General features: G+C 39.1%; 6 protein-coding genes across 9 annotated transcripts; 2 read left to right on the top strand and 4 right to left on the bottom strand.

The window, feature by feature from the left end:
* Nucleotides 1–19,339: 19,339 nt before the first annotated feature.
* Nucleotides 19,340–20,281, bottom strand: foxb1 (forkhead box B1). The gene has a single exon (NM_001160449.1). It carries the CDS (start codon nucleotides 20,279–20,281, stop codon nucleotides 19,340–19,342), a length of 942 nt encoding a protein of 313 aa, NP_001153921.1.
* Nucleotides 20,282–48,836: 28,555 nt separating this feature from the next.
* bnip2 (BCL2 interacting protein 2) lies at nucleotides 48,837–58,558 on the top strand. 4 transcript variants are annotated; one of them, XM_011476112.2, is made up of 11 exons: nucleotides 48,837–49,720; nucleotides 52,344–52,439; nucleotides 52,556–52,623; nucleotides 52,827–53,003; nucleotides 54,328–54,510; nucleotides 54,699–54,801; nucleotides 54,873–55,004; nucleotides 55,092–55,178; nucleotides 55,259–55,357; nucleotides 56,650–56,685; nucleotides 57,716–58,558. In XM_011476112.2, the coding sequence occupies exons 1-11, from the start codon at nucleotides 49,365–49,367 to the stop codon at nucleotides 57,771–57,773; spliced, it is 1,395 nt and encodes a 464-aa protein (XP_011474414.1). In that variant the 5' UTR covers nucleotides 48,837–49,364; the 3' UTR covers nucleotides 57,774–58,558. The 4 variants fall into 4 exon arrangements, 3 of the variants coding, with proteins under 3 accessions (XP_011474414.1, XP_023811565.1, XP_004069684.1); XR_002290410.2 differs by lacking the exon at nucleotides 56,650–56,685 and adding an exon at nucleotides 57,169–57,312 and having other exon boundaries at nucleotides 48,839–49,720; XM_004069636.3 differs by lacking the exon at nucleotides 56,650–56,685 and having other exon boundaries at nucleotides 48,842–49,720.
* A 2-nt stretch (nucleotides 58,559–58,560) lies between these two features.
* gcnt3 (glucosaminyl (N-acetyl) transferase 3, mucin type) lies at nucleotides 58,561–60,416 on the bottom strand. The gene has a single exon (XM_004070005.3). It carries the CDS (start codon nucleotides 60,271–60,273, stop codon nucleotides 58,990–58,992), a length of 1,284 nt encoding a protein of 427 aa, XP_004070053.1. The 5' UTR covers nucleotides 60,274–60,416; the 3' UTR covers nucleotides 58,561–58,989.
* Nucleotides 60,417–60,549: 133 nt separating this feature from the next.
* Nucleotides 60,550–78,017, bottom strand: LOC101155027 (proprotein convertase subtilisin/kexin type 5). The gene is made up of 16 exons (XM_023955796.1): nucleotides 77,560–78,017; nucleotides 75,361–75,564; nucleotides 75,215–75,283; nucleotides 75,015–75,057; nucleotides 72,889–73,034; nucleotides 71,625–71,816; nucleotides 67,664–67,750; nucleotides 67,388–67,586; nucleotides 67,075–67,298; nucleotides 66,743–66,985; nucleotides 64,052–64,297; nucleotides 62,485–62,680; nucleotides 61,956–62,161; nucleotides 61,762–61,862; nucleotides 61,281–61,452; nucleotides 60,550–61,203 (listed from the first exon to the last, which is right to left on the bottom strand). Exons 1-16 carry the CDS (start codon nucleotides 77,741–77,743, stop codon nucleotides 60,827–60,829), a joined length of 2,889 nt encoding a protein of 962 aa, XP_023811564.1. The 5' UTR covers nucleotides 77,744–78,017; the 3' UTR covers nucleotides 60,550–60,826.
* A 5,505-nt stretch (nucleotides 78,018–83,522) lies between these two features.
* otud7a (OTU deubiquitinase 7A) lies at nucleotides 83,523–124,018 on the top strand. The gene is made up of 13 exons (XM_020704053.2): nucleotides 83,523–83,654; nucleotides 100,329–100,456; nucleotides 105,140–105,293; nucleotides 107,542–107,727; nucleotides 107,812–108,030; nucleotides 109,604–109,705; nucleotides 110,333–110,460; nucleotides 110,948–111,060; nucleotides 113,048–113,175; nucleotides 113,270–113,419; nucleotides 118,204–118,318; nucleotides 118,685–118,769; nucleotides 119,070–124,018. Exons 3-13 carry the CDS (start codon nucleotides 105,209–105,211, stop codon nucleotides 120,615–120,617), a joined length of 2,859 nt encoding a protein of 952 aa, XP_020559712.1. The 5' UTR covers nucleotides 83,523–83,654; nucleotides 100,329–100,456; nucleotides 105,140–105,208; the 3' UTR covers nucleotides 120,618–124,018.
* A 2,739-nt stretch (nucleotides 124,019–126,757) lies between these two features.
* On the bottom strand, nucleotides 126,758–143,901 carry LOC101166958 (Krueppel-like factor 13). Its single transcript, XM_004069635.4, has 2 exons — nucleotides 142,522–143,901; nucleotides 126,758–132,774 (listed from the first exon to the last, which is right to left on the bottom strand). The coding sequence occupies exons 1-2, from the start codon at nucleotides 142,991–142,993 to the stop codon at nucleotides 132,479–132,481; spliced, it is 768 nt and encodes a 255-aa protein (XP_004069683.1). The 5' UTR covers nucleotides 142,994–143,901; the 3' UTR covers nucleotides 126,758–132,478.
* Nucleotides 143,902–144,179: the final 278 nt, after the last annotated feature.

The following is a 144,179-nucleotide window of genomic DNA, read 5'->3' as shown; positions in this document are numbered from 1 at the left end:
CAACTCCCCATATCCAATTTTTCCCCGTCATCCACACTGCCAACTTAGCCTCCAATTCAACAAAACATGGACTCTTCGCTTTTATATTTAGCTTCATAGAAGAACATGTAGGATCTGTCCCATTTGTTCACATTATCAGCAATGAAATAGACAGAAAAAACATACTTTCAAGTCTTGCAATGTCTTTTGACCTTTTGCAACCTGAGTTGATCCCATGTGAATGCAGTAAATATCCTAACACACAGAGCGCAAAGACAAAACTGGATATTTTGGTGAACACAAGTGTTTTTGGTCTACAAATTCTTGACAACGAAAAAAAAATGTGTACATTTAATTTAATTTAATTCAATTCAATTCAATTCAATTCAATTCAATTCAATTCAATTTTATTTTATTTTATTTTATTTTATTTTATTTTATTTTATTTTATTTTATTTTATTTTATTTTATTTTATTTTATTTTATTTTATTTTATTTATTTTATTTATTTTATTTATTTTATTTTATTAAATTATTTGTTAAAATATGTAATGGGAGCTGTAAAATTCATTCCTTTTTGTGTAACACATATGTTAAATCTCCACACCAAAAATTAAAATTATTGTTACCATGAAACATTTTGCAATTCTGGAATTCTTTTTCATGTTTCTGTTCCTAAAATTTTACTTTAAAAAAAACAAACATTAAATATCACTTTCTTGGATGTAAAGTTAAACATAAGAGTTTTAATTTTTTTTCCCTTTTTCCTGTCTCAAAGACAACATATTGAGAAAAAAAAAATCTAAAATCATGGTTTTGTACCTAGGATCTTCTATCTTACACAAATTTATGATTAAAAAAAAAAACAAGAAAAACAATTTGCTCACCTTCGTCGATCATTAACATCCTGATTAAAAACTTGTCTCTTAAAATACATATAATTCACCTGAAGCCATAAAGAAAATTAGACCCAGGTTTTACATGGAGTTAGCATCCTTGCACAACCTGCACACACACACAAAACAGAACCTTATCACTTGGGTTAATGGCTTTGTTAATTTGAAGACATTAACAACTGCTCAGCTGTCCCCAATGAATGTGTCACACAAGACAGGCCTTGTATTGTTAAATGGGTTGCTAAGTAGATTGATTTCTGTAGCTACAAAACACAGCAGCGATGTTGCCAAACAGGTTAATTAAACATTTACACACAAACGCCCAAGAATCTATTGTGCTCGTCTAATTTATGGCATCAATATGCACTTTCATCGGGGCATTTTTAAGGAGGCATATGTTTGCTCGCTCCTTCCTAATTGGCACCACGCCGGCTCCACTGCACTGCTGCTTTCTTGGCTGTTTGGCTCTTTTCAGTCACCCATAATAGGGACGCAGTAGTCCCTCCATGGTGCAGAGAGATGTTCAGATACCAATGCAATCACATGCGCCCACACCTCCACCTCCACTCCCTTTCATCTGCAGAGGAAGCACAGCCACGGATTTCTGCTCAGATCCGTCTCCCGTGCCTCCCCATCCCAGCTCGGCTCCTCTACACGCACACAAATTCAAGTGTACACATTTGCACACAGATATACACACGCGCACAGTTGGGCCGAGAGACTCCGGCTCACGGCTCAGATGAACAAACGTGGAAGTGCGCACCGCACCCTTTTCAAAAAGAAATACCAATCTCCCCACACCTCATTCTGAAAACTCTTGGGGTCACTAGGACAAGAGAAGTCCTTACTTTTTTGTTGTTTTCGCAGGATTTCTACATTTGTCAGTGCAAAGAGGGATTTGGGCTGGCGGCAGTCATGGTTTCCATCTTTCATGTATCCCCCTGCTGACAGAAACTGAACTGTCAGAAAAGCATCATGGGAAGAATAATCACCTTTTTTTCTCTTTTTTTACTTTTCTCCTGGCCCACATGTGTGTTGGTTAACTTGATAACACACTGAGATTCTTATGTTTTAAGCATCAAAAGGAGAAAACACAACATTGTAAGTACACAGCTTTGATAAATTCTGGTGATCACTCCACTCGCCAGGCCTCATTAGCCACGTGTTTCCTCACAGCATTGTCGAAACACCTCAACTGTGAGATGTGTGTCGCTTTTTCCACACACTCACATATACACGCACAGACACTGGCAAAACCTTTAGTACACTTGCCAACCACAGGCCCTGGGTAAGATTCCTTAAGGGCGATGTGTATCCACAACAGGGCCTCTCTCTCAGACATGTGGCATGGGTAAACAACACAACGAAGCCTAAAACAATGTGAGTCCCCGATGACTGCAATTATTTATGAAATCAAACATAATTCAGCTCTTTGCCAAGTGGGACAGCTCTCCAGATCATTCAACGTAGCCCACATTTTGCAGGCCTTATTAATCCTGTGATCAAATGCCTAATTTCTTCAGCACAGAAAATATTGATCAACATTTTGCTCCTATCCAGCATTCACACCCACTGAAACATCAGTTGTTGGTTTTTGTTGTTGTTGTTTTTTTGGGTGAACATGGACTTCAGAGATTAAAGAGATGGTTTGTGGCTTCTGACAGGATAAAGAGGCAGACGTAGAAATGCCAGAATCAGGACAGTGTGCTTGCTGCTGGGGCATTCGCCTGCAGCCAGCAGCTGCTGCAGATGGTTCTTTCACTTTGTCTTCAACATTGCATGTGAAAAGCAATTAACTAACAGTGTGCACATAGACAGACAAGCTTATTTCATTACCGAGAGGAAAATTAGAAAGCTGGACTCAGGAACAAGACCATTTATCACACAGGTGCCTCCTTATCTCGCACTCTCTGGACTTTAAAGCGTCTCAGGACTTTAATCAAACAGTCAGTTCTCCCCACCTTCAACACGGATGCACACAGGTGCTGACAAGCAGCTTTCATCAAAGAAATTCCTTTAAAGTTAAGGTCCTTGACCTCTGTTCTATGAGCATTGCTCAAGCCAAAAAATATGATTGTTCACACCTTATTTTTCCTTGCAAGTATCGCCAACTTGTTTTCACTGAAGGTGTTATGTTGTGATGTTTTGTCAGGATCACTTGCTTTAATAAATCATCAAACGAGGGTGCCTTTGGCGTTAGCCTTTATTGCGTGCTATACATTCAGTTCGTGTCACTTTTTTAAGTTTTTAATAACTGGTTCAGAGTACTTCAAACAAATCTTTGCTTTTTTCTAAACCCAATCAATTAGTTTAAAGGATTTTACCGAATCGGATTCCATGTATAAATTGAAAGTGAACTTAAATGACAGGTCAGTCCTTCATAAATAGCTGTTGTTGAAGTTTGCACAGTTGTTTTCATTCTTTTCATGATTACTCATCCCACAGTTTGTCCCCCTCTTCTTGTATTAACTTAGATAAAAAAAAGTCTGGATAATTTCCAATTTTACCCAACTTAAAAACTGTCTGGATGTCTTAATGCTGCACACAGGTTGAGTTGGATGGAAAAATGTTACCTGTTTTAAAAACCGAAACCTTTAAGTGGCTGCAACCCATTAGCCAGGAGAAAGTCTATGACTTTCGGATTGACACGCCTTCAAAAGCAGAAATAACTACAGTAATGTGCAGTTCACCAAGTAACCACTAGGAGCTTGTCACATCCAGATGACTATTTTCAATCTCTATGATCCATGACAGTCCAACTTTACAGCTACACAGAGTTAAGGACTGATTTTAGAACATTTGTTTTAACTTTGTAGCAATAGAGACAATATATTTTAATTATAATTATCTTAATGAGAGTACGTGGAGGACTTCTTTGACTGACAGTCTTTGCAACAACTGACAGTTGTTTTTATTTTTGGAAGGACTGGGCTCATTGACATCTGTCCAAGATGGCAACCGCCAAGAAGTTAGGAATATTCTCACAAAATTCAATTCATTTTTATTTATATAGCCCAATCTTATAAAAATAGTTGTCTCAATGGGCGACAAAAATCTATACTTAAGCAAACAATGGGTCACACGACCACAATAAATAATTAAAAAAATGTAATTTGGGATGCAAGCAAATAAAGCTAAATATTTTCTTTTGCTGTTGTTAGAGAAAAAAGAGGTTCAGTGAAAAAGAAAATTTACTCTCTATTGGTTGGTAACCATTCAACATCAGAGCTTTAGCTTTAGTGTTGACATTCTATGGACTACCGTAACTCTTCAACTGTTTACACAATTAGCTAAATTTGTTGTGGAGAAAAGCTGTTTTGTGCCATTTTGCCACAATTTAGGTTGGTAATGTGTTATTATAGGTAGCATGAGGTGTTGCAAATTTTGATGCAATTTTCTCACATCAGATTCAGCTGATTGATTGCGTCAACGTTTGACAAGTTACAGTATGTCAAAGAGCGTGCGTTATCTAGGTGCCGCCACCCGCATCTCTAGTGGGTTAACAGATAAACTTGCCATGTTGTGTTATGTGTCAGATTTCTTCTATTGCTTGTTCCCTCAACTAAACAACTATCTGCAAGTATCATCAGTCTTTTAATGAATAGCCACGAGGAGGCCCCGCCAGGGTCCCAAGCCAGGATGAATACACAGGGTTGTGTCAGGAAGGGCATCCGACATAAAATCTTTGCCAAGCCAAATATGCAAATCAGACCTAAGGTGTTTTGCTGTAGCCACCACTGAAGGGAAAAGCTTAAAGGAAAGAAAAAAAGAAGATCATCAGTCTTTAATGCATCATAATAATAGGAATTTTATAGAAAAATTGTGATTTTTATAATTTAGCAACATTAAATGTGTTTTGATTGGAAAAAAAATCTCAGAGTTTAGAAAAGAAAAAAAAAAGAATAATATTTAGGAACATTTAAAGTGATAAAAATGTTACAGCCACATCTTAAATAAAAGACAATAAAATGCCTTGATAGAAACAACAAAATGATCATATGAGTATTACACGTACAACATTTATGAAGTCAAAATTAATCCACATAACTATTCAGATGCAAACTGTAGATGAGCTTTTCATACACAACATATGATAAAAACGTATGTCCCGACACAGTAAAAACACCTTATATCTGCAGGACATAAATTCTAACCCCATAAATCACAAGTGGAAGATAAATACGGGAGGGCAACTAAATTAAATGGTACTTAGCCTTGTGAGATGCACTATAATGGATCTAAGGAGGAGGTTTAAAGTAACAAGGAGATGCTCATCCTCCGCTCTCCAGCCAGCAGTTGTAACCCTCAATGATCTCCCTTAACACAGAGGAAGCCAAAGATCACAAGAAGACCTATATTGCAAGCATGTCTCATTATGTTACACTTCTCCCACCATTTCATAGGGCCCTCCTTGGGAATATACAAAGAGGGCTTTGTCTTCTCTGTCCCCGAGCTCCTGTCAGGGGCTTCTTAATTGTGATTAATTGCACATATTTTCACCTAATTCCTCTAGCAAGGATAAAATAATAAAACAATAATGATAATACAAATAGGGGAATTTTCTCGCCAAATACTCAATTTTTCATCAATTAAAGGTATGTGTCCTGCTAAGGAATTGTGAAAAAAAAACTGTTCCAGAGAGAAACAATGTTTTTCATATTTTCAAAAGGATTTCAGACCCATATCTATTTCTTTGCGAAGTGTCCTAGCTGCAGGCTCTTCTGCATATTGGACATTTTCCCTCGGTGGATGAAATTGTTATGGATGCTGTTTATGGTGCTGCCATGACAAGTGTGAAGGGCAGGCATGGTGAAAGATGTATCACTCGCTCCTGTGTTCAGTGCCTGAATATGTTATAGGGTTGTAAATGACCCTGTATCATGACATAAGTCTTAAAACAAGGACCCCCCCCCTCCTTTTTTATTGTCAGTGACAACTTTTTGACATAAAGTGACAAACAGTGCATTATGCCCCAGAGGCTAAATATCTGTAAATTCATTGAATTTAAATGTGTATGCATGCTGTGCTTGTTGATGCTGGATTGTTACAAAGCGTCTGGTATGAGATCTGACGATCAGGTTTTTGTTATTCCACAATCCTCACTCATGACAGAAGTTTTTTGCAAAGTTTGTAGAAAGTTGCAAAACGAAAACAGCTGGCTGTGCACAACTGAGTGACAAGAGGCAGACTAATGATAAGATTTATAAGTTTTGATAGTTTAAACGGCCTTTTGGTGGAGCTGAGACATACATCACTGAGATGTGCTCTTGAGATGTGCAGAGAACAGTGTGCCTTTGAGACACTCGCTGCACTGAAGCAGTCACGTCCTTCCGCCTCTTCCTGCATATGCTTTACAGCCGACAATAAACCATTTTAGTGCAAAATAAATTGGGATCGTATTGAAATGCTGCCGCTATATATGTCAGCGAAGACATACAGTTATTTTTTAGCGAAGCTGGAGCATAGTTTATCACCGTTTGAGTGCTGCGATGGGTCTGTTCCACATCATTGGCTCCTCTTGCTTAGTTAGATTGTGAAGGTCAGAGTTCTTAAGCCTTTTATGGCTGTTTAACTTGAGAGAATTATCACATGGGCAAGATCATGCTGATATATGCTACACAGTCGTACCTCAACAAAGTGTCAGACACATTTGTTCTCTTTCCACGAGGAGTTTCAATGCCATCATTTGAGCCACGGTAGCATTTCAAGTCCCACTCTGATGATCTTTTTATCTATTGTAAAATTGTCCCCAGTGGTTTTTTAATTACGACTATGCCCTTTTCTGGCAAAATCAAAAATCTCTGTCATTTTCTAGGACACAGTTTCTGCAGATCACCCCTAACATTACTGGTACACCCAAGGTGGCGAGCAAAAAATTGGAGCTATCCTGCCGTGCAGTTTGGAGCCAGCTTGGACTACAAAAATTAGGACGTACATGGAACGCTTTGTCTGCAAGTGGATGCATCAGAATGGAGCAGAGCAGGAAGCATGGCCCATCAATTATACGCCCCATTACAAGCTTTTTCCAAAGGCATTTTTTTCATCGGCTCATGATTCACAACTATTTGAATAAACAAATACTCTATACTATATACTATACTAAATACTATAGAAATATAATTTTAAGCTCCATCATCAAAACAATGCCACAAGAACATGTCAAAAACCCAATTTTCACTGGTGTAGTCCTTTAACGCTTGTGCCATCCTATGGGGTCCAGATGACCCGATCCTTACATTGACATGTTCTCCCTACCATGACAAAGGTGGATAAAGGTGAAGAGGATTTCATGTAATCCATGGACACCAGTGAGGTTCACAAATCATTGAAAAGTTCACTGTCTAGTGGGTCTAGATGACCCAACTCCCAATGTACAGGTGCCTAGGATAGCCCAAGGGTTATGAAAAGCAAGTGTAGTAGAACCAAAAAAGAAATATGCATTTGCTTTTGTTTTAATGAAAATGTTGTACTTCACTAAATGTAAAGAAGAAGAAAAAAACTTTTGAGGTATCAAAGACTTTCTTTAATTTCAAAGGCTAATTGCTAACAAAGCCATTGGCTGAAAGTCACCTTTATTCAGATTCCCATAGAAATGTATAATTAGAATTCTCTAACAAACAAATTCTTGCTGTTGCGTCAGTTGAATACTTTCTCCTACATTTTAAATGTGGCTTAAATAGAGCTGCTGCAGAAAACAAAAACAAATTTTATTCTCCGTTAAAATCTTGTCTGGCTTATATTGTAAGGACTAAAAAAGGTCATCTGAACCCGCCGCCTTCAATCAAAGCGGGGGCTTAGCAAACGATGGTAAAAACAGTTCCTTAGCTGTCGCCCCCAAAACTTCAAGGTGACATTTTGTTTCTAACTTTTTAATTGATCCTCTGCTGACACATCATGTTTAATGGTGAGGAATGAGGGGTGGAGGGAGGAGGGTCTTTTTGTGGGCATTTTTTTTTTGTGTGCAGGCGTTATTGCAGGAGAGTTACAAGACTGTGTTGAGCCTCGTATCTTTTTATTGCATCACAGACCTCGTTTGCTCTGAGAAAAAAAAGACACAAGAGCAAATTTTTAAAAAGAAAGGGAAATTAGTTAAAGAAATCAGCATTAGTGTCAACAGAGAAGAGAAGAGAATGAATAAATTGCAGCATGATGCCCATATTTGTACTTTGTTGCAGAACACTGCATAAACAGGCTCTCTAGAAAAATGGGAAAAACTTCTTTAAAAAAAATCTTTATATACAAAATGAGGTATAAGAAAAAGGTCTTGTCCAGAATTCTTATTTTAAGAAAAAAATTAGAATCACCAAGACATTAGTGACTAGAGATTTTTTTTTATTTAAAAACTTACTTGATAAGACTTCTTGCAGAAAAGAATAAGACATGTTTTCTTGAATTAAAGATCTTCTTACTTCCTTAAGATTCAGTTTTTGCAGTGTGGATGAATTTTCATTAAAAAAAATTACATCACTTTTTAAATAACCCATCCCCAATTCCTGCCTAATTTGACAAAACAAACGAATAACTCACAACTGCTGCTTATTTGTGGAAGTGTACAAATGCCAGGAAACAGCAACCTTTTTAAAGCACTTCCTACAAAATCCTCTTTGTCAGAATAATCAACATGATCTGCATAATTTACATTACTTACTTAGATGCACGAGGAGCCTGGGCTTAAAGTAAAGAAGTTTGTTTTCTCGTGTTTGTGCCTATTAGCCACAAATTAATTAATGTACCATCCAAAACCCAATTAAGCCACAAGCTATATTAATACATCTCCCCTTTTCTCAGCAAGCAGGGGAAGAAAAACAGACGCGCTATTATTTTCACAAACACAATCACATTTTGTTGCAGCTGCTGTGCCTTTCTTTCTTTTATTTTTTTTTTTATTTTTTAAATCCATATTAAGACAGGAACTGAGATGCTTTGGGGGGGGGGACCTGAGCTGGGAGCCGATTTTGAGTTTCAAAATTAAAAAAAAGGTAGATTTGTTTCCATCCACTAGGGGGAGAAGTTCTCTTCACACACAGGTCACTGTGCAGGCAAGTATTGTGCAGCTATCAAGAACTGAGAAGTACATTCTCACACAGCCCGGGTGATTTTATTCCAAAAGCCCCTCACTCTGTTCTATTACCCGTGTATAGCGACACATCCTGAGCACCAATCATACAATTATCAGCGTCTCAAACTGGAGTATTCACTCGCCGTGGGTTCCTTCAGCCTTTTAAGTTCCTCTATCCATCAACGATGTGAAAACCCCAGCTCCTCCATTTAATATTGTTTGTTTTGTTGTTTGTCAACACAACAGAGGAGATGTGCTTTTCTAAAGCTTGGTGTTAAAGAGGCACCCCAAAAGAAGAATACACACAGCGTTGCCATGGAGCCCATTGATGTGCAAATGTTTTCATTTAAATATTTTTAAGAGGATCAGCTCAGATTACGCCAAAGTTTGACAGAGATAATTCGATGGCTTGTGTAGCAGCTTTGTTTGGGGAGACCATCATTCAAGGCACGTCAGACCACCTTCTCAAGCCACATAGCCGCTTTAATGAAGTTTACTTTGAGAGAAAGGCCAAAGCTACTGCCACGCTAGGCTATAATAGAGGAGGCTGGAGTGAAGTGCTTTAAAAAGTTCATATTTCTGCCTTTCAGTTGTTGTCAGAGTAGATACAGTCCTGAACGAAAGAATACACTTAACACACGCTTATTTAATGTGACAATGCTAAGGAAAAAAAAAAAAAGATGCCGTATTAGCACCCAGCGGATATGTCTACTTTTTTCTGTATTGCAGATAAATGCACCATGGAGACCCCCCAGTATTTCGGACACAGAAGAGGAGCTTAAATATTTATGCCTAAGCCTCTGGAGACCAACCATTAGAAGTAAAATGTTTTACTTTCTGGGCCTGTCACTCTGCTCCAGCTCCCATTAACAACAGAACTGACGGGGACCTCTGGGTCAAACACTTTGAGACAACAAAAGGCCCTGATGAAATCACTCAGCGAGCCCCAAATTACTTCTGTGTCATTGCTGAACAATATTTTCTCCCCAAAGCATTCCTCTTTCTGTTAACGCCGCGACCCCGTTCGCTGCATGTGGAAAGGACTGTTTGTCCACAACACTGGGGGAAGGAGACAAGGAGAAGTTCATGGACAATGTTCCTGGCTGTGTTAACCCCCCCCCACACACACACACACACACATACTCACAGGGAGCAGCTCTCCTCCCTCTGTTTTGTTGCGCTTTGTGAAAAAAGTTGATCAAAACAGGTTGTAAATGAAGATGGGCAGTTGGGAATGAACATGTTGGGGTGGAGCAGTGAAGCTGGGAATTCAAATATACAAGACCTAGAATAAAGAGAAGAACGGTGCAGCCTAATGGATCTTAAGAGAAATTTAAGAGATTCAGAGTTGCTACTTTGGCTAAAAATGCAGAAATATTTGATTTTCACAGGTAAAGATTTCAGAAAAAGAAAGTACTCACTAAAAATGTGTGTTCATTTAACAAAAATCCTAAAGCCCTTAAAAAAATATGTGTTTTTTTTTTTTTATATATCCTAAATATTTGTAAAAGTGGCACAGCTGGATGAACTGGAACAGTATCAGAAAAGCAGCTTTAAATCCCCACTCAACCCAAAGTGGGTGGTCCTTTCACTGTGGGTAACCGTGCAGTCGCCAAGCATTCGCACACAAGTTTTTTTTCCTCTCTTTCTTCAGGAGGAGGAGGATTGGCCTGCCAGACGCAACAGTCACCATCCCGAACCCATACATCCACAGAATTAGATTCATGCTACACTGACTTTATTTAAGTTAAAAGTCCTGGCAGGCGCAGCACTAAATGACAGCCAGCTCTCTGGGCCTTTTCTCAGGATTAAAGGATGATTCAGGAGAGGAAGGCAGAATGGCTTAAGAAGGAATTCATTCAAGGAGAAGGAAGTCTATAGTTTTTTTTTTCTGAGGGTGAAAAAAACAGATTTGCATAGGTCGTCAAATTCTCTTGAACACTTCAGACGTCCAAAAGCAGAAGATCAGTTATGCAAGTCTGCCAAAGAAAAAGGAAACATCACCATCTTTTTCTCTTTTTGTTTTTTTTCTTTGCAAAATTCTGAACATATTTGTGACATAAAGGGAAAACAGATTCTTGTTTAAATGAATGCATGGAAACAGTTTTGTGTTTGAATGTGTGTTCTGTTTTTGACCATCGATTGCCCAAAAGCAGCTGTAAACAAATCTGTTCTTGAAATTCATAATTAAAGCTTTTATTTTTTGTTTTGTCTAGCAAAACTCGATAAAGGTTTAGCATCAGTAGTGTTGCAATGATACTGTGTGTTTACAGGCTTTCAGGACCGCTTTCTCTCCAATAGTAAATATTTGAGTGCCACCCAGGAATGGGAGAGAAAAGCTGCCTCAGAGCCAAGCACATAGGAACTGTTTAAGCTGGCCTCACAAGTCATACATGTGAAAGATTTCAAAGAAACCTCCAATTAAAAGCTACAAACATGTCTTTGGAATGCGAACCAACACAATTAAAAGTGCCTCATGAGTGCATTAGAGGAATAAGTTGTGAATTAGGACTTTGAATACACAAGGCTGTTTTCACTCCCAAACCCATTCAGTCATTCAAGAATCGGAGGGGAAAAGGTCTTTTTGAAGTCAGCCGGTACTCTTTCTCTTTTTTCCCCTCTTTCCGGGCAAAAGAAGATTGAGTCAGCCTAATCTGCTCCTTGTACATTTAAATGTCTTCTGCAAAGAGCTCATCCTGGCTGCTTGATAAAGGCCCAGGTGCAGAGACAGTGGCCGTGCCTAACTTTGTCTCTGTGGGAGCTGTAAATCACAGAGGGAAGCCCAGCCTTTGAAGATACAAGCTTGCTTTCCCCACTGATTTGTGGCCACAAGGGCAACCCCTGTTCCAGCCCCCCCACCCCCACCCCAAAGAAGTGAGGATTTCAGAAAGAGGCAAACTCATAACTCTCTGATATGCTTGAGGGCCCTCAATCAAGTTGCACAACTACACACTTGATGCGGCAAGAAGCGGAGCTCCTGGCTGACAAAGGTCAAGTGGAGTGAGACTCGAACAACAGGATTGGGATTTACACACAGCCCGGAAGTCGTATGCAAACAGTGATGTTAACAAGAGATGGCTAGCTTGTTTGGCAGCTAACAGAAGCTTTTATTCACATCAGACACCGGTTTCCATTTCTAAGGCCTTTAGTAAAACATAAAGCAAAGGCTTTCAATCCCACCAGACCATCATGCTTTTTGATTTTTATGCCAGTTTACTGATTTATTTTGTGCTCAAATGTCCAACACTGACCAGTCTTCCTGTGCTGGGATTCCAAAAAAAAACCTTCTGCTTTGCTTTAATTCACCCTAAAACTGAAAACATTTTCATTTTAATCCTCATTTTTGTTGTCATTTCAAAATAAATGTCAATTTTTCTTTTTAAACCAAATTAAATGATCATGCACACACACAAGGCTTTTCATCTGTCTGCATCAGGGACACCTGATGATGCTAGAGACAGGGAATTAGCCGACCATCACAAGCTCCTCTTGACAAAGTCATTAGGCGATCGTGCAGACCTAAGGCCGGGCGGTATGAAGCTGACTGCGACTCTCGGGTCTGCATGCTTCTGTTTGTTATTTAGATCCGTATTTACACTTGTTGTTAAGCTGGAGACGCAGCAGTGGCTTCCTCTATGGGCCAAGCAACAATGACCTGAAGGGAGTGGCTCAACAAGGCATTCATCTGAGCCTGGCCCACTCATCAGAAGAAGTGGAGAGAAGTTTTTGAGAGACCCTGCATGAAGAGAAGCTTCTTATCTGTTTTATGTGTGCGCCAGTAGGAAGAAGGTTCGCTAACAAGCTGAAGCTTGATTTTGAATCAGAGATTGTGATTAATTTTTCAGTGCACCCATGTTTTACTGCTCATCCTAGTAGATAAACCACAGCCAGTCATTCACAAGAAGTTGTGGCTAATTTCTCCAATCTTGCTCCACTTTAACACATTTTAGCAAACAAAGACGAAGGCAGCAAGTCAGCAAGTGATGTTCATTTGTGCTTCTTAAAGTGCTGGCTTGGCTCTTTCATCACATTTCATCATTCTATATTTTTTCTAACGAGTTTAATGAGCACCAAAAAAGGAGCAAATGAGAAGACGAGTGCCACTTTTTCCATGCATCAAAAAAAAAACTGCCTCAAATTGGGGCTTCCTTGTGTGCAATTTTAAAATGCTGAACTTTATTTGAAGATAATTCAAGCTGAAATCAAGATCTGGAAATCATCTCATGTATCTTAGATCATTCAAAAGAAGCCCTTTTTTCATTTGATTTCTGCTCCTCGTAATTACATTAACGAAGTGTGCATGGAATGGTAAAAGGGCAGAGTTTAAAAGTGAGCCATGTGCGCCCATTGTGACCTTGTTGTTTGGCGACTTCCTGAGAAGACACGCTGAGTGCTGGACGATATCAGCAGCTGTGTGCTACATGCCTCTGATCTGGGGGCTATTGACTTCCTGAGATTTGAATTAATTACTTGCTTCACAAGAGAAACTGGATTGTGGTGGAACCCCCTAAGAAGTCCACTCATTCTTGGGAAACCGCCCCATGGACTTGCAGATGGTTTCACTGAGATGTGCTTTCCCGAAGAGAACAATTACACAGGGAATTGTGGGGCTGACATAAACCTGGAGCACACAGTCTCCATTCTGAACATTTCAAAACAGCCATAGGGGAGGTTTGTGACTTAACATAAATTAGACCACCAGGGAATGGGGAAATCTGAAGTGGTAGAAGGGCAATACTGCTGAGAAATGCACTTTGCCGAGTGTGTCTGCACCACAGAAGAAGAGAAATGGGACATGTTGGTGTTAAAGATTAAAATCCAAACGAAAGCCTCTCAGTATTTGATAAATAAAACCAATTTAGTCTCATCAGCGCAGTGCTAATTCCTTCTCTGTGTGTTTTCGCAGCATGAATGAAGACCACAAGAGCAATTAATGATGTGAAGAGACAATTACAGTTTGTAATTTTGAGCCTGCGTGTCAGCTCTAAAAGGGATTAACCGAGGGTTTGTTTCCCGCTCACTTATGACTAGCTCAAAGGCCTTGTGTTTGGTTTTGTCAGCGCCAGCAGCCCCGTCCTCATGTGAAGAGTTCACTTGAGCTGTGATGAAGGATCCAGGAACGCAGAGGTTACCAGTGGCTGCTAATTAACCTCATATTGTGCTCACCAACAAAGAAACAAAGGAACAAAGTGTAATTTGAATGTAAGAGATTAACACAGCCACAATGAGCATGGTGCTGGATCATGCACTTAATAGGGATTTTTCACACTGGTCATGACAACATGGGATAAGATCAAAGACAGATGAAGTTGCATTACCAAAACAATGCAGTCTTGTTATGCAGCAACAAGAAGCCATCTGGGCTCTCTTATGAGGAGCATTGACCGACGCAGCAGCACGATGGACTTCCTCAACAAATTCTGCAAGACTGAGTGTGATTGCATGAACTTTATTGCAGCTTAACTCCGTCTGAGAGGAGGTAGCATCCTTCTTCAAACATGCAAAGACAAAGAAGGACCAGGCTATGTGCTCTTCACTGGTTATTGTTGCCTCTGCTTCTGTTCTGAATGTGCTGAATGGCAATTACTGGCGACTTCCTACCCTGCACGGAGCCCGGGCCAGCTGAAGGGGCCCTGACCCTACAATATCCAGAGGGGAGAGATGGGAGCTGTCAAAACTTACACCTCTCCCTGCTCCCAAAGGGAGTTTCTCCTCCAGCTGCTTCCCCACGGGGCTTTGCCGCACACTCTCGCTAATCAGCTCCATTTCATCACTCCCAGGCCCCTGAGTGGATGCGGGCCCTTTTCTCACCTCTGCTACGCAGTGCACCTTTGAAGTTCTGTGTGAGCGTTAGTTTATGGCTGCAGAGGCTCAGATAAGACTTCAAGATATGCATTAGTTTCTCGTCCCGCGTTTAAAGAGGGGAAATAGGAGGCTGCAAGAATTCACAGAATCGGTTACACTTTTAACACCCAACAGCTAAAGCACTTTAGAAGCAAAAACATTGTCGTGTTAAATCTGTCAAGTACCTTCATTAAGCCTACTTATGTAAGTGAAGTTTTTCTCTGGCTTTTCAATTACTTGGTTTGCAAATTTTAACGTGAAATTTCTTTGTAAAAATATAGATTTTTAATGGAATGTGTTGGTCCATCTGCCTTTGACAGATGCCCTTTCTGCAATAAAGATAAATAAATAAAGTGAAATTACTACAATTTAATGCAGTAAAAACAGATTTTGTGTTTTCAAAATCAAGATTTTTTTTACTTCTTAACCCCATGCATATATCTTCTAGACTAGAGAAACATGTAGATCAGGTATGGCTCCAGGTTCTGGCCTACAGAGTCTAATGGATGGTTTTCCCTTTGAAGTCTATCCCACCTTGTCTCAACCCGCCCAGTACTTAAGCCAATTTAACTGCAGGCACACAGAGCAGTGTCACACGTGGGATGGGTGAATGTGAAAGTATGTCAGTGATGGCCGCTGCCCAGCTAGAAAATACAACATCCCAGAAAACAACATTTGCCAACATCGTTTATTTACACAGATAAAACCCACAAATTACAGATTTGACTCAAAATATTTTACAATCTTAACATGTACTGTACTATGCTTCAAATAATAAAAAAAGGTAATCTGCTGTATATTTTCCCATTTAATAAATTCTATGGTTACCTTTGGAGAATTTAAACAGTTTTTGTGCACAATTAGTTATTTTTTTGGAAGAAAAACTTACAGACTCGGATTCCCATTACTATATTTGATTAGTAATTCTTACTTTATTTTAAATCACCTCCTTAATAACATAGACTTTACTAAGAGAACTGATTTGCACCAAGTGGACCCCGATAGGTTTGGAAATTAAATTTCAATGTATTGATATCACAACAGCGTCAATTAAAAACCCTTGAGTTTTTTTGCTTTAAAAAAATCAACCTGCACATATGGCCTCCAAAAACGTTGCCGCCGCTGTCCGCCGCAGCTCAGTGGAATTTTGCTGCTGCCACCCACTGACATAATTTGTTTCACAGTCACCACCCTGCTGCATGAATCAGATGTTGACACTCTAATTTCATGCACACATGGGTGTTTGTCTGAGGCAGCTTTCAGTGAAGCTGCTGTTCCCCTGCTTCCCCTCCAGCTGCCCACTCTACCTGCCCTTTGCCCTCGACCACACCCGTGTAATGTATTTAGCCCAAGTGACACATTGGCACTGATGATTTGAGCATTTAGTGTATAATGATGGCATGCATTACCACAAATGGATATTATGATGATTGCAAATCACACATATTAAATACTTTTTTTCTGCTCTTCCTATTATTTATTTTATTTCAGGACAGGTCAAAACTTTAAACTCAAAGTTTTCTCTTTCCTTTTATCAGGAGAGTCTCGACTTTCTCTGTTTACCTGAATAACACGACTGTTTACCGTGGTAGGGCTTCATCTGAAAATATTTGCTTTCCTTTGTTGTTTGTTCAAGACTACAAGTGCTTGCATTTAAAAAAAAATCCCTAAAATCCATCCGCTAGCCATGTTTGAAAATGTCAAGTGCTTGTCAGGGATTGACACGTTTGCAGAGTATAATTAATGTGAATTTTGTCCAAAGCTGATTACTTTGCTAACTCTAAAAGTCAGCGCTGACAGGCCGCCGTGAGCTCCAAGCTACCTTGTGGTGTTCGTCCTCATTCTGTCAGCTCAGACAGGTAGCATAAACCATTTTCCCCTGAAAGTGGCCAGCTGGATAACCAAGAATACAAAAATACCAAATAAATAAATATATAAAAAGAAGAGGGGGGTGGTTGACAGTAATATCAGTATTTCTTTGTTCCCCCAAACAAATCAAGACAGCATTTTGTCTGAGTGAGCATAAATCTTTCAGATTTTCTCATATCTAAGAAGTTGTTTGTGCAGCCATGGTTTGGAAGGAACACTTGCTTGCGTACAACAAACAGCAAACACACAGTAAATAACAGCACCCTGTCCGTGTCAGTTCCCCACTCGAGGTTAAGTTGAGTTTACTGCGGAGGCCACTGCCTGCATGCATTAAGCAAATCATAAATTATACATGCTAATTACCTTGGGCTTCCACTTTAATGAATTATTTTAATTAAACCACAACAATGTTTTTCTTTTAGTTTTTTTTTGCATGTGGTATATATTTCATCCCCTGCCTGCTCAAGATGACCTTCTTCTTTGTCTAAGTATGATAGTTGACAGAGCCAGGACAGTGTATATAGGTTTAGTTTGCAAATTCATGCTGAATAAATAAAAGTGGATTTTTTTTTTTAATCAAGAAATGGTGGATCTTTCTTGTTTTTTTTTTATCATTATTTTAAAAGATTTGTTCCAAAAAGATTCTCTAGAAAAAAAGGAATATTTCTCTGGACAATTAGAAAAAAATCTTCACAAAAAATTATATTACCTAAATTTAAATTTTACTAAAAGATTTTTTTTACAAGTTATCATAAATGTTTTTCTTTTTAAACATTTTTTTTATTTAGGAATTAGGATCAAGGTAACTTTATATTAATAAAAACGTTTGGTCAATTTTTTTAAAGGCCACAATTCAAAATAAAATTCTGTAAATATGAAAAATTAAAAACAATTTTTTGCCCCTGATTTAATATATTTTGCCTTTAAAAAACTTACAGACATACAATAAAATTAAACAAACAATAGTATTTATAATATATTTAAATAAAACTATGTAAAAAAGTGTAAGCCCAAAGTTTTAAATACGTTTTTAAAATAAGAAGTTTTTTTTTAAATCTTATACAATATTATTGCAGGGATGTTAGAATTAAAGTTAAAACATGCACAAAGGGGGGGGGGTGCACTAACGCTGTTGTACAAATAGTCGTTCGGGGGGGAAGGGGGGGATTTAAATTCCAACAGGGTCCAGCAGCTCGTTTCCTAGTTCCCCAGTCAGCAATGTGTTTGTGAAAAATCAGCCTTTTTGTCTTGCTGAAAAAAGGCTAAATCTACATTGGTGGCCCAGTCGAAGTTTACCATTCTTTGCACTTTCAATACAAGTGAATGGGAGAGAATAAAGTGGCCCGAGTCCCCTTTATTTGATCTACCGGATTGTAGAAAGTGACGGAATCCCACTGTATTTGTTTAATGCCCCGAAAGAGGTTGTTGTTGTTGCTTTTTCTTTCTAAACCAACAATAAATCTTTAGGTTTTTTTAGTTTTTTATTTTAAAGTTTAGAAAAAAAAATCATTTAAGGGGAAAATTTTGATTTTCCGATCAACCTGTTGCGTAAAATTCATCAAAAAAACGAAACATTATAAACAGAATCAGCTCTTCATAGGACTAAAATGGGGGGGGGGGGGGGGGGGGGGGCAATGTAAGAGTATAATTTAAGTTTGAAGTGTGTTTTCTCTGTGTGTTTGCTGTTTGGCCAACCCGAGTTTTACGCATGAATGAGGCTGCTTGTGTGCGCTGTGAGCAGAGCATCGCAGCTCCCTGCATCCTAATGAAAGACACATCTACAGCTCCCATTCATTCTGGCGTTCTCAAATTACATTATTACTATCAGGAGTTCATAATAATTATAGTTATTATTTTTTTTTTAAATCAAATCAACTATACAGAAACATTTGATTGCTTACGTCACTTTTAATGGAAAAAAATATTTCGATGACCATTTTTTTGTTCAATTGTTTTGCACACTTTTCGAAAGCACGCATGCTTGCAAAAGAACAAGATAAAGAAACAACATCAACATCAACAAGAAAAAAACAACAGCAATAGAACAACACAAAATTCCAAACGCATGCCTTACCTATAAAAAAGTACAAATGTACACTATCTGACACACGTGGTCACCACAGCTTCTTTTTTTTAAATTAAAACGCGTCACAGAACAATTTCGGCAAAATATATATCTAAAACATAAGAACTAAAAAGTGCATTTTACAACAGTTTGCAATATTATTCACATCTTGCATTATGAGGATGTCTCTCTAGTCTATTTTTTCCTTATTTTGAAAAATATTTAATAGGTGAGTTTGCATTTTTTTTAATACAGGATGAAAAATTGAAGTCCTATTTGGTATCATCACTCCAAACGCACACATGGAGTCGGGGGGTCCTGCAGAAACGGTGCAAGTGTTGCTGTTTATACTGAACACAACTGATCCCAAAGCTGCTGTTTTCTGGGTTGTGTGGCCGTGGAGTAATAAGGTGAAAATAGACAGATCCAAATAATTTATATTTTTCAAGAGCAATTCTTTCGCTGTGCCATTCTGTGCTGACCTTGACACCATTTAAAGCGACACATTCAACACAAATAAATCGAGAACGATAACAACTCGCCTTGATAATTTCCGGCGGAGGAAAGAAAATGAAAAAAGAAAGGAAAAACTTTGGGTTTTGGTTGGAGGAGGCGGCCTGCAGCGGGTCAATGCACGGCCACGGACTGCAGCGCGGAGGAGCTCGTCAGAGTCTCGCTCGGAGTTGCGGGGCTGCTTTGGCTGGTCGCTGTCTGTGGGGAGGTCGGGCTCAGAGACTGCGGGGAGTTCGATAGGAAGGTGGGAATGTGGGCAGGGAGCGCGGAGAATCCGGCCATGGATGTCGGCGTGGGCTTGATTGGCACGGGGATGGCCGGCAAGGACTGTCCTCCGTGACACAGGGACTTTATGGGCACGCCGTATGCACTGTAGTCGCTGCTCGCCATGGAGATCGGGGCCGCCGTGTCAATCACGCTGCTGTTGTACATGTGGGGCCAGGCTGTCGTCAGCTGGTTGTGCAGCGGGTAGCCGGCGGACATGGACTGCATGGTGGAGAACGCCAGACTCCCTGGGACCTTGTATTCTCTGGCGATGATGTTCTCGATGGCGAACGGGTGCTTGAAGGTGGTCGACTGGGAAACTCCGAGGTTGTAGGTTGACATCTGGGGCAGGTGTGTGCCAGTGGCTGCCAGGGCGCTCAGTCTCAGTTTGGCTTGCTGCTGTAGGTAATGCGCAGCATCCGACTGCTTGGTGGGGATCAAAGTGTCAGAGGCGGCCAACACCTTAAACCTTTTTCTGCGTCTTAGAAAACTTCCGTTCTCAAACATGTCCCCGCAGTTTGGGTGCAGAGCCCAGAAACTGCCCTTACCTGGCTGGTCTGGGCGCCGGGGGATCTTGATGAAACAGTCGTTAAAAGACAAATTGTGGCGCAAAGAGTTTTGCCACCGCTGAGTGTTTTCCCTATAATACGGGAATCGATCCATGATGAACTTGTAGATTTCACTGAGGGGAAGCATCTTCTCGGGACAGCTTTGGATCGCCATGGCCGTGAGGGAGATGTAGGAGTACGGAGGCTTCTGGTCGCTGTACGTGTTTCTCCCCGGACGAGGCATCCTCGGTACTGTTCAGATGAGAGGCGGCGAGAGGAACGGCGATCAAGTCTCCCTTAATTCCCTGTCAACAGTTTGCTGATCGACATGAAAACGCGCGCAGAGGGAAGTTTCAGACCTGCCGGCAGCTTGACTTGCGTCTTGCGTAAAACAGCCAGTGCGAGCGCCTCCGCAGTGTGCAGGCGAGCACATTTATGGAGCCACAGCTGCGCTAAATCTTTGTGGCAAAACAAGTCAGCTTGTCCCGCTTGCAGACTTGAATGGACTTCTTCTGGCGTCCTTGATACGACTAGCTAAGCGTACGCCTCCATGGCCTTCCTCTAACCATCTGATAGTTTTATGTAGTGACATTAGCAGAAAAGACCCCCGTAGAGGCGCTCCATTAATGTGCCACCTCTTTGCTATCACATGACAATTGCCATGGGAGAAAGGAGGGGAGGGGGGTGTAGGGGCGGGTGGGAGGAAGGCATAATCTGGTTTCATTTACACCTATTTACATGGACACCTTGGGCCAATGGAAATCATTTCCATTTGAAGACAGAAAAAGGGGCGAAAAGACTCGGTAACCGGAACTGAACTGCGATGGCACTCAGTGTGTGAAGGTATGCGCTTTTACGGACTTAAACGCAGAGATTTCACGAAAGGAGGCAGTTTTGGACACTCAGTTTTAGACTTTTGCGTAATGTGACGATTTAAATCAAATGTTTGTCTTAATTGTTTTTTTACGCGCTGAAATGTATATTTTGAGACTGAAATTCTGCGGAAAAGCGCGTTCCAGTGCGCGTTTTCCCGAAAAGCTAATTTTACGGATAAACTGCTGAGGAGGTGCATTTTGCTTCGACTAATTAAATTCTAATATATTGTGTACAGAATGCACACGACACGGAAAATAATTGGCCGTGGGCAAAGTTCGTTGATGAGCCGACTGTTAGTTTTTCTCGGCTAATTTGGCCCTGAGCTGTGCAAATAACGCAGATGATATGAAAACATCAACTCAAAAGCAAACAGTGCTGTCCAAACTGAAACTTCATGAGGCAACCGGCCTGCATTGTGTTTATGTAAAGAAGACTCAGAAGTACTTCAGAAATGCAAATACATCCTCCAGGATTGTGTGCGGAAAACTGTATAAAATATCCATAAGTCAATTATATGAATGTGAAAACCAAATGGGAAGCCTATTTTGAGCTTGTGCTATTCAAGCGTTTGGCCAGGGCCACCTTTCCGCTTGGAGGGTTTGTAAAGCCAGAGACCACACACACGCACACGCAGATTTACTCATAATTTATGCTAATTTACCCCCCCATAAAACCCACAGTGCACCCCATCACCAGTCTGATGGATTACGACAAGAATCGCATTGCGGGGAACACCGAGCCTCTTTCACAAAAAAAAAAAAAAAAAAAAAGCAAGAGCAGGCTGAAGAGAAGCGGTCTCTGGACCTCTTAAACCACTACTAATCAATTGTTTTCAATTACAAAATTAAATGAACACTTTAAATGTGTTATGTCTTTGTAACATCTGTGCAACTTTAGAATAAAGATTTATCGTTCACATGTCTCTTCCTTGCATTTTCCTTTTTCTTCCATTCTTTGCAGAGTGGCTTTAAACAGCTGTCATTTCTCATTAATGTTCGGCTGGAAATGTTTTGTTCAATAGGAAGTGGCCCTGTCGCCACAACTCAAACACCGCGGATAATGACAACATTCTGCCAAGTACCAAACATGTCCTGACACCAAGTCAGACTGCATGTTTAAAAAAAAAAACAGGCATTAAATGTCTGTTGGTCCCACAAAAATTTAAACATCAGTGCGTAAAGACGCACGATGCGCAAACTCTCCAGCGCGTATTTTACGAAGATCGAATTTCTGTTTTTTATATTTGTTTAAATTGAGAAGTCATATTAATTAGTATTTTACAGCTTAAAGAGAGACCTTTTTTTTTTACTCCTCTTCCACTAATACAGAGTGCCTTTTTGAGCTTCAGGGTTATGGGATATTGGTAGGCCTTTTGTCGAGTGTGCACACTGAAAATACCACCATGACTCTGAATCTGAATGGTTTTCTTTTTTGGGGCTGCTCCCAAACTCCTGAGTTCAAGCAGCAGTAGATCAAGTCTGCACTATGTTTGGTCATTTGTAGAAACCCGAACAAAGGCACGGATAAGCCAAATTGCATTGCACTTGTGAACCGTGCCTCGTTCTGAAGTATCCTTTATAGCGGGAGCAGGAGGGGGGGTTTGGGTGGAGGGGTGACCAAGAACAATTTTGTGTGAGCTTAAAAAAAGTGAAAACAAAGGGCACTTTCTGAAACATCTTAAAGTAGAGTAGTGAGGCGTGACATTCCCAGGGTGACGAGACACAAAAGCTGAGGTCATGGGGATGAAAAAGAGAATCAAACAGCCACTTTCACACGTCTGCCCTCCGCTGCTGCACCCCCTAACACAATAGGAAACAAATGTTGTTAAAAGAGGATCGATGCCATTCACCCTAAAGCAGCGAATGATAGCCAAACAATATTGTCACACTGAATGGAGTTGATATATGCTGCCACCCAAACCCACGGAGAGGGAAGGAGCTGCTATTCAGAGACCGATTAGGATCCACATATTCTTTGAGATAGTGCTTGTAACGCAGGAAAAATATTTAAGAATACACATATATATATATATATATATATATATATATATATATATATATATATATATATATATATATATATATATATATATATATATATATATATATATATATATATATATATATATATATATATATATATATATATATATATATATAAAACTTGTTTTTGTTTTATTTAAACTCTTTTTTTCTTTTTCAAAATGTTTTGATGTGTGACATTCTGCAGGTGCAGCTGCACTTTTGCATAAAACTCTAGACTCCAGGCGGAGTGGATTTAGGCGATTAAGCAGCCGACGAGTAAACAAATCGTTGCTAGAGGTGCAAAAAAAACGTTCATTCAAATACAAACATTTACAATCCTAAAGAGTGTGAATTATTTTCAATCGAGTAGTTGCAATTTCCCCACATATGTTCCCATTCGATGGCTTGTTTATATTTACAGATGTGTGTATCTGAAGACCTTTGGGTTAAACTTGATTGTGGAAAGAAAGAAAGAATTATTTTTCAAAAGAACGAAAGAAAGAAAAAAGCAGGTACGGGGTTTGTTGTCTGCGCAAACTAAACCCAACAGGCCCGCGCCTCTAATTAAGTCCACGGTGGTTTAAGCCCCCAGAGATGCTTTATGGTGCAATTAAGGACGCGCTGATGATAAGGTATGAATATTCAGCAGAGTGACAATTAATTAGCAGTACAGAGTGCTCTCACAAGAACGCCCTCCATGGGAAATCTGACTTATCTGACTTGAAATTCACTCTACTTGAGGCAATGAGATTTGACCAAAAGAAAAGGGATAAAAGAATAATCTGAAGACTCACCTTGATATTGTAACATGCGTGTTTTTCTTCTCCCCTCCTTTTTATTATTTATTTTTGAAGATCACGGTTGCAGATTTTCAAACATGAGATGCTTCTTGACGACATCAGAGTGGTACCTGCAGAACACCTCAGGGCATTCGCAGCATATGTTCGGATTAGGTTTAATGGTCTAATTACATAAATTAGGGATTCATTATACGGCACATCATCTGTATCAGACATCTCAATCGTGTGGAGGCGGGAACATGTAATTCAATTTGTTTGACTTTATCCAATTAAAAAAAATATTGAGACTTTAAGAGTGTGTTTTTTTTAAATTAATTCATATTTCTGAACTGATATTAAAATCATGTGTAACTATAAAAGAAATATCTGTCAATCAGAAAATATTCTGGAACAATTTAGGAAAATATTAAAAGCCCCCCCCCCCCCCCCCCCTTTCCACACCTCTCAGCTGTGTTACTGTGACATTGTCTCCAGGCACAGGCTTATTGTGTGTGCACTTGTGAGTGTGTGTAAGAGGGGTTTGTCAGTTCATTGACTCCATATGGCGAGAAACAGCAGGACTGATGATCACTCTACCTGAGGTCTATGTCTGTTCTGTCGACTGTAACCAAAACAAGAACCCCCCCAAACCACCTCCCTGATCAGCATCCTTCACTAAAGATATTACAACCCTGCTTTTGCTGTCACTTCATCCTTTAGCTTTTGGTAACAGATGTGATAACAAGTCATCCCGTTAAACCTGCCACTGACAGAAATTGAAGCCAACGAGAGGAGAGATGAGGAAGACTCCCACCGAAGACATGCAACAACATGCAAATGCGAGAAAGATAACGGAAAAGAGCATGAAGGAGTGCATATCAATATTGAAAGCAAAATGCAGAAGCCTTCACTCTGTTCTGAATTTCAATATAATACTTTCAGGAAGAATAATTATGGAAATGTTGGTGCTCCTTTATATCATAGAAAAATTAGGCAAAAATGCAATATTAACTAAAGTCAGATCATAATATATTAACAACAAACTCAAGAAAGACGTTTTGAAGGAAATAGATTAAAGGGGCTTTCAATGCAACTACAATGTGAATTATCATGTCACACACAAAAACCTAGGAAAAAGATGAGAAAGAAGGCTTTAAGATGTACAATGAGGAGGAAGATCACAGGATGAGGGAACATTAATGAAAGCAATCTAAGTTTAAAAAGGTCGAAGGTGAGAGCTTCAAAATCCTAGAATCATATTGCGTTCAAGAACGCCATAAAACACTGATCTGTTGCATTAGGCTGACATATGAGCAGAAGAGATCGATTTTCAGGGTCACTCTCAGTCAATTATATCCTCATGAGGTTAGACCTATACATTTAACCTTTAATGATTCTATTCTATAATCTTTATATCATGATATGTTCATCTGTAACCAATGTTTACAAATACGTAAATTAAAAGGTCTAATTTGACTAAGTTTACAAGTCCTTGGCAGAGTCAGCCAACCTCCTTTTTGGGGTCAGATCAGAGGCTTTGTGTCTAAGCCAGCTAACTGATGTAAATCCTTTATGTTGTGAGCCTGTGTGGTTAGAAGGCATGGTCCTTTGTGAGGCTCATGTTCATTTTAGACCTTGACAGTGATCGCAACGCACTTAACCAACTGGGACCAAATGAGGGGCATTTTGCTCGGTCTTTCATCTTACACATGAGGGAGAATGGTCTCAACGGACTGTCGGCACAGCTTAAGACCCGAGCTGCACATGTACAATGGCATTAACAGGGAGAGTTTACAAAACATGTAAACAAAAAAATACACGTCTCATCCCCACGGGGAAGGTCAACAACGTGCAACTTGGCAGAATTTTTTTAATTAGAAAAGTTGAGCCAGTGCAGCTTATCTATGGACAATAAAACACCCACATTTAGTTGTTTTTTTTCTTCTTTTTTGGTCTCTATTTTTTTTTCTTTCAAATATAAGCGGTAAAGCCCTTTTTCTATATTTTATTTGTGGCCATCTTGTTCAATCTTTGCTCTTGAGTTTCCAACACACAGACCAATCCCCATGTGTCTCTCCTATTAATGTTTTAATTGGTGGGTGATGTATGGGTTAGTAATGTTCAACATTTGCATTGCTGAGGAAAAACAAGTGCCACTGTAAATCACAGAGAGCGTAAAAAGAGAAGGAAAAATTGGTAAAGGCAACTCCTCCTCGCTCTTCATCATGGACTGGCTCAGTGGGCCTCCTGCTGACAGATAATATGCGTGACACATTTCCAGGCACTAATTCATTTGTTTAATAATAGAAGGGGATAACCTGTGCAGAAAAAGGGGCTTGCAGTTAGTAATCCACAGCTAATTAAAGGGGCACAGGAAACAGCCCCGCTATAGGATTGTGTCATATTAATTAAACGCAGACTTTAATACGTGCATCTGTAAAGTGGAGCTCATAAAGGCGAGGCTCAGGACGCATTTTGCATTATTAGACAGCGATATAACTCAAAGACCAAGAAAAATGCCTGATGCAATATATATTTATGTAATAGAAATACATTAGATTAACGCTTCTTTTAATAAGATGATAAAATATGTGGAGAAAGTCTTTTTTTTAAAGGGAACAGATGAATTATGAAGATGAATCGAAGACCCTCAAAGGTTTACATCTGAATATAATGTTGTTGACTTGTTAGGTGCACTTTGAGTGGAAAAGGTGTTTGAAATGGTGGAATACACACACACACACACACGCACACACACACACACGCACACACCCACACACACAAACAAAATAATGCAATTACTTTTCTATCAAACAGATTTCATCTGGAGTTGAGGTTTTAAGCTATTACAATGCACTAATGGAAAATCACAGGGAGAATCCAAAGAAATGTCAAGTGCTGCCGCACATCAAGAAAGCTCTTATTGTTCACAGCAACTGTAGGAACAGACAGAGTGTTAACAGGCTTATCGGCAAGGGAAATGTCCCATTCCCCTGCCTAAACCAAAGCTATTACAATCCCAAATAATTAACTTTCAGCAGAGCAGCCAGTTGTCGTGACAACGAGGATAAGAAGAGTTACATGCAGAATAATTTTGATCAAAAATAGCTGTTCCACACAGAAAAGCAAAAGCTCCTGAGCTTTGTTTCACACAGGATTTCTTTAGTTGAAAAGAAATACATTTAATCCACTGTTGCATAAGCTTCCCTTTATTGTGATTAATGTACATTTAAATTACAGCTCTCAATGTTTTGTATTTTATGTGTGAAGTTTGATTTACCAAAAGGGGTTTAAGTTTGGATTTGCCTGCAACTTTATTTTTGTCAGCCACCTCTGACAAACAGAAAAAGTACCTTAAACCAACTATAGTAAACTGGCCTTGTAAAAGAAGACCCATAAACAGTATTTATTTGAGAGTGTCAACATGATTAATTGAGCACTAAAAGCCATTTGAGACCACGCAGTCAGAGAGGCAGCGAAAAGACGTTTTCCGTTTTAACCATGACTGGCACAGGGACAAGCAGTTATGTGAGTCAATCCAATGGCACAAATATCAAATTAATAATTAGTCATATAATTTCTCCTCAGGAATTACTACGCCTCAAACTGGTTGGTGAATTTAATTATTGGCAGTCTTTTTGTTTCCATGTCGCTCTCATTACTATCAGGATTGATGTAACATAAACTTCATTAAAAATTAAAGCTGGACTCTTAATTATGAGACTACACTGACTGAAGTTAGAATTAGTCAACTCAGTGATGTGCAAATGAGAGCATTATTTAAGAAACATGCTGGAAGTAGTTATGCTAATTTTTAAGAGTTCACAGTAGCAGACCTTTTCACTTGCAGTTGCATATTCATTAAACACACTATGCAAATTTAATGTAGCAGTCTTAGTAATGCCTTGTTAATTTATTCAGATTTATTGAGAACAACTTGTAAAAAGTACCAATTTAATTACCCTATCTCCTTGGAAGGTAACAGATATGGCCGAGGTTTTAAACTGTGTAAATCAGGATTAGTGTGGTTTGATGGGGAAAATGGAATGAAAGGACACTGCTATTAATGGCTATGATGCAAAGACATCATAATTCAATGAAGACACGATCCAGGCAAAGTGCAGTCAAGCAGCCAAAAAAGGGAAAAAGCAAAAGTATGAATCTAATGAATCTTGATGTTTATTCTGTCCCCCCACCAGAAAAAAAAGAAAAAAACTTTTATTTTGTTACTCTATCAAATAATATTTTAGGTGCAATGCTGCAAAGTTTCTACAATTTCTATCATTACATTTTTACAGAAAAACATTTAACTTACTTTTTTATCATAGAAAATTAAGTTGATATTCTATATCTCTAAGTAAAAAAAAAAAAAACAGAAAGACACAAAGTATCAATTCCTAACTGAAAAGGTGTATATTTTTAAATTATATTTCACAGATGGAGTCATCCTGCCTTATGAAATATCACATGATTTATATGATCAAACATACAGCAACATAAATAAATATACTGGCAGTGTGGTTCCAAAATAAGCCCTACACAAACACAAAAGTTTAATCTAAAACAAGAAAAACAAAATGATGAAAACTAAGCTATAAATGCAATGGGGTCTTCAGAGAAGAGGCACAAAAAACCCTTTTTAGGTATGTATTTAAGGAGCTGTTTTAAAAAAGGTATAAACAACACTTAAATTCAGTTTATTTATAAAATCCCAGTATAACCAAGCTTTATTTGCCATGAATGCTGTATTTCACTTTCAGACAGATCTTTTAAAGATTATATTAAATATTATTTTTCTGTACCTGTTTTGATTAAGGGTGACCTGCCATGCCTTTTTGGTCACTGATCAAAGTTTGGACTTTTTGTTTAAGAATGTTTCATCCCTCATGAATTTTACTTGTGTCACTTAGTATATTTTCACTTGCATCACAATGTCAGATAGTAAAAGTCTTGAACCGTTCAGATGCATCCGCTTGTGGACAAATAGATCCATATAAATCTGTTTTTTCCTCATCTTAGCTGGTATCTGGCTCTAAACTGTACATATGGATAGTTCCAATGTTGCTCGCTATTTTGGTTGTACCGGTAATGTTAGGTTGGGGAGTGTGAGGGGCTGTAAGCTTGAAAGAGTGTGTAAACTAAGGAAAAAGGGGAAATGGAGGCACCAGTGGTCCTGGAGGGTGAAGTTTGAATGAACTCCTGCCGCTCTGCAGAAACTATGTCTTAGAAAAAGACATGTTGGTTGATTTTGGCTTAAAATGACATTATTATAAATAAAAGACCAGTGGGAACGCTTTGAAAATAGCTCAAAAGATGATCTAAATGGGACTTTAAGCTCCAATAATGTAGTTAATTCCTAATCCATATTTGCCAATGAATAGAGAAAATTATTGATATTTCTCTGTTATTGAAAGAAAAACCTGAAATGGTCACTAAAATATCTTGAAACTGACAAAAGTAATGATAGATTTAAAAAAAATCCTTTCAAAAAAATAGAAATGACTGATTCTACCATCCAGTCAGAAGGTCAAAAATGTGTCTGCAGTAGTTTCTCAGAATGAATTAGTAAGGGCAGCATGTTTCTTCCAGTAGATGTTCAAGAACCCTAATTTTAGGGTGGCTTTTTCTTAAATAGGGCAAGCAGGCGTAAGAAGGAAGTACAATTTGTATTAAGGTTGGTTGCCTCAGCTATCAAAAATTCTTACAAGGAGAAACATGGGAATCTTGGATTGATCTGTAGGATAAAGAAGTTGTAAAAGATTGCAGTCGTTTCTTGTTCCCAGAAGTCACCATACAGCAGTGAATGGATTTTTCCCAAACAAAAAGCAATTGTTGATGATTTTTCTGTTTACTCAAAATCTATTCAGACTGAAAAGGAACACAGATTGATGGTGTGATGTGACAGAAGCTGGGATATTTCAGTGCAAGACAGCTGATTCCATGTGTTTTACAGGTTATTGTCTTGATACCTTTTACAAAAAGCCCCACCTCAAACAGCTGCTTTGAGGTTTTCTTTTGTCACTCTCATAGACTCTAGACGGCTGATGGTGGTTCATGTTCAGGAATAGTTTCACCTGAAGTTGCAGAACCTTTCTTATACCTGTCTTCTGTTCTGTGTGTTCCAGAACTCAACGCAAACCAGGAAGTACCAAATATTGCAGTACCTCAAAAGAGCACAGGAGGTAGGTTTCAAAAGGGAGTAATTCTTTCTCAACTCAAATGTTAAAAAGTCCATCTTTACACCTTAAAAAAATATGTACATCCTAGTTTCTAAACCAGTGTTCTTCGACCGGTGTGCCGGAGATGGTCAGGTGTGGCTTGGGAAATTGCCCTCATTAACTGATCTAAAAAATTTTTCCATCTCCAGGATATCCGCTCTTATTTCATCCAAACAGGTCCTGATAAAACACTGAGTAGTTAGGGATGTGAAAGATCATAATTTACTTTTTTCTTTGTGTTTATTTGATTTTATTAAAGACATTTTGATAAGAATGACGGGACAGCTATTTAGCCGCAGCTTCAGCTCTGTTTTTTTGGAAAAGTCCCACCCCTTTAACTGTCTCTGTCAATCATTTTTGGACCCCTACTCATACATCATCAGTCTGACCAATCAAAAGTGGTTAAAGTCTTCACCTCCTTGTTCCGATTCTGCTCATAAAGTCTCTCAGTTCTAACAAAAATACCAGCTAAAGCTCGTCTTTAGCGGTGTAGCTTTCCACAGAATCCAGTGTCAGACCGTGGAACAAGTGAACAAAACAATGAAGCTCAGAGACACGAGTCTGTCTGCCCTCGGCGGCAGTTTGCACTACATCTCCCATGATGCATTGGATTAAAGTGACAGCGTCTCAGCCTACAATGAGTCTTCCCTGTTAAACGTCTAAAAACCACAACGAACATGCATCAAACAGTTTTTAAATCTTCTTGAGGTCAATGGTTTAGTTCTCCTTCAAAGTTTGTGTTTATTAACAGCCAAACATCCCAGAGTTTGGTCCAAATCATCCTTCTAACTGAAACACTTTTCTAATAATGTCTGGACTGAAGAACAAATTCAGTCTTCAGTCATTATTGAAAAATGAAAAGTTAAGCTTAAATAGAAGTAATAACAACATTTAGAGAAGAGGATTAAGATGAAGTGGCCAACAGACACAATTAAACTAAATTAAAACCATTTAATTATCTAAAAAGAAATAAAAAAAAATTGTTAAAGTTTTCAAAGACTTCATTTTTGATTTAGACAAAAGAAAAGCTAATAAAACTTCAACATGTTCAGTTTTTGTGTGGCTACAGAAAACATAAATATAATGTTAGTATTTTTGTGTAAAATTTGTTAAACAGTTGTGATCATATAATTGTTCAAAAATTACAGTTGCCTTTGCACTAACATTGAAATCAATATTTAAAAAATAAATCAGTATTTAGAAAGAATATGTTTTGTTTTTTGTGAGGTTCCATAAAATTGCATGTTATCAAACTGTAGGGAAAAAAACAACTACCAGGGTAAGATGTCAAAATATTTAGTTGAAAATTATTACGTAAAACTAACTTAACTTTTATTAAATCTTCTAGAAAAAACAGCTGCAACGTCCAGCTTTTTCTGCCGCAATTATCACAAAAATGCATGTAATACTGCAGAAGGACTGTACATCAATACAAATTATAGAGTTTCTCCCTTTTTTAATTTTTGGATGCTGGTGTGCCGTGGGATTTTGTAAAGGATAAAGTGTGCCTTGGCTTAAAAAAGGATGAAAACACTGTTCTAAACATCTGATGTATTAATTGTGTTTTTTTTTAATTATCCAAGGCGATTTTAGGGGTTGGTCAATGGTTTTTAAGATTGGGTAGATTTTTTTTAGAACTTATTTTATCAATATTTAGAGGTGTGTATTTTGCAGGTAAGTTGGTGGATATATGAGTGAAACTCACAGAGCTTTAAAATTTACTTTATCTTGTCCAGATGCTGCTTTTTGGAGGTCAAATGGTCAATGGGCCATCTCACTTCAGGTCTTTATTTTCCACAATTAAAATTCAATTCAAATTCAAAGCTTAATTCCAGAAATCAAAACACAATTCCAAAAAAATGAAAGGAAATAAAATGTAATTTTGCGGAAAACAAAAGTACTTTCCAGAAATCAAATGGAAATAAAAAAAAAACACAATGAGAAACCAGAAAAGGAAGGTACCATGGGGCATGGCTGATTGGATGATGATGTTTAAGTTTTGACATTTGTGTTTTTTAAATATATCTAGTGCGGGTTCTTCTTTTGTTTAATTTTTTGAAAAATTTTGACTTTAGGAAATGGCTTTTGTTTTCAAAACTTGTTTTTCTTTCTTGTTTATGGAAACCGGGAAAGGTACTACGTAACATCACTGACTGGATGATAACGTTTGTCCATCATTTCATCCCAAAGTTTTTTGGCATTATATAATACTAGATTTGCTCTACTCTAATCATTAAACTTTCATTATTATGCAAAGACTGAAGATGCATTTGAAAAAACTGCAACATTAAAACTCCAAGTCATCATCCAATCAGCAATGTCCCATAGCTTTTTACAGTTTCTTAGTGTTTCGCTTTTTAACACTTCATTTTGATTTCTGGAATTTAATTTTGTTTTCCAAAACGTTTAATTTTTATTATTTCATTTTATCTATTTGTAACTGTGTTTTTGATTCTGGAATTCAGCTTTGTTTTCTAAAGTGAAATGTTGTTTTTTAATTATTTCTTTTGCTTTTTTGACTCTCGTGATCTTTAACAATTTTTTTTTTTTTTATTGTTGAGTGATTTGTTGGGGTGATTTGCACTTCAGGGCTACAGTACACTTCAGTTGGTGATTGCAAAGTGTACATCTATGGTCTGATTACAGACCTGTGCTGTCCTCCTGTCCATTTATTTGGGCATGGTTGTGTCCAACCAGAACGTCCTGTATTTAATGAGCCAACACATTGTTTTGAGGTGATAAAAATTTGGTAATACAAACTTAAATTTATTTGAATAAAAATATTTTTTTATTTCATGAAATATTTAAGATTCATGTTTCTGACTGTGTCTGATGTATGGAGGCATATTAACAAGAGATGACATTTCAAACAACACAGCAATAAACATTTGCATCTGAAAGCATATTTACTGTATTGGACTGCTTCCAAACAAAGAGAGTTATAGCACAAAAACAGAAGTGTTAATTAGTTTGCATTTTTAGTTCAATATACAATCCCCTCATGACAAAAATAAAAACATGTTTGCACACACGGCTTGTTTATTGAAATAAACCTCCATTATATCGTGACATTTACTTATAAAGCAGTTTTTTATCTGCCCGTTTACAGTAAAAGTGTCCGCGCCAGTGTGTCCGAGATATATTTAAACAGATAATGTGGTAGTTAATACTCACTACAACAAGAACAACATCAAAAAAACAAAACAAAAAACAGATAGTTCTAAGTAGCATGGCCAGTTTCCACTGACTTCATGTTTGTCCCTGGGGACAGAGTTGAAAGGTTGAACTCCACAAACACATCCTCAGGGAATATAGTGGGGAAAAAAAAGGAAAAGCTGTTGACGGGCTCTGAAGGCCACCGAGATCGGTGGCAGGGCCGAGCTCTCCGACTGCATACACCACTTGAGGAGATAATTACACTGGCTGGGTGTCTATTGCTCGCGTCTGTTCAGGGCTCCCTGTTGTCCCTCAGGAGAGCCTTGAGGTGTGTGTGTGGCGGACTGTGTGTGCGTGTGTGAACATTACTGGATCCTTTCAACCATCTCATAGCTTTGCTTATCAAAAGACTCGTTCACTTGACACAGACTTCCAAACAAAGACACTAACCCCATTAAAAAGACAAAGGCCATCTCCACCAGTTAAAAAAATATTAATCATAATAAACCTTGCAATGAAATTACTCAAGATGCAAATGCAAGCCCACATTGATTTGCTCTACTATTCCTGTCATTTATTTAGATTTTTTTTGTAGTTTTAAAAATAAAATCAAAATGAAATCCTTAAAGAAAAAAAATCCTGCGTTATGTTCTATTTAGGTTTTGTGTTTTCCCATCAGTATCATTTAGACCAGGTTTTATTGGACAATTCCGCACAGCTTTTTTCTATTTTTCAACTAACCCTCAGCTCATTTAACAATCCATTCATTTGGTTCGTCTTTGTCAGGTTCTCTGTTTAACAGCCTTTAGTTGTCCTTCGTTTATAGTCATTACAATTTTTTTTGTTTAAATTCATTTTTGCTACCCCAACAAGTTCATGACTGTATTTAGATCCCTAAAGTCCCTTTCCAATCATTTTTTGATCTATTGTCAAAGTGTTCCCAGTGGTCTTTCAATTATGATTGTGCTGTTTTTAGCCAAAATCAAAAACGCTCTTTTTTTTAATGGCATTTTTGTCTTGTGCTTCTGATTCACACCAGTTAGAGAAAAGAAATGCTTTGAAATGTAATTTTAGCCTTAGTTTTCTTCATATATGTTTGCCACCATCAGAAAAATGCCACAAGAAAACGTTAAACACCCTAAAAACACAATTTTCATTAGAGTGAGCATTTTTTTATACCCAGTGGGCTTAGACAATTTTATATGGTTTCAGTTATTGTTTAATAAAAAAAAGATGTTTTGACATTTAAAGTTGTATCTTTATGACTTCATGTTCTGAACACAGCAATACACATCTGTGTTTGTGGTTATGGCCTTTTTCTGATGGCATTTAGTTACACGCCAACTCAAGAACAAGGTTAATAGCAACAGCATCCATCCACAAGCACACAATATTTAGATTTTAAAAGGCACATATTTACATACTGAGTGGTTTGTCATGTTGTTTGCTCATTTTTTATTTTAGCGTTTAATTTGTTTTAGTTCCACTGATCCTCCACATTATTCATTCACACATGACACTGAAGCCAAAATATGTATTGATGTCCATTCCTGCTACAGCTCAAACAAGGAGATGGCTTAATGCACACTCTTTATCATCTCGAGGGTTGTAACTTCAATTTTTCTAACCAAGAGTGACAGATGCGAACCATCCCGTTGAGCATAATTAATCTGTGTTTAAAGGAAGGGTCTGCCCATGGTGGAGACATAGCCCAAGGTTTGAAGGCCTGTGTCACAGGACTGCCTGTCTGGCCCCCATGCATCTCAGTGTAATTATCCCATTGCTGTGAATAATGGTACGAGGGGGATCCAAGAGATGCTTTGATAGAGATGAGATTAGTTTAATCAAGTGCATTGCGTGTGCTGGGCCACCAAATTTCATCATCGCCCCTCTCAAATGACCAGACCCTCACCCCACCTGCCGAAGCCCCGTTTACGCCTGCCACATTAGCCAGAAAAATTTATGACGTTGTTAGTTTTAAGTGCTGTCTCTGTTAGGACAATGCACATTCAAAGTAGAACAGTTTGGGGCAAAAGCATTTATATAAAACAATAAACCCTAATTCTTTAGGGTGAACTTTTTTTTGGTGGCCCATTCAGGATACCTTGTGCCATAATTCCAAATAAAACATGCTCAAATTTCTTTTTTTCCACTTTAGGACTGAAATTGATGCTTTTTGCACCCCACAAAAACTGAAACATTTTCAGATTCATTAAGAAGAAAAATTGTTGGTTAAGCAGCTTTGGTACCTCCCATCAGAAAGTCAAACAAGGGATCCATCATTGTTATGCGCGTTACCCCCTGTGAGGCACATTTTTATGTAAAGAGGGAAGAAAATCACAGGACACTCAGCTTTATATAAATAGAACTAAACATCTCAGGCGAAAGTGACAAACTCAGCATGCACCAAAGTTAACAGACTCCGGAGATGATTTTGGCCAAGTAAAATGGTAAACACAGGCGGAGAGCACGGCATCAGTTGCTGCAGCTGGTATGAGTCAGACGACAAAGCTCAGTGCCACCCGAGGACAGCAACTTTGCAAACAAAGCCTCAAGTCAAGTCCCTACTTTGACTTTCTCTAAGCTTAGTGTCAACACAGCTCTGTAGCCCCCTATATGCCAAAAGAAAATACCACTGTTGCAGCACAATTTGGAAGCCATTTATCAAGCAAGACACAGGATTAATTAAGCCTGAGGACTGAAATAGCCTCCCTTTTCACTCATCAAGGTGTACCCTTGGCATAGAGGTGGGGGCTCTGGTGTTGTTGGTAAGGTGTGCAGAGGGGGTGACAGTGATAGCACACCACAGGTTTACCCTGGGACACACCAAAAAGTGCCATGTAGATTATATCTTTAGGTTGGAAAGCAACTCCCGCTCATTTATTTTTGCTGTCTTGAAAAATAATCAGCAGGAAGGGAAACTTTACCGGAATATTTCACAAAAAACGTAAGTATTTGCAAACACTATTTGTCTATTTTACTATAAAACAACTTTTTCCCCCCCTGCAGATAGCCAACAGACATTACAGTTTTCTACTGTTGTTTTTAGCTAAGTACATTAATAATAAGACAAATTGCAACAGGGACACTAAAATGAAAGAACGTTCTCTTGTGTGTATTTTATATGTTATGATTGGCCTGCCAGAGATATGACACACATACGTTCATTAAACCACAACATCCTGTCCCTGACTGAAGAGGGTCATGCTTTTGATGAATGGACTGTGTAGCGCATGGCTTTAGGCTACAATTCAGCACCTCAAGAGGCAGAGGACGCAATTCTGGATGCGGAGAAGAAAGACAAGAAAGAGAGGTGGAAATGAGGAGGGGAGAGATGAATTTGGATTACCCTGGAGTTCTGTCTCCCCAGAGTCTTGCATCCAAGAAACATTATGAATCTAATGTGCCATTATTCTCTACCAACCCCCTAAGTCTAAAACATCTGTCCTTGGGGTGTCTCCGGTAATAGACAAGGGCTTTCGGACCCTTCGCTAAAACAAGATAGCAGCTTCTTCAAGAGCCCTTGACGTCCTGCCGACTTATTCTGCAAGTGTTTCCACAAAATCGACAATGCCTAGAGAGGATAGCAATCAGCAGGCAAGCTCCTGCAGAACATTTAAATTGCAGCGGTGGTGGCTTTTTCAGAAAAGTTTGACCTTTCCGAGAAGATTAGAGGAAGGCTTTACCTGACATAACAGTTACTAATGCAAAAAATCTAATGACCTTTGTTTTTTTATTACAAAAATTAGTTTATATTAGATATTACATAAATAGTGTATATATTAGAGTTCTAACATGTGAAAATAAGAAGACTGACTAATGACATGCCTATTTTATGTCTCATTTTTCTGTAATGCTAACAATTGAAAAGTTTTATGAAATTTAGAGTTATAAAAATGTGACAATTTTTCATTTTGTCTATAGACATAAATGGACAAGAAGGCAGAGATAGAACAAAATAAACTAGTGAAACATTCCTATCCATTTCAGACTTTTGCTTTTTCACAGTTTCGATAACAATAATGAAAACCTTTGCAGATAAGTGCTTGAAGGAGTTAATAATCTGACAAAAATTTGAATTTAGCCCTTGTGCGATCCTAGGCACTTTAACATTGGGAGTTGGGTCATCTAGACCCACTTGACAGTGCGCTGAACCTTTTTTCTTCAATGATTTGTGATCTTCACTGGTGTCCATGGATTACATGAAATCTTTCCACCTTTATCCACCTTTGTCATGGTAGGGAGAACACGTCAAAGTAAGGGTGGGGTCATCTAAGACAGTACAAGGGTTAACTTTTAAGGAAAAGCTAAAATAGAACCAAGAAACTAATTTAACCTCCTGACTATACAGAAAAAACATTTTGTCCAATCAAATCTTTTTTAAATCCACCAAAGAGCACAATTCCATAACCCCCCCCCCCACATTTGATATCACTGAAAAGCCCCAATTGTCCTCAGTAGATCCTAATAGATCCTAAAAGGATTTAATTCAGTAGAATGCAGTGGTTTGGAGATGTTCAGGTATAGAAATGTCCTCTATAGAAGACAAATTTACATTGCTGCTAGTCAGGAGGTAAAAAATTGGGAATTTTGTCTGATTATAAGACCTTTTCTTTTGAAACCTCACCTCAGGAACAATAATAACAAAAAATCTGTTAATATACAATTACACATGCAACATCTATTAATTTATTGTTATCATGAAATATCTACCGTCAATAGGTTGTAGTTAATGTGGTGTTTCTACTAATTGAATGATATTTCACCAAAGAAACAAAATATTTGTCTTTAGGGCTTTAAGGCCCAAAGCTCTGATTAGAAATGCATAATGCTCAATGAAAAGAATACATTTTGACTCATCAATTATTGAAAAGAGGAGGAAAAATTGTTATGAGCACTCATTAATTTAAGAGAAATAACAGCTCATTGGTATGCAGGACGGCATTGTAACAACTCTGCTATTAGAATCACCCTGGTCTTATCCCAAATGAGGCCATGCAGCCTTTTTGAGTAAAATATTTTGTCGCTACAAAGATTATATACGGAACAGATGGCTGAAGCTGCCCCTTTCAATTCAGTTTCTATTGAGCAATTAAAAGTTTCTTCCTGTTTTTCTCCTTCCTCCCCACCCCCAAAGTACAGATTGCAAACATGACAAGAGGTCAAATATCTGCAAGGGAAAAAGGAGAGGAACAACTGTTCCACCAAGCTGCTTTGGTCACAGCTGGTGTACACACGGACGAGTATTCACCTGAACGAGGACTGATAATCACCCCGCACCGAAAGTGAATAATTAGTGCAATAATTACCAGGCTTAAAAGAAGCTGCTCGCTGCCCTCTCTCGCAGTGCCATCCAGAATAACAGGTGTTCCCAGTGCCTCGAAGGGACAGAGATTAAAGATTATTTCGTTATCCTGGGTCTCCTTCGGGCACAACTGTCTTGTGTTTTATCCTGTCAACCGCAGCAAGACTCGTGTGGGGGCTCATTTTCCTCTGGCTTGGCAGTTTTGGGAGCCGGGCGTTTGACAAAGAGTGAATGTTGTTTAATCTGGGACTATGAGGTGTCCTTGAGCATCCTGGATGTTTTCACATGTCCTGCAGCTTCATGGAGTAAAGCAGCAATCATGTTTTTATTTTTTTGATACAATGTAAAGTGATGTTAAAAATATGTATTTTTATTTTTGCCAGATTTATTATAAACTTAAGAAATGTAATAGCCCCACTCCATCCATTCCTCCAATAGTGACCAACAAATTGATACCTCTAATTTTCTGTCAAATTCTGCTAAAAAAAATTAAACTGGTGGATGTGTTCTATGTTTTGACTAAAGCAATAAAGCAAGTGAGCCTAAGGGTGTTTGTTCTTGTAAGAATTACTTAAAGACTTGTCAAGATGCCACAATTCAAGCTTGGGCTCCCAGGCTCTTTTGGTGTTGGTTATTCAGACTTCCTGTGTGTTTTTGAAATTGCTACAGCAGGTGCAACACACATTTAGAAGCCAGCACATTCCATGTTTGTTTCTCATGCCTAAAGTGTATTTTTTTGTGTTTTTATCTGAGAAAATTGTGAAAAGCTTCTGAAAGTAGTCTGTAAAAGGTCAACATATTTTCGGAAACACACCTGGAGCTGTTGTGGCACGTGGTTTTTGCTCTACACAAAAGGAATCTGCCACAGAAATAACCGTTTAAAGGAAGATTCCTGCTGCTTTCATTCAGCGGTGACTGGAATATCTGAATGTCTATTCAAAATCAAGATGAATGTGTGGTTGAAGAAGACATTGGTTGAATATAGTATCAGCGTGACATGCTGCACTTCATCTTTTGCACTGCCCTGTTGTCTTATAATGTTATACCATTAGTTTCCCTGACATTGATTTAGCATTCAGCCATCTTCCCCATTGACCTGTGCTGTGTTTAAAAGTAACCTTCTTTTAGCCCTACCCATCATCCGTCACCTTTGAGCTGTCAAGCACACACAAATTGAACACAGCCTACCATGGCCACCTGACAGCAAGACACAGAGGGCTACCAAGCAGAGACATGGAAATCAGCTGCATCTATCACATTAACGTGGTCTGGGAAGGTTAGCGATATGTTCCTGAAAGATTACCGCCTCTAATTTCTTCGGGGAGCGTGGGACCTTGGTTCTGCTGCCAAGTCGGCTTTTCAGGTCAGGGCTCCCTGAATGTTAACTAAAACCCGCAGGAGCAGGTCAGCAGGCAGGCCAAGGGACCAGAGGAAAACCTGGCCCTCCTCTCGGACTGGCAGACAGGAAGTCGTGCAGAAGGTTGCCATTTATCTATGGCACAGTCCTAATGATCCATTCAAGTCAATGTCTGCAGTTAAATAAAAAGGCTATCTAGACATTACTCCCTTGTCGTTACAGAAAAATAAAATTCTGAATACCACCAAACAGCTGCTCCACTGTCAGTTTGATGTTCTCATAAACTACAAGTTGTTTTCTTTAACTTTCTTTAATTATTTTTGGTTCTTTTTTACTTTAACCCAAATTTATAAAGTATTTTTAGTTACTATTTTTATTCCCTTTGTCGCAAGCAGGCCATACCCTGGACAATAAAATAAAATATTTGAATTTATGAAAGGTCTGTTCCTAAACGTTTATTTCCCCATTGTGTGTGGAGAGATGTTAAAAATGTGACAAAAATGATACAAAAAATACTTTGGAATCAGCTCATTTTTGTGTTTGTACAATTTTATTATCAAACTGAATTTTTTAGACACATCTGTGGACAACAAACCCAATAAATCAGGATTTTTCTGCTACGATGCACACTAAAAAGTGAGTCATAATCTGATTTAACTAAGCATTTATTAATCAGTCACAAAGAATTTGTATAAATCTAACTGTATGTGATTGTTCTTTTTAGTCTTAGGAAAAAGACAAATATTGTTTGTAATAAATAAATATTTTCAGTAATAAAATATAATTCATCTCCGCGCTATTTAATTTACTTAAGCTTACAATGCAATGGCCACTTAGGAAATGCTTCACATTTTGGCAATAAAGAAGACTCAGGGGAACAAAGCTTTGCAAGTTATTTATGCAGTCTAGTATTCTCAGATGTTCGCAGAAAATGCACAGAAGTCCAGCAAAGCTGTTTTGTGTTCCTGCTTCTTTTAGTACATGCACAGCAGAGATAACAGTGTCATTTCATACACACATTCTCTTTTTGTTCAACAAATGTATTTGTTTGTTTCTAAATTAGTGGCATAACTTACTAAAGTTGAGTTCTATACAAAGTAATTCTATTTTATATTATAGTACTGTCAAATATTAGATGGCAAACCAGACTAAATTTCCTTGTTTTCCATAGTCAGTGAACTGCATCTTAATGGTTTCACTTGCATTCACTGAATCATGCCGTTAGATTCTATTTTTCATGCCTTTATGCTTCTCTGAGCTAAATGAGGCTTGAACACCAAGAGGATCTGTCATGGTTAACTGTATGGTTTTGTGCCAAAGGTCACTGCTGTTTTTAAAGGGTTAATATGAAATACTCAGAGACAAGAGGACCCATGCATATGGATGGCAGTATATATTCCCCTGTGCCAAAAACAAGGCAGAAGATTTTTCTTCTTTGGACAACTGTGAAAGTTCCAAAATCACAAACCGAGGTTTTGTCTTGACAGATTCAGGACAGAATCAAAAACCAAGTTGACTAAAATTTTTCAGATCTCATATGTATCTGCAACAGCATAAACTGCAGATTTTCTTTCAGCTTCCTCTCTTGCCAACATCTCTTTTTACACTTACAATCCATGGGATCAATCACCCCCCTCCAATGAAGGAAATACTGATTATTAACAGTTAAAGTAGTAAAGCCGGATGCTTAAGGCCATGAAAACACTGGGAAGGCAAAAGCTCCTTATGCAGAGAGCTGTGCTACAAATCAGCAAACGCAACCCAAACAACCATCACTTTATGGGAAAATGAGCAAACACTTTTCATCCCTATGACATGAAAGGCTCTATTCCAACATGCAGTGAAACAATAAAATATTGAAACATCTATGAAACATAAAAAGTGAGTTCTTGCTACATCTGTCTCTTGCTAATTGAGTTGCTACCAAGAATGCTAGCACTCTGGAGAATAATTTGTCAGTGCAAAACATGGAATGGACCAATTTATTGGTTGCTGCAGGCTGCAGAGTTCCAACGGTCTTTGATCAACCTTTTTTAGGTCAGTATCTCTCGAAATACAGAGAGGAGAATTACACACCAGACAAAATATTTCATCTTTTTTAAAAGACAAGGAAAAAGTGTTTTCTAGCTCCACTGTTTGGCTGTAATTGTGAATAAATTGTTCAGCAAGCTCACAGCCAGAAAGAGAAAATAAAGGTTTTTTTTCTGTACAATATTTATTGTTTTGTGTGGATGGAAGCTTTTACATGTGAAGCAAAATGAGTAATTATAAGTTTTAGTTCTCTCCTCACTCCCTGCATGTACTGACAGTAGGCTTCTCTGACTCACTAAGTTAAAAAGTGCTTCAAAGATTGGTTGACAGGTTGATTGGATTTTGACATTTTTCGGCAGGCATTTTGACAAGACATGCAATATATCATGTCTAATGTGATGTTATATTTTGCTCCGCTAATACAGCATCTTCTTTTTGGATCTATTTTTCAAAATCCTTATGTAATTTATTACTCGTCATTGCAAAAAAAGGGTAAAAACTTCTTAAAATTAGAATAGAATGTCTTTAAATAAGCACAACAATTATCTGTCAATGGGGTAAGAAAATTATATTACCAAAAATTGATTTTTTTGGAAAGAAATTCTAGCCACTAAGACAGTTTTATAAACTAGGACTATTTTGAAAAACTTTCTTATTAAGAACATTTTCTTGCAGAAAATAAGACAATTTTTCATTGAAAAAGGAGTCTTTTTCTATGTGATTTTTTCAAAATCACATCAGAAGGTTTTTATTAACATCTCAATACAGTTTTTCAACATGGAAAATTTGCACATTGCATTTATTCTGGTACTTTTCCAAAAAATCACCCATTTCGCAATCAAAATCCAAGGAAATGTCAACCCAGCATGAGGAGAAATAAACGCAATAGCTTATAAGGATTCATTCAACATATTAGGTCTATTGTACAATATTTAAGTGGCTGCAATTTATTACATTTTAACTGTCAAAATATGCTTTTTGCGTATTCACAGATGACTTTTTGTGACAAAAGTCGCGCCACTATGAGTGATGATGATCAGTGGTTTGTCAGTCTGTTGTCAAACTACTCAAAATAGTATCAGTTATTGCCACTTGTGATGGAAATGCAAAGCAAAAGAGAATAGAGCAAAGCCATCAACACGGACTGAAAAAACAAACTGGACTGCAATGGATTACTGTGCACAAGATCTTCTTTTTCTTATTAAGCACATTTTGTGATGAAAAGGGCTGAAAGTTTTCATGCTGGTCATCATCCCATTTATAAATGGTCCCTGGGTCACAAGGCTGAGAACAGTAGTCAGGTTGGCGATAAAATGAACATTTTTAGAGGTACCTTTAAACTGCTGAATTGCTTTAATTAATCAGGAAATCGTACACTCAGTGGAGGTATATTCTCCTGTGTCCCCTTGAAATGCTGCCTCAACACCAAGCCATCACATTAACGGTCTCCACCCAAATGAATTTATATGTAAATTCCATAATATTCCTTTCAGAGACAAACTGCGCTCCTCACTTAAATTCTTGTCTCAAAATTTTGCAAAAATGCCGCATAGTGCAGTTTGGCAGAAAGAAAGCACTTTGCTTCATAACCACAAATAAAAAAACAAACAAAACAAACCAGATACATCAAAACCAGACATCTGATAAAAAGCCTTTAGAGATAACCAAAAGAAATATATGCCTCCAATGTATTTTAGCCACAACAAGAACAACAAAAAACCATTTTTGCTTTAAATGTATCTGAGCTCCATAATGGAGAGTTCATGTGATTTATTTTTCTGAAAACATTTCAACAAGCCCTCTAGATAAGGTACCAGGTTGTGCAGTTGGCTACATCATTAGCTCACACATACAGGGTCTCAAAGGACCTTTAATTTGAGTAGGAAAAGTCTGTTCCGTTGCTATGAGGTTAAAGAGTGGGTGACAAGTGAAGAAAATCAAGGCGGAATGCATTAATTAGGTAGACCTAAAAGCATATTTATCAAAGGCTAAGCCATGTGGGAATTATCTCAGAAAGAATCTAATAAAGACAAGACAGGTTAATAGAATAAAAGGCCTTGAATAAAATGTGTGCTTATAGATGAAAAAAAGCAAGTGTGGACGAACTCTTAGGTTGTACAGATTAAGACGACTCCTGGCAACACGGATGACCTTCATGTGGTTTGACAGAGACAATTGTCTTCTAATGTTCACTCTGATTAGAATGTCAAAGCCCCTGACTTTATTCATCTTGGTATTATTCCATTTAAAAATTGGCCAATATTTGTTCATAGAGCAAAGGCTGATTATAGGAACATGAATATGCTGATATCAAAAATAAATATTTAATGAAAACCCATGATCAGAAAAAAGCGGCGACCCATGACGGAAATAAACAGACTCCAGCTGAATCGTCTAAATGGTGTCAATCATGTGTGAATGGGGAAGGCTTTGTTCCTGGGCAGCGATGACTTACGGTCCCTCGGTGGCAATTGAGACAGACGGGCTGATTGAGAGAGCTTAACTTTATGATGGAGCCGTGGAACGGCTAACAGGATGTGATGGCTCGCGTCCGTCGATTTAAACTGGGAAATAAAGCTGCTGGGCCCAGCTGCTTGGCCATTATTCACAGAGGTAATGATATCTGTCTGGCTTGGAAGTAAGAGATAGTTTGTGCACAGGTTAGTAAGGGTATCACTAGCAAAGTTGTACTTAAACAGCAACTTAAAATTTTCCTTCATTTGTAAATAAATATAATATGCAGACAAATAATCATAAACTCTAAAAAAACAAAGAAAGGATAAAAAAGCCTTTACTTCTAAAATGTATCATTTCTTAGGTTTTAGAACATATTTTTTTCACTAATTTTATTTATTTAGTTTGTAACCCACACAACGTTCAGGGTAGACTTTAGTCAATTCATGTGGAGGCGTTACATTCAGAGGACTAAAAGATCTAGCACCACTCCATTATCTTCATCAAGATAATTAATCAATTCAGTGTGCACATCCAAGTCTCTGAGGCATCTTTGAGATAATGGTTCTCACTGACTTGAATAATTATTTGTTTGCTGATTTAATTATTTTCACATTTGGAAAACAAATGAATGTGTGCTGGTAAAAGGTTCTTGTGTTTCCGTGTTAGAAGATTTACAAAAAGAAACAAAGCCCAACATCTTAAAGCAAATGTTAGCAGGCTTGAACAATAACAATACTTATTATGTAAGCTCAACTTTTCTGTTCATTGCAGGTTGCTCTTGTAAAAAGCTAGCAGCAATGCAAATCTGAATTTTCATGATCACACTTTCAGTGTCCTGACTTTACAACTTCTACACTGTTGTTGAACTTCCCATTTCAGACCATCGCAAGCGCGACGGAGACCTTGCAGCTGCAGCAACAACTAGCTGAAATTACGAGGGGCAATTTAATGGCACACACTACTATTTATCATGCTGTTTTAAATGTTTTGCTCATTTGTTTCCATTAAATATTTTATCTACCCTTTAATATTCATTTAACTTCCTCTTTAAATTTTTCACCAGTCTCTTTGCCGTTTCTTATCTCCATGCCTCCCTTTTAGGCTTTGCAATCATAAATAATTATTCATCTACATCCAGAAAGAGATTGCATAAAACATGCACACGAGTTCTTTTTGTCTTTTCTCATTAGTGATATACTTCGGGTAGCCTAAATACTTCCTGCTGTACCCCACTTATGGAAATTGGTTGGAGAACCCTCCTAATGATTATGATTTGCAAATAAGAAACAACCTTTGTTTCTGTTTCTAACATCCATCCTTCCTTTCATAATAAAATAAAAGGGGTCTGCTCAAGGTCTGCAGTCCCATTACTTTAAAAGAAATGTTTTTTAATGCGTCCTGAAGAAAGTCGTGCAGCTCTAGCTTTTTGTGTTCAAACCAAAGTCAAGTTGTGATTTATTTATGTATTTGTTTTTTGTGTTTTGATGTAGATACTTTTAATGATTATCTGTAATTCCATTACCACCTCAAATATTAAGTCTTATGATGGGACCCAGCAATGAAATAATATATATAATGTTACATCTAACGTTACTGGTAAATATGCAAAATATGCTGGTGCTAATTATGATTTTGTGACAGTTATTGATGATATAAATAACACAAAAAACAATTTTTTAAACAGTATTTGCTTTTCTGCATTTACACATCTTTGATTTTCTCTAATTGCAGACTTTATTTAAACAAATACTTTAAAAACAATCAAATAAAATAAAATGTAAGCATATGAAAATGTCTAATTTCTTTCTTTCCAAAGGAACAAAACAGCATAGTAGGAAAACATAACACTCTTAATAAGAACTCTTAACATTTTCAGTGTGTTGTTACATATTTTAGCCACAATACTATTACAGAATTAGCATAAAAGTATAATCTTGCTTACCAAATTGTGGCATTTTTCTGCACAGTTGGTGTATTTGTCCTAATTTCTCTGGCTGTTTTATCTTAAATCAAGATGAAATAATAACCTTGACTCAAAACGCAAAGGAAACAAACTCTTACTTTGTCTGGATTACCCCTTTGGATTTAAGGTTTAATGATCTTGCAGAGTAAATAGCAATGTGTTAATTAAAACCTAGACTGAAAAATCCTCCTGCTCATGAACGAAACATGAACCAGGTTAAATAATTATATTAGATTAAGTTAAATTAACTTTTCTTGTCACATAAAAGTTTAAAGATTAAATTATTAATTACACTAAAGGAACAGAGCAGGGTTTTTTTTTAACTTTGGCTGTCCTATACCTTTTTGATTATTCATTTTAAAAATGTTACAACATCTGAATGAATTAAAAGAACATTTTTTCCTGATAAATTAAGATTCAATGAGTTTCTTACATAACACTTGCATTGGATATTTTTTCTTTTTCCCTCCAAACTCCTGTTATAGATTATCTTATTCCGCCACCTAGTGGCAAAGGTGGACCACTGCCAAAAAAGAAGCAGACTTCGTTGATGAAAAATGAGGTTTTTTTTTATTTAATTCTAAATTCTCAGTTTTAATGTTATAATACAATAAAAATGTAGACTTTACAACCTTTTTTTTATTTTGAAAATCGTTTGTGCAAATACTGTAGTTGAATATAATTTCATGCAAATTTATATTTGAATTCATTTCCTTTATTATTTATGGATTCAATTAAAGCTTTTCAAGCTTAATTTTTTAATGTAGTTAAAGCAGTATTTACACCTGAGTGATGTGCTGACTTTATTTTGGCTAACTTTGAATATTATTTTGTCTGCAATATCTCTTTGGTTTTGTTATTTTTTAAGAGCTAATACATTTCCATTAAACTCTATTCATTTTAAAAAATTCATTAAAAAAATTAAGAAAGATTTGTTCAGAAAACCGCACAACTTTGATATTATCCCCAAAAAAGCACTGGAAACATCATATTGTAGATTTGTAGATTTTAGAGATTTCTTTCAGGCACAGGAGTTATGAGACTGTAATTAAGAAAAGAAAAATGCCCAAGCTTCTTTTAAACCTTAAAAGGGTGCACAGTTTTACATCAAAACAATAAACCTATGAAGTAGTTCAAAAGAGCAGCTTTAGTCGTTGGCTAAACCTGGTAACGTATACCCGATTCTTAGGTCAATTTAAAACAAACAAAAAAAGGCCCCTCTCACCCTCCGCGAGTGGTTTCTCCTCCAAGCTCGGGTCCTCTACCAGAGGCCTGGGAGCTTGAGGGTCCTGCACAGTATCCTAACTGTTCCTAACACTGTGCTTTTCTGGACTGAGAGGTCTGAGGTCTTTCCAGGTATCTGTTGTAGCCACTCGTCCAGCTTGGGGGTTACTGCCCCGAGTGCTCCAATTACCACAGGCACCACTGTCACCTTCACTTTCCATGCTTTCTCCAGTTCTTCTCTGAGTCCCTGGTATTTCTCCAGTTTCTCATGTTCGTTCTTCCTGATGTTCCCATCGCTTGGCACTGCCACATCCACCACAACGGCTTTCCTCTGTTCTTTATCCACCACAATCTGTTAGTTAGTTTGCCATTACCATCCTGGATCTGGAAGTACCACAGGATCTTGGCTGTTCTTTTGTCTGATTTTGGTTTCCCAAATTCTAACTGTCAGTCATGAAGAAAACTCCAGTGCTGAATTTATATATACCGCAAATTTATCGTTATCGCGAAATCAAGCTGTGCAATATGCATACCGCAAAAGACGGCAAAAATTGCTATAAATGATTACCTTAAATGTGTTAAAACAAACTCATGGCAGCTTGAAATATTGAACAAATGAAATAAATCCCTTTATGCATTTAACCAATCAGAAGGACCCGTTTATATTGTTGATCAATCAGATGAGCCCTTTTATGTTTGATGTTTGCCTCCTACGTCGACAAGGGTCATTTGGAGTATAATTTTTAAACTGTTGCAGTGAAATGGAAATTATGTTTTTGGTTTTTTTGCTATTTGTTTATATACCGCAAATTATATCGTTATCGCAATATTAATTACCAATATCGCATATCGCGAGTTTTCCTCATATCATGCAGCCCTACCAAGGATCCAAAAAAAGTATTGTGAAATAGCCAGAAGTTAAAAAAAAGGTAACAAAAAACAAACACAAAACAAAGATTAAATGTCTGAAGTGATCTAAACTAATCAACATTTCATAAACAAAAGCATAAACAAAAATGTCATAAATGGAAATGTATTATATAAAATTAGGAATATATCCCTTCAAATAACAAAGCAGATGCATTCCTAAAAAACAAACTGACAGAGGGTCACCAGAAGACAACAACCAAATCTTTATTTTATTGTATTTTGGGTTGGTTGTTTTAATTTTTTGGGTAATATTTATTCATGCAAAAAGTTTTCAAAATTAGGTTTGTAGTTTGATCATCTACTTTTATGAATATGAACTCTTCCACACACACACTATTTGTGCCCTGGGACCGTCCTTTTCTTCACATCCGCCCCTGGTGTCTGCCAGTTATGGCTAGTTAAATGAACTGACGCAGGTTGTATACACTATTGCAGTAAACCGTGCGAATGTGTCGTATTTAGTTACTGAGTTGATTTATTGCATTGTATTTTTTTTTTTTTTTTTTTTGTCGTATCTGTAGCACTGTGATAACACGCTGCCTAAGGTTATGTAGCTTAGTTAGTGTAGCTGAAAAGCTATCTGACATTAGTTCCGTCCGCAGCAGAGAGTTGCATTGTGACTTGGAGGAAGGAAGGAAACGGAGAAAAGTTGGTTCGCTGCGTACAACTCACTGCCTTTCGTGAAGAAGGTAGCACAGTTTTGGACTCTCATATTCACACCGTGACGCATTTAGGAACGGTGACTAAAGCTTGGTACCCTCTGTGATATTTCACAATGTTGAGTTTGTTAGATATGTCGTCGCTTATTATAGCTAGGTGTTAGCAACAGGACTTTTTCGGTTAGCTGCGCCGTAGACGAGAGCTCAGCTAGCCAAAAAGCTACAAACTTGGGAGGAAGTCGCGTAAATTCTGGTCTAGCTTGTTAATGATTGAGGAACCGGGCTGATTGGGGGTTTCAAACACTCAGTCAACCTGACCAAGTACTAGTTTGGCCAGATATTTACCTCATGGCATCGGAAGTGATAGAAGGTGAAGCGGTGTTGACGGGTTTGACTGATATTAATTTGAACAATAGCAGCCCAGATGTAGTCACACCCAGCAGAAGTTCCGAAAACATGGACAATAGGGAGACGTCTAGCCCGTCATCTTCCGGAGTGTCGGGAGATGACGAGGATTTAAACGAGTTACAGACAAGTGCAGCCTCTGTTGTTGAAAATGACAAAGAGTCGGGAGAAAGTCCAACCAAAACAAAAGAAGTGTCGCAGAAACGGACGGGTAATGTGCAGATACAGCCGGCAGGAAGGATGGTCTCTACCCCAGTAACCCTTCACCAGTCACCGTTAACTCCTGAACCCACTGGAAGGTCTGTATTTTTCCTGTTTGGGGTATGTAGTTGCCAACTTTGGGTCGAGTTTACACTATTTCTGAACTTACTAACTGACTTGCTTTTTGTGTGTCAGCTGCTGATAATATTCAACTAACTTTTTTTGTTTTTACCTAAGTTCATCATCAGTTACTTCAAGTCAAAAAAGAGAAACGCATTAAGATTCCTCACAAAAACACACAGTATACTCTACAACTGAAGGCAATAACCAGAATACAGAACAAACCTTTATGACTTCTTTGCTTTTCAAACTTAGTTGCTCCAATGCTGTGGCTTTGACAGTCATTAGGGATGCAACGCTTCATTTAAACAATGATTTGATTCATAGCATAATTTGTCGTTACTGATATGATTAATAGTTTATATTGGTTCATTTTGAAGAGACGATTCACTGACCTAATATCAATCCTTGACATCTTCATCTTCAGCCAAAATTTCCTCCAGTGTGACTCAGAGATGAATAGCTGGCTACTGAACAGTGCACATGCAGTTTTCCAGATTCCTTGTATTTCTTGCAAGATAATCAAGTGTAAATGCAATATGTGTACAAACAAACAAGTAAACTAGAATTAATGGCAAATCTATTCACATTTTAGTTTCCATAAGTGCCGCCCACCGTTTTTTTTTTCACATCAAAATAATCCAAAAGGGGAAAATTATTAGAGCATTCTACCACACTGTATGGCTTTACACGACTTTGTAAACGGAAAGTTTTTCCACACATTTGCAGCAAAGAAATGATGGCTTGATCATTTTTTGCCGCCATCACGTTTGTTGTACGCTGTGATGGACTTGGTCGCGTTTTTACTTTGTAGTTAAATAAACCTACCGTGTCTCAATCCAAAGGGTATTTTACTATATTAATAATCGATTTATTTCATTTTGAAACAATTATGGTATAGGTGATTTGCCTCAAATAGATCGATCTGCTTGGATATTACAATTCATTGATTAAGTCAATTATTGTTACACCTCTAACTATCATAGCTTCCCATAATTGAAATAAGATTTTTACAAAAACAAAAAGCTTTAGCAGAGACAAGAGCTTTAATTATTTGCTAAAAGGCTCCAACTTAATTTCTAGTTTTGTCCCTGGATGTAGAATTTTAGTGCAGAAAACAAAACAATTGTACCTTTTGCAGTGAAGCACCACTAAAATAACCATTTTAATTATAACATCAGAAATTAACGAGTAACATTTTAAAGATAAAGTAACTGTGAAGTAGATTGTTTTTTCACACTTATTTATCTTTGCTTTAATGGAATACTCTGAAAAATTCATGTCTTCAAAAGAATATTTAAAAGCATTTATCTATGTACTTTACTTGAGTCAGCTAAATCTGTATGTTAGCACTGCATGATCCATGTTTTCATTTTCTAAACATTTATTTTTTTCACGTTAGTATTTGTAATGATCCTAATGTGTTCCCACTCATTTTTGTGATTTGTGTGATTAAATTATGTTTGTTCATATGTATTTTTTCTATTGAAATGTGCTGCCTGTTGGCCAGGACTCCCTTGGAAAAGAGGTTTTTAATCTCTATGGAAATTTCCTGGTTAAATAAAAGTTAAATTAAAAATATTAAAAGGCCTGTGCCATTTGCATTAGTAAATTAAAAATAAGTTTGTTGCACACATGCAGAGATGAGCTATTCTGAGAGATCAGTGTGTCACCCAGTCACAGATACAATAGGCAGCTTTAGTTGTGGTTCATAAACTAATCTCTTAACTAAAGCTCACAGGTTTTCATGAATAAATAGAGCTGATTTTAAAGTAAACTACAAGCTTGAGCATCCGAGCTGATTTTGGAGACTGTAAATTTTATTGTGTTTAAAAAAAGTAATTGACAGAGTTTCTAAGTCTGACAAAATGTCATTAAACATTTTATCTTTGACTAATTTATTGTTATGGTCAGAAAACAAATGCTGCTGACAGAAAAAAAGAAAGCTTTCATTCATTTTTAACTTCTATTTTTCAATCTATTTATGATCTTTCATTCTGAGGAGTAGAATCAAGAGTTTAATGTATGTGATTTAGGGAGAATATTTACCTCATATTCTCTTAAATTGTTTAATTTAAAGTTAAAATAGTCAGAATTGCCTCTGATTGACATGATTTAAACATATGTCATTCGAGGGCTAGGTTGATGAAATCGATGAATCATTTGGTGTCTAAAGGACCGGTTTTTGCTCAAATCTTCTTAGATAAAGTGTAATGCTAAAGCGCGAGCTCCACCTAGTGGCCAAACTGAAACGCCCTCCAGGAGAGGCAGAACAGAATAATCTGCACATTTTTGTTGGAGCTTCTTCTTTTTACAATCTTACAGTATGTGAACTGTATCAGATTAATATGTGACTAAAGTATCTTTAAAACACACATATGTAATTGTATTTCTATGCAAATATGTCTATATGTGTAAACTGTAAATTCAAAATTGAATCGAATTGAAACGAGTGAATCGAAAGAATTGAAGAAACCGTGAATTGGTTTGATCTACCCTCTAGTGAATCAAATCAATTCTGGAAATTATTGGTGATACCCAGCCCTATGTCATTCATTTGCCATTTTGCTGACTTTTTCTTTGAATCTTCTGCTTTTGTAGTCTTGAGCGTCAAGAGTCGGTCACCACAACAGAGGCCCGTTTAAGAATGGAAGGAGTTGAACTGAAGGAAGAGTGGCAAGATGAGGATTTTCCACGGTACTGTGTCAACCGTGCATGTGTCATGGCATAGCCATACATTTGCATTGCGTTATTGTTGTTGGAACTTCATCAATCATGCAAATCCTGAAACGAGGTTCTCTTTGGAAAACTAGGCCTCTCCCAGAGGAAGAGGAGCTGGAAGAGGAGCTTTTTGCGGGAGCCTCAGAAGAAAGAGATCCTGGTAAATTAAAGGCCGAGCTGCATCTTCCGTTTACTGCACATGCAGAAGAGAATGTTAACAAATTGTTCATTTTCAGCTTTTTCTTTACTCTCACATTAGCTTAAAAGAAAAAGGAAATATAAAGAGGAACTTGAATCTGCATGTAAATGTAATAAAAGATTCTTTAACAGTCCCCAAATATTAATGCATGTCTTCCATTTCAGGCTATACAGTGAAGCACGACAAGAAACCACGGAAAAGACTTTCTGCTCCTACAATCAACCTTGCACTTGACCGCAGTGAAGGTTCCATCCTGTCCGATGAGCTGGACGAAAGCACAGAGCTGGACCTGGACGACATCGACACGCCGTCCGACAACAGCAATGAGTTTGAATGGGAAGGTGAGCGGTTTGATCCTCATCAAAGCAACAGAAACATCTCGGTTTTAGCATTTTCACAGATTTGAAGTCCCGCCTGCAAAAAGTCTAAACATCTGTCCTATCTTTTAAGATTGACCTTGTAGATAAAATGCAAGCAATCTTCAAGAACCAGGAGAAATCCAGGAATCTAATTTTAACTAGTTATGTTAAAAACCTGACGTCTAAAGGGGTTAATGATCAACACGTGCAAATGCTAGTTCAATTTCTCTGTGCATTTTATTTTCCTGTGTTTGTTAGGATTGTTTTCTGTGTAGCACACCCCTTTTTTTTTAAACATGTATTGTTAAAAACTGCTGTGTTTATGTGTTTCCACCCTGCTGCCTTTCTTTTTTATCTTGGAAGAATTCTTTCCCTTTTCTGCCTGGAAACAGGCTTCAGACCAGCAACAGGTTTCTTTCCTCCTCGTGGTAAGGTTTCCTGAACAGCCTTCTTTATTGTGACAAACCCCCAAGTCAATCAACTCCTGATCATGTCCTTCAGATCATTTCAAACTTATTTATTTTTTAATTGACTTTTCTTTGTCATATAGTTTTACTGGTGATGGAGCTGCTCTTATAATGATATTTATATTTTAAATATTTATGGTTGTACATAATCAAGTACTTATGTTGAATGTTGTCAGAAGGAAGTATTCACCATTTCTTTCAAAACTGAAGCTTTGCTAAAATGATGCAACTCAATGTAAAACATTTTGATTTGATGAACGTTTGCATTCACTGGTTTTGCATGAATGCTGCATGCTGCCTATTATAGTCATTGAAGGGGTTCACTTTTTCCATCAAGTTGTATATTTTTTATTCTTAAAAATCATGATTTTAAAATGTTTTAACCACTTTTTTGTCTTTTTAAAAGAATCCAGCTTTACGTCAGCCAAACTTCAGATTAGATCTTTTGAGATATTTCAAGTTTTTTCTTAAGTATGAAATGTTGCATATAGAAATGTGTATTTATTTATTTTAGTGCCCCCCCCCACACACACACATTTTTGACATAATACATGTTTTGAACGGTTTGCCATAAAGCTTGTTTATTCCTTTCATTCATCTTTGTTTTCCATTTCTTAAAATGAGAAGTAAAATTGAGTCATGGAATTCCAAATATGATTGTTTTAAATCAGATCAAAGCACACCGCCATAATGCTCCAGATTCAAACCAATAAACTGTTTGTTGCATGGGATTCAAACATTCCAAATATCATCTCTGAATCAATTTTTAACACATCTGATCAGAATTTGGTTTTGCTCGGGTGCAGCTGTTTGCTTCAAAAGCCTCTTTCTCGTCTCAGATGATCTTCCCAAGCCCAAAGCTACAGAGCTGCTTCAGAAAGGCGTTCAATCCGTTCCAGAGTTCTCAGCCTCTGAGGAGCGCGAGGAAGGTCGGCGCTGGAGAGTGTTCCGGATTGGAGACCAAGATCACAGGGTGGATATGAAAGCCATTGAACCTTACAAAAGAGTTATCAGCCATGGAGGTCAGTGGTGTTCCTGTACGATCTACCCGAGCAGAAAGCCGCACTGACTTTTGTCTTTTTGACTGTTGAATTCACAGGATAAATGTGTGATTAGACCTCAGTCTGAGCTCTGAAATGATAAAACGTTAGCCTTTCTCCGTGAAAGTACGGGTTCGAATGCTAAAACCTTTTTTCATTTTTCTCCACAGGTTACTATGGGGACGGTTTGAATGCCATAATTGTGTTTGCTGTTTGCTTCATGCCGGAGAGTAATCAGCCAAATTACAGATCCATCATGGACAATTTATTTAAGTGAGTCTTCATTTGAGTCTCTATTGGATCGGGTACATTAGAGGAGCACTAATGAGGAGTTTCTACCACAGGTATGTCATTGGAACACTGGAGCTCCTGGTTGCTGAGAACTATATGATTGTGTATTTAAACGGGGCCACTTCACGGAAAAAGATGCCGACCGTCGGCTGGCTCCGAAAGTGTTATCAACAGATTGACAGGAGGTCAGTCTTTGACCGCAATTCTGAAAATGGAGAGAAACGAACAGATTTTGCTGTAAGGTAAATCCCATTACTTTGTACTTTGTACAGATTACGGAAGAACCTTAAGTCTTTGATAATCGTGCACCCCTCGTGGTTCATCCGCACCCTCTTGGCAATCACTAAACCTTTCATAAGGTATTTCTTTTTTAATATTAATGGAGCAACAGTTGTCTTTTTCTCAATGTGGTTGTCTTACATAATTTTTTTTTTTACAGCTCTAAATTTACCCAGAAAATCAAGTATGTTTACAGCTTGACGGACCTTGCTGAACTTGTCCCGATGGAGTATGTGTCAATACCAGATTGTATCAAACAGTAAGTAGCATGTTTTTCCAAAAAATGACAGGCTTTTAGTACGTTAAAGTCAAGACAGCAGGAAAATGTAGGTGTAGACTAATTCATTTAAGAGACGATTCATTTTTTTATGCAATTAATTAATTAATTGTGACCTGTAATTATTAATCACAATTATTCTTTACTCAATAATTGCTTTAAAAAGCCACACACTGGGAGCAATGTAAGAGACATTTTCAGGTGTGTTCAAATAAAAAACATCCATCCAAGTAAACAGTTACAACAGAGAACATGGCAATTGTTTAAGATTTGAAATTAGATAAACATGATTTTTTTTTTTTTTAAGACGCGCTAATTTGACTGTAATCAATTGCAAATTGCACGATAATGTGACATCCCTACTTTAAACAAATTTCTATTGTTGATTCAAAGCAAAACTTCAGCAGAAGTAAAAAAAAATGTTTCATTGGCTCTGCTCTTTTTGGGCCCATGTTTATTTCCAAAACATTTCTTTTGAGTTTTAATTGGCAGTGAGAGTCCAGGTGTGATCCTTCAAACTCCTTGAATAGACAGTTCGGACTTCATCCGCCGGTTGTGACCATATCTACTAGATACAGTCCACTGAGTTGCAGTCTTCTGTGCGAGTTACTCTTGGGGAACTATAACTAATGTAGCCTAAATCATTTTAAATGAAAGGGACAGTTATCACGTCTCAGGGGGCCGGGATGAAATTAAATCCTCAGATGAGAGGTGCATGCTTTGACCTAAAACAGAACCATTACCATAAAAAAGAGAATTAAAAGCAAAGTTCCTTTATCATTCTGACTCAGATGATCTTAAGACAATAAGGCACAGACAAAATGTACCGTAATAAAAACAGTCCTGCGTAAAGCTCCGTACACAGGGCGTGTGATCCACCTTCAGTAATGTGCTCTCTCAGCCTGTCATTGTGGCCCCGTGACAGACTGGCGACCTGTCCAGGATGTCCCCTGCCTTGGCCCGCAAGTGGCTGAGATAGGCTCCAGCAGCTCTGTGACACCGAAAGGGACAAAACGGATTAAAAGATGAATGAATGAGCCTGAAACCCTCATCTGCACCTTTACACAGACTTAACATCTAAAGTGGTCACTTGAATGCGTGTTGTGTATGCAGCTGAACAGTTTTTGCCCTTCAGAACATTTTCCATCAATGTTTTTAAAGGCAGTACACCACCTCAACCTAACACATTTAGGAAGAAGTGTCTGCTCTGTTGAATTTGCTGTTAGTTGTCATGTTTCATGTGCTTAACCCAGTCTCCCTGCCCCCTCCTAAAGGTTTGATGCTGAAAAAAATAGGAAAAACCCAAAAAGGTATTGGCACTTTCTTCAAGGGTTGGTCACTGCATCCTTTTTATTTTTTATGGAACTAACAATTAGAGAATCTGGTAGCTTTCAGAGATGCACTAAGGCACCCGCTCTTCATAGATTTAGGATTTATTGAGTTTGTTTTGCATTCTCTCCAGTTCAACAGACATTTTTTTTCCAGGAAAACAAATTGTTGTTGTCTAGTCCAATTCTGCAATATTCCCATAAAAAATCTTTCTACTTCAAAAAAGCATTTGGTGTAAAACCCACTTATGAAGCTTTTAGTACAATCTTTCTCAGTGATGTTGATCATTTGGTGGAATCTGGATTGTAGGCAATGAAACAGGCCTAGCGTGGCTAGCATTTGTTAGGTCCGTCAAGTCTGTTTAACTGAACAGATTAAGACGGAAAGGAAGGAAGTATCTCATCTGAGTCACTGTGGTGTGCGTGTTTGCACTGCTGCACATTCACCTTCATCTTCTCTTACAGTAATGTCCATTAACCATCCCTCACTGAACACCACCCAACCTGTTTACTCCCCTGTGCATGACTTGCTCCACTGCTTTTCCCTGCCGATGTTTGATGATTGTTAGAGGTCTTTAGCTGGGTGGGCACATCGATAATAAATATCAGGTACATTAAACTTGTCACTTTTGGGATCTTCACTGTGTGTGTTATCAGCGTATTAAGGCATGAATTCGCTCAACTTTCTGGCATTTGACAACAAAAGTGCATGAGTTTTTAGTACACTTTCTGTGTGCAGACGCGACATGTGACAGACGGTAAACTAGCAGGAACAAATATTCATTTAGTGTCTTCAGCAGAACTGTATTGATATTCCTGCTCTTCAGACCCATCATGAGGTTGTTGTAAAGTTCTTATCAGACACCCATCTCAACCTTTAAAGGTGTGGATCAGTTTAGGAGTCAAGGTTCATTGAAAGTGGGGTAACCCAATACACCTAACGATACACCACCAATACACCCCCTGACGACTGTAAATGAGAAGTGTCCTGATTACTGGATCTGTTTTGCAGAATCGACCAGGAAATGCACAGCAAAGTAGGGATTGCTGCCTCTGCTGCTCCGAAGTGACTCTGCAAGACGTGCAAAAAACGTTGGGAACTGCAGTCGCATCCATGTTTTTCTTCAGAATGATCTGTAAACGCATCTTGCATCATGAAAGTGGCTTTTTGAAGATTTCCTGCCTGTTACATCATCATGTCTTTTTTTTTGGGCTGTATGTTTGTATCAAGCCGTTTAATGCTCTGTTTTTTGGAATGTTTTTAATCCTTTTATTTACCCCCGTCTGTTATGTCACCTTTGGGTTATTGGTGTTCATTCGTTTCTGTTGTATCTTCACCGCTAAAGTCACTCTGTTACAAGTGGTTAATGCATGTTCTGCTTTATTACATTTAAATATATATATTTATATTCAAATGGTGTCAAAGGAGAGAGATTAATATATTTGTATGGTCTGCTTTTTAAATGGAATTTTAGGTCTCTGAGTCGTAGAGTTTCATAGAAAGCCTTTTGAATGGACCTTTTTTGCCAGTGCCTACTGCTGACGATCTCAAATCGTGCCTGGAGAAAATAACCTTTTTTTTTTTTTGGGGCCACATTTTAGTCAAAACGTCGTTATGCCACTTTTCTCATCAATGGTCACAAGTATGTTGCGTATGGAACTGGACATAAAAGCAGAAATCTTCAAACCAAACCAGCATGTCATGCACATTCCTGGCCAACAAAAGGAGTCCGACAACAAATTACAGGACTTCCTGATTGTAACCGTGTTCTTGAATGCGCCCTCTAGTGGTGGATGGGTATTTGTGAGCACAATCTCGTCATTATTTTTACCAAAGTAAAGACAATAAGTCACATCTCTGTTTTGAATTTTTATTTCGTTTACTGAAAATTTAAGATACAAAAAGAATTTTAATGAAAATGTATTGAAAAGCTGTATCCACCAAATGAATGTGCGTAATCACATTTAATGCCTGATATTTTAAAAGGTCAAAATGCCTTCATTTTAAGCACAATAGGAGGAAAACAAAAGTATATAACTCAAAACTACAAATATGTGGTTTTTAAATGTTACATTGCCATTCATAAACATCTCAACATTTTTAGCATTACCAAAACAGAAATATTATAGTTTATACATTTCAAGACTTTTGTTTTTTATTGCATCAGGGTGGAGTGAGAAAACAGCTGCTCCAAAGATCACAGCCAAGATAAAAACAAATAGATGAATAAGCTAAAATAAAGTATAGATACGAAGAATGATTTTAATTTTTACTGATTTCAAAATTCACATGTGGTTTGAATCTCCCAGGATAGACATGGGGTCGTGACCTAAAGCTTTAGAACGAAGAATTGACTCCATACATCTGATGGCAATATCATCCACCTCTGGATCAAACTTGTTGGCAAAGAGGTGGTGTGTCTGGAGAAGCCACAGGAGGTCCCCGACTCCATAAACGCACACCGCTCGCCGGTAGGTCCCGGTGCATGGGGGATAAGGGGCTCCTTTTCTCACATCTCCTGTATGATAAACCCACTTCACCGCTCGGGCAAATGCCAGCATGTCTGATGTATCATACTTGCTGTTGAAAGGCAGAGATCCAGGAACTTGTGGCATCCTCTGTAAAGTCGCCCACAGGTGTTCATCGGGGCTGTATGTGTCCTTTTCCCAGTCAATCAACCGCTGAGCTTCTTCGTCCTTCATCAGGTGCTTCACAAACGCTCTCGACACTATAAAGTAGGCATTACCTGAATACATGGGGCTGCTGATTGGTGGGGGGCTCTTCTTCACCCCTGTCCTGATAACAGATGTGTCTGTGACGTTGTGGTGATACTCCCACCGTCCTTTCTTATAGTCATTGGTAACCTCAGTTTCCATGCTGTTTCTGCCATTGAGGAGTTTCAGAGCAGACACCATCTCTCTGTTGGTTTTGATTGGGAAGTCTGTGCCACAGGTGTTCAGCAGGTACTTCCAGGGAACGTCAGAATTCAGGAGGTCTTTCATGCAGTTCAAATCTGCCTGCACTCTGGACCATGAGGCATACACAACTCTTTCTAACTTGCTGGCTATGAATATATTGGGAAAGCAGGAAACAATTCTCTTAACTGCAGTTTGATACTCCGGAGAGGATTTCTGGTCCACATGTACACAATAGACGTTCTGAGGAGCATAGATGGCTCTTAAGAGTCGCTCAAACATCTCAATCTTCTCATGGATCACCATTGAATATGCAATGGGAAATTTTTTTTCCTCCTCACTAAGAGGTTCTGTGATGAAACCTCTCTTTGCAATGAAAGCTGGACAGTCCTTTGTTGCATTCAGGTAAAACTCTTCAGACAAAAGACTTTTTCTTTCTCTGGATACTAAAAGTAAGTCCAGTTCAGGGTTTTGGCTGCCCACATTTCCAGTCAAGATGGCCAAGCAGGCAGGCAGGTCAGCCAGGAACTGCTGTGAAGTTTTGGGACCAGATGAGGGCTGCTTTTTAGAATCCCATTTCCCCCCCAAAAAATAAAGGAATCCAGCAATTAAAATGAGGATAATCCATATTTCCATGGGTTTTCTGCGAGACATTTCCTTGATTTGACTGACATCAGATTTGTGACTCCGTCCTCAGAGCAGCTTGGTCTCTGAAGGACGGGCAGCAACACTTCATTAAATAAATGAACCTGGAACCCTCGGAGGTGTGTCTTACGAAAACACAAAAGGAGGATCCTTCTTGGAAGCTACAGCTTTTCCAAAAAGGACCTGACAAATGACATATCCTGGTGGATGTTTGACAGCAGTGTTTGCTATCAAATGTGGTCTCATCAATGATGATATCAGTCATTCTTTGTGTACAATCCAATCGACGGTTTCACAAATCCTTCTTTAATATCCAGTTCAAAAAGGCCATAGGAACACATTTATACAAATTTACAATACATGGTTTTCTTACACTGCTTGATCACTTGTCTAACAATTTGCTTTATAAAGATACAGGCACTTTAATTAATAAAAATTGATACTTCCACGTGAAAGCATACAAAGTAAAAGTCCACAATGAACATAAACTAAATTACTTTGAAATGTTCTTTCCTTGCTGATGCAGAGCACCCAAAATACGTCCTGTACACTCCGGAAACATCTAAGACTGACCAGGGAAAGAGTTTTCAACTCCATCCGGGCCTGTGTCTTGCTCGTGTATGAAGCTGTAGCGCCGGAACACTGATCCACCCCTGCTGGTGTACACCACATCCACCTCGTCTCCACTGTCCGGCTCAGGCACCCCGTGGGGCATGTTGATGTTGGGGTTGCTGTTCAGACTCTCGTAGCTCCGTTTCCAGCAAAGCCTCTTTCTGGTGTAAGCCTTCATCAGAGCAAACAAAGCCAGGGCCAATCCGGCAGACAGCATCAGGGCAACAGGCAAAGCAGCTGAGGTGTGCTTCAGATCTCTGGCGGACATGCTCATGTCTGTCGCTTGGCCGCCTCTTGATTGCAATTGTGGGGCCTCCACGCAAAGAGCTGGAAATGAGAAGACGACTTTATTTTGGACTGCTCATTGTCAAAACACCTGAGGGGGTTCCTTCTTCAACCGTTACCTGAGCGGCTGTCACAAACACAGCAGTTGGTGGAGTTGTCTTCAGCCCGACAGCAGCGAGCACAACGGTTTTCAACAGCGTGGAGGGCAAAGTCTCTGTGGCAAGTCAGGCACTGGTCTGGTTTAGGGCCGAAGCAGTGCCTGCAGGAGGTGTCACAGAGCTCACAAGTCTCCTGCAAAGAAAAAATAACACCTATAGAATCATTTAAAGATACAAATTCAATTTTTAGGTTTGTGTATCTTTCAAACAGAGTGACACAAATCTGTGTATTGAGCTAAATATATATATATAGAGAGAGAGAGAGAGAGAGAGAGAGAGAAAATGATTTTCAACTATCCAAGTTTAGAAATTTTGGTTACCACTAATCATTAAAATATATATATAAATACAAATCTGACTCCTAAGTTGGACTATCAAAACAAAACAAAAAAAGTTTTGAAGGACAAACATGCCCCAAAATACGTCAGTCAGGTGAGCACACCTGTTCAGAGAAGTATTGTCCCTCCTCACAGCGCGGATAGCAAACTTTGTCCTTTAAAATGTTGCCCCAGTCGCATGTCAGGCAGCTCTGAGGCGAGGAATCTTTAGATGCAGTCATATAAAAAAAGTCAAACAAATACAATAAATGTTGACGCACTGCAAAGATAAATATTGGTTTCATTTCCTTCTCCGTACCAGTGCAGGTCAGGCAGCTGGTGTGACACTGTTTACAGCTCTCCTCCATTTGATAAAAGCGGGGAGGACAGCGCTCAACACAAAGCCTGGTTCCTTGGACCTCCAGGAGAGGAGCTGGACAGGTTCTGCAGGACTCCGGACCTGCTCCGGTGCAAAGCTCGCACGACTCATCGCATTTCTGACAGTGGAATCCCTCCTTGTAATATCTGTGGAAACATACCATGTGATCAGCAAAATCTTCTTTTGACTTTTATTCTTAGTTAGTACAGAAATGATCAGATCAGAGGTTAAAAAACCTACATCGAGTTTAAGACCAAACCTGCTATGCAGAAATAGTAGTAATGCAATATTTCATGTTATAAAAATATGAATACATCAATATTATAAAAACGAAAAATATGTTTTTTACATGCTAAAAATACAAGGCTAAATATTATTACTGCTTTGTAAGAAGTTTGGGATTTGTTTCTAACTTATACATTGTCTTTCCCGATTAAATACAACAATGGTTTGAGCTTTTGTTTGCTACCCAGTGGGACAGTGTGTGAGACAGAGTTGATAAAGCCTCAGGTATCCTGAAGAACAAGTAAGACAGTCTCTTGGAGAAGCTGCAGTGCAAGTGGAACAAGCGTGGTCACACGGCAAACAAAATCCCAGTTCCTGTCCATCAGCTTCCTGCTTTGCATTGTATGTACCACTTGGACATCCTGTCACACAGCTGCCATCTAGAAAATAGCAAAGACAACAAAAAGGCATTATCAATAGAGAGTGATAAAGAAGAGAAGACTTTAGTTGTTCTTGTTTTGCTGGAATTTATTGGTTTTGTGAAAGTCATACATTGTTTTGCGTTCGAGGTCTCTTCAGTTTAGCTTTCCTTTTCTGTTCCTTCAGTGTCTTTATCACACCAAGCTTCTGTCACCATTCAGTGCAGAAACGTTTGTGAATGACTAAGAACTGCTTTCCACAATCTGCCCTCTCATATTTTTTTTTTTCCATAAAATCTTATTGGTTTTGGTCATGTCTAAGTTTGACACTTTTCGTTGTCCATTTTCTTAACCCGCTATATTCTTTTCGGGATCACGGGGTTGCTGGAGCCTGTCCCGGCTACAGTGGGACACACCCCGGAGAGGTTGCGAATCCATCTCAGGGCTTAATTTGCCATCTATTAGTTTTTATTTACCAGATTAGCCTCAATCTGCACTCTGGTTTTCCATTATCCGCTTCCAAAAACACAAATTGACTTTTAAAAAGCTCATCTAAATTGTAAAACAGAGAGGCTGTGCATTTTGGTGGATTGTCTTTGTTATAAATCTCAGCTGTAATGTCACATTTAATGCAAAATGAATGTGACACGATTATTTTTTCTTCAGTTTATTTATAATAGTAAAATGTAAGTTATTAGCACCATGCAAAGGCCATTTATTTTCCACTTTTTATGGTGAATTTAAAATACAATTAAAGGTCCTGATGATTCATTGATTCATTTTTTAATTTTGTGTGCTATAAAATATATGTGCAATACACATATGTGTATATTTATACATACTGTATGTGTGTGTTTAAATTCTGTTTTTATAAGACTTTTAATACATAATTTAACTGAATTATCATTTGTTTATATTTTCATATAATTTAAGACATGCTTTTTGAAAATAATATGTTTGAGGAAAAAATATTGCTGAAATGTATTTTGGCTTCATCCCTATCTGACATTTAGTGTAATTCTTTTTTCTTATATAATATTTGGATTTACTAAACCAATGACCAATCCAGATGTTGCTGTTATGTCATAAATTTGGTTTTAGCAAAGGCGAATTTGAAAAAAAGTCATTGCTACGCAGAAACTTTCCAAGGTCCAGAGAGGACGTTAGCTGCTCAGACTACAAGACAAAAGCCATGACTCAGACTGAAGTTACATTATTCATCAGGCATCAAGACTGTTATCAAGTCCCAGAAGACTTTACAGCTCGAAGATAAATGATTCTGCTCTGTTATCTCAGAGCGTAATGAATGCTGCTTTAACTAATCAGTTTTGTGCTGATTTTTGAAAATGCGTCCTCTGTGCATTCACTTAAACATTAGCTAAAACTGCTCACTGTGTAAATATCGGGGGATGGCGCAGGTCTGGCACTCATTGTGGCCGGGTCCCTCACAGGAGTAACAGTGCTGGTGGCACCCCATGCATGTGAACTGGTCGTCATGGAGGTAGGTCCTTGGTGGGCACGCCGTGTCACCCGTCACACCGCACAGTAATGTGTTTGGATCCAGCACGAGTCCCTTCTCACACTGGGTGCACTGGTTTGGATCTGGGCCTGAGCAACTCATGCATGTTTGGTGACATTCTGAAAAATAACCAGACAAGTTAGACCACCTCACAAAAAAGTCATACTGGAAGTGTGCATTAAAGTTACAATTGTGTTGTAATGGTTTGGGGTTATACATCTGTTACACACAAAGATCATAAAGGCCACCACTATAAAAGCTTCAAATAAAATGTATGGAAAATTTGCTGACAGCTTTGTGAGCTCATTGATGTGGCAGATAGGGTTAAAAAATACAGAATGAACATAATGGAGGATAAATGTTTAATTTGTGAGCACAGAGACTAGAGTATAAATGAATAAATACTTTGACGTCAAAACTTTGGATCACATACTGTGTATGTAGTCAGGCTAAGCTAAACCTGAAACTCAGGTGTAAATGAGACACCTTTGTGTCAACACACCATTAAAGTTGGTTTAATGACCTACCATGGATTGTTTCATAATTCCCAATCTAAATTATTTATGTTACCTGTGTCTGAAATGTACTCATTTCCCACATGTTGCTTTAGTTATACATACATGACTCAATTATAAATTATATTTAAGTCTACAAATAAAAAAGACGTTTATTAAGAATAACTTCCTGTCGAGGAGTCAATATTTAGTATGGAGTTGCTAGAATAAATATTTGACATGAACCAATGCTCAGTACATGGAACAGCAGGTGGATGAGAACAGTTTTTTCAGTAGACTGGAAGTGCATTAGTTGTAGTTTGTGTATTGAGGTTTTTATAGCCATTAGATCTTTTAAGAATTTTCTCTGCTTAAGTTGGATTTGGTCAAACGATATGTATCTTCTGCTTTGGTAAACTATGTTTTTTCTATTACCTTGGGAACCTAAAAAAATCTTTTTTTACTTTACACCTTAGTCAGAACTGCCCTCATGGGTGGAAATGGGCTGTCTGCAGGGAAATAATGGGCAAATCTATACAGGGCACACAGGTTTTATTTTTAAGTTTGTAGAACACTCAGAGAGCCCACAGCGAGAATATGTTCAACCATGTTTCTTTAACCCCTTGTGCTATCTTAGATGACCCCACCCTTACTTTGATGTGTTCTTCCTATCATGTCAAAGTGGATAAAGGTGGAAAGATTTCATGTAATCCATGGACACCAGTGAGGATCACAAATCATTGAAGAAAAAAGGTTCAGAACACTGTCTAGTGGGTCTAGATGACCCAACGTTGAAGTGCCTAGGATAGCACAAGGGTTACACGGGCATGCTCCAGGCGACAAGTTGTAGCGAACGCTTAAACAACACATAAGGGTAAGTAAGAGTGAAGTGGGTGAGAAGCACATTGTACGGATTTTTCATTTTTCAATCTTCCCCAGAACCCCTGCGCACTGAGCTAGGGGCCCGTTGGTGCTGTTAAGCTACTTGTGCAAGCTCTTTGCAGCCGGACAGTTGGAAATGATGAAATCTGAAAATTTGAGCGTAGTTTGTGTGGGGCATCCTTCAGGCACTTACGTTTCACCTGCAAACCCGTGCATGCAGCATTTGTGCGCAGTCAGTAAGGAGCCAGTGGACTCAACTTACTAATGACTAGAGTGTGGTGTAAAGGGTACTGTACAACAGCCTCCTCCACACATCATAAGTGCATGTAACTGACACTATTCTTACAAATACTTCATGATACATTTACAACCGGCACGACAATTGAACATTTCATTTTCATGACATCCCTTAACCCTTACACTGAGGTCAGGTCAAAATTGACCCGTGAGAAAATGGGTCAATTTTGACACAAACACAATATAAGGGTTAAGGTGGCCTAACGGGCCACAGTGAACGACACACCTGCACCCCCTTTAAGATGCGGCCGCACCTATCCAAGATCCTCTACGAGCCCAGACGAACCAAAAACTGAATTTAGTTTACAAAATATTATGTAGACAGAGACTGTTACATGCAGGGGTTTTTCCACTGTTTTTTTTCCTCCTGCCTCTGCATTTGCTGCATGGGTTGCATATGCTTCCTGTGAGTGAAGACACCTGGTGGAGACCTGGCGAGCTGTGCAATCAGGCCCCAGAGCCAGCCACCAGGCACCAGCATATAAGCTCCTGTGGATCACTTGAGAGCAGAGATCTTTCTGGATCACAACCTAGATGAATGTGAACAGCTCTTTATGTTGGAGAGTGTGGGAGGTTTACGACTGGGTACCCTGTACACCACATGTAGCTTTCTTTCTGTTAAACACACTAGGTAAGTTGGTTGTTGCCACCTCTTGTATGTTTCATCCCCTCTTTGTAGATAAGTCAGTGAGACTTTTGTTTTCTGGTTCTGTTCTAGAGCAGTGATAGTTCACTGTGTTTTGTTTTCTTTATTTCATTCCTTTGGCCCAACCTTGGTCCCTACCTCCCCTCCTCTTAAATATAAACTCTTAAATGTCATTCATTGTGTGTGTTTAAGATACTAATATGTGAAAATGTGTATTTATGACATTAAAAATCAACGAGGCTCACCTTGACACTCCACAGCTGTTGCCTCATAGTATGTACCAGTGGGACATTCAAGGAGACATGCACCTTTATATAGCTTTGGACTGAAAGTTGCACAGGTCTCACAATCATCTGCCTCGGGGCCTGAACAGCTGTCGCAGGTAGGGTGGCACTGACCACAGCGACCCTCCTCCATGTCTTCATAATAACCCTCGGGACACCCAGCCTTACAAAACCCATTGAGCATTAAGTAGAGGAAAGAGCACTCTGTAATGAAATACAAGAAAGGGGTGAAAAGATCAGTAAGTCATCAGTTTTCCTCGAAATCAGTAGCATTCCGAAACATAGGAACTCACTGAAACAGTTCTTTTCATCAGTGCACACATCACAGTGGGGAGGACAGTGTCTGCAGGTGCCATCTTCTGCAGGGTATGTGCGCAAAGAACAGTTCAGGCCACATGTACCAGCATCTAAGAAGTGGCCTTCAGGACAAGACAGACACTGAGTTTTCGTCTCATCACAAGTCAGACAGGAGCTATCACACGGTTCACAAGTCCCATCTGGACCTTCAAAGGAACCACTGTAAGGGAAATCAGGAGACAGAAAATTAAAAAATGAGAAGGAACTGCAACATTTCAGAGCTTTCTGTTTTTAAATCCAAGTGCTTACTCTGGGCAACTCGACCAGCACTGTCCCAGATGGAGAAAAGGCTTGTTGGTGTCTTTGGAGCAGCTGATGCAGTTATCCATAGTGTCCAAGCACTCCTCGCAGTTTGATGAGCAGTCCTCACATTGTTGACGGACAGGGTTTAGATAGGAGCCTGAGGGACACTGCCGTACACAAGAACCCACCTTATCCAGGTAATATCCTGTGACATGCAAAGTGTGCATAATGTAAAATGTGAAACAGACGGATGTTTTGGGTCAGTGTAGTAACTGTCAATACCTTTGGAACAAGAAGAACAATACTGGCCCTCTTGACCAAAGCAGGTGTTGCAGGTAGTGTTGCACTTGCGACATTCACGAAGTTTCCCTGAAATGAATCGGTGAGCATTAACACAAACCTGATCCAAACTGGGATAACACTCCATCTATTAAAGTAAAATCATATGCAACATCAGACCATTTAAAATATTTACATATTGTAAAAAACTGTTGTAAAAAGCTCTAGATGTATGCATTTATATTATTTATAGGACAAATAAACAAACTGCTAAAATGATCCGTTACCTCCTTTAGGGTTGGGATGTTTCACAGCTTTTTTAACTTTGCATCCCTTTTAAAGATTATTTGTTTTATTATATCACTCTCACAATTTGAAGTTAAGGAACTGCTTAGATCATTTGCTATATATTTGCTTTCATAATTGATCAAACTGAATAAGTGATGTGGATTGTAATTTGTTGTGTTCAGCAAAACTAACTTCCTGTGAGACCCCATGAAAGCACTCGGTAGGATGTAACAAGAATGGTGTTCAAATATATGCAGTTTTAAGTGTTAACCCTATCTTTAATATCAGCCAAACAATGGCCTGATATGATTTAAATTTGTTGTTCCATTTTAGAGCCGTATATGAACTTAGTTTGTTAAAATGTCTTTAATAGAAATTGGTTTCAATTTCTATTTATTAAATAAATTTAAATTTATGTCTTAGATCTTTATTCGTGTTGCATTGTTTGATTCGGGCCAGAGTGAGTAGTGAAAGATGGAGAGCTTAGTTTAGTTACCGTAATCTTTTTTTTTTTTATCCTCTTTAATAGAGTAGGCTGTGTTGGAAACATTTAATCCAGGTATGTTCATTGTGTTTGCTCATTAAACCTGCAGCATTTTCTAAATCCACATAAAAAAGTCTATGTTACTGCCTCAGAATCATCAATAAGCCTTAAACATTCCAGACCTAAACTTTCATGCTGGATAATGAATGTATTGAATCCATAAAGAGATTCAGGTTTCTAAGCCAACAGGAAGTTGGCTTGGTGAGAAAGTCTTTACATTACAGTCGTTGGTGAGGATAAGAGTGAGTGTGTTGAGATATTCACAATCATTTGCCCTTGATGGTAGGCCAATTGAAAGCATTATTCATGTAAGCCATAAATATTCAATCTTAACATTCATAATATTATTTTCTGTATGTTTTTTTCTATTTTGGTCTTTATACGTGTAAAAACAACTGCACTCACCTCCTCTGATGTCTACAGCTGCATTGCTCCAAAAAACCAAAGGTGAATCATGTGGCTTTTTGGTCTACTCTCTAAAGACTCTGACTACAAGTCCATAATCCTAATTGTCTCCCTTTAAGTTAGGGACATTTGGATGAGGAAGAGTAGAAATATGATGTTGCTTTTCAAGAATTTCTGTTCCAGGACATTGTTTGTCACTGCATTGCTGTCACTAAAGCATCAGGATGTACTAGATGTGATATTCTCTTCTGAATGATGAGCCAATGAACATAGATTTCATTTGTTTCTCTTTAAGCCACTTTCTATTCCGTGACATTGTTCTTGCTGACCGGGTTTACATGCATCTCACAGTGAATGTTCTTACATCATGAAACGACCAATCCTTTACAGAACTTTGAATTATAGATTTTAGCTGTTTAAATCAACCAGGTTGAATTTTCAGCTCTTTTTCTTTCAGCTGTATTCGTATCTTCTTGTTCCTCCAAAAGCTGCCTTTGTTTAAGTGTTGTAGCCTGTGACGGAACAGCCTGTTCCTATTTCAGTTTTTAGGCATGCCGATGATGCAGAGGAACTTCAGGTAGCTTTAGATCTTTTGATCTTTGAGATGAAGTCGATACAGTATTTGGGGGCTAAACACTTTTATCCACTTTTTTTGTTGCTTTTTCTACACATTTTTTTTTACAGATTTTTTTCTATACATTTTTTAATTCAAGAATGTACATGTTGAGTAAAATCCCTTACAGGGCCTATATCATGCTATTATTAAGCCTCTCAGAGCAAATTACATCCATATATATACTAATATATTACCTTTGGCATACAAAGAACATTTTTTTAATGAAATATGGGTTATTTTTGCAGCTCATTTTTCTATCCAGAAGTAAGACGACTCGATCTCTGAGGCTTCGGCTTTGTGTGGTTGCCGCCCATTTTGTGATGTCAATCTAGACTTGATCTTATTATTCGCAATGCTTTCCCCATAGCCTTTACTGTAAGTTTTTCCGTTGTGAATAGATCTGTTGAATCTTCCATGGATCTTTGATAACAGATCTCAGTTTTTTTTGCTTTTGCTAAAACACAGTGAAGTGTCCAACCTGTTTCTCAGATTCCAGACTAAGGACAATGGTTCACAGGTCATTTGCCCGTTTTGCAGCTATCCACATAGAAAGAGGTTCCAAGTATTAGCGTTTTAAACAACCAATATTTTGCTATCGTGCTCAGCCTATTTCCTTTTGTCTATCCCCATCAGCTGGGGGGGTGGGGGGTTATGTGTAGATCTGGGGAGGGGGCTTTGTTTTAATTCCGTGCTTGTTTTATAATAATTATTTTGTCTTGTTTAGTGCAAAACACTTTGCATTTGTTTTTTTATTTTTATTTACACATTATTTTTATTTCACAGGGCAACTATCCATTCATTCATTCATTCATTCATTCATTCATTCATCATTCATTCATTCATTCATTCATTCATTCATTCATTCATTCATTCATCATTCATTCATTCATTCATTCATTCATTCATTCATTCATTCATTCATTCATTCGTAAAGCACCTTCCACCACCATTCAAGGAGCCCCAAAGTGCTGTCCAGAATATTACCTTAATAAATAATAAAACGCTAAAACGATCAAAACATTAAAACAAAAATTAAGAACATGATGATAAAAAGATAACAACTGCTGAACAAAACATTAAAAACATAATAAAAGGTCAGACAGGCAGAACCCATGGTATGGTAGTGGTGGTTTAGGTTTAAAACCCCAAGAAGATAGTCTTAATAGCCGGTGGCAGTTTGTTCCAGAGATTAGGAGCCAACACAGAAAATGCAGGGAACTTGCCTTTAATTCTCAGAACCAGAAGCACACACTGGTCCAAAGAGCACAGAGGCTTTGGGAGGATATATTTTAAAAGCAAACTAAAGAGGTAAGCGGGAGTAGTACCTGCCTGTGAACCTAAAAACAAGAATTTTAATAAAATCAAAAATTTAACCAGCAGCCATTTCAATGAGACCAGGATCAGGGTTATTTGCACCACAGATAAATCAAGCCGCTGCTTTCTGAACCAGCTGCAGCTTCACCATCGACGCAACCCTTCGTACAAGGAGCTGCAATAATTTAGCCTGGACAAAACAGAAGCATGTGTAACAGTTTCAAGGTTTGGCTTTGATAGGAGAGACTTGATCCTAGCCAAATGTCGCAGAGGAAAAAAGCATTTAGTTGGAGGTCCAGTTTCAAGGTAGCATCAAGTCTCACTTGATTTGTAACTACTGACTACCAGGCTTTGAATCCTCTGATAATGCAATTCCATGCTTAAAAGCATTTTCAAACTTGTTCTAATCTAAGGAGTATGAGGTTTCCTTAGTAATGCTGCTGCCTGGAAATCTTTTTAGCTGTTAGTCACGGCCCACACGTGTCTATCAAACTGTCTTACCCAGCTCCACTCTGTCTTGGTTCGAAGAAAATAAGAGAAATACTTTTCTGGTGATACAAAGAAAAAAAACATTCTAACCCCAAGAACTTTAACTTTAAGATGAGTTTGTCTCATATAATCAAACTGCTAAATAAATACATAAAATATCTTTGCTTATTTTAGTCAAAAATGGAAGGATGTTCATAGACTGAAGTGCATTTGGTTACAGTGTCTTAAGCTTATCCTCTCAAATATCAAATTTTTAAATTTCATTTTTTTTTTAAATCATGACTAGCAGCTAAATGTGGGTCACTCACCATCATAGTATTTTCCCGCTCCACAGCTAACGTAACACCCTCTGGGAGAAGGGAGAGTCCCACCAAGACAAACGTCACATTCTGCTGAAGAAGGACCATGGCATGTGTGGCAGGAGTAGTGACAAGGTTGACAGCGCCACTCACTGGAGTCAGCAAAGGTTTGCGGTGGACATTGTTTCTTACATTCTCCTCCTGATGCGGCATGAAAATATAAGCAATGACACAATGATCATAAATCCCTGCAGCGCAGTATCTGTTTTTCCAAGACAACATTTCACAAAAAACTAGCAGAGACAACAGAGCACAGTATAGTACAGGGGTCTGCAACCTTAAAGTCCTAAAGAGCCATTCCGATCAATTTCCTACAACCCAGTAGGAGCCACAAAGTCTTTATTTACCCTTTAGAAAAATAAGACACTGATTTGCATTTATGTAAAACAATGATAAAAATAAATAATGTAAAAAATGTTTGACTGGTGAACTTCGAATCTGCACCCCGTGTGGATTGTTGGAGCATTCTGGGTACTGTAGTCAGGATCCTGGTGGCGTGATGTGGACATGAGGTATGAGGACATGAGGAAGGTCTTATTTATCTAGCTGTTTTGTTTCACGTGATGTGCTGTATATGTTACTTTTTTTATAGAAACATTTTAATATTCTTTAACCAGACAGCCTAAAAGGAGGGGTCACATGTAGCTCCGGAGCCTAAGGTTACAGACCCCTGGAATAGAAGAAGTAATTCAGTTTTTTATGCATTTGTTCTTTCCTCTTTTGGTTAAAATCCCTCAACAGTGTGTTCTTCCAGAAATACTGCCTTTCCAAATTCCATCTAAGTGCCAACGCACAGAATAAAGACCCAGATTTCTATGAAGCTGGACATTCTGATTGGAGAGAAGATTTAATTTGAACTGTGGTGACATTTTCATTACTTTTCTAAACTTACACTCTGAATATTTATATTATTCAGAGAAAATGTTCACTTTGTTTTAACCCTTAAAGTATGAAAGTTTGATGGCTATGTTTTACAGTATTCATTTCTTATTTAATTATTTCTACAGAACATGTTCCCTATCCTAACTCCAAGTTTGCACACGAATCATACATTTGAATATATTTTCTTACAATATTTAAACCCAATTTGCAACCCAAATGAAGACTTAAGGGCTTCTATTTGTTTTGCCATACAGGGGAACAGTGATCTGAGCTCATAATATAAGTAAAAAACACATTAAAACAAGCTGTGATTGAGTTTTGATACTGGTACCAGTGAGGAAGTAATCAGGCTGACAGGCCAGGCAGTGAGTGCTGTTTCTGCAGTCTTCACATGGTGCGGGGCAGGACACACAGATTCCACTGCTGTGATCTAAGAAGGTGCTCCAAGGGCAATGTCTGCGGCACTGGTGTCTGGAACTGTTCACATATTCTCAGCTCATAATTCTTTACAATGATTATATTTTTTAAATGAAATGAAAAATATTCCAGAGAAAATGGCAGCCTGCTGCTTTAAGCAGCCCTTGTTCACATGACTCTGAGGTTTGCTGAATTGAAGCCAGAGATCCCAACATGCATTGCACAATTCACTGCACACCTGCAGCTTTATTGTTGACTTCAAACACTCTCCTACCAAAAAGTGCATTCAATCAAACAAAAGCAACGAAAAGGCAAAGACAAAAACATTAGGTTGGCTGTTTCTTTCAGTTTGCTGTGGTTCTGTTCTTCTTTGGATGTTCAGTGGTTAATATATTTGTTGCCCTAAATATTCTCATCAGCCCTTAATTTTATTTAAATAAAAAGTTTAGACACTAAAAATGTTAAACTACAAGACGAACAATTCAAATGAAGGTAAATAAGATATAAGCAGAGTTTTCTGATATACCAGCACCTCTAATATCCCCCTTTCAGTCACCCTCGTCAAAGAGAGACTCAGTACCAGCAGATCAAACTCGGCTCCACTGGGTTGCCTTGGATCTGGTGCTAAGATGCGGCAATCGTTTGAGGAACAGCTGGAGGCGTCAGACTACATCCATCAACTTGCTCACAAAAGCAGCAGAGTCCAGGATCCGTCTCAAGCTAGGAAACGGTGACCCTCTCAAGAATCTCCAGGATGTTTAAGAAACCCTCCGAACAAATATTAGACCGTGCATTCCAGACAAGCACATTTGCATTTTCCCCTGGGTTTTTCTGTGTGAGCCTTTCACTGCAGCGACAGCGAAGCAGTGAAAAAAACGGAGCTGTTTGTTGTATTCAGATGGAAAAAAATGGGAGGACACTGAAAAAAGGAGCTAAATTATACTAATAGTGGTTAGCTGCACGTAGTTTTGCCTAATTTAGCTGTACTTGCCTGGCACCTTGGGGAGAATAGTAAATGCCAACAAATGCCAAGTGTCCATTACGCTGTGATTCTCTCCAGTAAGCAGTGCTTCATGCAGGATTAGCACTGACCTCACTTATTCAAAGCCATGCTTAAATTCCCTATATATTACATGAAACTGCAATATCATTAAAATTAACTTTTTAGAACAGATATTTTTTTTCTGATGCCAAGAAATGACTTACGGAGTAAAACAGCTCCTTCAGAATAAAACTACTTTTAGTATTCACTGCACAGACTGCAGGAATAAATCTAATTTTATATAACTGAAGCATTTTTTCCTCACAAAAAAACCTAAAGACAGTAAGTTTTTTTTTTTTTAAATTGGTACATTTTCTGTTTAGTTTTTGTTTGCAGTGATCCTGATGAGGAGTTGGTGAAGTCAGGAGTGTAAAGGAATTCTAACACACTGACTCAGCTAGCTTACAAACAATCTTTTATTCTCTGTTTTTCTGTCTCTTTCCTCATAATTTTACTCTGCTGGGTCTCTACAGAGCTCCAATCGTGGCTCAGGTAACAGCGTGTGACTGAAACCTCAGATAACTTAACTCACACAATACCAGGAGGCCTAAAGTCAGGGGAAAATGACACAATTGGTGGTTTGTTCTGGCTTTTTAACCACTGTTGCTCATTGGATTCAAAAGATAAGGCTGTGTAAAAAGGAACTCAGGTTGAATTTGTTTTAAGGTGTAGAAAAAGCGTAAGCTGGACAAGAATGAGGCATAATATTGACTTTAAACCCATTTAAAGTAAAATACAATGCTCCTTTGAGGCTTCTTTGCAATCATTTTAATGTCAAATTGAACAAACGAAAAATATAACTCTAATTTATGTAATTCTTTGACTCAATTTAGATAAAATAAAAACTCTATTTTTCAAAATGTATGGCGAGACCTGTTCATTATTTAACACTTAAAAGGAAAACAAATCAAGACTTTGTACGTTCTAACAGGTAACAAGAGAACAGGAAAAAAGACTTCTTTAGAAAATATGGCAGAATGAAAAAAAAAAAGACTCACAGAACGTAACCTTGAACACAGCTGTAGCAGATCTCAGGGTTTTCTGGACAAAGGAGAAAAGGCGATTAATTAGAATTCCTCTGCAGATGCAAACTGCATGGCACACCATCATCTTGAGCTTTTTTAACCCCCCCGTGATCCACTCTACTTTAAGTGGACAAGCAACTCCTCTGTGTGTCTGCTATAGAAAGCCCCTTTACCTGAAGAACATGTTTCACAGCCGCTTTCACAGTCTATGCACTCGCCTGTATCAGGATCCTCCACCTGCCCTGAAAAACAGAGACACAACAATGGAAGCCACTCTTTTATGTTTCAATTCAAACACGGCGTCTGGTTTTAGATGTACCTTTGTCACACAGTGGTGGCTGGCAGACGCCATTCTGGAGTTCATAGTACTCACGACATTTGGCACATATGTTACCATCTGTACAGAGTTCACAATTGGATATGCAGGGCAGGCAGGCGTAATGACCCCTGTCAGGATAGAACCCCCTGGGACAGTGGATACGACAGCGACCTTGGTGGAGGAAACGCTCCAGTCCATCTTCATCTGTGAAGCAGAAGAGGCAAAGGGGGGCTTATCATCAGGGTTTTCATGAATATATCTCTACTACATAAACAAACCTGTTAATACTTAAAAAACACAGAATCGGTTCATCATATTCATGTGTTTCTTAAATCCTCAGCATGTTTTAAACTTTTTTTTTTCATTGTTTCAACTCATTTGATCAGGTTCTTGCATTCTTCCATAAAAACTCACATTGGCAATTAACAAATTTGATCCAAAGATGGAATGAATATCTTTCCAAAAAAAATACAAAGAGCTGTTTTTTAATTTTTAAATATTGTTGTTATATTATATAATATGTTATATTATATATTAATATAATATAATATTTTATTATATAATATGTTATGTTATATAATATTGTTTTTAAATATTATTGTTGTTCGTCCACACACATAAAAACAACAGCTTTTGCTGCTTTTCTGTCAACAATCAGCAGCAAATTCACCTTAAGGTACCAATAGTATCACAGAATGAATTTTAGGAGATATAACACAAGACACTTTTTTATTTCCCAAGATTTTGATTTTTTAAATATGTTAAATTTTCAACTTTTATCCTTTGCTAGATTGGTAAATTGCTGAATTGCCGATGTTACTTTTGAACGTTGTTAAAAAGAGATTTGGACTTAAAAAGACATTTTTAAAGACATTTCTTTAAGAAAATTTTCTGTAAAACACTGCTCTTAACACAAATTTTGTATTTCAGAAACCTCTAAAAAAAGTGACACTTTTTAGTTCAATTGGAAATAGCAAACGTTATGCATTTTCTTTTAATATATTTATTCACACCTTTTATTTCAAAAAGATGATATTTACAAATCAAATCCTGTAAATAAATAAAAAAATCAATTGGTTGGTTAAAACCCACTTTAAATTTGTCTGTATAAAATCTCAGCACAGAAATGAAGAACAAACAAACGCGTAACCTAAATGAAATAAAAGAAAATATATTAAACTAATCTCTCTTGAGTAACTCAAGGAGAAAAACAGCTGGTTGATGCAAACAGCTAAAGATAGGGTTTCTAACAGATACAGGGAGATTTCTCCGTGACCAGTGATCCGCCAAACAAAAGTAATCAGGAGGACAAGAGAGATTAGGGCTGTGGGCACAAAACGAGCCTGCGAGGGCCCCCATGATTAATACTCTGCCACAAGCTGGCCTGAGCCGGAGCACCTGAGGTATCTTCCAACACTTAGTGTACAGCACAGTTGTCAACAGCATTACTGCGCAAACCTTGTGTGAGAGTAAGGGGCTGCAAACTGCATCTTTTCAGACACCTCCTCCTTCCATCAAATAGGGTTTCATTGGACTGCACCAATTAATCAAAACATCTTAAGTATTAATTTAAAAAAAAGAGTCATTATAAACTATAATTGGTTTTGATGAAGTCCAAAAGAGTAATGTGTGTTTTAAATGAACAGCAATGACCAACTTGTAGCCCAAGGGGATAGTTTTCCCCCCTCTCTGAATAACAAAGGCCCCATTCTGACATGATCAGATTACACAGTGTAAAAGGAAGAAAAATGATCACACCTTGGTTTTCTTTCTTTCTTTTTTTTTCTTTTAAAAACCTGGTTCAAAGGTGTGCCTGTATAGCAGAAAAACCAACAACCTTTATAAATGTTTAACATGAACTCGTAAACCAGAATGCCTCTCCTTGAGAAAAAAAAAAGCCTTTGATAACCAGTGAATAGTTCTTTAAAAATAAAAGATCAAGATGCAGGGGGGGGGGTCACAGCACAAAACAGGCAGGAGCCAATTTCAAATTTTGAGCACAATAAAACAATGCATTAACGTCAAACTTGTATAAAACAAAAATGAAAGAAAGTAAAATAAGACGTCAATTCCAACATTAAGAAAAAATATACTACCCTTTTTCCCTTTTTTGTATTCATTAAACCCATCAACAAAATGTTTGAACCTTATTTTTCCCCCTTTCTTTTCTGTAAAGTCCCTCAGAAAACGAGCACTCACAGACTCCACAGGTCGTGCACTGGAACAGCTCGCGTCCGTCGCACTCGGCGCAGGTGTGATGGCACAGCACGCACTGGCTTTTAAACCCAAACTGCCCGCTCGCACACCGAGACGAGGCTTCACATCCGACGATTTCGACACACAGGGCGAGGAAGACGGCCAGCGAGGCGACGAGGTGCCTCATGGCTGCCGTGGCGGTGAGGGGAGGCGGGCTGACAAAGGCGCAGTCTCCGTGCTGCAGGTAGGCTGCTGCGTCGATGAGTGCGCCTCTGTGGCTCCAGCCCTCTGATGATAACTTGCTGGACCAGTTCACTTACTCACAGACCTTCACTTTTTGAAAACTCACACGAGCATGATTGATTTGTAATAGCAAATATTCACAAAATTCTTTGCACTAGTTTGAATCATGAATTGTTTTAGTCTTATAAAACAAACGTCTAAGGGGGAATGATGATCAAAATGGTGTTTTTATGTTCTTGTGGCATTTTTCACATGATGATGGACATATTTAAATAAAAATGAAGATTAAATTGCATTTCTGACTATTACTTTATTCGGAAATTTGTAAATCAGAAACAGGTAAAAATGCCTTTTGAAAAAGCTTGGAGTTGCTAAAATGGGCCACAAGCACCCTTCTTCTCTGCTCCATTCCGATGCATCAAATTGTAGATTGTAGATTCATTAACGTCCTTGTCCGGGCTGGCATCTGACAAACTCTACAGCTGGATAGCTCTAATAGGGCTCGCCATTTTGTTTTGCTCTTGTAATGTTAGGTTGGGGGTGTGGGATGCTTTAAGTTAATGGAAGTGTGTGTTTTCAGAGTATAGGGATGCCACAATTCTTCTCAATCAAAAACCAAACTACATGTTATGCCATTAAACCGAATCGTGAGGAAAGTGAATCGTTGCATCCCCACTGCATACCGGTTTACATTGAAATCGTTAAACACGTGCTGTGCGAAAGATAAGAAGGATTTAGTATAGTTTTGCTTTATTGCATTGCATCAGGCTTAGAATGAGCCAACTGAAGATTTTTTCTCATTATTTGCTATTTAGCAAATAAACTAAGGATTTTTAGTTTGTAGTTGTTGTTTTGTAATGCACACATCGTTTATCAAACAAACGTGATCCAAAGACTGAAGAACCAAATTGTGGGGAAAGTAAATCATTGCAACTGTAAAACAGTGAGCCATCAGTAGGGAGGGGAAGGGTGGTGGGGTTGCCTTTTTCTAACAGTCCCGCCCACAACTCAGAGGGGAATTTGTAATAAACTCTTGCCATTCTGCAGAAACTGTCCTAGAAAACAACCCTTTATTTTAGCAAAAAAAAAAAAAAAACATAATAAAAAAGAGCACTGGGGAAACAATAGATCAACAGATGATCAGAGTGGGACTTTAAAATAGAACAAAATATGACATTAGAGCTGGTTATAAATCTTATGACAGCCTCTGAGTCCACACCTTCTCAAGATCTACATTTGATCTACATCCACTGAAAAGCACCTGTTGTACAAATAAATAAAATGATGCATGCTTTTTTGAGTTTGTAGGCAGGCTTTTGCAGCAGGAACACACAACAGCTTTCCAAAAGGGCACAGATGTCATGCAGTTTGATATAATCAGATGTAGGTCACCATGCATTGCCACGGTCTCCGGAAAGTCTTGTGGAACTGCTATCGGACTCTCTGCATTCATGTTCGTCACAAGGTTAGATCTTGACATCCCAATCTGGCTCGTGGTATTTGTTTTCCTAAGTCTTCCTGACATAACCTTGAATTTGCCATCACAGCAGAAACATGAAGTCCTTGCATGTCTATCCTTGGCAGCACAACAAGTAATACCATGTTTAAGAACAAGAGAAATTAAGGTCTGCTATCTCTCAGCTAAAGTATGAAATAATCAGTTAGGATGGTTCAGTGTCAACGAAAAGTCCATTTAGGTACGAATCAATACATTTATTTAATTTAAGTGGATGGTTGGCATAAAAATGCATTTAAGTAAAGCTGAAATGTATGAAACTGTGTATGCATAGATGTGTGGGAATGGTGTGTGTTTTTTTGTATACATGTTCATATTTTTCTGTGTTTTGTTTATAACAATTGTATAGATTGATATATATATTTTAATATATATATTCTTGTTGAAAAATAAGATGCTTTGTCATTCATAATTACTTAAGGAGAAGGACTGAGAACTAATATAGTTAACTGTGTGCTATTGTATTTAACCTATTATTATTTTCTTTATTATTTAGAGGACATTTTCTTTTTGGAGATTTTGTTATCTTTTTTATGATGTTCAATTGAAATAAATGTTTTCCCGGAATCTAAGACTAAATCAAGTTTTTGGGGCCAGCATTTTTTGTTTGTTTCTTTGTAAAGGTTTTTTTAGGCGTAAAGAAAAAAAAAAAACTGTGAACACCTTTTGTATGAGTTGTCAGTTAAAAAACAGCAAATTTTTCACACTTCTTCGTATTGACTTCAAGGCTGTTGGGCAGACGTTGGCTCTGGCACACAGATGTTGTTTCTGCAGGATAAATCTGGGGGTTGAGAGGAAACCAGCACCAAATAATCTCACATAGCTCTGGTATTAACTCTATCTAATTTCTAGAAACTTAATCCCCCAGTCAAAAGTGCGCATGACTGAGTTTTTCAATACAGAGACTGCAGTGAAAGCCTGTCGACCTGTGCCTTTCATCTGCAGACAGTGCATGCAAGCATAACAAACATGCAGTTTCTTTACTTTCTAAAATGAGTCAACATACTGCCATGGAAGCCTTTAATGCAACCAAAAGGTCATTAATCAACCATTGTAAAATTTTCAACAAAAGAATTTAAATGTGCCACATCAAATTAAGTTTAATAATGATATTGAAAATAATAATAATAGTAATAAACAACTTTTTTGAAGAAATATTGTGTAGGTGCTTCTAAATATCCTTATATAGAGAAGCAGAGTTTTGGGCAATATGCCAGTATATTAAAAGAAGGTTAGGGTTGTAAACTTTATAAATTAAATTTTCAATTTTTTGTTTCCATTTCTTAGTGAGTTTCTCTTTTTGGTTCAATTTTAAATATGAATGAGAAAAAAGCCAGAGAAAACTGTTGCAAAACTAAAAGGGTGCAGATGGGACTGGGGGAAAACAAAAGGGGAACAAAGAATTTTTTTTAAAGTGACAGGTGAATAAAACTAAAGCTTTCAAGCTGCAGGACACTAATGTTGTTTAAAATCCTCTTTCTATTCATAACCAGTTGTCTCACACACAACACTTTAAAAAGTACATGTCACACCACTATATTGAATTGGATTGTTTTGTTTTTGTAGAACATTTGGTGTGGCATTTTTTTCAATCGAGCTCTTACTACGTCACAGCTTTCTGTCATAACTTGCTCTAATTTGACCACCTTCTATTTTTCTAGCAGATTCTAAAAATGTCTTAGAGTTCAAGGTCTGTGGACTCTGTAGAGTGAAGGGATGTGCAATGCTCCCTATCTGAGCTCAATAAGCATTTTAATCTTCTAAAATGACATCAAGGAAGAAAACATTTGTGAATGGAATACCGCCGCCATTTAGTGTATTCTGGTAGTTTGATGACCTCATTCTTTGGCTCATGGCATTACTGAACTAAGGATGGGAGATACATCAGTAAATTTGCCTTTTGTATCACTTTGGAAAGGGGTAAATTTAGAGACACTATATTAGATAACTTACCTCTATCGCTCCAGAGTGCAATCTCTATGGCAGCCAGCATATTTCAGGGTGTTTTTTTTTTCAGTTAACTTGACAACTGGTGTTCTACATAGCTATTATGTTCCACTCTGATTTTTTTTTTGTTCTTTTGCTTTGCATGCAAAAATCATCTTACTCTTGCTATGATCATAGTCATAGAATATACTATTTTCAATCTGATTTTTATTAAATATTGATTTTTGATCACAAGCACTAAAGATAGTTTTTCAACCACGTTTTCCTGAAAGGTTGAAGGATGTCGCTATCATTTTTTTTAGTTATGCATTAGGCAGTTGGGCTATACAAATGCTATACAAGCATACGACTGTACAAGTGTATACCAGTTCTTAATGGGCCTGCACAATAAATAGCAAATTCATCATTATCGTAATATCAAGCTTTGCAATACGAATATTGCAAAAGACGGCAAAAATTATGATAGATGGTTACCTTAAATGTGCTAAAACAATCTTATGGCAGCTTGAAGTATTTAACGAATCAAATAAATCCATTAATGATTTTGACCAATCGGATGGACCCCTTTTGTGTTAGATGCCTGCCTCCTATGTAAATGAGGGTTATTTGGAGTATAATTTAAGGTATCTTACTTAAATTAAACTGTTGCAGTGAAATGGAAATTATGTTTTAGGTGTTTTTGCTATTTGTTCATGTTTAACAAGTTATATCTTCATTGCAATATTGATCACTAACATCACAAATCATGAGTTTTCTTTATATTGTGCAGCTCTAGATCTTAGCCTAAATTTGGTTGTTTCAGCTGTCTCTTTTTTTTTTACAATAGTTAGAGCCTTAACATATCAGCATCATTTCCATAATTACAAGATGTGTCTTTTAGCATGACTGTTTGAGAAATAAACAGCTACTCTTTCCTTTATTTAAGGTTAAAAAAAGTGTTTTCAGCTAGGTTCAGATTTGTTTGGTAGGCTGCTTCCATGTAGACTTTAAATTCTAAAATGGAATCTGGGTTAGGGTTTTTTCACATCTCTGGAAGTAATTTGGTCCCAACTCCTGTTTGCAAATGCTCTTTATGTCTTTAGGGTTTTTGGTTGTGTTGTAGTTTTTTTTCCCAGTGAGATGACGTTTCAGAGACTGGTGGAGGCACTCCACGACCTCCTTCTTCTTGAAACACTCCTTTGTTGCCTTGGATGTGTGTTTTGGTTCATTGCCATTCTGGGATAAGACACCACTTTAACCTAGTTATCCTCTGAACCATTCAGATGTTCTCTGGGGAACTTCAAACAGGCCTATACACAAGAACCATGCAACTGCTGCAGGATTTCAGAGGTTTCTAGCAATTTTCTTGGTCACTTTGGCCCCAGCTACTTCATTATCATTGGCTAGATCCTCTATTGCAGTTCTGAACTACCTCAAAACTCTTATTGTCATTGAAACTGTATGAGTGGATCTGAAAATCACGTGTTTAGAGGTGTTTATTTGTTTCTCATTTATTTGGAGCTAATTACATCAACATTTTAATTTCTCTCATGGTAGCAGTGGTCTGCGAACCCATTTCTGCCTTATAGGACAACAATCTTGTTCCTGACATAACATGACAATTCTTTGGTCTTGGATAAGGTCAGATTCTTACTGGTGTATGATTAGTTACACAAAGACATGCTCTCAGCGGTTACCTGTGCAACACATGGGGGCAGGAGAACTTCAACTTATATATAAAAAATAGATAATAAAGTAACTTTTAAAAACTTCATGTTAAGATAAGTTCATCTAAATGTTTTGATCTTTTTTTTTAAATATAAGAGTAGAAGAAATAAACATTGCGAATGATTCGTCTAAGCATATAGACTGATAGGATTGGACTTAAGTGTGGATGCCATTTTCGTTTTACAGTGTCCAAGCTCATTTCACTATTTTTTTAGCTTAACTAAGAGGTGATCATGGTATCAGATAAGTAAAGGGTGATTACATTTAGCAAACACATAATTGAATGTTGATCATTTTAAAGTTATTGGCAGTCAGTAAAAACCTTAATTTAGACATTTATTAGTATTTTCAACTACCACTCATTTTAAACTTTATTGTTGTATGAATCTGAAGCTTCAAGGATTTCTTTAGATTGATGCAAATCTTGCTCAGTTTGTTTCACCACAGCAGCCTCTAGCGGCGGTTTACGGCAATTGACGGGTAGTTGAGCGCGTGCGAAGGTGTCGTCACTGCCTGACGCGAAGGCGCTGGGGGAGGAGGCGTGGCTTCGTTCTGCTGCAGCAGAGAAACATGACATGAGGATGAGCGAGAGGGAGGGAGGGAGACATCCTGATAGGAATAAACGGTTCGTCAGAGGTTGAGGAGGAGAAAGTAATGATGGGGAGCAATGACTGAAAACACAACGGTAAGAGCTGAAGCCGACGGCCTTTTTTTAATTTTAGGTATTGTTTCACCTTTTTAAATTCAAAATTCACATACTGCTTGAAGCAGCATTTCGTAGCTCGTTTGACAGTGAAAAAAAAGGCTGCCACTGCAGACAGGTGCACCTGCCCGTGTGCAAGTAGCACGTGCCTCGATGCGATGAACTTCAGCGTCCGCGCGATTACCTTTCATTTAGATCGAAGGCTGAAAGAAGTGAGGCCCGAAACCTCATCGACGGGCAGGCACGAGACGTTAGGAAAATGATGTAAACATGATGGGATGCTTAGTCACACAGACCTTTGTGGTGTAGCACCATTCATTAGCATTGTAATAAACACTCTATTGAAGATATATAAGAAGATTTAGGTTATGTTCAAATAAAGGTTATGAGGTACAAAGTGTAAATTTTTGTAAAAAAATGTATTATTATAATGTTAGCATTTCATGTAGGCTAGCTTTCTCTTTGTGTGAATGGAGATGACATCCTATCTTCCAATCACATACATACATGCATACATACATATTTGTTTTACATTATGGCACTATTTGCCGTTTGTTTGCATACATATTTTTTTTACATTATGGCACTATTTGCCGTTTGTTTGCATACATATTTTTTTTACATTATGGCACTATTTGCTGTTTGTTTTCCAGCAAATCGTGTCCAAACGCCTCAGTCAGGTCTTTGAAACAGGCAGCCAACAGCTGGTGTGTCTGGCATAGCACGGACGGTTGGGGTAAAGCTTTAGAAGTAAAACCTGTGGCTGCCAGGCCAAGCCAGGCCATGCCAGTCCTCCAGAGGTCTTCAGTGCAGCGGAGGGCGCCTGGCACCCAATCACTCCCCACAGTGACTTCTGCGCCTGTCACTGGCATTTAGCAACAGAAAGCAAAGTAGAGAGGACTGTTGCTGAACCAGGCTTGACTTTCATGTCTCTGAGGCAGCCCTGATATATCAAAACCGCTCCCTGATTGATGCAGAATGACAGGCTTTTGCAAACATCTGTGCCAATTATCTCTACCCTGAAAAAAAAGATGAGTCCCATGAGGGATCATTTTAGAAGCACTGAATGTGTCAAGATCTTATTTCATTCTTTAGGCAAGGTGGTAATAAGTAAATTCATCAAATTAAAACCTTGAAAAAACACATGCAAGGGGGTCTTAATCTCTTTTACCTGATTACCCTAAAGTTTAGTCCTTTGAGGAGATGAAATAAGGTCAAGTGTCCCCTGGGTAATCATGGCCCAATCACTGCACGGCTTTGAAGTGGGCTCGGTTCTTCAGACGTCTCTACAGGTGGGAAGGCGATGTCAAGTGTTCTGTCTGCTGGCGGAGGGAGGTCATCTGGAGGCCATCCCAGCAAACAAAGGGGCTGCTCTCAAACACCAAAACAGCAGAGACAGGGGGAGTCAGGAATCACCTGCCCAAACTCACTGTGCTTTGATTGAATGAAGGGCACAGGATATAACCAAGCCTTTCATCTCCTGTTTACCAAACTGTCATTTGCTTATATGCATTCATCTGTAATCTCTGCATGTTATAGACGCACATTCAATACAAAATATGTATTTAAAAACCTGTTTTTCAAAAAATAGACAAGCAAAGGCATTGTTATTCATTTTGTTTTAGAGTGAGGAAATATTTAAATAAACCAAAATAATAATACAAAAAACTGTTTTACATATTCATATGGTATAATAGTTAAATATTGTATTAAAATCATATTTATGACATTTTTTTAGAAAATCAAGTAAATGATTATGACTGGTGCAGAGGACTGAACATAATACCTGTTGGATAAGAAATATGAATTTGTTGTCAGAGCAAACATTGTTCACTACTGTTTGGTGTCTTTCTATGATAGCCTATTATTAGCTGCCATAAAATCACTGTTATCACAATGTTATGACAATAAAACTTCCTTTGGTTTGGCAAAACTCATATGCTGGATGACAAATGTAAATATTATTTAGATATCGTACCAATATGAAATCTGAAGGCTATGAAAGCAGCATTCCAGCATAGCTAACACATTTTTATTTCTTTACCCCATTAACACCAGGGGGGTATTCCAAAAAGCAGGTTATGCTAGTTACCACGGTACGTTTGAGGCTAAGGAAGCGGATAACCTCAGCTTTCGGTTCCAAAAATGGAGGTATGTTTCAGGGTATGTCAAGTTGCCATAGCAACTCATGCTCTGAACATAACCTGGTCCTGAGCAGGTTTAGTTGAAGGTTAGTTTGTTTTCAGAGAGGTGAAGCAGCATGATGTGTCCATTTGAAGATGATTTAGTGGATGAAGAAGCTCAGATAATACTTTTTCCACCATGAGAGGGTGATAAGACCACATATGGATGTTGGAAAGATAAACTTTTTTACATTGATCTAACTTAATTATTTGCTTCAGTTAAGATATATGCTTTGTTTTAGTTAAGTGAGCTTAAAAATAACACATAGTTATCAGACATTTATTTTACTTTCATTTAAATTAATTCAATTAAGTAGGTGTAACTTTGGTGCTGCTGTTAGATCAGCACCACAAGGAATTGTGGGATACCATTTCCTTTGCTTGTCTGAAGGGATTTGGGTTTAAGTGTGGGCTTTTGACCAAGTGTGCTGTTTTACTGTGAATGACCTATTTGTCCTGTTATGTTTAATTCTTTATGCATCATGAGTGAGAGGGAGGAAGAGGATGATGAGGATATTTAGCAACTCCTACTGTTACTTGGTGTAATGTTAAAGTCAGAGAAATGGTAAATGACATTATGTTTCAAGTTGCAAATCCATATTGTTTCTTCTATTTTATTGTTATGAAAATGAGAATATCTGCAGGCTCAAACTTAGACATATGAGAGTTTAAGAAGTACAATTAATTAAGATGGAAAAACATTTAATTGAATTGGAGTAATATGACATTTAGTAAGATAAATATGTAAATTTGAGTTGTAAAAAATATTGAGTTGGATAGATGTAAGAAATTATGTTAAAAAATTTAACACAATTACTTGTTACCAATTGAAGTAATTAATTTAAGTATATGTATATATATATTTATATATATGAGTCAAAATGAAAATAGAAATGAGATAGAAACTCCTGTGTTTACTTTGTCCGTTCTTTTTCTCAAAGCAGAAACTCTTTTTTTTTTTTGCTGATGCTGCAGCCGTATTACTTTTTTGATGGACGTGTAATCTTCATACGCCGCCATCAAAATCTCAGACTCCGTTTCACTGTATGATAGGGCTCTCTTTTTTTCTCCACGCGTTTCCATGGTGACTCTGGAAATCGGCGATCCATTGAGAATGTCTTTATGTACTTGCTGTGCACGCTCATTAACCCAGGATTATCAAGTCAAGCGTAATTACGCTAACTCATATCCAGTCTTTTGGAACCAACATACCCAGAGTGAGCAAGTTCAGGCGGATTTCAGCCAGAGTTCAGGGTTAAAGCCAGGGTAGTTTAAACATGCTTTTTGGAATACCCCCAGGGCTTTAGCTCCATTGTTTACATTCTTTTGACTACCATAACTTTAAGCGTTTACACAATTAGCATAATTCTAGAGGATTCTGAAGTGGAAAAAGCAGCTTTGGCCTGATATGCAACACTTTAATGCAGTAAAGTGTTTACGCGCTCAACATCAATTGATTAAAAAGTGGCTGTTATGCAACACTTTAAGTTAGTAATGTGTTGCATATCTGTGCAAAGCCAATATGAAAAGGCATGTTTCTTCTTATCAGAATCAGCTGATTTACGTTCATCGTGTAAACGGTCAAAGAGTCACGGGATGTTAAGCGTGTGTTAAAGAGCATCTTCATTTTTAAAGGATTAAAAGCATTGTATTCTTTTAGCAAATTGCTGATGTTTTATTAGCTTCTTTGTTATAAACTTGAACATGTAACCAAAGCCTAGACAGTTTAGTCTTTTTCCTTTATGAGACAGAAAAACCAAAATGTTCTTGTGATGCAAAAATATTACTGACCTATAATCATTTGCTTGATGTAACATTTTGATTATAGTTGAACAATCTTTGTTGACAATTTATGGAGATTTTCATCAGTTTATAACACCAAAATTGGTTTTCAGGGCTTAATTCTAAACAGGAATATTCCTATTCAGATGTGAGTGCAGTAAGCAGAGGATGTGTTTAAAGGCCATGTTGGATAAATGTGTGAACTCGTGTTGCCTCTGTCGGTGTGGAGGCTGGGAGCAGAGAGTGGCCTGTGGAGATGCCTGCCGTTGTAAGAGTCCCCTCACAAGGCCCTGGAGGGCTCAGCCACCCCCTACCCCCCACCCCCATCCTGTCTGGAATCAGCAAGGGAGCAGTTTAAAATCAAACGGGACGCTGTTGCTTCAGGTACCCTTGGAGATGCAATTTAGATTCATGCAGGCCCACAAAATTGTTCATTTTCATTCTTTCAGGAAAAATAGGTCAGACTTCCGTTTCATGAGAAAACTGCCCTGCTTTTGCAGACAATTCTGCAGGTCTGCATTTGGTCTTTCTTATCTCAACTTTACTTCCATTAAAATATATGTTAGCAGAAAAATACAGTCCTGAGATGAAAAAGGGCAGGGATTGTCAATGGTTCTTTGTTTTCCAAATATTTATTTTAGTCTATTTTTAATATTGAAAATAAATTGACGAATTATCTTTTTTTTCTCCATTTTCTTATTTCACAAATTTCCCACGTGTGGGATCAATAAAGTAATTCTGATTCTGATAAGCCACTGCTTCTACTATCTCTTCCATGAACTCCATTGGTGGTACACTGCAGAGCAAACGTTAGTGCAGATATTTTTAACATTTCCTCTGTCCTCGTTGCGTTCTTTCCTGCTTGATGATGAAGAAGAGACCTAAATTGGTCCACTTTCAGGTTTTCATGTTTCTAATACAAGGCAGCAAATGCTTCTTTGTCATTTCAAGCCTGTTTAGATCAAGACAGTCATGACTCATCCTCCTTCTTGAAATGCCTTAACCCTACTTCTTAAACTAAGAATTCAACAACTGCTAGATTTCAAGGATCATTTAGTATTTGATTTTCTTTATTGGTTTTGAATAACAAATAGGGGTGTATCTAAATCGTCTCAAACAACTGTTTAGGACGGGAATCCAGACAGACAGATGGTGGTGGACTGAACAAATTCAGGCGTTTATTAAGAGGAAAAGGTCAGCTAAGAAAAAGTTGGACACTGAGAAGACAGATGACAGCAGACAGAATACATGGAGATGCAGCTAAGGAGAAGGTGAAGGTAAAAAAGACAGAAGGACATATGAGGACTTGTACGACGGGTTGGACACAAAGGAAGGGGATCAGGATCTGTACAGGTTAGCAAAGGTAGAAAAACAGAGATGGGAGGATGTGCAGCAGGTTAGGAGGAGTAAGAACTGGGATGGAAATGTGTTGACATGTTCCACAAGTGTGGTGGAAAGATGGAGGGAGGATTTTGAAGAGCTGATGGATGAAGAAAATGGTGGAGTGCACAGAGAAGGGGCTGTTGCCAAGCAGGAAGTAGCAAAGATCAGTAAGAATGAAGCGAGGATGACATTGAAGGTGATGAAGAGTAGAATGGCATTTGGTCCTGACAATATTCATGCAGAGGTATGGAAGTATTGAGGAGGGGCGGCGGTATAGTTTTTTGAAGAATTTTTTGATCCTCATTTTTAGAACGAGAGAGATATGCAGCATTGTGGAAATTACAGAGGAAAAACCTGTCACAAAATGAAGTTATGGAAAAGAGTAGTGAAAGTTTGGCTGAGGTAAGAAATTAGCACATGCTTGGTTTCATGCCAAGGAAGGGTACCATGGTAGCTCTTTGCTTTGAGGATACTAGTGGAAAAGTACAGAGAAAGTCAAAAACAGCTGCATTGTGACTTTGTAAATAAAGTTTATGAAAGGACAGAGAGAGGAGAGCTGTGGTTTGTATGAGGAAGTCTGTAGTGTCAGAGAAATTCATTGGAGTTGTGCAGGACATGCATGCGAGCTGGAAGATAGTGGTGAATTTTGCTGTAAGTATCACAGAAGAAATCAAGGTCAAGATAGGATTGCCAAGGATTAGCTTTCTGCTCCTTCTTGTTTGCAGTGGTGATGGCCAGACTGACAGACACGGTGAGACAGGAATCTCTGTGGATCATGATGTTTGCAGATGATATTGTGATCTGTAGCGAGAACAGGGAGCAGGTGGAGGAACATCTAGGAACATCTTGAAGACCAGCTGCAGGATGGGTAGGTTTAGGAATGCAAACATCTGGATGAAGCTCGTCTGCTGGACTTTAAATATGTAGTTTTAGTGTTAGATAAATTAATTCTTCTCTATGAGTTCTGGTAATCACCTGTCCGTCCTGGGGGAGGATCCCTCCTTCATGTGGGCACCTGAGGTTTCTTCGTTTTTTCCGGAATCCGTTTTTTTAAGGATTTTTTCCTTACCGCGAAGGAGGGTCTAAGGGCAGGGATGCCAGTTTAGTTTAGTCAATTTGTTAGTTCTATTTAGTATTTTCCTATTGAATTCTATGTATTCATGATCCTTTTGATTTTATGTTTTACTTTTTCAATTACCGATACGAAGCCCATCGAGACGACTGTTGTTGGGAATTTGGCCTAAACAAATAACATTGAATTGAATCAGAGAACAGTTCATATTAAATGTTTTGGAGAAGAATACTGGGAAGTTAGAATGCGATAGTTTGGATACATTCAGAGGAGATACAATGATTATGTTGCCAAAAGGATGCTGGTGTTAGAGCTATCAGGAAGGAGGTCGACCGAGGAGGTTCATGGATGCAGTGAAGGACATTAGGGTGGTTGGGGGAGAATAAATTTAGTATGAACCTGGACGGAGGCAGAATATTCACTGTGGCGACCCCTAAAGAGAACGGCCAAAAGACTAGGAATAAGAATGCATTTTGATTGATTAAGATTAGATAAGGAACGGCTAACCTAAGCTAGTTCTTTTATCCACCTTGCCCATACTAGTAAACAAATTTCCTCCACACATCTCTGATAACTAACCGTTGTTACTTTTGGCAGACTGACCACTTTGCAGTTAAAACATTGCCTGTGTTACTGCTTTTAGCATTCATACAAATGACTAATTAGAAAATTGAAAGCTGCTATTAAATGTTATTTTTTTAATCAGTTAAGAGTATTGAGATCTTTAGATGTATTTTAATCAAATCAAAATCAAATTTAATATTTTAATTTGTAACACAAGACAATTATAATCTTTTCTTGTAAGGCAGCACAAATGTCTCGTTCATTATTATTGTGCAAAAGGCAGCCGTTAAACTTTTCCTTCAGAAAGACACATGTTGAGCTACATACAATTCTGGTTTTAAATGGCAGGCGTGATAAGAGTTAGAACTGGATCAGTTCACAGATTAAAATCCTAATTTCATCTCGAAATTAAACTGCCAACCCCGACAGTCAACGAAAACTTGTATCAGTGGAAACTACAATCAAAAACGGCACATTTCACTGGTTTCTGTGCCACAGTGGCAGAAGGGAATGTGAAAGATTCATAGAAACGTTTGTTGTGTGTAGCTGGAGTGAAACCTAGACACTTTATGACTTTTTTAGTCTGCCAAAGCAGAGATTTTAGCAAATAAATGGGACCACAAACACGCTGACAGGTTATACGGTTTCCCTCAGTTTTGCAGTGTGACCTGGTACAGTTTTATTTTGAAATCAGTCAGTTGGAATTCAGTTTGATATAAAGTTCACATCAAAATGGGTTCTTGTTCAAAAACCCTAAAAGAGTTACTGCTTTAGTTTGTTGGTTTTTCTCCACACAGCCCTGTGCCCACACTCTGTGAGAGCATAGAAACTTACTAATAATTTTCTCCCTTCAATTTACCAGATTATGTATTTTATAGGAATTATGGCGTCAGTCTGTTTGGAAAAACTGCTAAAGCAAAAAGCCTTCTTTCTCTTTGATTACAAACTGCTTCCTGTCCTCCCACTCAGTCAGTGGCAGCAGCTTATTCATTTGGCAGTGAGCTGCATGGTAAATCTTTTTTTTTTTTCCATTGTAGGATCATTACATCTAAACATAAAACAGATCAAGATGAACTCTAGTCCCTGAAAATGCTGTCAAGCAGTGAATGTTGGTTTTAACCTGCATATCCCTCTGTTTCCTGTGTTCTCTTCTTTTTTCAGAGATGTGGAATATTTCGTAAGCTCTGCCTAAAAGGGTATTTTTAACTTTGTTTCGACATGTCTTGCTGAATTTAAAGCACTAACAATGCTATAAGCATGGTCCCCTAACATAGTTCAGAGAAATTATTTGTACTTTCACATATATACAATGTCTTACCTCATACAGGGCAGATAATACATCTTATATAAAGTATTTTACTAAAGTTTTACAGAAATAAAACCATGTGACAGACTATTCAATCTTTTAACTTCTTTAAATATTATAATTAGAGACATATTTTCTAATGCAGTACAAGACTACTTGAAACATGAATTAGCAATGAATATAAAGAAAGAGGTCTTTATAATCTAGTTTACATTCTGTAGAGCCCACTTCTGTAAGGAGAGGCTTTTACTAAGAACAGCTGAAGTACAGTAGACTAATGCATGGAGAGAATATAGACAAACTGTAAGCACAAAAATTAATATCCATCCATTTTCTAAACCTAATTAGTCTTTCTTATGGGAGTCTACCCAGCTGCTGTTGGGCAAAGGTGGGGTTCACCCTGACCAGTCTGCCAGTCCATTGCAGGGCCACACAGAAACAACCAACCACACTTAAACTTAAAGGTATGGTTTTACAATCACCAATTGACGTATCAGGCATGGTTTTGGACTGTTGGAGGAAGCTGGAAGACATACGTATACATACTGTGCAGCAACTAAATGAAAAATAAATAGTAACCTTTTATAATTAACAGTAATAAAGATGTGACTTAGTACGAGATTCAAATTTATTTACATTATTTTGTACAAACATTTTAAACTCCAAATGGGCTTTTGGCTTCCAGAAAGAAAACTTAGTTAAATCACCAGAACTTGAAGTTTGTTGGTCTCAAAACCAAAATAAAGGACCTCATTTCCATTAGTGAACAGTACAAACCACCACGTCTACACATTGTTTTTAATTAAAAAAACAGGCTAAACAAAGTTTAAATATTTTTTTTTGGTTTTTTTATGTGTGACAATGAAAAAATTGGACTTATTTAGTATAAAAGAACCTACAAAACTTATTTTTAAATTCTCTAAGCATTATTTAATAATGCAAGACATATTCTTGACTTGTTTGTCGGAAAAGTAGTTTTTAATTTCATTGTAGTAAATAAGGTTCATGAGATTTCCCAGTACTTCATGTATTTGTCAAATGATTTGAAGATTCTAGTTGGTAAAGATAGATCTCAGAATACAAACAGATGTTAATGTACTGAAACAAAATCTGCAGTATTATCATAGTTGTGTTGGTGACAGTTATTCTATTAATCAAGAAGCATATTTGCAGATGATAGGAGCTCATGAACCAGCAATATTTTGAACTCTCTAAGCAAAAAAATCAGTGTAGTCAGTGCAAAAGTCCCCCCCCCCTCCCATCACCAAGTGTATTAGAATATAGCAGCTGGATTTTAGTAGCTGTTTCCAAGATGTCATGTGGCCTTGCTAAAGTCATTCAGCGAACAAGAGCGAGAAGTCTTGTTTTCCACTTGTCAGTGCATCGAAAGACCCCTTCAGGCTAGCTTTCATTAATCAGATGATCATCTGCTTTAGCTGAGCTCGATTGTGTCGTTGTGGTCGGAAAATGTGGGGCTCAAGTTTGAACACATCACTTCAATATACTTAACCATCTTACAGCTGTGGAACTCATCTATCTGCTTTTAACCTGGTTCCATTCCACGTTTGACACTCTGTCAATAAGATGGTGTGAGTAAAAAAAAAATAGAAAAAAAACAACTACTAAATGATCTTTTAACTGAGTGATGAAGCTACTTAAGAGTTATGAACAAAAAGAGGTTCAGATCATTTGACATATTTCAATGAAATAGTCGTTGAAACCTCTAACATTGCTAGGGCGTTGAATTTAAAAGGTCAGTCCTTTCTGACTTTAGCATCTTCCTATAAAGATTTTTCTCAGAGTTTCCTCTCAGTGACAGTTGCATTGTCGCACTGCTCTCTTGAAGTTAAAGCAGTCCAGGAAGTTGCATTGGCCATTGTGGTGAGACAATAGAGCAAACTGACACTCTAAGACTTTATGATTTTGCAGCGTTTGATATCCCTTAGGCACAAAATCTTTATTTGGATGCACAGGTTTTAAATCTGAAGAGCAAAATGATGTTGATTTGTTTTATTTATTTGCTAGTTGCTGCAAGAAAAACTTATTGTTTATGCTTCTCTGAGTCCCGGTAGGCTCTAGATCTTACCGGCCGTGTAGAGGATGTCATATAAAATAACCCCACAAAAAACTGTTTTGCTCCAAGGGTCTATATTTTGTTTATTGAATCTTCAATTTTGTTATAAATTGATGACAAATCCATACATGTTTCCCTGGCTTTAAAGAATAAAAGCATTACTTTTTAACCTGCAGTGTCTGGAGGGGAAAAAACCTAGATGTTCTTTTGAAGCCTTTAACACTGGTGCTGGAAATAGCACATGCTCTTTGAACTACCAGTACTGTAACTCTTTCACCCTCTACAAAATGAACATAATACCAAAGGATTTTGAATTTGTGAAAAGTGCTGTATATCAGTGCAGAGGAATTTAAACTTTTTTAAAAGAATTTCAACAACAAAGCTGAAACCTAAATTAAAACCACTAAATGAAATAAAATGTACTATTACAGCTACTGTTTTCACATCACATCAGTTTTGACCCTCTCTAACACATGCTCTTTGACTTACCGTAACTCTTCACCGTTTACGCAATCAACGTGAATCAGAGGATTCCAACGCGGTAAAAAGCAGCTTTTCCTATCAGCGTGATATGCAACACTTTACGTTAGTAAATGCAACACTGAAGCTGCTGGAATTACATGTGAGTTACGATAGTCAAAACAATAGAGTTAAGGACTATAAAAGACTATGTATTGTTTTTAGTTTCACATACATGCACACAAGAAAGCCTTCTGTTTACTAAGTGCTCATGCATATGAAACCACTTCCAGTATTCTAACATGACTGAAGACCAAATGAAGAGCTCTGCACCGGCATTGGTTGAACCTGGTCGTCTCAACTAAAGGCTTTGAACTTGTGGAAGTACTTGGCTGCTTGGTTGTTAAAAAATACCACCACCACCACCCCATCTAATAACATGAATTTTCCATGCTGGTAAAGCAGGATGTGTTTCATAGCGTGCTAATATATTGCATTGATTATTAAATATTGATGCAAGATGGAAATGATGTGGTTTCCTGGAAGTGTGCTCATTTTTTCCTCAAACTCAATTATCCCGAGCCCAATATTTCCATGGCTGTATTTGTCTAGTTTCTGTCTCTGATAATTGAATGAATGTGTAAATGTCGTGTGGCAGCGTGGCTCTTCATCTGTCGTCAGGTTTTAGTGTTTCTGTCTTGTCTCATATTAAAATGTCAGGGTGCTATTGTGGAAAAAAGACTTTTGGCAATTTTTTTTAAATTAGCTTTCTTTTTTTATTATGACTGAGAGCGTGGATTGACATTTTTCAGGCATGTGTGTAAACACTGCAGAGGGATTGAATACCGCTTTTAAATCAGCCTTTTTGTGTATTGGTAGTGTATTGCGGAAGCAGTTGCTCTGTTAGCTTTGAGGCCAAAGACGTAGTGTAAACACAGACGTGAATGCATCTGCATCGTTTCGTTCTTGCACAATTTCATGCACTCATGCACGGGGGCATGGGAGATTATTGGTTGTTTATCTAAAAGGGAACACAGCCGTTTCTGCTGATTGCTGCTGGGCCGTTCTTTCTAGCCGCTTGCCTTGTACTCTGTGATGGAGCCACAGTTGGCCCGGCGAAGCCATTTGACTGTGCCAGAACAGAAGATTTGACTCTCTGCTCACCCTAAAGAATCTAAAATATTCAGCCCAGCAGAGCTGGGATCAGACGCTTTGAGATTTAAGTCATTTGGTTTGTTTAACCAACAAGCCCTGCTTCTCATGTCCAGCCTTTGCTGGTCCTGCTGCACTGCCAGTGTTTTATACACAAAAAGGCGCTCAGATTTTACACTGCAAGGGATCTGCTGACACAGTGTGTTGTACTTAAACAATGAACACATCAAATTTCAAATACACCCTTGGATTGGTCGTGCTAAAAAGTGATGTTATTTTGGATTAATTCTTCACCACATTGTCCACAGTGTTTCCGTTTTTAGATGTTAAAAAAGATAAAAATGATCAGAGAAGTCATTAACGCCATGAAGAGTTATGTAATGACCTTTACAGTATTTCTGAGTCATTGTTTAAAACTACACAATGAACCACATGGAAACTGTTGTGCCACTACGTTAACCCAACAATGTATCGTGATAAAAAACAATAAAACAACCATAACCTTAAAAACCAGATGTTCTGCTAACAGCAACTTCATCATGTGACAATAGTCCTTATCATTGCATCAGACAACTTGCCTTCTGTTTAGTGTGAAATACTGAGACCGTTTTGGATATTTTGTTTTTTTTGGTTTTCAAAAATGTATTTGATCTTTCAGATTTCTCCTTTTTTATTTCAAAAACGTGTTTTTATCTTGTTTTTGTTGTGCTTAATAATGTTCTTTCAACTGTGAGCTGGTTTATTTCTTTAAGTCTTCATGGTCTGCTGAAATTTCTCCGGTCATAGTACTTCAAATATGAATACTTTTTAGAAAATAAGAGGCATTTTTTTTAACTGGAGATCAAATCAATTTAAAAGATGTTAAACGGTTAACTGAAGGTTAACTGTAACCCTTGTGCTATCCTAGGCACTTTACCATTGGGAGTTGGGTCATCTAGACCCACTAGACAGTGCTCTGAACCTTTTTTCTTCAATGATTTATGATCTTCACTGGTGTCCATGGATTACATGAAATCTTTCCACCTTTATCCACCTTTGTCATGGTAGGGAGAACACGTCAATGCAGGGGTGGGGTCATCTAAGATAGCACAAGGGTTAAATAAAAATCAATTCAACAGTTAACTTACTTTTTAAATCCAGCCCAACATTTTCTAGTTTTGCTGTCTTGTTTTATCTTCAACTGTGTCAGCCAATCAGTAATGATACGTAAAGACATGGTGTTGCTAAAATGTTATGGAGGAGACTCTCAGGTTGTCCTAACATAACATATCTGTCTTCTAAAATGAACATCAAAGACCAGTTTTGTGGTCTTTCTACGTCTCTCCAAAATTTTTACTTGAATATTTTTTTTCACTTTGCATGTATTTTTCTGCATTTACATTATGTTCCTTCTTTTTCTGTTAGACACATTTGAAATTAATTGTTTTTTGTTGTTTATAATGCATTAATTTATTCCTATTTTGTGTGGACGGCATTTATTAAAATAAAATGTTTTTTTTTGTTTTTTTTAAAGAAAAATGTTTTAGGATTGTTGTTGAATAGAAATTTGTATGAATTAGATGCAAATAAACTTATATGGTGGAATTATAAACTTGAGTTGACCTTGAACAGATGCCATTTGCTTTTTGGGTATTTTGCAGGCGATGGATATGACTGAACGTCTCAGTGTTTGCACACTATGTTCACCTCCCACCCAGTGTGTATCAGCCGTGCATGTGGGCGATCACTGCTGCTCACTATGGAGACAATTATCTCAGCTCTAACTCATCCTGTTACTTGTAAATTGCTACATAAGTCCAAAGACACGCATCATGGAAATATGGCCTCCAGCCTGTTTGCACATTTGGCTGGAACTTTGTTCAACTGCAAATAAGTTCTCTCATACAGTAAGATGTTTTTTTTGTTTTGCTGTCTTGTGAGACTGTGCTTGACTTGACTTTTGACACTTCTAAATCAACCCACTGATTGACTGATGTTGTAATACGGTGCAGCTTTATACAGTTTAGAGTAAGATAGGAAGAAGTGGGTGGGGACCTTTGTGCTTCTTTAAAAATGTTTGCCAAGTTCCCAGATGGTATTTAAATCCTTTCATGGTAGATGGGTATTAAAATTTAAACAGCTGAAAGGGTCTTCCGCTAAACTGTTTGCCAAAGGTAGGTTTATTGTTTTGTGGAGTGAAGTAAATCATCATTAACGGCATCTTTGATTTCTAAAATGCCCCCGCAGGTTTGAAGTAAGAGAATGGATTACTAATAGTTCATTTTACTCACAGTTTCTGCATTCCAAAGCTTAACAGATTGATAATATTCTAATTGTCCAAAAGAACATTTATATGAAGTATACCTCATTTGAAATTGGTAGTCATTTACTAGCTTTTTGATGTCTGCTTTGAAGTTCAAAGAGTAATATTTAGTGTTTCTTCCTGAAATTGGGCCTCATACTTACAAAAGTGCTGACTGGCCTTTTGGGTCACCATAAGAAGTAAAGTGTTTACTATGTGTTGCTGAGCTTTTGTCCCTGCTGTATTTATAATATATCTGCGCCTCAGCGTTGAGCAGAGAGCCTGAAAAATAGCCGAAACATTTAGGTAAAAGAAAAGGCAGCGGCCGCTACAAAACGGCACTTCCCACCTCTGAAGACTGAATGGGCTGAGACCACCTAATCATAAATAACAAGGGCAGCTGTCCATCTTTGACCCAAATATAAAACAAGCTGTAGTCTGTTACAGCTCACAACGTTGGAAATGTGTTTATGGCTGTATTCTTTTGACAGTTGATTGTAGTCGTAGTAGTAATACAGGGTTTTGGCAAAAGTGATAACGTTTCTTTGTATGATTGCATATGTTAACTTTTTACTGAAATAAATAATGCTAGTGTGAGTGACAGGATAATATTATTTAGTATAGGAACACATAATAGTTTAGTAAAGAATTTTATAGTGCAGTTTAGCACATTGTAGAACATTGCAGTACACTGGGGTATTATAAAATACTTATAGTGGCACTTTGTAGAATTTTGTGCCATATAGTATTAAATAGTGCAGTATAACTCATTGTAGTACACAAAGGTCAATCTATAATTGCTGCAAAGTTTATACATTCTTTCACAATACTTACTTTACTTTACTTTACTTATTTACTGGATCTTACATTTCTGGTGCTAATTGTCCTGATTTTGTCTCGTCTTGACTGTATTTATTTTTAACTTCTTGCACTGTTTTGCACTTTGTGCACTTTTATGTTGCTAAGGCAAACAAGACAACCTTCTGTCTTAGTTCCGTGCACCTTTTTTTTACCCTTTATTGTATGTAAGTATCACACCAGGTCCTGGAGAAACATATTTAATTTTGGGTCTGCTATAAATGGTTGAAATGAGAATAAACCCTCTTGAATCTCAAAGAGTATATTAAACAGTGGAACAATAGTACATTATGATATAGAATGATTTTTCTTCTTTATAAAAGATTAAAAAAGTAACACTAAAGAAGCATATTGCAGTTAGCGCATTGTTTACATTTTGTTATTTTAAATCCATAGTTGCTAGGCAATCGGGTAGGTTTTTTGGGGGGATGAAAGTGGGTCTACTTCGAAAAAATAAATAGTGATCCTGTATGTTTCCCCAACAACATTCTGATAATAAAATGAATTATAACTATAGTGATTCTGTAATCTGAAAATGAATTTTCTTTCATTTCTTTTCTCCAGTACAAACTGTCTGCATGGGCCACATTGTTGGTTCCCAGCAGGGAAAGTTCCCAGCACTGGTGGAGTCATAAAATGATTCTGTAAACTCTATTTGACTTAAATGCTTTTAGTGGTCTCAAACTGTTTCTCAATCCACATAAAGGAACCGTCAGATGTGCTCAAGTTAATGTTTTCTACCTAAGCTATTCATAAAATCAATATTATATCCCATAACTGTGTCAGTGTCCTGCTTTGTGTCCTTCATGAAACACAGAATTAAACACACGCGTGTGTGTGTGTTGTTTTGGAGGCTGACGGATTGTGACAGATGCTTTACAGAAGTGCAGTTGGAAAATGTTATCATTATTATGACAAGTGTAATGATATTTTTTGCTCCATTTCGAAGCCACAGCGGGACAGATTTAACCGTGGCAGTCAGCCAGGTTAATCAATGAAATGAAGGCACTGCAGTGTAAGGGAGGAGTGACTCATATTTCTATGGTGCCATTGTGAGTTTTCTTAAAAAATAAACAGGATGCACACTACATATGAACCTTCTTTGAAAGTGAATTATGCATGCATGCGCCCAGAGATATTTCAGTACTGCTTAGGAGAGTTTTGACACTAACTCCTCAGCACTTGGCAGCATGCTGCTGAAGTGATGGAGAAGTGTTGGCTAAAGCTGTCTTTTGGACGATGCCATGTCATTCGTTTCTGCCTTTTTTAAAGCCTCTTCAATAAAAAAAAAAAAAAAGTGTGATTCTGTCTTTGTTTTTCTCAGAGTGCATCACCACACTTCTGTTTTTCATTATCATTAGAAAAGGGAAAACATCATCCATCCTTCTGTCCATCCATCTTTTAGCCCTACTTTTTCCTACGCAGGGTCAGAGCAACTTAAGGGCAAGCCAGCTTTTCAGTTTTGCTGCTCAACCATGATGATATATATGTACTAAACAATTGTGATATCTGATTATTTTCCTTTTCCTCTTTATGTTTCAGGGCTCTCTGAATTACCAGAGTCTATTTTTCCATCGTTACCATTGAAGCCATGGACTAGAGCTGAGTGGTCTGGTCGGTCCTGTGGTCTTCAGATGGCCCCCCAACAACTGTCAGCCAATATACTGAACGTATGTAGGGTGACTCAGTGTCGGCCTCTGACTCATATACACCTCCAGTACATTTCTATTCAGCTCTTCTATGACACTCCACAACAGTATGAAGACTTAAGTAGATGTTGTCTTATTCCATTAAGAAAAACTTCACCTGGAATGAACTTGTCATGTAATCAAACTTGGTGTGCCAAAAGCTGTTCCAATATTCTGTTCTTTCATCAGAGGTTCAGAAGATTCCAGAAGCTCTTGGTTGCACTGGCAGGAGCCATCTGCTCCAGTTCCTTTTTAAACAGATCTTCACCTAGTTTTTGCTGTGGTTATACCATCACAATATTTCCAGATACAAGTAAATATCAAGCCTCCTTGTTTGTTAAGTTGCATTTACAGTCCCATTTAGATAAATGCAATCTGATAACCAATCACTAATTACTTCTAAAATTGTTTAACGGGAAGCCACAATGTGGTAATCGTGATAAAATCTGTGAATGCTCTTTAACTCATTCCCTCAGAGGACTTGTTCTTTCTGATCAATCATGTGATAGATACCACCTATTGGTAGAGTGTCCTTCCTCTAAGACTGGGAGTTCATGGGGTTGGGTTTATACCAGACTTTAAAAGCAGGTTGAACGCCCTCATGCTTGACACTAAAGTATTAAAGGGTAGGATTGGGGGTTTAAACCTCCAAAATGATTTCTGAGTGCAGCTGTGACTGCAGCTCGGTGTTCCCCCAGGGGACGGGTCAAATGCAGACAAGCAATTTTGTCACATTCAGTTGTGTTTAAAAATAACTGGACTTTCAAAAGAAAACAAATGGAAAATATCAGTAAAAGGAAATTAGACAAATATTTCTTTGAGTTCTTATTATTAATTGCACCAGTGGTTCAATTTTCAGAACTAACTTACTTTACACCAATGCCTTTAATTCCTTATCATTCTTGGCTAATTGGAAATGTGACTCGTCTCTCCGGGTCTTTTCAGGCTGTTTATGCCTCCACACTGAAGCAGAATTTGAGATTTTGACTCTAAGACATTGCAGCAATGTTGTCATCTACTGCTTCTGTCAGTTTTGTCATCGACTTTTCATTGTGGGTGGAATCATCGTGCAGCAGCATGACCTAGTTGTGGCTAAACTTTCACCAGTTTCACTTTACAGTGCTTTGATGTCCTGAAGAATTTTTAATTTACTCAGTGGGGGCAAGCTGGTGTGAAACAAATCCAAATCATCACTCCCCCACCACCATGTCCAAGCGATAGCTCTTTTTTCCGTCAAAGACGTAGTGGTATGCCAGTATGGAATACTCTGAATCTTCTGATTTATTGAAAGGGGTTTTCAGATCAACAAAAGTTCAAAGTTCTCATTGGTATGGCTGCCAGTTGGGATAAGTGCATCCCAACTGGCGCATGCGGATAAATAAAAGTAAAAAAAAGAAAAAAGAGTACAGTACAGTACAACAATGATTACATATTTTCCAGTGAAGGATGCACAAAAGAAAAGCATAATGTGCTTTTCTTTCTAGTATTGCTTTTAAAACAATTTGGGCAGCAAGCTGAACAGACAAATGATTCAGGTGAGCGGACAACAGCTGGCATCTGTACTCGCTGTGCTCAGGATTTTGCTTAATGCGAGATGTCTTGTTCTCATTTATTTTTAAATAAATGTGATTTTTTTATGACCTTAGATATTCAAAACATGCTGTGGTCCACAAACATTTTTCATAAGAAGCTGATTTCTGACTTTGATAGAAAAAAGCCCCGTTAAATCAAAAGGAATACATTTGTTATTGAATGTGTAAAATGTATGGTTTATTTAAGTGAATTTTTGTTAACAAGAAAACTAGGTTCTGTATTAAATAAAGAAAAAGAGAACACTAAGTTATTTTTTAAGAACTATATTCCAGATATTTTTTTATTTGGGAATTTTAAACATCTAACTTTGCTCAAAAAATATGATGCTTAATTTTTAAAACCACAGAAAGAAACTTAAATTGTTGCTGAAAGGCTCTTTATGATACTCACCAAAGTTTTATGTCATGATATATTTAGTATTTTTTAATATAACTGTGCCTAGAGATATATTTATTGAAACAGCCCAGTGCAGAAAGTTTAAAACATTACAAAACTAAACTAAACCCTCCTATACAAAGCAGTTCTAAAAAACAAACATCAGCATTTTTTTCTTCGTTTCCTGGGTTTTCATGCCACCTTGCACCAAGCAGTCTTCCGTGTTCACCTCTTGTGAGAGCCTGATTCATGTTTTTTTCCTGCAGAAGCAGTGATAAATGTCATCGCGATTAAGTGGAAACTGGACACTAAGCGGATCCTCTGACCCACTTTGTTTTACGTCAGATAGAAAAACACGCTTTGTGGTGTTTCTGAGTCATAATTGCCTCCCACAGGGAAAGAGATCTGAATAGGACTCCTCTTAAGGGAAAAGGTGGGGTAAAAGCTTATAATAATCTGCTATTTTGGTGGCTTGCTACATTCTTCCAGACTCAAAAGAGTTTTAATCTGCAAAGCAGTTGCTTGACTCGGAGCCATCTGTGATCTAAAGATACCAATCATTCATGTGTTTCCATTCAGTTGTAAAAGAATGAACTGAATGGGACTGATACATTTCAACATTTTTTTTCCTGTATTCATTTAAAAGTCTGAGATCAATTATAATTGCTAACTGTATAAATTAATCCATGTCATCTTATTTAAGAAATCATGTGAAGTTCTCTAATAATGCCATCTCAATTTCCTGTTCTAGATTACCTTCTGTCAGTTTTTATGTTGTGTTTCTTCCTATATAATAATAAACAGTGCAGTTGCACAGGAACTAGGTCTGTCAAACTTCAAGTGCAGCCTTGATTCATTAATATTGTACACGAAACAGTTGAAAATGCTGTGACTTCAAGGAAAATTATTTTCATTCCTAATGCAATTAAAAAGCACTCTGCTTAAAATTTTCTAATGTGACAAGTTCAATATGTAAGAGAAACATGTAAACATTTGAACATCCATTTTCATGAAAGGAAAGGACTAATAAAAAATGAAATGAAAATGAAAAATTAAAGTTATTACTACATGCTACTTGAGAGAACGCTTAAAATCTGTTGAGATTTTTTATGTTTAGCATCCAGACCTCAAGGGTAAACAATTCTCTTTTCTATTTGCTTTTGTGAATTTAGACCATTTCGGCCTTCATAGGAAAAGTGCTATAAATAAAGTTTGATTTGATTTGATCTTCCAGCTTAGTCATCCGTAGTAGTGTTACCATCTTATTGACTTACGAACTTTCTTCCTATATTTTATGGGACTTTGGTGAGGTTTGAGACGATGAGTGCTAAATGAATTCACTGTTACAAAGCCAAACTAGCTACTTGCAACTAGCTGGTAAACCAGACTAAAGAAACCTGCAACAGCATGCTTTCATGCGTGTTTCGATAAGCATGTACTTACCTGTATGTGTGTGTTTTTCAGTGTGTTTGGGGCATAACATGACTCGCGTCAGGTTGGGATGAGTAGTGCCATCCTGCCTTTCTTTTTTCCTTAGGTTTTTTCAGCAATTTGCCAAACAACTATTTCTAGTCGGAATCTTCTCACATTTGCAACAATGAAATAAAACCATTGCAATAGTGACTTTATTTGGCCAAGTAGAGCACCAACTCTGCACAAGACAGAAAACTTGTACTATAATTTTGAAAGTTTCAAAATGTTGCATTTCTTGTTAACAATTAGCTCAGTGTTTGTTCAGCTTAGAGAGCTCAGTTTTGTCTGTGTTGATACACAATCCTGTGATTCCATTTTGGGTAAGGGACCATATGGATTGTTTGGTAAGATCGTGGTTTTATTTAGAATTGAGAGTGCATGCGGCATAATATAGCACTGAAATCACAACAAACTCACACATACAGCCCACTTTCATGAAAAGACAGGAGCCAGACATTTAGTCATGTTCTTGTTTTTCTTGAAAAAAGCTCTGGGCTTAAAGAACCTTGGAGTTATCCCGTAGTACCTTCAGCCTTCAGACATTTGGCCTTTACACAGTAGCCTTATGTCAAAGGATCAAGCCTGTAGGTGTTTGCTTTTCTACTGACGATGCTCTGAGCTCAGTCCTTCTACCCACACAGCCTCTAGTGGAATGAAAGCTATGCATGGACGCATGCACAGAGGGAGTGAATGGGTGTTTCATTTTTGACCTAACAAGGCTGTACTTGTTGATATTTAGAGCTGAAGTGCCATCATAGTCATGATGTAAATTCTAGCTAGGACGACACCAAATAGCATCACGCTGAATCAGGCTCCCCTCTTAGAGTGCAGCAGAAGTTTAGAGGCTGGATCGGCCAGTGACCTCTGGGTAACACTCAGCGGCAGGAAAGCTCTAGATGTCCTTGCGATTGTGGGCAGTTGTCCAGCTGCTTTGAACATGGACAGGTGTGTCCTGGATGACGCCATGTTGTTGATATTACACGTGAAGTTAGGTTTTAACATTCAGCTAATGGCAGGAGCTGGGAGGGGTGCCGGGGGTGGAGTTTTACAGTGCTAAGAACTGTCAGCTATGTCTGAAACTGAAATAAGAGTCGAGGCAGTCCAGCTTGTATTTTCTCACAAGGGTTAGTCTCGGATGAGCCATGGAAGGTGTGGCTAAATGCTTCACTGGAAAACTCCATTTGTAAAACCCTGCTGTCTTTTTTTATTGTCCCCTCCCTACAGATGAGAACGTGAAGGCTGGCGTCCACCAAGGCCACCGCTGCACCTTGGGCAGCACACATACATGATCACATGACTCTGGACATGGACGCGGTCCTGTCAGACTTTGTTCGGTCCACAGGGGCAGAACCAGGTCTGGCTAGAGACTTGCTGGAAGGTAAGAGACAAATGCAAAGTCTTAAACACCATCTAGGAGGTCTGTGTTCTGGTCAGCAGCTCCCAACAAGGACTTGGTGTTTTTAACACATTCTTGAGGCATTTTTATAATCATGAAGGACATTTTGAATTTTTTTAATGAGCTCAAAATTGCCTTCTGATTATTTCTTTATTTAAATTTTGAATCAAGAGCAGACGAGAAACATGATGTTTGAAAAAGATTGTAGTGTTGATATAGAAGCTGCAAGAGGCTGGCCACAAGCTCCATGCTCCCCTCCATTCCAATGCATCGTCTTGCAGAGTAATAGATCCATGTTCGTCTTCATTTTCCTCATCTGAGCTGGCATTCTGTTCAAAACTGAATGACTGTATAGCTGTGATATTGCTCGACATTTTTGTTGCATCTTTAATGTTAGGTTGGGGGTGTGACAGGCTGTAAGCCAGCGGGAGAGCTTGTAAACGGATGCATGATGGGAAGAGGGGGAAGACTTACTTCACGCAGTCCAGCCCACAACACAAAGGCGAATTTCTGATAAACTCCTGCTGCTCTGCAGAAACTATGCCCTAGAAAATGGCACTGTTTTTTTTTTTTTTTTTGGCTCAAATTTGCACAATGATAATTTAAAAATCCGCTGGGAAATCTCTTACAATAGATCAAACTATGATCAGAGTGGGACTAAAAAAAAAAAGAGACGAGGAAACAAGGAAAGAAAATAACAGAAACAAAGGTCGGGGAAAGGAAGGTGGGAGCAACAAAAGCCAGTTTGTTGATTTAGAGGCAAGTGTGACATATTTATGAGTGATTTTCAACCTTAATTGAAACTTACTGCAAAGCCGAGTTCTTTTGCATATCTGAAGCTAAGATATGGGGTCACTTTAAAATAAAAAAACTAAAAGCTGGTGAACTACTTTAGTAAATTGAAAAAATATATATAACAATCTTTTCATAAAGTAAAATTTTCGAAGATTTTTTTTGGGATTTGTATTCTGGAAGTATTTTCATCTGTGATGATAAACTGCAATGAGTTTTGGGGTATTTTCAAATACATGTGTTTGGTATCATTTTCTCTCTTCTTCCGCCCTTTAGTGCGTGGTATTGAAGTACACTGTGGACTACAAAATGACAATCATGAGTTCTATAGATTCTCATTTTCCTGTTTTTCTCTCCTGTAGCTTTGGTGTAATGCTAGCAGCCCCAAAGAGCCAGCTTCTGCAGCTGCTTAATGAGCCTGTGATCAGGAGAAGGATTCAAATGTGGTGCTTCCCTCTAGAGGCGGTTTTACTTACTAAAATGTCTTTTATTTTTCTCAAATCTTTATTGTCACATTAAAAACAGTAAACTATAAAACATATTTCTAAGAAAGAAAAATAAGGAAAGAGCCATAAACTTTATTTTATTTTTTTCAATCCGCTTCACTCTTATATGTGTGTAATAAAATATGTAAGGGGTGAGACTGCTGAGTTTCTAATGGACTTAGATGCCTGTTCACTCTGTAGGTTTTACTGCTGAAAGCACAGCAACAGTGCTTTCCACACAAGCTTTTTAAGATGATCTATATTAGATGCTATAGGAGACAGTATATCTTGTATTCCTGGATGTGTGTAACCCAAGCTGCTGATATCCATTCAACAAAATCGGATTTGCATTGATCGGCACAAGAGCCAGTTTTTAGTGAAGCATAGCTTCATGTCTTGACTGTCAACGACCATCGGTCTAGAGTCAGAGACGACTTCCTTCCGATCTCAGACACAGCTAGTCCATTAGTGGATCCTGTCTCACAGCCCTCTCAGCTTTACATGCCAGGCCTGCAGTTGAAGTCATATACATAAAATACATACATAGAATGAATAAAAAAAACATGAATATATGTTTTGAATTTCAGCTAAACATTTGGTCTTAGAAAAAAACTTGGAAAAAAAACGTGCATGTTTATTTTTAGTGAATCAAACTTATCTGTGCCAGAATCGACACATATTTTTCTTTGTTTTGTTATGTTTGCATCCTACTTTCTCCTGTACCTGTCATATCCACCATAAGAAACATCTGCTGACTGTAAACACGAGGACAGGATCATGTTGCCCTGAAAAACTTCAATTTTCATGTGGTATAGTAATGCACTGTACTTTTATCTCAACGTTGTGAACAGAATTTCCTATCACTGTTATTAAATGACAATTTAAAAGTTCACAATGAGCCTTTCTGCTTGATATTTCTAATGAAAGCTGTGTGTTTGTTTTCCGTCATGCAGGTAAAAACTGGGACCTCAGCGCTGCTCTCAATGATTATGAGGAGCTCAGGCAGGTCCACACTGCCAACCTGCCGCAGGTTTTCAATGAGGGCCGCTACTACAAGCAGCCAGAGGCGCGTGACACACCCACCCATGTCAGCAAGATCGACAGGCTGTGTGCGCAAAAGCAGGAGGACAGTACTCAAGGTAACCACAACATTGACCTTTCACTAACAGTTTTCCATTCCAGCATCTCTTCCCAGCTCAGACCATCCTTGCTCTGTCTTCCAGAAAAGCGTCTGTCCCGTGGGATCTCCCACGCCAGTTCTGCTATTGTCTCCCTGGCCCGGCTGCAGGTGGCCAGTGAGTGTACCAGCGAGCAATTCCCTATCGAGATGCCAATTTACACATTCCAGCTGCCAGACCTGAGCGTGTACAGCGAGGACTTTAGGAGCTTCATAGAGAGAGATCTAATAGAGCAGTCCACCATGATGGCCCTGGAGCAGGCTGGTGAGTGCTGTGAGATGTCTGCAGATTGCATTTGTATAAATTCATCTAAGAAGCTAAAGCACCACAGTTCTGGGGCATTAAGAAACACTTATGAGAGCCAGCCTTGCAGACACGATTGCATGGTGAGACTGAGAAAGAGCAGATCCGAACAGCATCTGGAGAAAAGACTAAGATGTCTTCTTTCAAGTGTCCCGTTTCCCAAAGGGTTTTTCCTCCCTCGCAGGCTCTTTGAACTCAAAACATAAAACTCTTGGAGAATTTTGTGATCTTCCAGCTGATTTCTCTTATCTTTTCTCACCTAAATCTAACTAAGATCTGGGAAAAATTAGGCCACATTTGCTAAGATAAATTATTTGGATGCATGGAAATCTTTACTATGGGTGGATTGATAGTTGGGTGGTGCATTTACTGTGTTTTTTTATTTTTAGTTTTAGTTTTTTAAATGTGTATGTTATCCAGTTTTTTGTACAATATTTCCTCGCTAAATCATTTCAAACTTTTCGCAGTCTCACTGTTTCACAGATTTGTTTCAGGGCAATTTTGCATGGTTTTTTTTTTTACACGGCATTGTTTTCTGCATTCTGATTTGCTGTAGACCATTGTCAATCGATCACCTCTGTTGCCAGAGTTACATAAATCCTCTATCATGAGCAGATCTTGGTTTTTATTTTATAATACTGGACTTAATTTTCTACAAAGGACTGAACTTTGAGAGTTTAAACAAGAGAGAAATGTGTGGAAATGTTCATGTCTGTCAAAGAAAAGTGTATACATTTTGTAGTGAAGGGATTTAGAGCCTTAAATCATCTCTAATCCTACTTCACGGATTTCACCTATTTTTCAGGACGTAGCTCTCGTGATAAACGAGGAATTATTAAATTGTTTGGATGTGAGAAAATTTGACTGTGGATGGATTGATGGTGCATTTCCTGTCTTTGCTATCAGTGTGTTTTTTGGCAAAGGATGTCAGGTTTTTTTGTGTTCTAAAATGTAGTTTAAAATGTTTGTTAATCTGGTTTGCTTTTTGCTAATTGATGTCTTAACTGGTTTTCTAAATCTTCCTTCTCTTCTTCCGTGTTTCTTCATCTCTTACTGGCATTGACAATGAGGAGATTTAGTAAATCCTGACTTTTATCCTTTATCATGTCTCCCTTTTGATTCATTTTCAGTCTCTATTCTTCTTTTTCTACCACACCTTTTTTTTTTTCAAGACTGGTACTTATCAAGATAAAAGCTAAGGCTATCTAGTTGTTAGCGCTGACCAATTACCAACAAAGCTGGGGGATTGGATGCAGACGAAGAGGGGTGTGGTTCTGGGACCCTCCTCTGTGTCATGGGCCTAACTCAACCCCAGTGACCTGCTTACACACTTACACCCATGACAGATGTCTGTTATGTTAAGCATAAATGTTAGTTTGGATGTAAGATGACACTGCTTAGTGTTGTAAGTCTGCAAAAGTAATCTGATCATTTTCCTTAAAAAACAAATCCAGAGTTCTTGTTTCCTTTATATAATCCTTTTTCCTGGAGCATCTGGGACATCGTCATGACGCAGCTGCTCTGTTGTCTGCAGGTCGTCTGAACTGGTGGTCCACCATGTGCACCAGCTGTAAGAAGCTGCTTCCTCTGGCTACCACTGGGGATGGAAATTGCCTACTGCATGCTGCTTCTTTGGGTGGGTTTCTGGTGTGCACTCAGCCTTCACATAATTATCGCCTGCAAGTTGTTGTCTTTTCGGCAAAACGATGTCAAAATTCTTTTTCTCCATCCATTTTTAAAAGTCGACTGAAAACTCATTTTTACAGCTAAGTGTTCGGCTATGGATGAGATTTGGCTCTGCTTTTTTACCTTCACGTTTTTATAAGGTTTTTATTCACCTATTAAAGAAATGTAACAGATTTATTGTGATAAGCTTTTCTTGGTGTTTTCTAAAATTGTGTAAAAGGGCTTTATAAATAAAGATGATGACAATTCTAGACTAAAACTGTTAAAAATGCAGGAGTTTCAGCTGAGGGATGAAGAGAAAATGTATGACCTGTAAAAGCAGGAAACTGTCAGGTATGTGCGGTAGGAGGTTCTTGACTCCCCAGCGCGAGGACTGCCTGAGCAGCAGAAAGCCTTGGAAGCCACAGTTAAAGTAATCCGCTCTGACAGCTCTGTCTGTGGAAGACATTTTAGTCATCTCCAAATGACAACAAGAACATGAAGCTATGCTCAGAGATTTCCCCCCCCCCCTCATCAGCCATGTTCAAAGCATGTACAATGTGCTCAAGCTGAACTCGCTTGTGTGTGTGGTTATCAGGAATGTGGGGCTTCCATGACAGAGACCTTATGCTGAGGAAATCTCTCTACACCATGATGAAGAGTGGGACAGAGAGGGACGCTCTGAAGAGAAGGTGGAGGTGGCAGCAAACCCAGCAGAACAAGGAGGTCAGGAACATGTGCATTATTTCACACTATAGCCTCTGATTACATGACATCGCCTTTCCCAAATGGTGGGGAAGAGAGAGCCTCAGCTTCTTTACTGAGTGGCAGTTTTGGACAGAAAATGGTCCTTCTGTGATTTAGAGTGTGCATTAGTGCTGTAGCATGGCTGCTAATATCTCTAAATCCTTCTGCGCTTTCTCTGCCATCTCCTGATGTTACGGATTAAACCGTTTTTTTAAAGCTGTTATGAAAATCATGTCACTCAAGACAGCCCAGGGAAAGTAGTTCAGAGGGTTTGTGAAGCACTCAGGGTATGCTGATAGCTCACTGATCAAAGATGAATCCAGCTGCAGCGTTCTGCTTTTAGCGTGGGCACAACCATTACTGCATAATAGCCACCTTTCTGTAATTACCCCTTTTTCTTTACTTTTTCTTAATGCTGGCATGAGTAAATGTGTATATCGAATCTGTTGGGTGTGTTTCTGAGCAGTCGGGGCTGGTGTACACTGAAGAAGAGTGGGAGAGGGAGTGGAACGAGCTGCTGAAGTTAGCCTCCAGTGAGCCTCGCTCTCATCTCAGCAAAAACGGGAACACCAGTGGAGGGTAAGGTCTTTTCATGTGCACTACGAAGTGCATAAAAAATAAACCATGTTGCATTATTATTCATTGGTCTGTTGTAAAAGCAATCTCAGTGGTCTTTTAATTATAATTAAGCAGTTTTTAGCCAGAATCCAAAAACCTGTGTAATTTTTTTTAGGACATAGATTCTACAGAGCGGGAGGAGTTTATGAGAAATTCACCTCTGAGTTCTGGGTGGGACCCTTGGCTTCCACTTCCCATCATCCCTTTGTTTACTCTCTCTTTCCCACTAGCTTACAGAGCCCCTCACACCCCCAACATAACATTACCAATTAAAAAAAAATGTCGAGCAATATTGGAGCTATCCATCCATACAGTGTTGAGCCAGATGTCAGCTCGGACGACGTAAATGGGTCTCGTTGTCTACAAGTGGGTGCATCAGAATGGAGCGGAGCAGGAAGCTTGAGGACCCTGAGTATTTTCAACTAGACAAAACAATCTTTTTCATCCTTTTTTTGTCTGCTCCTGATTCACAATTTTAATAAAGAAATACTCAGAAATGCAATTTTGAGCTTTAATATCTTTATAAATGTCCTCCATTATGTGAAAATGCCTCAAGAACATGTTAAATACACCAAAACCAGAATTTTCATCAGAGAGGGTCTTTATTCAAAAGAATGACACTTGAAAGGTTTTTCTAGTCCAAGGGTCTGTAACCTCAGACTCCGGTTCTTTTATCCCTACATTGTGTCTTTTTGGCTTTATAGAAAAATTCTTTGAATAAACAAAAGGTTTGTAGTTTTGGTCATATTAATCAAATATAGATATCTATGTTTAGATTTTTAACATGTCAGATAGCAAAACAAAATTATAGCAAAAGGTTTAATCTACTGTGAGTGTTTTTTTTATATTAGAATAAAGCTTGAGGCACATGTTCCGATCACGTTATCTCATTTTTTTTTTTTAACAGACGGTGGGACTTTGCAGGTCTCGTTGGGTTTTGGTCAGCAAGAAACTGGATCAAATAGCTATTTTAGCATTAAAGGTTGCAGACCCCTGTTCTTGACTATTGTGTTGAAACCCAGCAAAAGGCCAACTCCCAAATTCCCAGCTTTGTTCCCACTCTGACTGCTTCTACCATGCAAATTACAAAATGAGATAGTGCCATCTACTGACACCCACGAGCACTAACACCTTCATTTGTACCAACTTCCTCTGAGTGGTGGGTTAGTTTTGGGTGGGTTAGTGTGCAGCTAGTTTTTTTAAAAACAGATGAATGTTTTTTTTCTTGTGCTTCAAAGGCAAACTGGAAGTGAGCACTCCCACGCAGAGAAACTTTGTGGTTTGTGTTTCCATATTCAACGTGTTCTCACGTAGAGGTTAGCAGCAGGTCTGAGGGAATAAAAACAACAATGCAATGAGCAGGAAGGTTGCTGCTGTGGCTCAATGCAATTTCCATTTTTCATTTGAAGCAAAAATACATATTTAGAGTCTTTAGGGCTGCCGACATGTGTTGGTAGAGAACAACAGAGCAATAACTCTGCATGATTACCAGGGCAGACTCACCCTTCCATCACTGAAAATATCTGCTTCAGGAGAGTAATTTGCTCATTTAGTGTGGAGGTTTTAACCTCTCATTGACTTTAATGTGTAACTGGGTAATAAGGTTAGGGATGGTTGATGGTCCTAGTGTGGGATGAGCTTTTGAATGGGATGAGTGGGATTCACATATTAAGAGGCTCTTTATTAGAGTGAATTTGGCTGTGTGGCTGACAACTTAATTGTTGCGCAACGCCTAGTTTCCTGGTGAGTTGTGTGCTCCAGAGCTCTGCCTTTTCCTTATATCTTTCCCTCCATCGGCCCTGCTCTCCCTCCTTCACTGGTTTCTCCAAACTCCTAAGGAAAAAACACAGCTTTCCTGTCTGTTAAAGCCGACCCGAGGAAGGAAAAGGCTCCTAAGGAGAGATACGTTTGCAGAGTCACATGTGTGTGTGTGTGTGTTTTTCCTCAGGGTGGATAACTCAGAGGATCCTGTCTATGAGAGTTTGGAGGAATTCCATGTGTTTGTGCTGGCCCATGTGTTGCGCAGACCCATCGTGGTGGTCGCAGACACCATGCTCAGAGACTCTGGAGGTGAAGGTAGATGAGCCTCTGTTTTGCTTTAAAGTAAACTGAAAATTTAAAACACAGAAAAGCTAAATAGTGACGCTGTCATCTTCTAAATAAATTCCAGCGTTCGCTCCCATCCCATTTGGAGGGCTCTATTTGCCCCTCGAGGTGCCTCCGACCCGTTGTCACTGCTCCCCTTTGGTCCTGGCCTACGATCAGGCTCACTTTTCTGCCCTGGTCTCCATGGAGCAGAGAGACCAGCAGCGGGAGCAAGGTAAGTAGGATGTACAGCATCGTAAAGGTCCTCAGTCTCAAGTTTGGTTCTGTGATGTGAGCCTTGTCTTGACCTCTTCTAAATAGAAAGTTTTGACTCCCCTGATGTGTCCTTTTTGACAGTCTTTACTTTTATCCAAGTGAGTAGAATGCAGAAACAAAGGCGAGTGGGCCGCTTGTCATTGAATTATGTATGAGACAGCTTTCTAATTAGCTGTGATGTATTATTAAAACCGTCCAGTTAGCAGCGCCGGTTAGCTGCAGAGAATGAAGTGGACAGCAAGCCTTTTCCTACTTACAGCTGGCAAAAAACTTCAGGCTTGTATGTTGACTTTTCACATCAAGAGTTTAACATTTATTAGGTCAAAGGTGTTTGCCTCCACTTTTCTAGCTGTGTCTTTGTGTTTTTTGTGTGCTTAGTTGTTGCAAGTGTGGACCTACTATTGTGTTGAGTTACCTTTGTTTATGTCTTGTTTGGCTTCATCGGATCCCACTCCAGACGTGTTGCTTATCCTTGAGGTCACGGCGTTTCTTTAATTGACAAATACAGAGGATCTCTATGGCAACCGGTCTCAGTTGTCACAACACCCCTGTATGTCTAGATCAGTGGGTGGAACTCGGTTGTCACTTGTGTGGGCAGCTGGCCAGATCTGTCTCTGTCTGCGTTTTTTACTCTCAAGTAGACACTTACGCAAACCAACTTCCTCCTTCCTTCTTTTCTGTGCATGTCAGGTCCTTTTTCCTCGACAATGACCACCAACCTGCTTATTGAGCTGGCGTGCACTCAATGTTGTCTGACACGCTTGATTACTAATCTGTAGATCCCGGAGCTTATTCCCTGAAAGCAGCCCCCTCCTAACTGCTCAGTGCTTCAGCTGGTGTTTTCAGAAGGAAGCTGAGGTTCTCCCTTCGACCAGCAGATGGTGCATACCTCCAGGAAAAGCCAGCTCAGTCATAACACCACTGCTTGGCAGTACTTTTTCCATACCAGTACACCGTGTCCTGTGATAAGATCAGACAGTCTGCAGAGTCTCTCTGAGGTGTTGTGAAAACACGTCAGATCATTTATTTCACTCAGCACAGTTGTAACTCTGTGCTGCTCTGATTAAGACTTCCTCGACCTTCCTTAAACACAGAAGCGTCTCACACATTAGAATTTTTTTTTTAAATGGTCAGTGAGTTGCTGTGGCGGTAAAGATCTCTAAACAGATGCGAGACAGTCAGGCAGACCTAATCTTTCACTACCACTTAGTGGTTGGCCCCTAAGCCCCAACCACATCACTGCAGATGGGCTGGGGCCCGGACTGCAGAGGCCTAAACAAATCAACCCGCAGTACTGACAGACACACCACTGTGTGGACGCCTCAGGTGGATAGTTGTCAGAGCACCTGAGCGACTGGCAGCCTGGTGTGTTCAGGTGTCAGCATGTGGGTCAGAATAATCTTCCGCATGAAGGACTACAGTCCAGCTCCTCTGAGGAACCCAACTCTAAACCGCACAGACAGCCTTTGCCACCGCTCTGTCTTCCTGCTGCTTACATGGCGTCTGGGGCTGCTTTGATGATCCATGCAGGAGGGTTGCTTCTGGCCAGAGAGTATTACTTCACGATCAAAACTTCCTTTTATTTCAGTTTCTAAGGATTTTTCCACGACCAAGCGCTTTCTCGCTTGCGTGCACTCAGGTGAACCGAGACCCGGGTCAGCGTTTTCTCTGCAGGCCGTTTGCTGCTCACCTGCTGTGTCATAATAACCGGGTCCTCTGAAGATGCTGCTGTTTGAGCTTCTGTGGTCAAATCACGTATGGGAGGAATCGACCTTCTGGAAAACTCTGGAGCTATTTCAAGATGTGGTTTCATTACCAAAACACTCAAAGATTTTCTTGGCATTCCATCATTAAACTTGGAAACACCCGTTTGAAAAAAAACTCAAATAATGTCCTTCTTTTACACAAAGACCACCTACCAGCTCTGCCCGGTAGTTGCACTTCTGTATTATAAATAAAACCAGTGTTTTGCCAACACCAAAAAATGCTAGTTATAAATTCAGAATAGCCACATTGACTCTGCTGTTAGTATTAAGGCTTTTAGTCTGTTTTTTAAGTCATGAATGGGCCAAATTTGACTTAATGGAATTGAGTTTTGTAGAAAAGTCATAAATTCCGATTTTTCTGTTTTCCAGTCTGTTAGAATTGTTTTTAAATGTTTTTTCCCCTAGATAACCCTTTTGTAATCCCTGCCAAGTGTACATATATCATTTAAAAGACATGACGAAGCCCCTGTCCTCTCTCACAATAACAAAAAAAAGAAAAATTATTAGGTTCAAAACCAAAAACTGGAACTAATAGAATGTATTCATTGAAATTGTCCTCACAGGTTGTTTCCTAATTTATTTTATTTTATTTTTTGTGTTTGCATCCCGCCTGAATCAAGGCATGCTGGCCCGGTGCACAGCTTGCGTACTGCAAAAGGCTCTGTGATGTCATCCATGCATAAGCTGTGGCACTGGGTCAATAAAAAAACAGTAAAACAAGGCTGCCAACAGGAATTGTAAATGCATTACAGCACACTCCAGTCCCCCAGAGCTCCATTGGCAGGGGTGGCTCTCTGAATTTGGACCTGGCCCAAGTAAGATTCGCAGCGCACGCAGCAACTTTCCAACAACGGGAGACGGGAGGGCAGCTGCATTGTGGGAGCCGGGGCACCACCTCACAGACCCCCCTCTTGCCCGCTGCATGACACAAGCGGGACTGAGAGGGAGGTGTTTCTCTGTGCTCTGCCTGCTTCTCTTCTTGTTATTGTGACAGAATTATTCTCGACAAGAGCGTTTTCAGAAAAGAGCTTCAAAAATATGCACACTGCGCTACTACGCCAGTACTTTTGTTACTGTTTGTGTAGCTGCAAGCATTAGTCATGCAGTTTTTTAGGGAGGGGGTGCAAATTGTTTTGTAATTTGCATCTGTGGTTCAGAGGAACTGGACCTCTCAGCACAGATTTCTGGACAGTGTCAAATCTTTTTTGCGAGGGTGTGGCCAGCTTAAATCTGTCAATAGAACTGTTAGTATTGCAGCACTTCTACATTTGACTTTGTGCTTACGCGGAATTTCTATGAAGGAAGCGAGGAAAAGAGACGAAAGAGCTCGGACACAGTGGACGCTGCCAGGGTTTTTTGTTTTTTTTTGTCTGTGCCGAGCCTGCGGAGCACAGCAGCTTATTGGCGATAGAAGACTTGATGAGGCATGGAGGAGGCTGTGTCTTCCATCTGGGTCTGACAGTGAAGGCTGGAATATCTTCAGCCTGAACAGCCTGCTTCTCTCTATGGTCATGTGGACTGCAGCCTCCACATTAAGTAGCCTGAGGCGAGCTGTCAGTGAGCCCCAACTAGTTCTCCCTGTACTGTTGTTTAAAACGCACCCACACACTCGCACAAAAACAACCCAAACATATACTGTAAACGCCCGCACTTTGTACGCACGTTTCCCATGAGAGGAAGCCCTGGTAGGTGTCTGCTTTCTGTTGTGCGTCCACTGATGACTGCTGAAATCCTCTTCCTGCGTGTGAGTGGCTGATTATATCCAGGGGGATGAATGTAAATAATCCCAGCAGCTTTTATCCTGCATCTCTTGTGTTCTATTACAAACCAAATAATGTTGTGCAGCCCTGGAGTTCAAAACCACAACAAAACATTTTTTTTAAAAACACAATTTAATGAATAGAATCACCATGATGTATTTGAAAAGTCACGTCAGTATCACATTTCCCCAAAAACCAAATGCATCTGTTCATCCATCAATATGTTTATCATAGGTTAGATCCTTCAAGCGAAATATTTACAACCCAGACTGGATAGATCGTCCCTAAAATTGTTCCTTGATCCTCTCTTCCAAAAGTTCTTCAAAAAAGGAAGATACAATCTTATTATGGAGTCCTGAGTCACGGCAAAGTCCGCGCATTTATGGAATATCTACACCTGATGCCTAAACCGCTTCAATAGGCTCCTTTTTGATATGAAGAAGCAGCGACTGAACTCTGAGCTCCGTCCTCACAGCTGGGTTCTTCATCTCTTTCCTGAAGGCTAGCCCAGCAACCTTCAAGATAACGCTTGAGACTCTTCATCTCAGTGTGGGACAGTCATGACTGGTAAATTAACAACTCTGCCTTTTGGCGGTGTTTACCCAAACTCAGACAAGACCCACAAAACTTCCTTTAATTATATACTTGAAACAGCAATGCAACTCACCGACCAAAGAGAAGAACTTACTCTTTTACAACAGACCTAAAGATACTAGTTCGTATAATCACAGCTTCCCACTTAGATAAATATTTTGGCCTGCATATCTTGGACTGATGAAATACAACGGAGTCATCTGCGTAAAAAGAGAGTCCAGGTCTTGGATTGACTGAACCAGAATCCCTTCAGTCTGATCTATGCTGATGAATTCTAACCACAAATATTTTTTTAACAAATGATGAAGCAATTTAAGGCTTTAAATTTCTAGTTTAAACTGAGAGAAGAACAGGAAACACTGATAAAAAATAAGACTTTTTAGTTGCTAATGAACATATGGAGCCAGAGCAAGTAAAGCCTTGTTAACTTATGACATTTACTGACACATTTACTGTGATATACCTCCAGTATTAGCACACACAGAGTCATTCATAATAAATATTGTAACTTTCTTAATTTGCCATCAAAGGGTCAGCTTGGTCTGTCAGAGCAAAGGTGGCCTCCAGTGGCATGTTGTTCTAAGTTGACCTAACTCATGTCCCGCTAATCTCATCTCTTCCAGCTGTTATCCCTCTGACCGACTCGGAGCACAAGCTGTTGGCTCTCCATTTTGCTGTTGACCCTGGCAGAGACTGGGAGTGGGGGAGGGACGACAACGATAATGCCAAGTTAGCCAAGTAAGCCCAGTGTACAGTCGTTGGCTGATTCTTATCAATAAAGCCCACAGAGGTTGCAGCCCCAGGCAGTCCTGTCAATCCACTCAGAAGACTTATTGTAGGGGATGACCGCAGGGATTGGGTCACTTCAAAGAAGGAGCAATTTAAGAATAAATCGCGAGTCACATCAGCCGCAGGAAGTTACCTTGTCACGGCAGCAACAAAGTTTTTTGAAGAGTTAGTGTGCAGTTTTCATCTCAGGATCCCTTCATTCACGGGTTTGGTTTAAACGAGCTGCATCTATTTCAAATACTGAAAAATTATGTCCAACGCATCTTCTAAAATCTAAGCATAACTGTATTTTTTTTATTATGTTTTTTTTTTCAGTCTCATCTTGTCTTTGGAGGCCAAACTCAACCTGCTGCACAGCTACATGAATGTAACATGGATCAGAATCCCATCTGAAACAAGGGTAAGTCCTCCTCCACGTGTGCCTTGTTCGCCATGGTTATTTCCACTGTGAAGAAGCTCCCTCATTCCAGATGTTACTGACACCCAGAGTCATGTCACTCTAAATGATTTTCTGTCAGCGTTTGATCATCTCTTGTATATGTGCGCTTTCTGTGACTCATCGAAAACCATCTACGAACGTTTTTTCTGAGCATTTTGTTGAAGAATTGGTCTGACGTGAAATTGTTAAATCTCTCTGAGGCTGCTGACATTTTTTTTTATTGTTTTCCCCGTTTTGTTTCTGTGTTTTGTCTTTGTGCAGGCTCCACTGGCTCAGCCAGAGTCTCCCACAGCATCTGCAGGTGAGGACGTCCAGTCTCTGGCTGAGTCCATGGACTCTGACCGCGAGTCCGTCGGTAGCAACTCGCACGTCAACACCGGGAAGTCTAGTAAGGACAAAGACAAAGACAAGCAGCGCAAAGACAAAGATAAAGGGCGGACTGATTCTGTAGCCAACCGACTGGGAAGCTTCAGCAAAACACTTGGTATTAAGCTCAAGAAGAACATGGGAGGTCTTGGGGGGCTTGTGCACGGCAAAATAAACAAATCCAACTCGAGCTCAGGTCGTCATACAGAGAACGGAAGTGAAAAGGCAAAGAAGAAAGAGTCAAAAGCAACCAGAGGAAACAAGGAGGAGTCAGGTCAGTCCACCAGCTCCACTTCCTCTGAGAAGGCTACTAGTCCCTCCCCTACAGATGGAGACAGACCCTCCAGCTCCTCCCCAACGGAGAGGCAGGACAGTTCAGGGCGGAGCTCCGCAGATAAAACACTGGAAAACTGGAAATACAGCACAGATGTCAAGCTCAGCCTCAACATCTTGCGGGCTGCTATGCAGGGAGAGCGCAAGTTCATCTTTGCAGCACTCCTGCTGACCAGCCATCGACATCAGTTCCATGAGGAGATGATCAGCTACTACTTGACCAACGCCCAGGAGCGCTTCAGTCAGGAGCAGGAGCAGAAGAGGAAAGAGGCTGAGAAGAAGCCACCGGCCTCCAGTGAGGTGGTTCTGAAGAACGAGAGCGTCTTCCAGAGGGAGAGATCGGACAGTTCCCCTCCGGAGAGCTGCTCTCCGGTCCTGCCCCACCACACCTACAACAACCCGCAGCCCCTGTCGGGTTTGAAGACGCAGGGCAGAAACAGTCCAATCCCTGTTGCCCCTCCGGTTTCCGTCCCTCCTCTAACCCCGCCAACAATCTCTCACCATGTCCCCCACCCAGCCCCTTCCCCCGCGCCTTACTGCTCCCCCATTATCGGTGCTAAGAGACCCGGGCCCGTCCCTGTGTCTGCCCACTACAGCCATACACCTCCCATCCAGAGGCACAGTGTGATTCACTTACAAGATGTCAACATGCAATCCTCCATCTTCCAAGACGAGCCCTACAACAAGCCTGTGGTGGGCACGCTGAAGACGTGCGCCACCTACCCCCAACAGAACCGCACACTCTCATCCCAGAGCTACAGCCCTGCACGCCTGTCGGGGGTCCGCACTGTTCACACCACAGGAACCCTGTCCTACAACATGCCTGCTGAAAACAAGTCCCACACCTACACCAACGGCTTCAACGCGGGAGACATTCAGGACTGCCTCGAGTTTGCTGATGAGGACAACTCATCTCACACGTGGCTCAACCAAGACAAAACCAAAGGGCGCAGCTCTGGAACCCCTTTGTACTGCTTTCAGCAGCGGCGCTGCAAGAGGGAGAACTGCTCCTTCTACGGGAGGCCAGAGACAGACAACTACTGCTCCTACTGCTACAGGGAGGAGCTGAAACGCAGGGAGAAGGACGGCAAAGTGCAGAGGCCTGCATAGCCATTTCAGCCACAACACAGCCACAGGAGAGCAAACGTTTTGCAACTTTGTTGAGGAAAGCTCATGATTCCTGTCCCACCTTCCTTTAATAATAAAGATTCTTACTTTAAGAATAAGGAGGGAGGGAGCAGGTCCTGAAAGAGTGAACAGCTTTGGCCAGAGCCTTTTTTTTTTAACTTCTGTCTCATCCGATTTTAGTCTTTTACTTGTTTTAGAGTAAAAGTCATCTCCCTGTGATGTAATTTTCTGTATGTGAAGGAAAGTTCTTTATTTTTTGAAGTCCAAAAAAGAAAACTTGCATTTCATCAGGAAGGAACATTTTATTATCTCTTTTGATCTGTTTTGAATGCAATACCTCTGCCTGGTTCTTCAAAGTCTCCGTGGGAAATTTCTAGTTGTTTTGCAATCAAAAGAAATGAAAACGGGGGGAAAAATTCGACTTGACAGCAATAAATTGGTGACTCTTGCTATACTCTCCCAAGTTTTGTCTATGCACCGATAACATAGTTACTGTAGGTTAACTGTGTCTTGTAAAATTATAGAGGAATGTTCCAGTGTGTTTTGTAAACGAGTTTGAACTACAGGAATAAAAAACGTCTAAGCTTTCTGAATTGTAACCTGAGATTAGGATGAAATGCTACGCTGTCTGATGTGTCGGAACTGGACTATTTTGTAAGATGGTGTTTTATCATTTTCATTCGTAATTAACTTCTTCAAAGTCCACAAGCACTGCCAAGCTGGCTTCTGTACGAGACAAATTCCAAATTTATCTGTGCCATGCAGCGCGCCAGAGGAGCTGCTTCTCACAGTGTCGACGGTGTGTTTTTTTCCCCGATGTGTTAGATGAGATGAACTGTCAGTTGTGAGATCAGGCTGATGTGTATTTGTCTGAAGTGTTACTATGTGTCCCCACCCTTGCTCCCACACACACGGTCACAGACACACGCAACACGATGTGCAATCATGCTAATCAGCACTCCGCGGTAGCCTGCAGTATGAAGCCGGTCACCTGTCCCCGTGTGAGATTGTTCTTCTTTCATATGTAGAGGCCGGTAAAAAGAAGCACCTGCTGCTAAGAGCACCTCAAGCCTTTTGTTATCATCAGTGCTTTAACCAATTAGTGGGGTTTGAACAAACCAGGGCCTCCAAGTGCTTTCTGCTCATTCGACATGACTACTGTAAAGACGCAGTGTTTGTGTTGCTGTTTGTTCTGGTGAATGCTTCGACGATGTACCATGCTGTCCTTAACAAGGTGTGTCCTGGCCAAGGATGTCCACTGCTCCCTCGGTTTGTGTCTTCTGTGTCTCTCCTGTACTGTACAAACTGCAGTGTTTGCTCCTCCTTGTTTCCGTGTGACTACTTTATGGACTCTCACCATCTTAGGACTGTAAAATATGATTTTGTATTCTTTTAGGAGTTTTACACTACTTTAAATCATTAATTTGCACATTAGGTACAGATGTAAATACGGGGGGGGGAGAGGACAAAAAATAGTCTATTGTTACATACTTTGTGTGTCTGTGTTGTTTTATTAATCTCCAGAAAGCAATCAGGGAAAAAGCATAAAAACATCTTGTTTTTTGATATTTTTTAGAATATTTTCAAACTTCTCAGTGCACGAAAATATGCTTTCACTATTTTTTTAATATTTCGTTTGTTACAAAATAAGACTTACAGTTTTGTGGATATGTGAGCGTTTGTCATTCAGGCAAACCCAGAGGACCTGAAGATTCCTGTCTGGAAATGGGTTCGGCTGTGGATTACTTATTTTCTGCGTGGCAGAGATGATCTCATAAAACGGATTAAAGGTATTAAGAATAGATGATTTTGTAATTTATATGAAAAGTTTTGAGAATTTAGTTAAGTTTTAGAAATGTGCTTTTACAGAAAAATGAGTACATTTACAAAAGTATGGATGGATTCTTTCCTTCCTTTTAATAACTTTAGAGTTAATTGACTAAAGGTTAGTTAAACCTCAGAACTCTTTAAACGTTTTTATGAAAGCATAATTAATCTTTGTTGTTTGGATTTAAAGAATTAAACTCCCACCAAAAGTGGTTTGGGTGCTCGAGTCAAGGATCTTTTTTTTTTTTTATAAGCTGCCAAGTGGGCCAGCTTTCCAGTACCGGAGCCTTACCCGCACCTCGGTCCTCCAGAGATGCAGTTACACAAAACAACAATGGAAAAACCTGAAACCACTTCCGTGAGAGGAGTCCTGCATGGAGTGGGTAAAACGAAAGGGAGGACACTCTGCATGTCAGCATATCAAGACAAAATAGCATTAACTGGCCCACAAAGTGACTTAGAGGATATTGTAAGAGACTTATTTGTCATCACAGCAGTGTAGGCCTAAAGTTAATTACATCTTTATTTAATCTTTTAATGCAGGGAGCAAGAGCTGCTGGTGGGAAAGACTGGAAGGAAAAAAGGAACTCTGCAGATTTAAAGAAAAGAGAAAAAGCTACTAATCATATAGGAGAAATGTGATAGCCAAAAGCAATAAAATATAAAAGGACAAATCTGCACACAATTGCAGAACATTCTAAGAAATCTACTTAAAAAAAACTGTTTTAATCCTGATTACCCCTAACCTGAATGCATTTTAAACAAGGCAAGATAGAGTGCATGCAGGTAGAAATCTGTTAAAATTCCAGTAAGTAAACCTGTTAAAGTTTAGGCATATTAGTGTTATGACTATAAAATAGTAAATACTGAATCACATGTTAGGTTTGAAGCAACAAATTTGCAGTCTAGAGGGTGTCCTTCACAGGCAGGCCTTTGCTTGTTACTCTCAGAGATAAACCACAGTCTGCACATTTTGTGACAAAAAGCTTTGTCATTTGTTGACACGAGGATCGGAGAAAAAGGCACAAACTTTTAAAAGAACTGAGAGATATTGACCCAACTCAAGTTGAGATTGTACAACAGTGAAAAGAAGGGGACATCAACCATTTTCTAAAACAGATTTTTTTTATTTGATTTGTGCTTCATCCTTGAAAGACCTCACCTGGAGGTTAAATACTCAAAAAATAAAAAAGAAGACAAACAGTGTCTTCCCTCTCTGAATGACAAGAGCTTGAAGTCTGTGTGAGGTACAGTGTGAACAGAGTTATTCTTAGCAAAGCTCTGGACTGCTGCTGTGAATAATTGGGAATTACATCATATATAGAGTTGGGTTACACTTGCACATGGTTCACCTATGCCAGTCACACAGATGACATGTTCAGGGTCAGGTTCTCTGCAGTGGTCTGACCTTAATGTTCAGAGAATGAGACAGAAAACGTGTCCTTTCTTGGATTTCCTCTTTGTAGGATTTCTTCTTTGTAGGATTTCACTTCAGCAATCTTGACAAGAACTCTTCTGTCAGATTCAAATTGAAGAATAAAGGAACCTGGTTTACACTTCATTTAAAGCATCTGTTTTTGCCCTCACATAATGCATTGAAAAGAACTCAACCACTTATAAATATTGAGTTTTATGATAATTAGCCACCTAATTATAATGGATTTTTTTTTCATGTGGAAAGAAAAAGCTAATGTATATGTGCGTTTGCAAACAGACCCCCATCAAAGACGGGTTTCTTCCTCGCAGCATTTGCAGGTCTTTTTTCAGCGGCCCTGCTGCCTTTGATGCTTCTGCTGCTGTGAGTACTACGCCAACCCCCCCCCCCCCCCCCCATCTTTGTTTCCACCCAGTGCTAGCCTCCAGAATCTGAGCTCCACCCTGCTAGCAGCCCTACTTTGCACCACTCTTGAGAGTGGGTGGCAGTCCTCTTACCTCTTAGGCCCTGGCGTTGAGGACGACCCACAAACGAGGGCCTAATTAAGACCTCTGCTGCTATTAATCATCTCGGACCATCTCCACCCACCTCACAGGAGCACAGACCACTCCCAACCTCACAAAACCTCCCACCCTTTAGGCCCTGTGTGTGGATGCACAAATCATCACCGATCTTCTTTACTTAACCCACTTTTAGTGGAAATGGAAGGAAAATAGCAACACTTAGACTCTAAAGTTAGGTTTACGCTGCGCACAGAGCATCACCTGTAGTTGTAATCCAAAGAAAAGGTGTGACTGATGAAAAAAAAAGAAATCAGTCAAACTGAAACCACATCCTCCTCCCCCACATCCTGTCTGAAGGGTGATACCAGCAGAGATGAGTTCCCACTGCTCACATAAACTGTCTGTACTTTGCCCTGCATCTGCAGCAATATACCTCGCTGAAATGGAAAAAATGTGTCATCTCGAGATCAGGCTCCCGATCGAAAGACCTAAAGCTAGTAGAGAATACATGTTTCTCCCACACAACCACCAAAAACTTTGAAGCTTTTTTTGCAATGAAGTGAGAATAGAGTAAATGGTATCAGCTTGCAGGGAAACCCTGTGAAGAATTGCACCTCTATAACCACACAAATCATTTTCAAGCCAAAGAAATTTGGATTAAAAAAAGGCAGATTTGTGTGAAGAGCTCAGTTTTGCACGGCAGAATTCTTATTCTGCACCAACCTGCAGGGAGACTGATGCACAGTCTGATCAAGGACATCAGAAGCATCGTCATTGCAACATTTTCATGGAATCGTTTTTCTTCCTCCCTGTCACTTCCCTGTTACATCCTCCAGCAGTCAGGAAATAAAACAGTCATATGATCAAGTTCAAGAAAAATCCAAATAAAACAGAATTTTTGTGCATCATAGCGACTGAAAATGACCTACATTTTCACAGCCACATGCTGCAGTTGTAAGGTAGTCATCCATGACTCTGCAGCTGCATGCCAGCTGCATGAGCAGCAAACTTCACAGTCTATTAGTTTGCTTAGCCGGCAATACAATAAGGAAGGAAAGAGTGTTGAGCATTTGATGCCCCACCCATTGTTGATAGCCAAGCAGCTACAGTAAATATTTGCATGATGGGAAAGCAGGAACAAGGTGTACTTCCTGTTACCAAAACAATACAAAAATACGAGACATGTAAGAAGTTTGAATTGCAGTTTATGGGAAGAATTTCACACTGCCAGTCCCAACTATAACAGCTGTTCTCGTCACAAAACTGCTATTTTAGTTTTTTTTTCAGTTGCACTTAAGAAATATCAATGTATTGAAAGTGGATTTCTGCAAGTTAAAATCTTTATTTTAAAAGCAAAACTTCTCCTCTATCGTTTTCAAAAGTTTTTACAGTTTACTTTCAAAAGATTTGAATATCTGGTTAATGTCATCCGATCAAAATGTAATGCATTAAACCCTAACCCTGATCGCCATGCCATTCTAGTTCTTTCTTCTTCTTTTTTTCTAAAAACTTTTTGCTTTCTGTTTTATTTTTTAGGATTTGTTCCCTGCAGTGTTCAGTTTTGCTTCCTTTTCTCATGCAATCAAAGCTACACTTAGTGATTGCTCTGTATCTCTTTGTTATCCATTAGCTCCTTCGGTTTTATTGCTTCTGACTTGATGGTGTTACCGTGCAGATTCTTGGTTTTGTGCTTAGTTTTGTCTGTCACCAATACCATAGACCACAACCCGTGCAGCAACACCTGCTCCACACAGAAAAGACCCAGCCAATATTCAAACCCATAATGAGCCCCCCCCCCAAAAAAACAAAACAAAATTAGGAAAAGTTTGATTACGAGATGTTGATGCTCTCTGGGGATCTCATGGATTCAGGTGGGCTTTGTAACAGAAAGGGGATAGAGCAGAGCAGAGCAGATTCCCCCTTTTAGTAGTAACTAAAAGTTAACACAACATTCTTAAAAGATGACTGGGACAGAGGCAAATCACAGCTAATTGATGTAAGAATCTTAAAATCCTTTCTAAAACACAATCACATCCCGTTTGACAGGTGGGTGTGGCTAAAGAGCATCAGTGCATATTTGATTGTTTATTACATTATGATGATTTTCCTGCTTGATGTGGCAGCTGTGTGATGACAGGACAGTAATTCTAAAGCATTTTTATTGTTTCCTGGTTTTTTGTTCTAAAACCCCCCCAGCAATTTTGGATAATTCCATGACAGTTGTGGGGCTTTTCTGTTAGAAATAATTGAATCTGCTTTTTTCTGTGTCTTAACAATGTGCCACAGTATGTCTTAATAGACAACAGATATATGAGCATTGCTCAAGCCGTAAAGAGACCAAACAATCTGCGACCACCTTATTTTATGAATTTATTTCCAAATGTAAACCTCACTATTTCATGCATACAAGTTATGACAACATACATTTTTCAACAACCTGTTATGTTTCATGTTTGCATAGGACATGTTCACAATATATTGTCTAGCATGTAAAAAATAATGCCATAAAAAGGTACAGCAGAGCAGCTAAGACCAGCACATCAAATGTGTGGAGAACCCGAGGAACTGTACAACTGTAATACTTGAATGTAGTGATTTTGGTTTGCTGAGAACAAAATCGAAAAAGCAAGAAAAGGTGACACCTGAAAGATTAGTGAGGTCATAGGGGGAGGAATGTACTGGCCATAGCTGAGTTAAATTATTTACAGAATATATCATACTGGTGCTGCGAGAGGGGGGGGGGGGGGGGGCAGCACCATGGAGTCACTACAACAGGCAACTGATGGTGAGGGGAAGAAGAGAAGCACACAGAGGTATCAATAGAGTTACATCACACTGAGAGGGCACACTGAGGAAAAACTGGTACAGGAGACAGAACCAGACGACTGGGGAAAGGCTCTCTAGTTATGGGTGAGGTCACTGACAGCACTTTTGACTGAAGGGTCTGGAATAAACTCAATTCTTGAAGCAATTCCAAAAGATGATGTCAGATGCTGCCAAGTCAAGCAGTTTGAGTGAGAAACAACACGGTCAGGTACCAGAAGATCCGGTCAGCCTCTCAACATTTCTACCTGCTCCGTCTCTTTAAACTCAATCAGAGTTAGTCTGCTTCTATGAGGATTCAAGCTTGAAATAAAATTAAAAATAAAATAAAAACTTCCACTTGAGAAGTAGAAAAGGTCCATTTTAAGCATTCAGCTATCGACGCATACAGCACATAAAATTGAATCCATCAGTTCGAACACAGATGGGTTTAAAATTATGGCAACATTCATCTTTCCCTTCAAAGCCTTTGGTAACAATGATTATTAAAACATTTTTTTTTACAATTCTATGGCTGCCTTTAAAAAAAAAAAAAGAACCTAAAGGGCATCACATCTTTGTCATGAGGGAAGACATCCTCTGTGAATTTTCATAGGCTTCCAGGCTAGAGGCCTACAGAATGTGGGACAATGACAAAAGCGTACCATATGCACACCTGACAATTGGTAAAAGCCCATCAGACTTCTAAAACTCCAAGGAAGCAAATACATTAGAGCAAATGCAAATGTTCAGTCCTTAGGAATGATTGAGCAAAATGACAAACGTATGCACTAAGCCACTGTACACAGCAAAAGTGCAGATGAGCAGCAAAGAGAAGCAAAACCCGATTAAATAATGACAAACGAGCCACACATTCAGAATGGTAACACAAAGCAGGAAAGAAATACTCAGCGTGGAGCTGCTGCACATCCAAACATGCAGAATCGCTTTGTCAAATCTCGTACATGACATGTCACGGTCTATAAATCTGTACAAGTTTGTTTCATGTCGGATAGAAGTTTGTATTGTTTCGTCTTAATGGAGTTACCACTACAACTTTGGCACACAATGGCGCGAATCATGCTTGTACTTCTGATGAGACAATCAATGACACCGTCATGCCGTCAAAAAGAATCTAAACAAATGCTTTGTTATACTTGGCAACATTTATTTTGGAGATTTTCCTTTTAACTTTACATTATCATTTTCCGATCATTTCTTCTTCTTTTTTAAAAGAATTATGGGATAATGGAGGAGTTACAAACAGTTTAGCTCGTGCTGGTTTGCGGCGCCTTCCGTCCGTGAAACCCGGGTTCGACTCCGGGCTGCTCCCTGTTCCCTTCTCCACCTCTGCCGGTTCCAAGCCCGGTTTGAGAAGGTTGCGTCAGGAAGGGCATCCGGCGTAAAACATTGCCAAATTTACCATGCGACTTGTTCGCTGTGGCGACCCCTGATGGGAGAAGCCGAAAGTGGAAGGAGGAGTTACAAACTGAAAAATTAAGAGTTAAACCCAGAAAACATGGTGCTCACAGTAGGAATGTTTAAAAACTTCTGAAAAGTAAAACGGTAAATTATTAATGTTCTACCTGGACGTTTTTGTTGTTGTTTTTTTTAGTCTTCAAGGATGTGCAGAATCTGGCATCGGATGTTTATGTAAAATGTAGCCCAGTGTTACATTTATTTTTCTTTTCATCTAAAGAAAAAGTCTCGCTTTCTCTACTTTTCCTATTCAAGTAGGAACACATAAAACCAACAAACATTTGTGCTACTCATCAAGCCAACATAAGCTACATGATAAATGTTTTTGAAAAGATATGACAAAAATCAATTCTTTTAAGAGGTATGGTTTCTTAAAAAATGTACAAACCTAAGCAATTCAAGAGACACAAAGCAATAATAATAATAAAAATAATAATAATAAAAGCCATAATAATGATAATTAAAAAAATCAGACTACACTGCTAACTCACAATTTTGTGGTCTCTATATTTATGGATTTTTTTTAAAAGGATCTACAATTAAAAATAAAAAAGAAATCTTCACTCAGTCTTAAACAGATATACATAGAGGTCAAGAAATTTCCATTCCCTGATGTTTTTTTTAAAACATTTTTTACTTTTTCTTTTTTTTTGCATGACTTTAAACTAAATTCTTGGATAACAGGTCCAACTGGAAAAACCTGCACCCTGACATCAAAGGAGCAGTACATATTCCTGATTAAAGAGGTGAATCCCAGTTCTGATTTGAACAAAACAAAATCAACAAAAACGGTGCATTCAAATGCCACAACGAAAACTATGAACCTTCGGGCTGTAATGAGTCCAAAATTCAGCTGAAATGATCGGCAGAGATTGCAAAATAACAAAAACAAAAAGCAAACCAGCTGTACACCTTTCTATGAAGAGGGTTAGACAACAAAAGCAAGTACAGTAAAAAAGACAAGAATGTGTTCAATGGCCTTTTTTTGTTGGAAATATTCAAGTACATTTCATACATTGAAAATAGAAGTTCCGACACACCCTGCCTGTGGACGAGTCTGAATGTAGGGATAGACTGAATGTCTATTCTGCCAGTTTGTGTTCAGGAGGAAGTCCACTTTCTCTAAGGGTCAGAGGTGCTTAAAGGGGCGTTTCACTGGAAACAGATCGAGAGGACACCAAGAGCAGGTCTATAGTATGCTAGAAAAATGTCATAGGCAGAGGGGCGGAGCTTGCACTGAGACGTTCCTGTGTTTCCAGTGTGGTTGGACACTGACCAGCAGTGAACACTAAGCACCCAGGAACCCCGGCAGGCAAGGCGTTATATGTGTGCGGCATTTAAAGTTACAACTAAATCCACAAACTGTCCCGTGTCTGCTTGGCAGACGTCAACCCTGAGGAAAATGTGCAGATTTTAGATTAAAAACGACAAAAAAAAACCAATGAATGCTTGTAGGTAAGCTACTCTGACTTTGTTTTTCATCCCCAAAGAAGCACTTCAACCCAGGGGAAAATTCTCAAAAAACAACAACTCTGTGGGAAGTCTTAGTCTTAAAAAGTGATCAATGTAAAACTCTGCATTCAACATGTCATCTGAAAACCACTAGATTTGACATGTGTGGGTACGATTTAAGTAATAATACAAGAAAATGACTGCATTTGTGATCAATAAGGGATGTTTTGTTCCTGGAGGGAAGGATCTGACACCACCTAAAAGAGATTGCCATGGAAAAAAGGAGGAACAAGGCCTGCCATTCATGGTCATCCACCTGCCAGCCCGCCTGAAAAAACCCTCTCCATGTTAGCATGCACGCCGCATCGAGGAGGAGACCACAGAACAGTAGCCATAACTGAAACGCTTCAACATGGCGGTCTTACAGGCTCAATGTCAAAATGTCGTTAAGAAATGCAGGCGTAGCAGACAGGTGGGGCAGCTGGCGGCCGCTCATGGTGGTGCCCGTTTCCATGGAACCTTCGCCATGCCTTTTGCCCGACTAAATGAGGCGTGTTGCTCTAAAAACACAGCCATCTCATGGCGCGTGTGACTTTCACATGCTGGATGGCGGCGTTCATTTTGGTTCAGATGTTTTTCCAGAACGTTTTAAAGCCCTCTTACTTTGAGATAAAAGTTTGAAAGCAGCCGTTGGGGAAATCAGATTTATCGCTGTGATTCTGGGAAATCTGACTTTCCTGCAAAAGCATTGACTTCAGTTTGTGCTTAGGACACATACACTCCATACAGCTACTGTATGCGCTCTTCCTTCTATTCCTCTAATCTTAGAGTTTGGATCTAGCCACTAATTACCGACATTTTTTTCTGCCGTTTGTTTCCACAGTTGGCAGAAAGAAGGGAGTCGGGGAAAGAAGAGGAAGTAGCGTGTCTGCGACTGCACATCTCCTCCTTTGTGCTGTTGAGCTCGCGATAAACCTCCTCTCTTTTATCAGGACCTGCCCTCTCTTGCCTGTTTGTTTCAGATATTCCTTCTGCTCTCCAAGATGTCACAGCCCAACCCCACTCAATTCTGTTGAACTCCCTGGCCCGCGTCTGACCTTGGAGTTGGGCAACAGCAAAAAAAAGATGTTGGCAGAGACTGGCAGTTCAGGTAGTTCCAGATGAGAGAGGAGCCACTAGGGGAGGACTCACTACACTCCCTCCAGAAGGCTCTGAGTAGCTGCTTTTGGGTGCAGCTGTTTCCTCCAAAGAGGCCACAGAGAGCCGAGCCAGGAGGTGGGAAGTGAAGCTTCAGGTTCTACCTGCGACGTCAAAGAAGGGCGGCTTACAGAACTGAAGAGATCTTTTATTCAGTCATGTCTTTGGTACTTTTTCCAATGTGCTTAGGATGTATCAAACCTTTTTTTCTCCTTATTTTCCTTCCACCTTTGGATAAAATGCTTAGGTATGATGAACAGCTGCTTTGAAACTTTACCAACTCTACTCAAAGGTTTCAAAATGTTTTAACTTTATATATAATAATATTTGCAAGAACATTAGAATGCAGATCTAACAGATCGCTTAGATGAAGATCAACATTTGCAGCGATGGAACAAAAATATCAAGTTTTCTAAGAGAGGGGGCACTGATTGTTTTCTCAAACCAGTATATTTAAAATGAATTCTGACGGATTATTTTTTTCCAACTGTGAAAGTCAAAAACAAAACAAAAAAGAAATAGCAGAGAGTGCAAATCGTGTTGTGTGTAAGGCTGCAGAATATGTTTCGTATGTTTCTCTTCGCCATGTTCATTCTTTCAAGCTAACAAGGCCTTCCCTGAGCAGGGTGTAAAATTCAACCCCTGTTGAATTTCGGAATAAAGTGATGAGTATATTGTGCAGTCGATGTGAGTACTCTTGTGTACTGTGGTATTACAGAAACAGCAAGTGTCTTCCGTCCTGAGGTGTGTGTGTTTACCCCTCCTCTTAACCTGTGACTGGAAAAAAACCCAATAAAAATAAAAAGAACAAAAATGGATAAGACTTATCAGGGTGTTTTTCTTTCCTACTTCTAATTGTCTGCTGAACTACTAGCCATGATTAGAAGCTAAAAAAAACAGACATGTGGTACAGAAAGTACACATCATCATTCTCGGTAAAGCGTTATTGTCTGTTAGGATCACACAGGTAATTGCACTACAATAAGCAGTTATGTACAGTATGGTACACCACAGTAAGCGCAGGAGTAGCAAAGATGGGGGGTTCTGGTGGGAAGGGTTGGACACTGACAATTGTGCAACAAAAGTGTTATGAAGAAAAGGTGGGCCTCACAGCCTAGGGGGCTGAAAAGTGCGACCAGGGTTTCAGTTTAAGGCGAGTTGGCAGGGCTGAGGGTGGGGCTGGAGGCATCTGAGCGGCTGTAGTCGCTGAGGGAGCTGGGACGCGGGGTGCTGCCGCCGTGGGGCCTCTTCAGCATGCCGGGCTGGAAATCCGAGTGGCGGCGGGCGTGCTTCATCAGGTGGTCGCTGCGCATGAAGCGTTTGTCGCAAAGGGGGCAACCGAACTTCTTTTCCCCCGTGTGGGTGCGGTAGTGGCGGGCCAGCTCATCAGACCGGGCAAACTTCTTACTGCAGTTAGGCCAGGTGCACGGGAAGGGTCGTTCTCCTGCAAGACCAGGACAAAATCTGTTGTTACACAGAAGTAAACTGTATTTAACCAAAAAAAAAAAAAAAACAGCATCTATGTGTTTTCATGGACTTGCTTCCAATTCTTTTTGTCTGCACACAATTCAGTTTTTTATGTTGCTAAAAAACATATATTTAGCAAAGTGATCACATTCTTCACTGCCTAACTCATCCACTTTAGGATCTTTTTAGTGGGGAACAGTGTTGGAGCACTTTAAACTAGGACAGCGAATTGGACTCAGGTCAAAACTGAAAAAAAGACAAAAAATATCGCTTGGTTTAGTTTCATCTTTACCCTCCCAAGAGTGGACCAAACTTTATGCAATTTGCAAAAGTTACTTTATGGGGACAGTGTTCTCCATAACAACACAGAAAAAAAGCAACCTACAGACTTATAGAACACTGACAAGCACCTTCTTTTTTAAGTCCAACTTCTTTGAAATTCCTTGAACAATCAGTCTATTTTCTTACTGTCCCTGAACCCCACCTGGACCGGCCGCATTCATTTCCTCAAAAAAGTATTTTCAAACTCCAAAGTAACTATAAAAAGTCCCAGAGACCTTTGAAGAAATGCAAATCAAGAAACAATTGGAATAATCTTTTCCATTTCTTAACCACATTTCAGCTCCACATATATTCAGATATTAAACGACTCTCCAGGCAACCATTAGAAAGTCTCTCTGGGCACAAAAAAAAGTCCTATAATGAATATTTTTCCACGAATGCAACCTTTTCCGCTGGATTTCAGGTGGCTTAAATCTTACTTTCCATTCCAGCCTCAATCCACAAATGTAATTGTTGCAATATGCAAATGAAACCAACGTCTGTCTCCACCGATCGCCTGGCTGCAAAAGCAAACCTTCACCTTTGCTCAAACAATAAAGCTATATATGTATATAAATATATATATATATATATATAAATATATATATGTTTAACATTGGTTGCATCTTTCTCATGCTTGCGCCCTAACTGGCTTTTCACAAGCCGACATATTTACTTTATTTGTCAAAGATGGAGCCCTGACAGTAGTTCTTCCACATTCAGAACGGTCATTGCTCAACACTACATGGACACATTAGGAAAGATTAAAATATGCTTGAAAGGTTGAGACAACATAATCAAAACCTTGTTAAAACCACCCAAAAATGTCAGAGTATTCTCGGGCAAATGCCGGAAAGGAATGTAAACTATATGTGATTAGTGGTAAATGGACCAAATCATGCTATAGTAACTCAAACTGTAGAAAAGACTTTACAGACGCACTACAGTTAGTCTGACACGACTCCTCTCACAGCTACTCCCCTCTAGGTAAATAAAACTGCTGTTCAGTTCGTGAAAAGAAGTTTTTCTCAGTAATTGGTGACTCACACACAATGAATGATTATGAAGTTATTGCTCAAGTATGTTTAATAAACCAGTAAAACACGAAGCCACAGGAGACTAACAGGCTTCCAGCAACAAGACCTTTGATAAACCAGCTAAAAAGTGGCTTGGCACCGCGGTAACAGACATGGTTTAATTATCCAAACTCCAGATGCTAATCACACTCACCATGATTACCCAGCCCATTATCTAACATGCAACTATCTGTGACTCGGCACATGGGAAATTACACCCTCCCCCTGTTCTCTCCATCAGGCAATAAAAAATTAGCTCAAACTCAAAGCCAGATGGTGGTATATACTGACATATACATACTTTTATGCTATTTTCTTGAAGTTTACGCCGTCAGGTTTTCTGTAAAACAAAAGAATCAAGTTGTTTCAAGAGTGAAGTTTATCAGCGTTTTGGAAAAAATTATTCCTGATTCACTGACCTTGAAGTATGATAGAGAAAAAAGATGGTAAAAATCTTTTTTTTTTCGTAAAGAACAACCCTTAAATAGAGGTTTTCTTTGCTCTAAGACAATGCAAGCTGTTCAGCATCAAACTCTACCTAATCTCAGACAGAAAACAAGAACTCCTTACACTGCTATTCTGAGTCCCTTCTACCCCCCTCATCTGCCCCTCACACCCCATTCTGAGTGGTTACAAAACATGCAGACAGACACAGCAAGTCTAGACAGTACGATCTGTGCCCCTGCCTCTGACGCCTCACCTCAGTCCCAGACAAACTCTGTCAGCACCGCCCACTTTTTGTTCATCAGGGTTAATCTTAAAGTCTCTAAACTCCACATGACATATTTATTCGCATTATTTCCTTTTATCCTTTCAGGAGAGACTAAACGGAGGATCCTCCTTCCTGCCTAAAGTTATTATTGATATTCACAGGGCAGCATTGCCGTCTGAACCTGTTGAACTGCAAGCCAGCTGCACCTGGAGAAAGGTGTACATTTCAAAGCCCCCTCCTATTTAAAAAGTCAAGTGTTAAAATGATTTAATGCCATATTAGAAGAGCTGGAAGCCACAAACCACCTCAAAAACCAAGGTAACACATCCAACCATATTAATAATTAAACAGACACTGGAGAGACAGGCCGTCTTTGCCCTGATAAAGTAACATGTAGTGGAAACATCTGGTAACAAACTATTTAATGGACCAAGTTAAATATTGTTTTTTGTGACCTTTCTGACTGCAAAATGAAACATTACTTATTTGCATCCAAAGAACCATTTTTATGATTAAATACAGCTTGGAAATTAGGGTGGGCAAAGTCTGTGACCCAGTAAGTTGCTTGATCCAACTCAGGACTTGATGGTTCCACTGTTTCAACAGACTGCAGCAATTACTCAGCATCTCTGCTGAGGAGAAGAATGCGACTGGCTGCTCGCCTGACCCCGCTTTCCCTCGCAACCAGTTACAGTGTTGCCTCGGCAGGACACCGTGGTGACTGTGATGTCAGGCTCTCCCGATTGGTTATCCCGGCTCTGGCAGCGTGCCACTTCCAGAATCTGGTTTGTCTTTCTTAGAACGTGTCAGTTGCACAGGGGGAGGGGGCGGGAGGAGGAGGAGGGAACGAGAGAAGCTTTTCCCTAACGAACACAGTGACCCAGTTACCCATAAACTGAGTTACATCATGCGGGCAAACTGCACCTTAACCAAGCACCAGTGCCCCCCTCCCCTCCTCTCACCTCACCTCCAAGGGGGTGTGATTATGTCACAGGTGCTCCAGTTATATAACTGTTCTCTCTGGGTCCACTAGGTCAGTGAATAAACATCTCATCCTTCCGTTCTCCTCTTGATCATATCTGAGGAGTTTCCCTATAGAAAAATGGGTAACAGAAATGCAATCTGGCTCCCTGGTGTAATGGATGCTAACTGAACAGGCGAGATCCAATCTCTTTTTGACGTAGGCAGCAGGACAGGAATTGAACCTGATCACCTGCTCCAACAGGAGCTGGATGCATCTCCCCGCCAAAAGCAGATAACATTCCTGATGTGTCCTCATGCACGGGCACAGAGGGAGCCTGTGGAGCCTCTGCGTTAGCCTGCTATCCATGCACCAGTGGAAACAGCACAGCAGAGTGAGAAGGAAATATTCAGTTTGTAAATCAGAGATCACCTTGAGGTTAACCGTGCTCCTCCTCCACAGTGAGAACTAACGCGACTAATGGATTCTGCAGAGCAAAATCAAGCACCCTTTGAACCGGCGTAGACTCGAAGAAGCAAATGAGTCAAGAAGGGGCCATATATCTGGAGTCAGACTGTGTCACAGCTCATTAGAGTTAGAGCTGGCTTTTTTTTCCGTGCCAGCCTGGTGGCACAGCCAGCTTGGCAGTATGAAATGAGAGGGTCACCACAAACTCCAGTGGTAAGACTGAGGACAATCCTATAATTTGGCTTCATGTTTACAACAGCCTATGACCTCTACCCAGGAGCCAGCACAGACCACTCATGGGATTTTGAGTAATACTTAAATGGATCCCTTGTGAGCACAATGGAATAGAGAGGGTTCCACAAAAGTACCCAGTCTCTCCCTTCACACACTGCGTCACATGCCAAGGCGGCATAAACGCTAACAGATGTGTACGGAACAATAAATATACATTCAACTGCTGCAGCCCTTTCTTTCTTTGTTCACAAAGCAGTACATGCAGGCTCTGCGAGTGCAAATGTAACAACAAAGGCATGCAAAGCTCTGTGGTTGGAAGAAAAACAGCTTGATTTGAAACACACATCTGCAATAAGAGCACACGGAGATGTGACTGTTGGTCTGTGAAAGCACGATTTTCAACAACATCTCTTTTTTTTTTTTTCGAGGAACCTCAAACAAAGTTAGTTACAAGCATGAAGAGCAGGTGTTTCAACTGTTTTTTGTTTTTTGCTTGGGTGGGTCAGGTGTAAGTTAGAATCTCTTGTCATCAGTAAGGTTGGTATATTGGCCTGTAGGTGTCAGATTGGGAATAATGGCAGCTGCCTCGCTCCCAGATGGAGAGAACTTTTGTAAGGCATTTCAGTCACATAAACTGCACGCGCTCCTCGTAACTCACTTCTCCAAACGTGAAGATGTGCGGCAGGGTGGAGCGCGACTATCTGATTCCTGCACACATGTTGCCTTACGCTTCTTCACCCTCAAACCTGTTTCAGGGAAAGTCAGAGATAGCCTGTCCCCACTGACCAGCTCATCACATTTGCCTCATTTAGTCTACTCTCTTTTGGCCTCGAGTACAGGCACAAAAAAAACCCTGCAGCCTTGAAGTGTTGCAGGTGGTGGGGACAGTTGCTGAACATTGGGAAGTCGAATATTTTGCTATGCATTTACTTTCAAGTTTGTATGAAAGACAGGCATCAGACGGAAAGCTGCTACTTCCCGGAAGGCAACACCACTCGGTGATGAAAGAAGATAATGGTAGAAGACTGTGTCTGTAGTCTCATGGTGATGAATGGTAATGTGGACAAGAAAAACGTCTCTTTTGCCAAGACTGTAGAACACAGCTCATTTTGTCCCGTGGGCCACACCCCACTGTGCAGAGGTCTGCCACACTTTGATTTATCACACAGAAGAGGGGGACACACCTTACATGCCAGACTCCACAGCTAAAGATAAAACACCCCCCTTATGACAGTACCTTCAGAGCAGTAATAGCTCAAATTCATGATGCTTTAAACATGATGCGTTACCTCTCAAATGCAACCCTTTAGGAGAGGACTCGTCTCCTGAGGTCACGTCCCTTCAAGCTCCAATCGGATTAGCAACAAATACTGCTGAATAAATGACCAACATCAATGCCCGGCATTGACAATGAATGTTCTGGTGTCTAACCCCACCCCCATCCTACCGCGCTCTACTGTACACGCCGTCTTTGTGATGCATATTCCTCCCTCACACGAGGGATGTGGCCGGCAGCTTTTGAGCAGTGACGGTTAAAAAAAAGAGGGGGAAAAAAAAGCTGTGTTCCACAGGTCTGATTCCCTCTTTCCTGTAATCAACACCGCAGCGCGAAACGTGGCCGCAGCCCGGCCCCACAAAACAACAAGCACCCACCGTGCTTTGATAGCTGGGGAAAGGGTGGGACAGGCTGGTGAGGTGATAGAGTTTTTCTTATAAAGCAACTCCAGAACTAACTAAAGATTACTTGAGCCCTGTGGGCCACTGAACACGACACAGTCTGGACACTGCTTGACAGAGGTCATTAATACTACGACAGTCCACTGTGCACACCAGGCTGCTTAATCACAGTCAAAGCAGGCTGATTTTCCAACATTAGCAAGAAACTGTCCAACTATCAGTGTACATAGATAACATATGGGCAGCATGTGCGCCTGCACACGCCTCAAAGATGTCTTCCACAGGGCAGTAATACTGCACCACAGGATTAACGGGCAAGATGGTGGCTCCATTCTGGTTTTATTTACATCCTGTGGATCAAGCAGATTTAACTAATGCCTTCTTTCCATTGAACACATTTTGTACCAGAGCCCTACAAGAAGGAAGGACATCTAGGGGAAATGCTACAAATGTAAAACTTAAGAAAAGTTCTCTGATAATGCTATAGCGCTAGTGCTGTTATTTGCAAATATCTAACTTTAGCATGTTGGCTTGGTAATATAAACTTCTCCTTTAGTAGGATGAAACAAATTAATCTGAAAAGTAGGAAAATTCAAAACAAACCCCTGAATTTTTCGGCTATTTTTAGGTTTTTACCAAAGTGGAGGTTTAACACACTTTCTAGGAGATGTTCAGACTTTTGTTGCTACATTTGGGATCCGCATCATAAGAGACGCTGGAAATCCTGCCTTGTGGCAAAGGGAGAGCTGAACCTTTCCACCTCAGAGGAGTTTTTAGCCTCTTATGTGCCAGGATTAAAGTCAGGCAAGAACAGGAAAACCCCATCTCCACCCTGCTACCTCATCAGTGTCATCAGACATACAGAAACACTGTGTGCTCTGTGTTGCTGTGCAGGCAAATGTAAAACCAACGGATGAAGCCCATTAAATCAGATACTCTTGATGCTTTTCAATATGTAGCAAGGAATAATTTACGGTGAAAAAGTTTCATTAGCCAAAGTTATAGAAACTAGTGAGACATATGGGAAAAGCATACCTTCATGGCATTGGAACCATGCTGCTAGGTGGTGCAGCAGTAAAGGGGTTTACAGCCATTTCATAGTATTAGAAATACCCCAGCAGAACACAAAAGAGGTGCAGACAAAACATCAACTCAATTGTAAAACATGGCATTGTACTCTTTGTTGTTGACAAATATTGACCCTGTTTTTTTCTGAGACTAAGATTTTTTTTAACAAAGGTATTGTACACTGACAAAATGGCTTTTTGTAAAAACTAGTCTGTGGGGGGTCGAGAAGAGTGAGGGGCCATCCCTTGTCTGGAGATCACAGTGTGTTTGAAGGGAAGCAACAAGGCCTCCCAGGGACCCAGTGAACTCAATGACACCAACCCCCCTCCTTACAAGATAGTGAGCCTTGGTCATTAAACAGGAGACAAACTGACAAGCTTTAAAGCTAAAAAAAAAAAAAAAACCTTCGAAAAATTGTGGGGAGGCAAATGTGCCATTATTGTCCCATGAGTCTTTGGAGACTTTCACACGGCACTTTTGGGTCCACATTACAGTTGATTTCTTTAGTTAATCCACTTTTATGGTAAGTGAAAAAAGTGGTAATTAACTCACACACTGAACAAACAAATCAGCCTTTAGTCTAGCTTAAAACGATGGTCACAGCTCAGCTGAAAGATAACTCTGGTTAGCTACAGTGTCAATGCAAATTAACCCTCTAGCACCCCAAAAACTCTGGGTAGCCAGAGAAAGTAAGCAACAACGTGCCTTGCATTAAGTAATTAAAAAAATCTGATTTTAAAGAGGTGCAAAGGTTGAAAATTGTCTCATTTGTATCCATAGCGTGATAAAAAGGTGAAGGTTCTAATTATTACAACCGGGTGTAGTCGCCGTAGTTATAGTGCAGTTGTTGTTGCTTGATATCTCTAGGCAGCTTGATCCATTCAAGTGTAAAAGAAGGCCAAACAAAGTCAAGATTTGAAATTTTTGGGCATTCCCCGGCAATCTAACCAAGTTTATAGGACTAAAACACAAATCAAAATAAAAGACTTACGTTTTCACTCCAGGTGGACACCCACACCAGAAACAATCCCTTTCCAACACTAGGACACCTGCCTGGTGACCTTAGACCTTTAAACACCACATCAAAATCGCTGAAGTATAACAAGGGAATAAAACCATGCACTTAAACTATGTCTAATACAACCTGATGCTGCTCTTTACCAGCCAATATGGCAAAAATATTTGCTAAAAATTTTACAAAATAAACTTTGTTCCCAGTTATTAATATAAAGCATCTGAATTAGTTGTTTTTTCACATTCAAGGAGGCAGACTTTTAAGTGGTTTGAGCAATCATTTGAGAAGATGATAGTAAGATTGTGGTCATTGAGTTAAATAAGGACATCCTGTCCCTGCTTCTTTGTTTGGTGTCAACAACAGTCCTCCCTCCTCAACTAGGAACTGTTCAGCTACACATGACTGTGCTGGTATCCATTCTCTCTTGACTCTGCTAGTAGAGGCTGAAAGAGAGTCTGGCACTTGCTGAAGATTGGCTGAGGCAAGCCCAGCTGAACTCTGATGACCCACATTTTCAGCCTATCCAATCAAACAAGCGGAGAGTCGTTATTATTAGAATTTATGTGACACAAAACAAACTTAAAGCCAGATGCCTCAGTAAGTCCAAATGGAGAGGCAGGCAAAAAACAAAAAAGTTAATGGGCAGACGGAATAATAATGACTGTGGAGAGTGTCACATGGTCTGGACAGAAGGGACGCACGCTGGGCGCTGGAGGCTGAGACCACGGCTGCAAGTTTGGCTCAAACAAGGGAACAGAACTGGGACTTTGTGGGAGACATAAATCGACCAGACATGGAAGGCACCCCAAAGCAAACAGCGAAGAGAGATAAATAGCAATATAAGTAAATAAAACATCCAAACACAAACTCACGCAACACATAATGTTACCGTTTTACAAATCCCAGCCTGTGATTAATGTAAACCAGTATTTAGCCTTTGTAGTAGACACGTTCTGCCCTGCAGCAATCAGTTATGGCTGCACACGTTAAATAAAAAACAAGGTGATTACCAACCAACCACAACGCAATCATGTTGTACACCACAGTGATGACTTTTTATTTCAGTAAACAACCTCGTAGATGCAGGGAGGGGTCTGCACACAAGACAAAGATCCAGATCTTTTCTGCTCATTCTTTTCCAGTCTCCCTGCAGTAGATAACTTGGATATAGGTCACACGTGGTGTCTTCATTTTTTCTCTATGCGATCCAGAGAGCTTTTGTTTTCATTCTGGCATGTCAAGATGATACATGGCAATGATGGGTGCGTGCGAAGGAAAGAGGAGTGGAAAGATGAGGTGAGAGCTGCAGTAGATCAGGAGGAGGCAATGACTCCTCAGTCGAGGCTCAGCTAGCTGAGTCTGTTGCTGGCCAGATCAGCTGGCAGTCTGTCTGGCGGGGGTGTGGCACATCCCAACAAAGGGCTCTGGGCAGACAGGCGACTGCACAGCTCCTATCAACCCCACAATTTAACTCGATCTGTATCTACGCGCCTTCCCCGCCTCCGCCACCTCCCCATATCCTGCAGAAATATGCTCCTTTGGGAAGGTCACACCTAAAAAAAAAAAAAAGTCTCGCTGCTGATGCGTTTTGCTGGTTAATACTTTCCAAACTTTTTTTACGCACGGCTTATTCTGGGACGCGCACCTGTGAGGTAGATTTAATCCAACAAATTCATGGATTTATGTGCAGATCTGTGCGCGCGGGGACTAAATGGAAACGTGCTCTGTTTCTTTGAACAAAGTGTACGCTGCAGGTTTCGCCTTGAACACTTTGTTCAATGCGGTGGCGCGCGCGTATTCAGCGAGGAGGGGGGGGGGGGGGGCGAGGAGGCAAAGCCGTGACAAAGCTTGGAGACTTGAGTGGGAGTGGCACCGTTTTGTGAACGCCACCTCTTGCACTTCCAGGAATGACAAAACACTTATCAAAAAGTTTAGAAACAATATATTCATGTAGATTTGGTGAGGATTTATCCATTATTACGCACACAGAAAACGCGCTCATCCTTTCCATTAAGGGTGGATCCGTGAATGCGCCCAATGACCCGTAAACGCAGCAGTATAACAAGCACGCATTCTCCATCTCAAAACCCGCATCTCTTAAAAAAGAGAATCAATTTTGATAAGATGACCCACTCTTAGATATTCAAGGAGAAAATGGACAGCTTTAAACATTCACATCCAGCGAAACTGACCTGTATGTGTCCTTAGATGAGCTTTGAGGTGGGATGATTTGCCATAAACTTTTTCACAACCTGAATAGTGGCATTTGTGCTTTTTCTGAGGTGATTCCTGCTCAGTTCGACCTCTCGATCTTTTGCCTCTTTGTTTGGGCAGAGGATCGGGGAAGGTGGTAGGTGTGGCAGAGTTTCCATCCTCTCTGAGGTTCGGCGTGCTCTCATCCTTTATTTTCGCCTCCTCGCCGTTGGGAGTCTGCTGGTTAAAATCCGCCAGAATCCGCGCCACCACGAACAGAGAGGAGTTGTCCTTCACCAGGGGCTCTTTCATATCCTCCCCGATCCGAGAGGAGGACGGGATCTCGGGTTTAATCTCCCTGTTGCCTTTAGGGGGGTGAACAATTGCACGACTGGACATTGAAACAAGGCACTCTGCTGCAAAGTGATCCATTTTGTCTTTCAAACAGCCTCTTCTGCTTCTTAATGACATCCAAAAAGAAAAGAAAAAGAAACGACGCCGTGTGAGGGAGGGGGGCCAAAGTACCGTGGTTCCCTTTGTTTAGTGGCTGTGAGAGAACTGACTTTATGATCTTACCCGGCTTTCCAATATCATCAACATCCTGCGCGAGAAACGCCTCGGACAAAAACGCGCACGGCCGCCCCCCTCCACAGAGAGACAGAGAAGCGCAAAGGCAGCGTCTTTTGTTCAGTGCGCCGACAACAGGAACTCCTCAAACTTGGACGCGTTAACTCCCATTGCGGCGTCAAAAATCTCCAGCACAGTGCGTGAGTCTCCAGAGCGCCCGTTCCGTCCCGCTGTATCCATGCGGGGGGCGTGTCGACCGGCAGCTCGCCTGCGCCGTCAGCGCAGCCGCTCATTCATTGGGTACATCTTGTCCCCATGTGCACCGAGCAGCACAAGTTGCTTCAAAGTTTTTCTACAGGTTGTCTGTGCGTTCAGATGCGGGGTTTGTGCTTTTGGTGACCATCGAACGCAAAAGCTCGGATAAAACGGCTCCACTGTTCACATAATCATAATGCTCTTTTTTTAAATTGCACCAGAATCAAGTAAATAAAAACTATGGACTCTGAAGACAGAATGCTGACCTCAATATCATCGTGTCCGTTTGCTTCGAATGCAGGAGCAAATTTAAATGCAAGAAAACGTCAAATTAAAAATGGAAGAAAAAAAGTGTTGTCCTTTATGCACCTGTTTCTTTACACTTATTGTTAAATGTTTATATGTTTAACTGGTCTGTTTAAAAAAATCATTTTTTTCTCAGTTTTTTACATTTGAAGCTTTCAAAGTTAAAAAGATAGTTTGGCTGAAACAGTTCATCTGATAGCAACCATCTGAACCAGGTCAAACCTCTCATAAAATCATGCAGTTCCAACAGCTCCTTTGGGGGCAGTGTTGTCCAAAACTAATAAAGACCAGATCATTTTTTTAAAGTCGATCCTCTTTTGATCTATTTTTAAAGTGTTCCCAGTGGTCTTTTAAGTATGATTATACTGTTTTTAGCCAAATAAAAAAAAAGTGTGTTGTTTTCTAGAACATTGTTGCTGCAGAGCAGCAGGAGTTCGTTAGAAATCCACCTCAGAGTTGTGGGCAGGACTGTTAGTGTGAAGTAAGCCTGCCCCCCGTCACTCATCTCCTGCTAGCTTACAGCCCCTTA

Source organism: Oryzias latipes, chromosome 6 (genome assembly GCF_002234675.1).
Source record: "Oryzias latipes chromosome 6, ASM223467v1".
Lineage (NCBI taxonomy): Eukaryota > Metazoa > Chordata > Actinopteri > Beloniformes > Adrianichthyidae > Oryzias > Oryzias latipes.
This window is presented reverse-complemented; position numbering and strand designations above follow the sequence as displayed.

Bases quoted from the DNA above. Each gene is read 5' to 3' on its own strand.
- foxb1 (NM_001160449.1), bottom strand. From the start codon at position 20,281: ATGCCTCGTCCGGGGAGAAACACGTACAGCGACCAGAAGCCTCCGTAC.
- bnip2 (XM_011476112.2), top strand. From the start codon at position 49,365: ATGGCATCGGAAGTGATAGAAGGTGAAGCGGTGTTGACGGGTTTGACT. The intron at 54,511-54,698 runs GTCAGTGGTGTT...TTTTCTCCACAG, and splicing joins AAGAGTTATCAGCCATGGAG to GTTACTATGGGGACGGTTTG. The intron at 55,179-55,258 runs GTATTTCTTTTT...TTTTTTTTACAG, and splicing joins ATCACTAAACCTTTCATAAG to CTCTAAATTTACCCAGAAAA.
- gcnt3 (XM_004070005.3), bottom strand. From the start codon at position 60,273: ATGTCTCGCAGAAAACCCATGGAAATATGGATTATCCTCATTTTAATT.
- LOC101155027 (XM_023955796.1), bottom strand. From the start codon at position 77,743: ATGAGGCACCTCGTCGCCTCGCTGGCCGTCTTCCTCGCCCTGTGTGTC. The intron at 67,587-67,663 runs GTATTGACAGTT...TGCATGTCACAG, and splicing joins TTGTTCTTCTTGTTCCAAAG to GATATTACCTGGATAAGGTG. The intron at 66,986-67,074 runs GTGAGTTCCTAT...ATTTCATTACAG, and splicing joins TGATGAAAAGAACTGTTTCA to AGTGCTCTTTCCTCTACTTA.
- otud7a (XM_020704053.2), top strand. From the start codon at position 105,209: ATGACTCTGGACATGGACGCGGTCCTGTCAGACTTTGTTCGGTCCACA. The intron at 108,031-109,603 runs GTGAGTGCTGTG...TGTTGTCTGCAG, and splicing joins GATGGCCCTGGAGCAGGCTG to GTCGTCTGAACTGGTGGTCC. The intron at 109,706-110,332 runs GTGGGTTTCTGG...TGTGGTTATCAG, and splicing joins ACTGCATGCTGCTTCTTTGG to GAATGTGGGGCTTCCATGAC.
- LOC101166958 (XM_004069635.4), bottom strand. From the start codon at position 142,993: ATGTCATTAAGAAGCAGAAGAGGCTGTTTGAAAGACAAAATGGATCAC. The intron at 132,775-142,521 runs GTCAGTTTCGCT...CTGGTCTTGCAG, and splicing joins TCATCTAAGGACACATACAG to GAGAACGACCCTTCCCGTGC.